The sequence below is a fragment of the Echiichthys vipera genome (assembly GCF_963691815.1).
Source record: "Echiichthys vipera genome assembly, chromosome: 2".
Classification (NCBI taxonomy): domain Eukaryota; kingdom Metazoa; phylum Chordata; class Actinopteri; order Perciformes; family Trachinidae; genus Echiichthys; species Echiichthys vipera.
The window spans coordinates 33,203,513-33,347,691 of NC_139827.1; the positions used below are offsets into that span (position 1 = coordinate 33,203,513).

General features: G+C 41.5%; 4 protein-coding genes across 5 annotated transcripts in view; 1 reads left to right on the forward strand and 3 right to left on the reverse strand.

The window, feature by feature from the left end:
- LOC310957430 (adipose-secreted signaling protein-like) overlaps positions 1 to 5,992 on the forward strand; it is an 8,671-nt gene extending 2,679 nt beyond the window's left edge. Inside the window, exons 3-5 of the mRNA XM_083927988.1 lie at positions 263 to 416; positions 3,133 to 3,258; positions 5,436 to 5,992. Of these exons, the coding sequence (XP_083784114.1) occupies positions 263 to 416; positions 3,133 to 3,258; positions 5,436 to 5,536 (381 nt within the window). The 3' untranslated portion in view covers positions 5,537 to 5,992. The remainder of the gene's footprint in view (positions 1 to 262; positions 417 to 3,132; positions 3,259 to 5,435) is intronic.
- A 3,549-nt stretch (positions 5,993 to 9,541) lies between these two features.
- On the reverse strand, positions 9,542 to 32,981 carry LOC310957411 (E3 ubiquitin-protein ligase TRIM21-like). The gene is made up of 11 exons (XM_083927965.1): positions 32,821 to 32,981; positions 20,822 to 21,356; positions 18,218 to 18,398; positions 17,333 to 17,428; positions 14,786 to 14,875; positions 14,493 to 14,636; positions 14,082 to 14,229; positions 13,741 to 13,785; positions 13,589 to 13,615; positions 13,295 to 13,470; positions 9,542 to 11,917 (listed from the first exon to the last, which is right to left on the reverse strand). The coding sequence occupies exons 2-11, from the start codon at positions 21,337 to 21,339 to the stop codon at positions 11,549 to 11,551; spliced, it is 1,794 nt and encodes a 597-aa protein (XP_083784091.1). The 5' UTR covers positions 21,340 to 21,356; positions 32,821 to 32,981; the 3' UTR covers positions 9,542 to 11,548.
- A 14,061-nt stretch (positions 32,982 to 47,042) lies between these two features.
- On the reverse strand, positions 47,043 to 85,206 carry LOC310957397 (uncharacterized protein). 2 transcript variants are annotated; one of them, XM_083927945.1, is made up of 25 exons: positions 84,881 to 85,206; positions 66,680 to 68,429; positions 64,230 to 64,291; positions 63,068 to 63,097; positions 61,454 to 61,653; positions 60,808 to 60,873; positions 60,222 to 60,424; positions 59,337 to 59,552; positions 58,219 to 58,317; positions 57,881 to 57,915; positions 57,737 to 57,762; positions 57,156 to 57,190; positions 56,798 to 56,917; positions 55,463 to 55,594; positions 55,244 to 55,285; positions 54,258 to 54,395; positions 53,913 to 54,077; positions 53,317 to 53,739; positions 52,714 to 53,211; positions 52,456 to 52,608; positions 51,665 to 52,334; positions 50,404 to 50,646; positions 48,850 to 48,975; positions 48,550 to 48,671; positions 47,043 to 47,308 (listed from the first exon to the last, which is right to left on the reverse strand). In XM_083927945.1, the coding sequence occupies exons 1-25, from the start codon at positions 84,916 to 84,918 to the stop codon at positions 47,252 to 47,254; spliced, it is 5,649 nt and encodes a 1,882-aa protein (XP_083784071.1). In that variant the 5' UTR covers positions 84,919 to 85,206; the 3' UTR covers positions 47,043 to 47,251. The 2 variants fall into 2 exon arrangements, with proteins under 2 accessions (XP_083784071.1, XP_083784070.1); XM_083927944.1 differs by having other exon boundaries at positions 54,258 to 54,398.
- A 26,666-nt stretch (positions 85,207 to 111,872) lies between these two features.
- LOC310964622 (uncharacterized protein) lies at positions 111,873 to 120,735 on the reverse strand. The gene is made up of 9 exons (XM_083937817.1): positions 120,679 to 120,735; positions 119,719 to 119,975; positions 119,455 to 119,590; positions 117,707 to 117,800; positions 117,465 to 117,547; positions 117,223 to 117,383; positions 116,285 to 116,336; positions 113,082 to 113,169; positions 111,873 to 112,349 (listed from the first exon to the last, which is right to left on the reverse strand). Exons 2-9 carry the CDS (start codon positions 119,973 to 119,975, stop codon positions 111,964 to 111,966), a joined length of 1,257 nt encoding a protein of 418 aa, XP_083793943.1. The 5' UTR covers positions 120,679 to 120,735; the 3' UTR covers positions 111,873 to 111,963.
- Positions 120,736 to 144,179: the final 23,444 nt, after the last annotated feature.

The following is a 144,179-nucleotide window of genomic DNA, read 5'->3' on the forward strand; positions in this document are numbered from 1 at the left end:
GTGTGTGTGTGTGTGTGTGTGTGTGTGTGTGTGATTAAGATTTTACATTCAGCATATGATAAACTCATGAAACATGTTAAATTGCTGCAGATTATATAACCTGTATATGTGGAGTAGCTGGCTTAAGTGCCACCTTCTCCACATATAACCATAAAAATGTTGCTTACAGTGTAATGCCTCAATAATGAAATTCCACTCCCGCTCTTCTATTGCTTCATTAAATCCCCCCTTTAGTAATGCCTCTACTCATTCCTGTCTGCAGGCTGGTTTCCTGAAGAGCCACCACTGTTATGAGATTGTCTTCACTGTCCCAGATGTCCCCACACTGGGCAAAGAGCTCTCCTGTCTTCCCTCCTCCTCTCCATCTCGGAGGTTCCCCAGCCTCCGGGTCCATCGTATTAACTCCACTCTGGAAGGTAAGTCCAGGCACCGGGATACACAACAGTCTACTGTCTCGCTTGATGGTGCGAGAAGAAAAAGTCTGCCTGTCATAGTTAAGAAGCTGAGACTATGATATAATCATTTTTAATCACCTTTACTACAGACAGCATGTCATGATGTATACATACATTTAAAGCTGCAGTCGGACACCAGATTCGTGGGTTTATCGAGCTAAGAATGACAGACGTTTTTCCATAACTATGTGTCTCTATACTGTACGAGCAGGCCAGTGGACAAGAGCAATAGAGATACAGGTCCTCCAGCAGCACACGGCTTACAATCACATGCTAGCAAATGATTAATTCCTGGAAGAATACTTCCTCGTAATAATGAAGATTCATTCATTCATCGTCTCGGGGGGGGGGCTGGAGCCAATCCCAGCTGACATTGGGCGTGAGGCGGGGTCCACCCTGGACAGGACGCCAGTCTATCACAGGGCACATAGAGACGAACAGAGACAGACAACCATTCACACTCACATTCTCACCTACGGGCAATTTAGAGTCATCAATTAACCTAACACGTGCACGTCTTTGGACTGTGGGAGGAAGCCGGAGAACCCGGAGAGAACCCTAGCAGACAACATGCAAACTCCAGACAGAAGGGCCCGAGCCGACCCTCTCGCTGTGAGGCATCGCTAACCACCACACCACCGCGTCGACCCGTAATGAAGATGTAGAATCAAATCACTGCTGCCTTTATAGAGTCCTAAAAACGGTTTTATCTAATTATAATTAAATTAGAATTTATAATTAAAACCCTGTGAAGTTTTTATGGGGTCTGAAAAATGCTTCTATTACCCAATCTGATGCCTGCAGCATCACACCCACACCAGAATAGAGCAGCGTTATATTTAACACAGTAGTTCATTCTAAACCAGGGGTGTCCAGAAAAGGCCCAAAGGGTCCCAGCTTGCCCACCCTTCGACTGTGTGAAATTGCAGAGAAGTAATATGAAGCTCTGTCTTTCTGTGTGTCCTTTACTTGAGAACAGTTCATCTCATCTACTTCACACAGGGGCTCCCCTAGCTATTCCTGAGCAGTTTAAGTCTTATTTTAAAGCAAACTCACAGTTACATTCATATTCAACTCGTGAATCATCACATCTTCATGCCCCCAAATTTGTCACTCATAGAGGTCAATTGTCAAAAAGATTTCAGGGAACCAAATTATGGAATGATTTATTCTATTTGGCTAATAAATGTATCTTGATAGTGTTACAAAAGATGCTTTATAAAGCATTTAATTGCTGTTTTGTAAATTATTTACTTCATGTATTGTTTATCTATGTTTTATTGTTTTACTCAGAGGTTATTTACCTGGTCAGGGGTCAGTACAGTCAAAATAATCACCCTAACATGAACGCACACACACATTCATACACTTCCTTACATATTACACATTCACAGTTTTTTTTTTTTAAATCGGGCTGATGAACATGCAGTTGCTGACATAGTTGGAGAAGGAAAGACCTACGGTCATGTGTGACTCCCGTCTGGGAGCAGGCCTACTGAGGAGGAACAGGAGTGTCTGTTAAGGATAGGGAAGGTCAGCACAGACACCAGCAGCCAGAATGAGACATTAGAACAGCTTACAGCCTCTGAACCAGGCTAGTTTTTATTTTATTGGAGGTTAAAGTTTATGAATAATAAGGGGCGTGGCCTCTTGAGTGACAGCTAGCCTCTGGCCCTCACTTCTCCTCGGAGGTAAACGTCAGACAGATAGACGTATCTCCTTCCCCCTAAGGTCACATACATGCTCTTTTTTGGTAACAGGAAATGAGGTGGAGTCAAAGTCTGACAAGAGGACGATTGGATCAAGTTGAGAGAACAGACCTCGACGGAGAGGCTACGTCCATTTTTTACACAGTCTATGTTCTTGACCTTAATGTCTTTGTTGCTTTTTAGATGGTGTTGATGCTGTCAAGATGGTGTTGATGCTGTCAATCGGTTCACCACTTTGGTCCACACTGAAGTATCTTAACAACTATCAGATGTCTGAACTCTCTCCTTAATGATACATTGATGTTACTGCAATTCAGCATTAGTCTCAAAAATACTGTTAGGTACATACATCCTGAATCCTCTAAAAAGCAATTTTTGGAGGTACTGTGGAGAGCTGAAGTCCTAGACCCTTGCTTAGCCGGCGACTGCTCCACTAACAACTGTGATTCTGGGTTTACCGAGAGAGGATTTTCTTTCTTTGCTATTTGGTCAGCCACAACATATTGCAGGAGTCTGAGTCTGAGTGCCCTACATTGCTTTTTTTTTCAGGGGAGCTGAAAAAAATCAATCTAGTGCAATAGTAGTTCTCCATTTCAGCTTTTAAGGAGGATGAAAGGACGTCTTTGAAAACCCTCTGAGTTACAGAAGCCAGTGGACTGTGCATCAAATATGTACCACGCCGCTCAGGAGACACAGTTTTAGTGCATAGCTGAGTGAGTGCTATTCTGCACACACAAAAAGGTTTCAAACTGCATCTGAAGCACAAGTGGAAAATACCACTCCCCTCTGACAGTACTATCTGACTGATGCACAGTGAATGAAGAACAGAGCCAGCCCCTCTCATCCTACTGTATCTCCTCCCTCGCTTGCCCCTCCCCCTGTCTCCTTCCATGGAACTGAGTTAAAGGGGTTGCACAAAATGACAAAAAAGTAAATATATGTTGGTGTACCCTCTCCCTCTCTTAAAGGAGAAGTAAAGGTAACATGTGAGTACAGGACTCACCAGGAGGGGGTGCTGCAGGAGGAGATCACTCTGGTGACCAGAGGGCGAAAAGGCAGCAGTCTGAAGGTCAGATTCCAGGCCAAGGTCATTGGTATGTGCTAGCACACACACACACACACACACACACACACACACACACACACACACACACACACACACACACACACACACACACACACACACACACACACACACACACTAAAGCCGTGTATAAATACGTTCTTGGCAGGTTTGAGTCTATAGGGAGCTCAGGACACACTGCCAGATTAATTTTACACACACAGCAAAATGTATTTACTTTTATTGTCACCACCACTAATATAATACAGTTAGACACTTGGCTCAAAAAAATTGCCCTTTTATAGCAAATGGTCATGCAGCTAGATTTGGCATTTTGACTAGAATTTTATTGGGTATTTAGAAATGTGACAACTGGAAAACAATAAAGACAAAGTTAAAATGTGACACCTGTAAAAGTCCTAGTTCAGAATTCGGACATAAACAATTAAGTCTCTTGCTGTTCTTTGTATTTGTCTGATGATTTCAGCACTGCTCCTTCCAGACAGAAGTTCCTGAATCTTGTCGTCTCTCCAGTTAGACAGTTCAAACACCCAGCCACAGCGCGCATGTCTCAACTGTGTGACGTGATCAGTATGCCGCTATATTGAGCGTTTGTAAAAAGTGTGGGGGAAAGAGCAAAATATGACTATGCAGAGGGACTAGTTGGGGGGTAACTGGTTGGGGGCCCCCTACTCGTTGGGGGCCTAAGGCAGTCGCATACTTCGCCTTAATGGAAGGTCTGCTTCTGACGGAGATATTCTGGAGAGTCGCTAACAGTTGCTAACAGCCGGACATGGCTAACAGTGATTAGCTCAGGGCAGTACGGTGAAGGCATTCAAAGGTCTTTTTTAACCACTAATACTGCTGAAAATAACAGCAAACCTCTGCAGCAGCATGAGGAGAGTCCCTACACAGAAAACTAAGCAGCAACAAGGTAGCTAGTGAACCCAGAGTCAGTGTTGGGAAAGTTCATTTTCTACATGAACTAGTTCAAAGTTCAGTATACACATTTTAAAATGAACTAGTTCAGTTCATAGTTCATTATTCAAATTTTTGAACTAGTTCATAGTTCTTTTTTTCAATATGTTGCTGCAAGCTATTCTTTTTTAAATGATTGCCACAGCCCATATACAGTAGAACCACAGACAGCAATTATTTTAACAGATTTAACTTTTAACAGATGGCACCTTTTTGGATGGCTGCAACCCCTTAATTAAGTTTATGAAAGCTGAGCTGAGGTCTCCGTCAGTAAACTGCAGCACCAGGTCGTCCAGCTGTGTCTGGGAGATGACAGCGGAGCTACTGTACGCAGTTAATGGAATTGGGGTAGAGGATCTGTCTTGACTTTTTTTATTTGCTTGGACAGACCTTGAAATGCCCGGTGCTTCAGTTCAATATGCCGTTTCAGGTTTGCTGTGGACTTGACTGAAGTGCAGATTTTTTTTTGAAAGCCGGTGGGCAAAGTTTGTACAGAAGTTTAAGGTTTTTCCGATCCTCACGACCTTGTCATAAAACTCATGAATTAAACGAGAATACAACACCTCCTTGCTGCTTTGCTTTGTACCCTACACATCGCTGTCGCCTCCATGCTGTTTTTTGTTTTGATGATGTGTGCAGCGGTGCGACACTAGTGGCTTTGTGTTGCCAGATCGGGTGTTTTTTTCCGCTCCATATTAAGGCCTGTTTACAGTGTGTTTTAGCCTGGGTTTGGCCTGGAAGTCTCTATAGAAATCTGGGGCCCTACTGAACAAAGTTAAACTGAGAGAGAGTGCCGCCACAGACACCAGAATGAACAGGTTCACAGTAACATTCATCAGGCAGAATACAGTATGTTCAGTGAACATAAACGAGTTTATTAAAAAGGTGTTTTAAAGACTTACCTACTGGCCCCTGTACCAGCTCCTCTCATAGTAAAGTCCATTCATGTGGATTAGCGAATGCAAACCAAAATTAAGGAGCCCACTGATGGCCACGTCCGGCTGTTAGCGGCTGTTAGCAGCTGTTAGTGTCTGTTAGCGGCTGTTAGCGACTCTACTGGATTTCTCCATTAATAGTTCATAGACAAAAAACCCCGTCTTGATGGCTTATGGGATGATTTAAGGCCGGAATTACACTTTGGATCAGTTCTGAATGAGCCTGACACCTGACAAGTGTACTACCAGAACTGTTATCTCCCTTTACCCTTTCCCTTTCTCTTCCTCTGTGCAGACCCACATCACGGGACCCCCATGCTGCTGGAGGGGGTGAGGTGCCTGGATGCTCAGAAAGACGCCCACACAAAGCACAGCAGTGGCCGTGAGAGGACATAATAAAAACATACACACATATAATGGTTATGTAGATACAGCAGTGTTATTCAGTGACTGGGTTGGGGCCCAGTGTGGTAGTACAGAAACACCAAAATGAGGTTCCCAATTTGGAAACAGCTTTATTTGACAGGGAAATAATATCTATGATGCTATGTTTTGCTACTGTGGCATTTCAAAAATATTTGTTGGAAAATATCCGGTCAAACAGAGACTATAATCAAAATGGGTAAGGTTTCACAATAATCAAATAAATTCAGTATGCAATAAGAACCACTAGTGAGCACTATTCTAAACTAGTCCACCTGTCTGCAGCACACTTACTGTCAGAGGACATGATGGTACAGTATGTTATTCCTGGATTTCTATATAACCACACTGCCTGATGTATGTATAAAGTATAAACTGTGGCTGGAAATTTAAATTGTGTAAGATGGGATATTCTTTAACTTACGAGTACTTTGCATTTTCTGTTTTGTAAAAAACAAATGTATTATTTGCCTTAAGCATCTTATATGTTGACTTCAGCATAACCATCTTCATGTGTATTTTGACAGCGTACATCAGCTAATGATACAATAATGTCAAGTATGAGTTGTTTTAATTTTAAAGTGTAACCATATCTACTGTTTTAACCAAATAACTAAGGCAGGTCGGGTGAATGATAGACCTTATCGGCAACAGGAATGGGTCAAATGTTGTTTTACTCTACTTGAGGCTCTCTATGACATTATTACATCAGAAAAAAGGGGTCACGGTTATTACAGCAGTAGACCAAGGTTTTGGTGTATTGTCTGATTTGAATAACACTACTTGTGTATTCTTGGTAAATCAAGACATTTTAGCATACAACCTGTTGAGAAATACACTCCTTGTTAACTCTTTAGCAAACTGTAAATGAAGTGATTAAGTCTCAATCGTAACTTGAAAGAGTTCCATCTTTAATCACAAGTAGTGGCATTTAATTAGGCTATAAGACATAACAAAAAATGTAACCTATGAACAATATAAAGCTTTAATGATCATAGACTATAGTATTAGGGCCTGTGTCAAAATATATTACTATTATTTTTATATATTATTATTATTATACATGTTTTTTTTTCTGGAGGGCACCATGGATTCTTTAACCCCAGGGAACAAAAAAAGGCACTTCTGCCCAGAAAAAACCTGCTTTGGACACAGGCCCTAAAATGGTATGTTGACTAGAGGGGGTCTACCGTTTTGAAGCCGGGAGTTTGGCCATCTTCTTTCTTTGAAGCCGTACATGACCATCTTTAGACGAGAGGGTGGAGCTGAGCTCAAAGCCAGTTTCATTTCAGTGCTGCTATGCTAATCTAAACACTGAAGAGGGAAACTGATGATTTTCAACACAGACTATTGGGACTATTGCCAGTGGGACTATTGCCAACGGGTGAGTGGGGATACCTGCGTTATTTTTTTCCCCAACTGTGTTCCATCTAGTCCTGCCATACTGTGCTGTGATTGGCTAGTATTGTTTCTTCAACTCTTCCTTGTGGTTGGATGCTATGTGGAATTATGACAACATTAAGAAGCTGTGCTTCCATGAGCATCGTGTCAAAGAAACATCACATTTCTAAGGAGTTTCTGGTTCAAAGGGAAGTGAAAAGTCAGTTAACCTTCACTTGATCCTAATGAGTTTATGGTCTCAATCACTAGTTCAAGTCTTCTTCAATACAGTATGATGTTCATTTAGTAAATTATGGTCACAATTATAGAATGTTTTGGGTTGTTATCTGTTTTAAAGTCTCAGGAATTTAACCCTCTCACGGTGTGTTTTAACTTCACCAGAGCTCATTGTAACACTGTGGTCACCTTAAAATATCTTGATCAGTGTTGGGTTTCACCTTGCTAACAAAGCTAACATTAGCTAGCTAGTTATAGCTGGTAACGGGAAACTGGCATTTTCAACTGGCTCATTGTCACTGCATTAAAAAGCGCCTGGGACCGGTGCGGAAGTTTGCCTCTTTAGCATTTAGCTTTGCGCAGCATTATTGAAATGACATTGGAACGCAGCCTGACACTGCTTAGTGCTCCTCCCCCAGCACCACCCTGTTGTCCAAATAGGGTCACGTTCGGTTTCTCCCTTTAAAGAGGTAGTCAATAAACCAATGGGTGACGTAACAGTAGCTACGTCCATATTTATTATACAGTCTGTGGTTCCGACATGGTAATAACATCCGTCCTGAGTGATCACCGATCACAGTGGACTCGCACTCAGACCATATTCGGAGGTGGTCTGGGCTGCATATGGCCACGTTCTTTTAGCAGTGTGTATGCTAATGTGTCCTGGGCCACACTGAAAAAACGCCTACTAAACTGTAAGCAGATCTACACTCTCATTCCCTGGGTGCGTCCAAAATGTCTGAGCTAATAGGTAGCTCTGTGTATTTTGGCCGACTTCAAATATCAGTTTTTTCTTTTATGTTTTTCTCATGTAACAGAAACCAGTAAGAGTGAATATTTGGATGTTATTTTCATACTGTCAGTGATGTGTAGGTGTCTCCACAGAGACATCTGATCACTCAGGTCGGACAATGCCACATCTGAATGGGGCCAGTCAAGCAGTTAGCAGCTAGCTCATTTGCAGTCGAAGGATAAATGGCCAACAGCTAGTGGAAAACGAACAGTAGTCAGAGCTTCTGATCTTCAAACTAGATGATGTGCTTAAAAGTTCTGAATCATAACCTCCAGGATTCATGTCGTGTAGCAGTTGACCCATCATTCTGCAGATGTAACATTAATGTTAACTCAAAATGGCTAAAGCACAGCTGTCAACAGTAGCGGGGCTATTTTGGCAGATCATAGTGACACTATAAGACGTGACTGTCATGCACTTGTTATCTAAAGTTATTTATATACAGTGGTACCCACTGTAAATGTACAACTAACTTATATACCATCATCTTTGCACGTCAATGATTATATTTGAGAAAATATACCAGTACCATATTAACAGTGTACTCCTACATTAGCTGTACTTAAGTTACGATAACATGAACTGTCTTTGTCAGTCAAGTTTATTTGGGACTAGGAGCACTAGATCACAATATTGGTGGGAATATTCACAATTACCTTAGTTGAGGCTAGTAGTAGTCTTCATAGAGACAGTTTCTCTTACCTGCGGACTGTAACTCAACATGAATGTTTATTGTATTGTATTGGAGCTCTCATGCCTCCAATCTACCAAACACACATTAATGACAAAACATGACGACTCTGAATGCATTTCCTGTCTGTTTAGACATTGTTGATTGTGTAAATGTGGCCTGCGGTGTGTTCATATGTTGGGCTCTGTTGTCTGCAACCTTTCATCATACAGTATGTGTCATTTTGCACTTGTACCCTTCAGGACTATACCACATGTCTACCAAATGTCAATAAAGTATCATCTTCTCACATGTATACTGTAGGTCATGCACTCCTCTGTTCAATTACATTTATATTCCATAGGTGCCTCTTACATTTTCTGAACCTTTCCTTGAACTCATTGGGCCTCATGCCTGAAACATTTGAACAACTTTTGTGGCATTCATCAATACTTGCGTACTTCCCACTTGTCCTGAGGTAAGACCAAAATGTAAGTGTGGTCTGGACCACATGTAAGCTAACAACTTGCATTTTGTACTGTGAAATATTAACAAAGAGGATGAAAAAGCAATTGACTTCATGAAAAATGTGTTCGTGTTCGGTTGGTATGCCTATGTGCCCCCGCATTACCCTCCACCACCTGAATACACGCGGGGTGATGGCTGTGTGGGACCTGACGTGGTGCTGAAACCAGACAGCGACTCATTTAATTTGTATATTATGAAAGCAGATTAATTTACATTATGAAATGACCAAAGCCTATAATCAAGGCAGAAGAAATGTGATTGCATCAGTTTGATAGTGTTTTTATTTTGTTTTCTTTGAGAGTGGATGAACTATGCTCTTCTACTTAACAATACTTGAATAATTAAAGCTTCTATTATTGTTTTTCCCCCCTTTAGGTCGTTCTTAGTCTCATGAGGCATTTCTGTTCCTTTTCTTCTCCTGTCTGACTGTGACATGACCTGTCAAATGTCAGTGGCTCGTTGGTATGTGATTTGCACACGGGTTGAAGTCTGCTGTGTTCATATGGGTGTATTGCGGAGGTTTCCTATGCTAATGCCAAACTGCCTGGCACAAGCATGCAATAAGATCAAATGCAATTCATCAACATACTTTTACTCTAGCAAAAACAGATTGGCCATGAGCACTGATTCATGAATGTAGGATTTTCAAATTTTTCAATTGTTCAAGAAAAAATACAAGAGAAACATAAGAAAACATTTACAAAAGAGGCCCAGTGTCTCGTGAAATGATATGTAGGTAAAAAAATAAATGTTCATTTACTCCTTTAAATGCTGCTTAAGTTCTACCTTTTAAAGACTACCTTTTAACAATAGTGTGAGCCCACATTGAGTAACTTCCTCAGCCCTACTGTCACTTTCTTGCAGACAATGAAATATAACAAACGTAATTAATGTTTGATGCAAAAGAAGTTACGTGATTAAAGGTCTTAATTAAATACCTACTTGGACAGAAATATTCTATGAAGTGATATTTAGACCAGGATCAACCAGGATTTTCGTGCTCATACCCGATGGTTCCAAAACATGGAGGCCAGAGGAAGCCAGGAAAAAAAAGTTTTTGGGTGTATGTGTTGAACAAGCAAGCTTAATTTGGCTGAATAGGTACCATCTTGGATTCGAGTCTCCAGTTCTTATAATACGTTGATGATGTTAGAATGCTATCTTTGGCCCTGTATGGCTTTTCATCCATCAAATTATTTTGATTTCTGGTGTGTCATAAGAATTACAGCCTCACAGTGCTGCTAGCATGGCTACAGTTTTACTCCTTTTTTATGTTGTATGCAGTGGGCCTCATGCAAGAACATTTTCATATTCTAATCTTACCTTTCTCTTACTTTTTGTTTGTGCGGTGAGGTGTAACATGTCAGATTCAGCAAACTCTCCGAACTTCAGATAACTGTGTAAATGGCCCACATAAACATGATTAACAACCCAATAATACCAAACATTGCTCAGCGTCCGACCTCATATGTGCTATAAGTCTTTCAGAGATACATAAAGGAAAGTTGATCATTTTAACAGCGTCAGCAGGAGAATGGAGGTCCGTGCTAAAGCCAAGGAATGGGAAACATGGCTGTTAAAGTGTGTCACCTGAGGGTCGTTCCGTCACTGACATAAAGAAGTGGCTCGATATCAAAATGGCTTTAAAAAAATTAATTAAATTATCTACATTGAGAGTGTATACATTTAATTATATAATAACATACATTGCCCTTTGCTGCATGTTGCCTCCTCTCTGTCTGTACTATTCAAATAAAGACATGAAAGGGCGAAAATGAAAGAAAAAAACTAAACTAAGAAACTAAACAGAATAAAAATTGCTTCAAAGTAATGAAATATACAGTCCAATAATGAAAAACTTAAATTCGGATAACAGCAGACTAACTGCACATGACTCCTACGACAGGTCTGGACAACTTGTAAATTGTGTTCATACCTCAGAGAAAATTCTAAATATGAAAAAATTGGTAAATGCAAGTTCTCCTAAATCACGTGTACAAGCCACATAATGAACGAATTAACAAATCTGTTTGTACGAGTGGTTCTTACATGAGGTGCACTGTGTTGCCCTGGGTTTTTGAGCTGAGGGTCTCTGTGCTCCAGTGCTTCTGATTTCTTCTCTCTTTTGAGCACTAAATAACCAAACCAGAGGACTCAGAGCAATAGGAGTCCTACTGCTGACTTCAGTCTAACAGTAAACTAAAATAACCAAAGTTAACTTTGCATGCTCATTATTTTCTCTATTGCAATGAAGGAATGAAGTTCAGATGTGATCCAATCTGTTCTAAAGATATGTATGTATTTACATCTTAGTCTGCTTCAACATAAATGGAAGCATTCCTCATTGGTAAAGGCTTCCTTCATTTGTAGGCTCATTTCATTCTGACATTGCAACAGGGCAAATGATGAGTGGAGCCTCATTCCGTCCTGATTTGTTGGTACAGGGGCTGAAGAACGCATGGATGCTGTCAGAAAAAATATCTGTGAATGTATAGATGAGCAACCTGGCCTCCACGTTGTAGAAGGACACCACCCCTTTATCACAGTCCACATAGATTCCAATGCGGGAGGGTCTGAGGTTGACTGACAGGTTGGTTGAGGGTTCTGTTCGGAAAGCGTAGTTGGTCCGATCCCGCAGGCTAAGGAACCAGTAGCCATGGGAGGGGCTTACGGTGATTTTGCCCTTTCGATTGACGGAGTGGCTTGCCACTCCCAGGTCCCAGTCAGTTTTTCCTCCCACCTCCACCTAGAAGAGGGCAGTGTGGATAAGATAAGGCCAATATTAAATTAAGCAGTAGCTCAAGTTATCCACTTTGACCAAAACTACATTAATAACACTTTACAAATCCTTACAAATTTGGGCTGAGCAAGAAGTCATTGACAAAAATAATAATAATAATAATAGAGACGATCAAGAATAATGACCTCAAAAATAGAATTGGAGTTGGCAGGGCTTGGTTCCATATGGTCACAGACTACAGTAACAGAATATTGATTCATATTTGATCGCCGCTGCCTAGTTTCACAGTTTGGGTTCAGAGCAGTCATAGACACTGTGTCACAGACTCTACGCTGATTGGTTGTTGGTCAGGTGCAGTGGATTTAGTAGATGACATTAGGCGCAGGCAGAGAGGGCTCTGGGAGCAGACGGGACAAAAGTATGAGCCAAAGATTCATGACTTTTACACAGATCGTCTGTCTCATTTAGCTGTCAGGATAGACAGTTTCAGCAAATATGAAAAAAGAACATTTTCCATAGAAAGTTAATCACTTGAGCTTTAAAGTGAAATTACAGTGTAAAATAATCCCAGGGTCTTTTTAAGCAAATCAGGTCATCAAATAAGCTATCAGGACAATTTTTTTCCTGTATGAACTATTAATGTAGATTTTCTGGAGAGTCGCTAACCACAACATTTACGTGTTTTGCTGGAATAAATCATCAATGGGCTCCTTCCTTTGGATTTGCATTTGGTAATTGACTTGAATGGAGCAGCTGGTACAGGGGCCAGTAGGTAAGTCTTTCAAAACACTCTTTTAATAAACCCCTGGTTCACTAACTACGTTGTTGGTGCTTTGGTTAATGTGTCAGGACTCTTATCATGCTACTGCAGAGGTTTGCTGTCATTTTCAGCAGTATAAGTGGTTAAAAAAGACGTTTGAATGCGTCCAACTCACCGCCCCGAGCTTATCCGTGTTAGCCGTGGCAGGCTGTTAAAATCTATGTTAATAGTTTATACATGAAAAAATTGTCTTGATGGCTTATTTGATGACCCAATTTGCCTAAAAAGACCCTGGGATGATTTTACACAGCAATTTCACTTTAAAGTGGCTTTCATGGGGAGAGTTGATGGTTCACTTTCAAGGGATGGTGTTTGAGCAATGGGTGTCACTCATTAATCCCATTGTTTTATTGGTTGTAGAATCAATGTGTATTGCACCCATTAGTAAAGAGAGTACAGAATAAACTCATCTTTACAGTTAACCTATTATCTAATATCTAATTTGCGTGTGTATGTATGTGTATGTATATTTATATACTGTATATGTAGTTTGCTGACACATAATTAAGCTTTGTGGCTGGTTGGGTGGCACTCTGTAAACATGTACGCAGCTTCACATCTACCTCCCAGTAATGCCGTCCTGAGTTGAAGCCCTGGCGGGCTAACACACACACCACCCGGTCAAAGCGCTCCGGATTGTCAGGTAGCGACTGATGGCGGTCACCACAGTGCACCTGCTTCCCATCTGCTGAGATGATGAGACGTGGGTGGGCTGTGTTGGCATCTAAAGTGATGTCAGCTGACAGATCGAGAGAGAGTCATGGTTGGTGATTAAACTGCCAATGGAAATAACACTGCATACAACAACTGAGTTAAAAGGACAGCAAACGGCGAAGAAATTATTTTTTTACCCGTACCTGCATATTCTTGAACCCTCCTTATCTCTGCAAAGAACAGAGAATATATTTACGCATTTATGTTAGACACTTTTTTTGATTGATTCACTGACTTCAACAAGTTTAGAAAAACTTAAATAATATTTTGTGCTGTTAGTTAATCTGAATCTTACTGGGGTTGGGCCTGGGTACAGACTGGTCCGACAAGGATCGCCGGCCTGTTAATTAAGGAAAAAAACATTTGTCTTACACTACAGTTTGGATGCTGTACAGTTCAGCCTCCAGTCAACAATGATCTGAGCTCTGAATCAGAAAGGTAAGAAACATATTCAAAACAATGAAGGCACTGCACAGCTGGTCCATTTGGTTGTATAGTCTTAGCTAAAAACATTCAAGAAGAATCCATCCTTGGTCTTAATCTTCAGTTCAAGTTTAGTTTTAAGTGTTTAAAGGGTAAAATGTTTCCCTTAAATTGACTATCCAGCTTTAACTCTTGGTCTGAATGAAGACTTACAGGATTCTGGCAGTTTCTGCATCTCTTCCTGAAAGCGCTCAATCATTTGATTGACAGTCCTGAGAACCACCCCTGAGGTTAGTTCAGACACCACAGAGACACTGGACCAGTTCTTAGTTCGGGGCGGGTTGGACAGGGCAGGGAAGGTCTGCAGAGGGAGAAAATGACCAAAACAGAACAAATCCATCTCTGTGATAGATCATTCGGATTCAGAAAACTTAAACAAACTTCAGATATTCACTGCTGCAAGAAGTTTCTAGATTAAATGACTGTAATGTAAATAAACCAGTGGATGTCATGTCCTAGTAGAGGATTAATTATTGGATGAGGGTACCTGTTTTATATTATTTATCACTTATGTATTTTTGTATGATCTTGTTTCATTCTCTGCAACCATCTATTCAGCCATACCTTGAGAAAGAGTATGTAGTCTTCAGACAGAGCCAGCTGGTTCAGCGCTGAACTCTTCTTTTTGAGCTCAGCTATCTCCTCCTCCAGCTCTCTCAGCAGGCCTTGAGCGCTGCGCTCCGCCGCTCGCCGACTCATCTCTAACACCTGGGGCAACACATGCCCACAGTTCCGTTGGTTTACCTCAAAATGCTCATTTTCATAAATAATCAAAGGGCTTGCCTACTTTAATTTCTGTGAAAACAGAAAAGGCCTCGTTTTTTTGTTTAAGATAACTCTGTGTCAGAGTTATTTACCTCCAAGACTTCAGCTTGGCAGCGCTCCAAACTGGAGATCATCTTGGAAAACACACCAACAGCTCCATCTGTCTCTCTCTCAGCAGCAGCCTGCATATAAGATGAACAGTAATAGATGTGTGGTGTTAGAAGTCTGTCGAACTGTGTCCCAAACATACAATTCAAGGGTGCTGAGAAAAAAGGCGATAAACAACTGGATACACTCTCATCTGTTTCATCTGAAATGTATGTTTGATGCTTTTATACCTCATTAATAACAACACTTTCACTAATGGTAGGTTGGAGACCTAATTTACCTCTTGGATCATAGACTGAAGAAAATAACAACACGCAAATCTAGCAGATAGTCTGACGGGCGGTGAGATGACGCCTTAGATGCTAGCAAAGCAACACTGTACATAAAAAGAGCACAGCCAAAACATCATACAGGCCGGACAGATATATCTTTAAACGTGACAGTAATGGCTGATGAATGGCAACAGAAAGAAACAACTTGATTTCACATATCTCCGCGATGTACATCAATGGCCAGTTGTTGTTGAGTTGTTAAGGAGCACTGAGTAGGTTTTTCTCCCATCTTGAGGCAAAATTATAGATTGCATTCAAACAAATAGTTCTCTCTAGCAGGTCGCTTTTCCAAATGTGAGTTGCACTACGGTAGGCGCTATGTTCCAAGAAGCTATTTTCGCTTGTTTGGCGAAGAGGATTCCTTCTCCTGTGGCGTGGCGTAAGTATGATCTTGCATTTTGAACAAAAGGGCAGTGCCGGCTTTCAAATCTGCCGGGGCAGTGACAATCACAGTCACGCTGGCTCTGAGCGTTTAGCTTTACCGGTACCACGTAGTGTTTTATGTCCCTCTCGGCCTTTCATAGTTTTATATAGACCGGAAAGACATGGAAGCTTCTAAAGAGCTTACCCGTCCTATGGAAATACAGATGAGAGATGATTCACTCAGGAGGATAAGTCAGGTTGTTGGTAGAGGTATTTGTGCACCAATGAGGACTTATTTATGAATGAAGACGTTGATTTGAGTTATAATCCCTTTAAATCCCTTTATAATCCCTTTAAATTATAATCTGTAGGATTTTCATCGATTTAATTGTCTTTTAAGTTATTATCTATCAATGAGTGAGATAAATCAATGGTGATTGACATTGCTTCAAAGAGGAGGGACTTTCCTGTCCTTTTCCTGTCCTTTAATATGTTATTGTCAGGATTCCTGTTTTCTGCCAGCCTCTTCCTTTCCTTTTGTGCTTGTGTTTGTCTCCCTCTGTCTGTTGCTCCCTGTATGTGTCTCCCCTCTTGTGGTGTGTCTGTCTGGAGCTGGTAGGCGTGGTTCCACCCAGCTGTATCCAGTCCACCGATGACCCCCTGCTGCTTAAAAAGCCAGATGTGGGACACATTCGGCGCCAGACCGTTTCCCTCATTTACGTGGTAACTTCTCGTCGGTTGGCTCCCGTACTTAGTTGGTTATATCTTTGCGCTCGTTTGTTTGTTGTTAACCTTTCTCTTTTGTTATAGTTTCCCGCGATCCCGTTCCTGTCCACCCTCGATCGTCACGTTTTGTTTGTTTGTTTCCCCTGTTTTTGGATTCCCTCGTTTTTGTACAATTAAATCTTTGTTTAAACCATTAATTGTGTCCTAGTCTGCATTTGGCTCTGAGTCTTCCTGTCACCTACATGCCCTGTTGTCGGCTGAACGAACCCAGAGAAAAGCTGTCATGTGTTCCCATCATCAGAGGAGCTGGAGACCCAGAGGATTCACTTTATTTTTAAGGATTTGGTTATTTGGATTTTTGCCTGAAATGTCCTCACAGTGACTGTAACTTCCCAACAAGGGTTCAGTAACTTCTTAAACAGTCACTTTAAAACTGAAGCTCAGGATGGATCTGTAACTTTTACTGGCTGTCTGGACCAAACTTCAAACTTGGAAGCTGTAAGTTCAGCGACTTATATGCCGTTTGGTGTTTATTGTGCAGGTTAACCTGTTAAAGTGCAGCTTTCAGGTTAAAGACCCCTGTTAATCAATGTGTAGGACAATTATGTAGAAACTCGATTTTCAAAAAAATATACATAATAAACTATGTTAACATCTGAAGTTGTTTTTGTAGAGATGTTTGACTTAAAAAATGGCCTAACTGGATGTGCATGGAATGGGTAGAGCGCTCAGTTTAATATTATTTATGTGGATCACAATGGTTATTTTGAAACTGAATAGGTTGAAAATGCATATTCATACGCATATCACGGATCATAAACTTTAAGTATGATATATAGAGAAATATTGAGGAGTTATGTGAGAAGTGAACTGCTGGGCAGCTCTCTGCCAGTGACCGCTGTTAGCTGATCATCGCTATGAGGAGAAAATCATTAATCCACAGAATGACACTTGGATTAACACCAGGAATCATCGGTTTGACTACCAGCAGGTGGAGTTGGATGGTGTTGCTAAAATCAACACAATCTTCAGAAAACTGTGAGGTTGTTGGAGATGTTCATGTAAACTGTTGGTCATTGTCAAACCAGGACTAAACCTTCTGAAACTCACCTGTATAGCTCGTAGGGAGTTGCGTATTTCCTCCACTTTCCTCTCTCTCTCACAGATGAGGTCCTTTAGCTCCACCTCTGCAATACCTAACTGGGACTGGAGAAGACAGAAAACACGCATTTGTGTCTATAATACTATATTTGATGCATGTGATATTCATTTATTTTTTTTAGTCTGTTATTTACTTTTTGATTTTGGCAAATCAGATCTGTACAACAGGAAATATGTAGTTGGCAAACACAGTTTGGAATCCACATTTTTTATGATATACATTGAATCTGTGCAGAATATTCGCCCCAGAGACAGAAACGATGTTGCTCACTGTGTAGGGGCAGGTCTAAGGATTAGTGGCTGGAAAAACTTTGAATGCTTTAGTACACATCAATATTTATTACTTAAGAGATGATCAAATAATGGTTATATAATGTGTGCATGCAGAATTCTCCCTTTCTCTCCGTAAAGAACAAACCTCTTTTACAAGCTGTAAAATGATCTTCCTTAGTCACTGCATTTGGCTACTGTGACACATGGACCAGCCCCTGCTTTTCACCTCCATGAAATGACCTTCACTGGCAGGTCATAACATGTCTAGAGGCTAACATGATTTCCCAGATCACTGTGATTCATAATATACAAACCAATTACTTGCATAAATCAGTCATTTACTAATGTGTATCTAACCTAATGTGTCACATGGTTTGATACAACTACTTGGTGTTGCCAAAGTCTCAAATGTTTTAATGCCAATCATCTTATCTAATCATTCAAACACTTCGACATGCAACGACACTTCGACATGCGCCGATCTTCTGAAGAGAAGACGATCCACTCTACCTTATGTATGAGCCACAGCTGCCCCTGTAATAAATTATCTGTCTCACACACCTTCTTGATGTTCCACTCTCTCTTGGCAGGGATGATGTTGTGTCCTCGGTGCTCTGCTGTCTCCACACAGATGCAGCAGACGCAGGTGTTATCAGTACGACAGAAGAACTCAAGACTTCTCAGGTGGATGGGGCACAGAGGCAGATTGGGGGAAGAGTCACTGGGACCGCTTATAGTGTACCTGTCATAACGTTAAAATAAAGATATTAAAAAGGAATCAGCAACGATTATGATAATCTTTTAATAAATTCATAATTGTGATGGCAATTAATCCAGGTAATCCAGATGTCTCTCTCCCCAGCAACCCTTTCCATCTTCTCCTGGGGGATCCTGACGCGTTTCCAGGTCAGATGAGATAAATAATCCCTCCATCTTGTTCTGGATCTACCCAGGGTCTCCTACCAGAAAACCTCAGAAGGAAAACACCCAGCGGCTCGACTCCAAGCTCTCTCTATTAATGAGCTCCTCCTATCTCTAAGGCTGAGCGGGAACCAAGAAGAACATTTCAGATGCTTGCATCCTTGATCTCATTCTTTTTGGCTCATAGCAATCGGTGAGCTTTGAAATGTAGATGGACTAATAATTTGAAAGCTTTACGATCTGGCTCAGCTCCCTCTTCATCATGACAGTTTGATACAACAACCATCTCAGCGCTCCCCGCCCCACATCATCTGCAAAGAGCAGAATCACACCTCTGAGGTGCCCAAAACAGACACTCTCCGATCCCTGGCTGAACCTCATAGAGAATGTGGACACAGCTCTCACTCCAGTTATATAAGACCAGATGGACCAGATCATACTCCTGTAATACCCCCTACAATTGAATTCAATTGAATTGAATTACAGAGCTCCACAGGGGGATACGACAATTTGTCAGAACCTTCTTTCCAGCTCCTTGGCATAAGCTTTCCGGGGGAGGCAGAGCAGTGTAATATCTTGATATTTGGAGCACTCTCAGTGTGGTTAAGCTGTGTCCAATAAAAGACTAATTTCCAGCACAGTAAAAGTGTTGTAGACGGAAGGAACGAGTGCGCCTGAATGCATGTGGTGGTGGGGAGCAGCAGACAACACCACGGTTTCAAAATCTTTTTCAGCCCATGGACATTTGCTCTATTGTTTCCGAGGATCCTACCACTAACAATAAAACTGAATTGAAATAACAAGACTGGGCTGTTTACTCAGGAAGAGCCGTGGCAGAAGTGCGTGTGAGGCCTGGCTGGAGTGAAACTAGCTAACTACTAGCATTAAGCTACCACCGCTGCTAATTGGTGAGCAAACCTGAACTAGCTTTCACTAAGATGTTTGAAATAGTATGTGCGTTTTCCTCATTTTCATGTTCTTTAGCTCACTTCAGGTAAGAACCAATGATAAGAGCCATAGCTTCAAACTATAGCTTTAAATTAGACTTTCATTTGACAAAGAACAGGCGTGTCAGCCAAGACAGTGTAACAATTCCAGAGCCTTCAGCAATCAGGGTGAATCTAGTGCCTTGAAGAGCTTCTCAACGGGAGCGTATCTATGTTCGCCGGGTCTGCTGTTCCCCGCTTTTCATATTAAGGGTCCTATGTTCCCCGGTCTGTTATTTTTTCTACAGTGCTGAATTCCCCAGCAAATAGGCCTATGTAGACCCTAACACTACCCCCTAACCATGACCCTAACCCTAACCTCTAGCCCTAACAAAATGAATGAAACTGTTTGTTCAGAAACAATTTTGGGTGACCTTTAAAGACCTTTAGTAATGGATTTGTAAGGTTCTAACTTTGATGACTATAAATCCCCCTTTAAAGTTACATCTCAAATTGCAATGTTTAACTCTATTGAGAATTTGCTTTATATGAGGTGTCATCCATTTTGTAAGTCAGTTTAGGTTTGAAGGCAGGTTTTTGTTTCGACCCTCTTTGGCAAGACTTCTAGGTGCAGCTGTGCCAAAGATTCCACTCGGGCTTTAGGGAGATATCACTATTTCTCTGAAACAACACTCAACAAGACTCAGTAACACCAATTATACAGAGAAATATGACCTAAAAAGCAGTTTTCTTCTCTGCAGATGGTGGCGTGTTTGAGGCTGAATGGTAATCAACCAAGCCCCCACCACAGCGACTTCCTGGTTGATCTAATAAGGAAGTGACAAAAACTGCATCTCTCCGAGTGTCCACTAGGGGCATGTTTCATAATAGAGCAGTTTCTCATTAATCCCCATGTTAAACAGACTGTTTTCGCAGCATAGTTAAACCTGTTTAAGGCCTGGGACAAAAAAACATTCTAGTCTGTATGTTTAGGTCATATCTCCATGACAACACTGAGGGGGTTGAATTTTCTTGTACCAGGCTAGTTTTAATTTGATTGGAGGTTAAAGTTTATGAATAATTAGGGGCGTGGCCTCCTGCGAGTCTTGCTCCCATATTCCACTATTCTTTGTCTCAGCATGATTTCTTGTTATTTTACATACCCAACATAAATATGTCAGTTTAAAAATGTGTGGTTCATTTCTATCATTATCATGCTACATTTACTCACTACCATTACTTTCATCTTGATAATGTTTATCTGTGAAGAAATAAAAAAATCAAACAATTTAAATGTCTAAGGGATGTAGTTCAGCACCTGCGTGGTGGTGAATAGGGTGGAGGCGAGTCATGGATGTTATTGTTCTGAGCCTGGGGGTTTGGGTCATTGGGACAGGGGAGGGTAGTGTGAGGCATCCTGGGAGTTGGCAGCTGCTGAAAACGAGTCATCATCTCAGCAAAGATTGTCTCCGGCATCTCCCGCGGCCCCTGGGGTGAAGACAGAGCCTGCTGATGATGGTGTGGATGTGAGTTTGGACCCTCATCTCCTCTTCCATCTCTTCCATCCATTGGCACTTCAGTGTTGGCCATCTGCTTGAACTGTTCAGTGATTTCCTTCAGGGTTCTGTTAATATGGAGCTCGGGTCGCTTGCGGAAGGACTCCTTGCAGAGGGGGCACTGGTAGAATTTGGCACCGCCTCCTCCATCCCAGTACGAGGAGATGCAGGTCTGGCAGAAGCTGTGGCCACATGGTGTTGAGACTGGGTTGTTAAATACGTCCAGACAGATCGAACAGGTGAACTGGTCCTCAGACAGAAAAGCAGCAGGCAGCGCCATAGCCCTTCAATGTTTAGCTGTATAAGAGATAGTGTTGTCATTAGAAAGAAATACATAATTCAGGGAATACTGTTCATCTGATAACTGCTGTGTTTTGGTTGTGAAAGACATCAAACCTGATAGACAAAAGCAGATTTTCCTTACTTGCAGCCATTCTAAGAAACAACTCAAACAGGTTCTATGGTAACGTGATTTACTGCGGAACCAGATTTACACACATGAAAAGTCTGAACTCACAAACTGCATGTATTTAGATTAACTAAGGCAGCAGCTGATGAAACAATAAATTACTGACAGTAGAAGTAAAGAAGATTCCAGCTAAAAACAAGTTCACACAGCACTGATATTCAGCCCTGCATCAGAGGTTACATACACATTATAAGGCCTGATACTCAATTCCGATTTTTTTTTTTACCCCATACCCGATCTTTCCGCCTAGACTCTTCACACATGTTTAAAGTGAACCATATGTAGTGTGAACAGAACCCTGCCCAGAAATGCCTCACACACAACCAATTACATCAGTGGTGCGTCAAATCAATGTTGCAGGCATGTAGCAGCTGTCGCACACCTCGCAACCATAGCAACAGCCAGCTGAAGGTCAATCTCTGGGGCCTCCACTGGCAATCAGCTCAACAAGTGTAGCATAAAAGTATGGTTTAGTAAATTAGCAAAGTAGGGTTGTCCCTCATATCTGCATAGCATCCAATCAGGAAGACACGCTAAAGTAAGGAGTACTAGCCAGCAGCACAGCACAGTCGGGCAGTCATTGGTGGAACTCTCTGATCTGTGCCTGCTCAGGCTAGTTTGATGTGGAAAAACCCACATGAGTCCCGATATGACCGTTCTCCCAGCGATCACATGGGCATCGGATTTAGGACCACATTTTATGTCCACACACTACGCTTGATTTGGGTCACATAACAGCATAAAAACGGATCTTGTCAGATCAAAGCCTGACAATTTTCAGCTGCTATGCTCGGATTCCTCTTGATAATACAAAGACTTGTTTTATGTTATTGTAGTGGTTATTTTTATCGTGACTAATTCCCTAATGTCTTATTTCCACGATCTTTATGCCTAGGCCAACAGGATGCCCAAGCTATTGTATTTTGGCCTTCTTATCAAATATGTAACCATAGAATTAGTTTTCATGATGGACAAATCAAGCTTCATGAAGCTATATGAAGCATTCTCTTTATTTTCTACGTGGTCTCATGGGAGGGCGTATAAATAGCATGCCACTTTTCATGACTTTCATGACTTTTCGCGTGCATGTCTACGCATATTAAGCTTTTCGCGTGTCATTTAACGCCCGTAGTTCCCCAGGGTTAGGGTTAGGGTTAGGTTTAGGGTAAGGGTTAGGGCATTTCACGCCCGTTATTTCAGCCATCCTTCACATGAAATATTGATTTAAAAACAACCCTCTGACAGAAAGCTCCACCACTTCGTATTTCTCCGGAAAGTAGCGGAGAAATACGAACACGTGGGTTTTCCCTCAATGACATTTGTGCGTGAAATGACAACGCCATCTCTGCACTATACAAGTCAATTGAGACTACATGGCGTGAAATGACACGCAAAAAACATGACATGCGTTGTAATTATACGCGAGATGGCTTTAGAGAAATAGCGTGTCATTCACACGCCTTTTGGTGAGACCAGGCTGTTATTTTCCATCCAGTCCACTAGATGGAGCTCTCTGTTCAACAAAGGGTTGAAAACACACTGACCCTTATTTGCCCATCACTAGTAGTACATTAGTATCAAAATCATCTTAATGTCTCCAATTTATAGCTTTATCTCGTGCACATGCTAAAACTCTAAAACCATTGTATTTGATTGCATTGTTTTCTATTAGCATGTCCTATATGCCATTTTCTACTGAAGCAGCCGTTGATCCCTTGTGGCCCCAACTGGCTAGTTAAGAGGAATAAGGAGTCAGCATTACATGTTCTCAAAAATAGTATGGGTCTACAGCAGTATCTGTCAGGTTAATACAAGTCATGCATGATTACTTAACACACTGTATGCTAATCCATCACAGACACTAGAGTGGAGGTGATTTTAGTACCAATTTTGGGATTGGAGGCTGGTGATGAACAAGCTTCCAGAAAGACACTTGACATATGGAGCAGCACTGTTAAAAACATTGGGCCTCATGCAAAAGACAAAAAGAATCCTATGTGGGATTCATGAAACGTGCGCTGACAGCCAATCAGTTCTTACCCTCCTGATTATGTTGATAAATAGGTTTTGATCTAAAAGTGGATGTTGATGCCAGGCAATCTGGGATTAACAGGGAAACGGTCCAGTAAACCCACATAAAGGCAGCAGACTTAAGTGCCGTGTGTAAACTACAAACTAACAAGCCACTGATTTGACAGGTCATGTCACACTCAGACAGAAGAAGACAAGAAAGAAAAAGGAACAGAAATGCCTCATAAGAATAAGAACTACCTAAGGGCAGTAAAAAGAAAGCGTGAGCAGTGCACAAAGCAATTTACTTTACAATTATCTAGCCTAAATGACAACAAAATTAGACCAGTATGCCCGCACACACACCCACACCCACACCCACACCTATATGAGTGGTTTAGAAGAAACCTCCATGTCTTCAGGGGGTGTTGGGGATGGGGCACATCATGGTGCATTGCAATATTGTACAGAACACAGCAGGCCGTGGTAGCTTTGAACACTTACTCGGGTGTGTACAAGAGTATGCCCCCTGCCACAGTAATAAGCCACTGGTCTCCAGCAGCACCATGCTCCAATCATCACAGAACTGTTGTGTAGTACAGCAGCAGGCCAGTGCAATCAAGATGGGTCAGGTGTGTGAGTGTGTGCGGGTACTTTGGTCTATTTTCTTGTCATTTAGGCTTCCCCCTAATCATTTTGTGTAAATATTTTAAATGAATAAATGATTGCAGAACATTTTTCTTCAGTGTTTTCATGAAGTAAATGCTTTTTCATCCTGACTATTCATATTTCAAAGCACAAAATGAATGTTGGATATTGTTGTTTTGTTGTTGAACTATTCTTGTTCACGGCTCCTGCGCGGCCCATTGTGTTCCTGTCCTGTCAGTATGCAGGTAGGGAATCTGAATGTGTGTGCGTCTTGTACTTAAACACACCCACACTAACAAGCACTACAACAATACATGTGAGAGGTTTCGCAAGATCAGGAAATTCAGGCTTGGTTGGAACATTAAGAATCTGTCTGTTGACCAGCAGGTCACCAATATAATGTGAAATATGTCAACAAACTGGAAACGTGAAAGTCCTCCACATTTCTACCCTTTGTTCAACAATCAGGTATATTGGGTACCACACTGTCAGGTGGAATTATATATTTGTCTTACTGACAACAACTGATTCAAACCTTCAGGTCATGTATCTACAGAGTATGTGTTCTTCTTCTGAGCCAAGCTCCATTGTTGTTAGATAATTTTAACTGGACGAATGCCCTCTCCTTAATGTTCATATATTTTGGAGTTGTCCCTCTGTGGAAACGCCTAACTCTTTTTTAACGAAATCACTTTTAGTTTTGAGTCGATGTATCTGAGACTGGAGGGAATTGAATGGAAGAAGAAGAAGCAAGGCTGGGATGATGTGCTTTTCTCCTGGTTCAATAGTATCGAAATACTTGGCTGATTTGATATGTATTGCAATTTTTAAGTATTGCGATTCTACATGTATTGCGATTCGATATGACAATTTATTGCGATTTTTGTATACTTATTTAATACTAGACTAGACCATAGGAAAAATCATACACTTTGACAGATATTTACTTTGGAAAATCTCTATAAACATTTAAACATTGCTATTTCAAGGTACAAATATGGGACATTTACTCCAGAATATGGGGGTGCAAACTAGAGTGAAAAAGGTGACAACCTTGCAAGGTGTTTCTCCGTCTTGAACGGAGTGGTGCACGATGCCAAGAGTAGCGGTTCACTCAGGTGACATCCCCACACATTTATTCCTACCTCGCTGAATCAGCAGGTAATGCAGAACTATGACAACGATCCCTTTCTCTGTCATTAATATCCTGTCGTTTTAGTTTAGCTCTGTGAAACCCAACAAACAGCCGAGGCTTTGTCCTCCTCCGGTTAAATGAGGGTGAAAATGTGGTCTTTCTCTCTGACACACACACTCACTGCATCTTTTTGACATCATTCTGTCATCTTTCTGCCATCATTCTATCAATAAATATTGAAATGTTCCTTGTATTTCCTCAAATATAATATTCGTTTTTATAAACTGAGCATTCACTCCTGTTGTTCGTATTAGCGCCTATGGGTCTTCTCCTTTGTTTCCACCGGAGAGGGGGCACAGCTTTTTATGTGACGTAGGGTGGCTCTCTTCTACCTCAAGCTGCCTTGAACCCTGATTGGCTGATTGAAGGCTCCTGGCCCAAGCTGGCCTAATCAGGCCTCAGCCTATAAACTATAAAGAGAGCTGTGCCCGCAGTCTCTCTCCCCTTTCAGACTGGTATCTGCTGCCTGGTGGTTTGGTTCATTACATTATTTTCTTTATGTAGGTTTCATTTAATCTTTATTTGCTTGTGAAGGACGGGTTGGCATCACTGTTTCAGTGGCTTTGTTTCGGTTTAGTTAATTATTTAGTAGTTCAGAGTGTCTGGGCCATTGTGTGGTTGGCCTGGTATTATTTTCACCAGCCAATCTGACCATTCTGTTGTTTTGGTCCAGGCTTAATTCTTTTTCTTAGGAGACAATTAATCATTTTTGCATTTGAACCTGGTTTTGTTCGTATGTTATTGGCCTTTGTGGCATTTTGACTTGTGTGTGTGTGGCCGTAACAACTATAGCAACAAAACCTTGGCTAAAAACGGTGACAAAGGCAAGATTTCCTCCTGATTAACTTTTGACAACAGCTTTTTTAAGAAATAAAATTACTTTAAAAAAAAATTTAACTACATACTTGCATACTGACTTTACACATGAATATCAGTTTGCTCATTATGGTGAGTCATATCGTGAAAAGTGTTTTGTCTCTGGAGGAGAAAATAAGGTGGATTATGTCACCATGTTCATCTCCATAGACTGTATAGTAAAGATGGATATATAGCTTCCAGGTCTGAAAAAAGTGAAGCCAATGGAGGAGTGCCTTAAACCTGCATTCTTTTTAATTTCCACCAGGGGCTGACTTCACTGGTTGAAAAAAGTCAGATTGTATAGAAATCAATGGGAAATGAACTTACTTCTGACTTGACTTATTACCTCAGTAAACACTTCCTAATAGACGATAAAGTGGGTTAAACTTTGGGTGTGGCTGCTGACAGGTCACCGTGCTAGCGACAGTGTAGAGGTTTATTAATACTTGCACAGCACTGTTTAGGCTTGCAATTAAATAGCTATGAACTTGTTTTGGGCTGTTGTCAGTGTTAAAATCTAAGGGCTTTGACCCTCTTAGTGTGTTTTCACTTCATTTAAGTTAATTGTAACATTTTGACCGCCTAAGTGTTCACTTACACTTTTCCAACAAAAGTTATGATGGTAACTTAAGGGAAACTCTCAGCCGGCTCTGTGTCACTGCAGCGAACCGCACCAGCGACTGGAGCTCCCAGCAACAGTCCACTGGATGACTCGTGTCAGCTGACGAAAAATCAGCACTTTCCCTCTTTAGCTTAGCGCCATATATGACAGCTGTAAACAGCCCGAAGCTGATTAGCACTCCTGCCCCGGTACTGCCCTATGTCCAATTAGACGATGGCAACAGCCAAAATGCAGTCTCAAAGAGTTTGAGTCATATACCTAACTTTCTGTTTAGAAAGAGGTTAATATCATGCCACAGTGTTTGACTAAAAGAGCATTCCCAAGAAAAGATGTTATGTTGTTACATCTGTGATGTGACAAAAGGAGCAGAGAGGATCAATATCTAACATATCAATTCAATTTTATTTACAGTGCCAAATCATAACAAAAGTTATCTCAGGACACTTTACAGAGTAGGTAAAGACCACACTCTACGACTTATTTATGATTTATATAGACCCAACAATTCCTCCATAGAGTACAGTGGCAACGAAAACCTTCCCTATAACAGGCAGGAACGTCAGACAGACCCAGCTCTGTGGAGGATGGACATCTGTCTGCACCGGTTGGAGAGGAAGAAAAGGACTGAGAAAGAGAGAAAACAGATGGACAGAGAGAGACAAAGACAGACAGACAGAGACACAAAGACAGACAGACAGACTACCAGAGATGCAAGCAACCACAAAACAGTGACTATAGTGATAGCTGAAGCAATGTGAATATGACTTACAAGTTATGACAGTTAATACTGAGCAGAACAGCAAATATCTTACAATTTAATCTTTTTAACCACCCTAACACTCTAACCACTCAAACTTGAGAGTCCTGGTCATGGTAGCTCCCTCCATAATACAGTCTGAGCTTATCTTGGGTATGTGGAGACACATTTTTTAACAAAGTATTACAAACTAAGGGACGGATTCTCATAGATGTGGGCAGGGGGGTTAACAGTACATTACCAAGTTGCATTGTGGGAATAGTAAGATTAAGTGTTTTTGGAGATTGACCCACTCTGGGTCAGGATATCCGGGCTGCATTGTCTTTTTAAAAAAATCTTTCAATCTCTGCATACTAAGTGGCTGCAGTCATGTTATTATCAGTATTTAGTTTTTAATCATTAACGATAAATTAATAATACATTTTTTCACTACTGCTTTTTCTACTTTCAACTTTGCAATGATCTGGGAGACTTAATGACTTATGGGACTCATGTTATTTGCAGTGTAGGTGTCAGCCATAGATTCTACACAATCAGCTGTTTATTTAGCAGCTCACATGCTGCGTCATAGACACACTTGGTAAACTGTAATTCCTAGATTAGGTGAATTTTGTCTGTCAGTGTCTCTCATTACACACACACACTCATTTTTAACATAAGCCGATATGGATCTGAAGAAGGAAAGTAGCCCATGTGCCACTTTATGTTCCTGAAGACCAGAATACTAGCACACACGGCAGTTGCAGTACAGGTAGTGCCAGTTAACAGCAAAAGGGGTTAGGTATGCAGTAAACAACCTGAGCATGATAATCATAGCTGTGATAGAGAAGAAATGAGACTGTGTTGACATTTGGGGGATTAGAGACACGAGTCCATCTTTCAGATCAAGATTTCATTCATACCGCTTCTATAATCTGATCAGCAGCATCGGCACAATGAAAGTCAATTGTCACATTTCTATCCCTTCCATTTCTCTTGTTAGTATTCATCAGCAGTCCCTTTTTCCATAGTTGCATGATATCCAAACTTAGATATGTCTGTTGTGTTCATAGACAGCTTTTTCTGCTGCTAGTGAAAACAGTCGACCAGTCAGAGCAAGTAAAGAAACATTGCTAAGATGATGTTGGGGAAAAAACAACTAAGGTCAGACTCCCTGTCGGATCAATAAACGAGTTGCTTTGCATTTTAACATGTGATAATGTTGCACACTGTTGTCTGTAGGGGAGCTAAAGAGAAAGCAAGGGAGTGTGGAAAAACGTCACATCCATTGGATTTTCTCAAAAGAGTTGTCCCGAGTCCTTTACATAGAAGTCAGTCCACAGGCTGTTATAACCAACCGAGAAAGTCGGGGAAGGTGTCATATTCTATTTGTTTCGCCCATTGGCAATAAAAAACCTTCAAAGCTATGGTCTACATTCTGAAAATCAGTTGTGCCTCTGAGACAGAGGACCCCCCAAACCAATACCATCCTGGATTATCCCGTCCCAAAAACTAGGCGCGAGCTCCGCTGCTTTCTGGGTATGGTGGGGTATTACCGGAGTTTCTACCGAAACTTTGCAGATGTAGCCGCCACTCACACAAGTCTGACCAGTGATTTAAAAAAACCCCGTTTGTTTGGACCAATGCTTGTGATGTCGCTTTTCGTTCATGTAAAGCTCGCCTCTGGAGCTCACCTGTCCTGGCAGCCCCAAACTTTACTCGTCCATTTAAGTTGGAGGTGGTGGCGGCGCTGCAGGAGGATGAGAAAGGTTCATCCCCTCTGTTATTTCTCCAAATGGTTCAGTGTTCCCCATCTTAACCGAGCACCATAGAGAAAGGGGCTCTTTCCCTACAGCTGGCGTTACAGTATTTTCAGGTGTATCTTGGTTCCAGTTCATTGCCCGTTTCAGTGTTCACTCAATACAACTCACTCGTTTTTCTGAACCAGATGCGAAACAGGAGCCACCGTTTAATGAGGTGGTCTTTGTTGGTGCGGTGTTTCAACCTAGAAATCAGCCACAAAAAGGGAGTCGATAATGTTATGGCTGACGCTCTTTCTCGTGTTTCCCAGTGCTGGGCACATCTTTTTGAGATAGATGTTCTCTTTAGGAAGGGGAGTGTTACAGCCTCAGCCGATAGTGTTTGATATTTAGGCTTGAGTGAGTGCCCCCGTTTCTCTCTGCACTGTTTGATTTACAGGTCCCGCCTCCTGCCACCAGACATTGGTCCTCTGCAGCTGCAGCCGATGGACTGACAAGCTGATGAGGAGGGGTCGAGTTAAATAGCAGGGTCTCTTCAGACAGCATTCGAGGGCTGTCACTGTGCAGGGTGGCTGTTCTCCTCGTTTTGCTTGAACTGTTGATCTGAGCTTTGTTTGAATTGTATTATAATAATATATAAAACTTCCAGCTGTGGGTTTGGTGATTTTATGTTTGTTAGTACTGGCTAACCTTTTGGGCTGTGTGTTAGCACTAGATTTAGTTAACTCACTTTGTACATATCACTTTTTTGCACATAATATTTCTTTTGGTTAGGAAGCAGAAAGGGGGAAACTGTCATTCATTTTTGATCCTCTTTTTCTCCTGTTTTTAGTTTAGGGAGTTAGGTTTAGGTATTGTAGTTGTATTTGTTCTTTTTATTCCTCCCAGGGCGAGTTAGTTTGGTTGAGAAGATAGTTTTTGTTGTTTATTATTTTGGCCTTGGTTCACCCCGAAGATTCGCTTCACTTGGTTTTCTGTTTTACAGTGGTTTGACTTTTGACTTTGACAACAATAAAACACAAAAATGACCTGTTCAACAAAAAGTCTGCTGTCTCAGCATCTGTTTTCAGTCCCAGATCCTGGCGTAGCCTTCTCCACCGCTCAAAGGAATCCCTGATGTTGACTCCTCTTTGGTTCCTATGTAGCTCACATTTCCTCTTGGTTTCTGCCTTTTCCTCGCTCCACTTACGTTTTCTCCAACCTTCGTCGTTGGGGCGAGCAGAGGCCTCTTGCTGGTAACAGCCTTTTCCTTCTCCATGGTAACAGACGCTCCGGTAGCTGAGCTGCTAAGCTTATCACTAGCCGCTCAGAGTTTACAGAGAGGGAGGAGGAGTGGGAGGGGACGAGGTGGGATAAGGCAGAGCAGGTAAGACGAGAAGATTGGATGGAGGGTACGAGCCAATGGGAGCCTTCTGTGATGGAGGGCTCCCATTGGTCAATTTCTATGCAGGCCTGCGGCTGATAGACTGAATGGACTTTTTCGGTTCTTTTTGTTATTCATATTGTGTAGATCCGGCTACAGGACCATAATCACTGTATAAACGATAATACGTTAATAATAATGACCAATATTCCAAATGGTAGACCATAGCTTTAATACATGTAAAAACGTTTCACAGAGAGCCTTTAAAAAGTGTGGTCCGGGTCATTTTGTAAACTTTAGAGTATGCAATTGAATCATAAAAAAAAATACAGTTTCCTGAAAACCCTCCAGAATTTTCTTCCCTTTACTACGGCAACATGGAACCCATCATGAAGCTCGCTCTGTAGACTGCACATCAGAAATATGATAGTCACATTGTATCTTTGTTCTCATGCCTCAAGTGTAGTATGTGGTTATCCAACACACCTGTCAACAGTCCCATTCAGTACATTGTTACATATTGAGAAATCAGTCATGAGTTGAGTTCTGCATGGGTAAACTGAAAAGATACAATGAATACAGTGAACAGACTATTGATGAAAGGGCCTGGTGCCTACACCTGTATAATCTGCATTCTTTCTCAACACCCCACTCTTTTGTCCAAAGCGAGTGTGTACAAGGTCTACAGGAACAAGAGGTAATGTAATGACAGTAATGGGTTTAAATTGGGATTTCTACACTTTATCTCCACTTATCCACCAACATCCATTAAATGGATTTTCTCATTCTTTCACACACTACTCAATCATTTACTTCTAATAACAAAACAATGATATAATACTGAAAGGCTGGACACATAATGTGGTCAGCTCAAACCTTTTAACACCTGTGTGTACTCATGAGAACATGTTGTCTTTGGACTTTTGTCCTGATAATGATGTAGCATTAAGTACCAGTACTTTATTTCTATTGTCTGTTATCTTACATAATTTGAGACAGGGCTGTAGTCAAGACCAACTTAATCGAGTAAAGTCAAGTTTAAGACCAAGACCACATCCAGCCGAGTCAAAAGGCAGTCAAGACCAACTAAGGGTATGTCCACAGGAAACCAGTGAAACCAACTCCAAACGCTGTAGTACACATGTCAGGCCTGGATGTGGAGCTGTAACTGCCACAGAAATAAACCAACAACGGAGAAGAAGAGATGAGGAGACGCTTAGCAACTTTATTTATAAAAAGAGACTAGATACCAATTTAGCGACTTATTCCGACCATCGGGGAAAAGGGAGAAGTCTGTGTTCGGCCTAATTCATTCCCATGCATGTGGCTCAGAGTCCAGTTCAGTAAACAGTCTATTGGTCCGTCTCTCTCCTCTCACGCAGCAGCACTGTTATGTGACGCCATGGGGTTAGAGGTCGGTGGTGGGGAGATGACGCCATCCTTTAACAAAGTATAAAGTTTCACCGTCCAGACGACAACGCCATGGGGGGCGTTTTCAAATCTTCCCACTCTGGGACCCAGTTTCAAAAGATCCTGTTTACAGGCTCCGATAACACCGGCTGCATGTCGATGGTTGGCCAAAACCAGGCTAAAGTTGTGCAGTTACAGGAAAACGCGTCTCTGTGTGGACCAGATCCAGTCATCAAAGTTATGTCTGAGTCCAAAGGCAGTCAAGACAGAGCAGATTGAGTCATGTTCAAGACCGTAATAGGCAATTCTGTCTTTAAAATAGTAGAAAAAGGAGTAAGGATGGATCTATAAACAAGATTTATATATATTCTAACATTAAACTAATCAATGCATGGAATTTATGCAACATTCTCAGCAGCTAGGGACACCTGTACCACTTCTCAAAAGCGTCCAACAAGGCAGACCGAGACTGGACTCAAGCTCTACAGCCAAGCTTTAAGAGGACCCAACTGTGTCATAAACCTTTTTGGTTATTGCAAATATAATACAGACTGCTGTTAAGTCCATAATCATAAACAAGATACTATTCCCACACAACATAAGAGAACTTCATCATACGATAAGAGACATGTGAGACATGCAGATTCTTCCAGAACGACAGAGGATCACTCTGAGTTAAATGTGCCTTACCTGTTTTGAGGACTGGAGTGATTCCAGAGGCCAGATTATTTTGTTATCGGTGGCAGTAAACGGATGCAGCGTACTTCCAAATCTTTCTCAGTGCCTGTCTCTCTCCCTCTCGACAGCCTTCTCTCCTGATGTCAATCCCTCTGTCTGCTCAGCCACATTTCTCACCTTTTTCCTTCCTTCGTTATGTCATTGTGCTGTTGAGCCCTCCTTCCCAAGCAATCCAACCCGCTCAACAGGTGCGGCTGTGCAGGTATGCCTTTTTAAAAACAATCTCTACTTGTCTGTCTGCCCCTACCTCTCCAGCACACTGACACTCCTCTCTGCTCTTTGATTCAGCAGACGGAGCCAAAATCATGTAATTTATGCATAGACACAATTTATATGTGGAAAGTTTCAGATTTTATTGGTCAAAAAAAAGAAAAAGGAAAAAAAGAAAAAAACATTGTGCCAAATTAGTCTTTAAATGATAAACAGGATTTTAAAAAAGGCTCTTCATTTGGTGTGTCACTTATTTTGCCTCATTAGACCTCTTCTCAGGACTGGTTGGTCTAAGGTCACTTTCCTTTTATTTTTTCAATTTTTTATTTCATCAACTTTATTATTGATTTACAAAATACACTAAACACCGACCCCCACGGCCCAAATCCTAGACTAGCATCTAGTGTATGTGCCATCGATAGCAGGCTATAGTGCAAGTCATGGTGCAAGTGCGGCTATTTTATTAGCATAACAAAGCTAACGTAAACACTGTGTGTTTCTAAACCATCTGTTGGTACAGTCGATCAAAGAGAAAAACGTAATGTCACTTATGGAAACACCACCACACGAATGACCACAGTCCAGGTCGAGATGTTGGAGTTAGCATGCTAATTCTGACAACTAGCCTCGGAGGAGAAGTGAGGGCCAGAGGCTAACTGTCACTCAAGAGGCCGTGCCCCTAATTATTCATAAACTTTAACCTCCAATAAAATAAAAACTAGCCTGGTACAAAAAAAATCACCGCCCTCAGTGTTGTCATGTAATGACCTAAACATACAGACTAGAATGTTTTTTGTCCTTAATCAGGTTTAACGAAGCTGTGAAAACATGGGGGTCAATGAGAAACTGTTCTATTATGAAACCTGCACTTCCTGATTGGATCAACCAGGAAGTCTCTGTGGTGGGGGCTTGCAGTTACATCTTACAGCCAAAGAGGCCGCTAGAAACAACCTATCTCAAGTCTTATGGAGTACAACTTTAAAGTGGAGCAAACAGCTCAGGTGTGAAAGTAACCTAAGAGTGTGTCAGAAATTTAAATGATCCCATAGTGTGGCAGTGGCAGACACAAAAATCTCACTATTTCTGACTGTGAAAGCCTTACTGGAAAAAGTGTTACGATATTAGAGATAGATTAGAATAGAGAAGATCTTTATTGTCCACCAGGGTGGAAATGTCTTCAGCTTCACAACAAATGAAAAACTGCATTACATGACGAGAGTCAGTCAGTCAGTTAGTAAAAAACAGACACATAGATAACAGACCATTCATTCAACAATTCCTAAAGCAATAGCAGCAGCGTCATGACATCAATTCCTGCCATGTCTGTGGATTACCTATAATTTGTTGACTCAAGAAAGTTGGCGACATTAAATCTAAGTAATTGTAAATATATATATATATATATATATATATATATATTAGAATTATATGTTATTTAATGAATCTATTAATTAATTAAATGACTTATATATATTTTAAATAAATATATAAAGGAGACTGAAAGTTGGAGTAATAGAGTAATAGGTACATTTACCCTAGAATTGTACTTAAAGCTTATTTATTTTTATTTTTGTAAATATAACATTTGCATTATACCACCTAATGAAGTTGTTATGTCAAACATAGCAAACTATTCTCATTCTATGGGGCTGTTAAGTCTGACCTAACACCCACGTCTGACGAAATCTCCGTGTCTTTGGCTGCTAAACACTCCACTAGACCAGGGGTGGGCAATTCCGGTCCTGGAGGGCCACTGTCCTGCATGTTTTAGGTTTCTCTCTGCTCACACCTGAGTCTAATGATTTGCTAGTTATCAAGCAGCTGATGCTTGTCACAGTTTGATTAGTGTTAGACTCAGGTGTGTTAGGGCAGGGAGAAACCTAAAACATGCAGGACAGAGGCTCTCCAGGACCAGAATTGCCTACCCCTGGTCTAGACGTTTTAAGAGCAGAGGAAGAACTATGAAAATATATGTATATATATATATATATATATATATGTGTGTGTGTGTGTGTGTGTGTGTGTGTGTGTGTGTGTCCACACTGCAAGAGCTAGCAACCATTGTAGTTCTTCTAACACCATTTTCAGGGACTTTTTTAGCTCCTAACTCAGAGTAGCTACTCTCTCAGCACAAGAGGAACTACTGTAATCTTCTTAAGGACGGTTGGTTAATGAGGCCCAGTATGAATACATCTCCATTTATGAGAGAAGTTATGACTCTTTGTATTATAAATCTTTTATTATCTGAGTTGAGAAGATGCTAGAAAGAGGTGACATGTGGTCTGGAAATACAACATTTTTATTGAAGTATGTCTCCATTCTATGTTTGCAAATCAAGCAGGTATTGTTACATGTTAATGTCTTATCACATATTTAATTGCAAATCAAATCTTCTAAAACTACTAAATACATGTACACACAGAGAAATATACAGTATGTATATATTATATATATATATAGTATATATACACACACACACACACACACACACACACACACACACACACACAGACAGACACAGTATATATACACACAGTATAGGAGCATTGTCCTGTGTATATTTGATTTTACTTTTTGCCCTTACATGGCAGCTTCCCAGACCTGCTGAGAAACAAAAGAGCCTGCACTGAACTTCCAACAGTGGCCAAGGTGAATGATATAGACAACACATCAAAGTGACTCATATTGACTCCCAAGAAGAAAGGCACTGCAGTGAATGGAACCATATTAAAAAGTAGCATAACCAACACTACACAGATGACCTTGACAGCTCTATTCTTCTGCTGGTTTACCCCCTTCTTCTGTGGATCCTCTCTATTTCCTGGACGTGGCCTCCTCAGGATCCTGATAATGGACAGACTGCAGAATAGCTCAATGAAGAGGGCAGGGGTCAGCAGCACACATGAATTAATGGAAAGAACAGTGGCACTCGCTGGTATGTAGATGTTGCAGAGTCCAGACCCTACAGACCAGCCAAAAGGAAACAATGAAGACTGTGTATGAATTTCCAGGGTAGGATCCTCTACACAAATGTGAATGTGAATAACCCTTAATTTCTCTTTGCTTACATATAACGACCAGCCAAAGAGCAGCAAGACAGGCACCTCTATACTTCACTGGTTTGTATCTGAAGAAGAAGAAGACGAAGGTGAAGAGGAGGAATACACATACTGGGTGAATGTAAGTGAAATGTAAGTTTACATTTGGAGGCAGTATTTCTGTGGCTATGAATGAATAATAAATTCAAATCTAGAGCTCAGAGAAGTGGGTAAACTAAAATGGCTATTACAGCAGCTAAGCTACTCTCATCAAGACCTTGTTAAACTGGTCACCAGTAGAGTGGTTGTACTGGTCCCCGGGGGCAAAGAAGGGAGATGTCTTATGGGGCTCTAGCCCTAAATGTGTTCTCAAGCCCTGGATCTTTCAGGCTTCTAAAATACCTGTAACTTTGTGTCACTCCCCCTCAGTCCGTCACATCAGAGGGAGCAACAGTTCTATCACTGGGGAAATAGCACCATCTGTAGGTCTGCCCTAACACTGTCATGGGGGGTACTACTGCTATTACCACTAATAATTACTACTACTACTACTACTACTACTAATACTAACAATAATACTACTACTACTACTAACAATAATAATTTTACTACCACTACTACTACTAACAATAATGATAATAATAATAATAATTCTACTACTACTACTACTAACTTTAATATTTTTCTTCTACTACAACTAACAATAACAATTCTACTACTACGACTACTACCACCACCACTACTACTACAACTAACAATAACAATTCTACTACTATTGCTAATAATAATTCTACTACGACTACTATTACTACTACAACTATGAATACTACTACTAGTCTACTACTACATAGTATAACAAAGCTAGATTTTAAGATTAGTAATGCTGTTTATGAAAAATTCCTGAGACTAGTGATCAATTAGAATACAAAATTGGATGCACACGATGATTTTTCTCTTGACAACAATCATATTTTCCCCAAATGATTTACAGTTTTTGCAGTCACTTCCCAGTGAATGAGCGTGTAATCACACCCTGTGCAGTCAGGCTGCATGTGGTAGACTGTTCATACAGTACATGCACATAACCATCGAAGCTAACAGTACTTCCTAAATAACTTGATAACAAGGATAGCTGTTATTATAGTATGAATGTTGAACACAGAAGGCCATATTCAAACATTCAAAAGACTTGTGTTACAAGTGCATCAGTTAAAGGTTGAATTTGTAGAATCTTTAATAAAAGTCAGATTTAAAAAAAAAATACACCCATGGGACGTTTTGAGGGGTACAGAATGAAAGTATTGCTTTTCGGTAAAAAATATATTTAGTCTGAATTAATATTTTAAAACAATTTGACCGGTTTGGCGATGACTTTCTGTCCCGTTGTGTTTCCATGGTAGCAGCCAATAGCGTTGGGCGTTGCTGGTTGCCAGGGTCGTCTATTGTTGGGTGCAGCTACCTGTAGGCTGGCACTGGGTGAAATGGAGTTTGCCAATCCTGCAGCTGCTTCGGAGCCTCAGTGAATGGGGTGAATGGGCTGTGAATTTGTCCCAGCAGCTGAGTGAGCGGAGACGGGCAAAAACCAGAGTCAATATAGGTCGAGCATTCACTCCATGGACTGAGAGAAAGGAGAGAAACGCCATTCAAACGCACGCCCAAATGGCTACGCTTCTCCTTGATCGCTAAGCTAACCCTCATGTTAACTTAGCTGTAAAGCTAACGGTAACTTTCAGTCAAACTCCTCCAATCCTTGTTTTTATGGTGCGATTTTCCGGAGGGGACGGATTCAAACAGGCTCGAACAGACTCCGGTCTCCTGTAGGCTACTGAGCCGGGTCTATGCTATGGACTAGGGGCTGTCTTAGGACTATGATCTTGAGACACTAGATGGCGGTGTTCTGCTCATTCTACATATTCAACCTTTAAATGTCATAATAAACATTCCTGTGAGTCCTGGAGGTATCTACATCCCACTGCAGCTGCAATCAGACCACACTGCTGCCTCAGCTACCTGTAATGATGTGAATGCAGTTCCTACTGGTCTGTCTTTGAAAGTTTCAGTTACCTGATGAACACCACAGGGTGGACGACTGCCAAGTAGCGATCCACACAGACATGGCACTGGAACAGGACTCTTCCCATCACAGCCACAGCATTATACAAGAGTATCAGAGGGCGGAATGATACATCGCAGAACATTTGGATCAGAGTAAGGAAAAAGCACATAGAACATAAAAGCTCCATGATTACCAGGTTTAGAGTTAAAAGTTCAGGTCTTATCAGACTTGGCTTCCCACAGACAATCAGCCATAGCGTCCAGGAGTTGGTTGGAATGCCGATCATATGGTCTACTGAGCCTGTGAAAATAAACATGTACTTTGTGGCGGACAAATACACTGATGATTCATTGGCCATCCTTTTGTCTTTCAGTTACCTAAAAAACAAACGAAAGACTTTAAAGGTTTGATCAAAATCTTTTTTTGTTAATAAATTCACAGAACACCACAGAGCAGCAATGTCCCACACTTTGTCCAGTTTGGACAAATGACTGCAGCTATCATTTGTTCATCTCATGTTTGTTTATGCTGCTCATTATAACTTCACAGTTTACAGTTCTCAGAATAATAATAAAATGAATAATAATAATGATAATAACACTACTGTACATCATATATTAATGATTGTTTAGAGCTGAATTTTTGAAAATAGAAAATACTAACCTGCTGGACATTGGTGTGTCTGCTGTGTACAGCAGCTGGTTCTGTTCAGTAATTCCATCTATGACACTTTGCATGTCTGGTGGATTTGACTTTGCATGTCTGATAGATGACATTTGTCATCGCTCTACCTTGTGGACACCTCTTTTCTCAATTATGTTGTAATAAAACATCTGAGCTGGGATTTATTAATGAATCTGTAGAATCTTTATTAAAAGCTATATTTTTAAATAATAATACACCCATGGGACATTTTGAGGGGTACAGAATGAAAGTATTGCTTTTCAACAATTATATTTAGTCTAAATTCATATCTGAAATTTTCTTTTGACAGGTTTGACAATGACTTTCTGTCCCGTTGTGTTTCTATGGTAGCAGCCAATAGCGTTGGGCGTTGCTAGTTGCCAGGGTTGTCTGTTGTTGGGTGCAGCTACTGTAGGCTGGCACTAGGTGAAATGGAGTTTGCCAATCCTGCAGCTGCTTCAGAGCCTCAGTGAAGGGGGCGTTTTTTGTCCCAGCAACTGAAACACCATTAAAACGCATGCCCAAATGGCTACGCTTCTCCTTGACCGCTAACATCACTTTCATGTTTACTTAGCTGGAACGGCTAACAGTAACTGTCAGTCAAACTCCTCCAATAGTTTTTATGGTGCGATTTTCCGGAGGGGATGGGTTCAAACTGGCTCAAATACTCCTCCTAACCTTCAAAGCTCTCCACCATCTGACACCACCCTACCTCTCTGACCTCCTTACCCCCCACCGCCCCTCCCGAGCCCTCCGATCCTCCTCCTCCCTAACTCTGACCATGCCACATTCCAAACTCAAAACCTTCGGACACAGAGCCTTCTCTAGAACTGCACCCCGACTCTGGAACTCTCTCCCCCAGCCCATCCGCGACTCTCCATCACTCACAACATTTAAATCCCGTCTAAAAACCTTCCTTTTCTCACAAGCCTACAACCTCCCCTACCCATAACTACATTCACTCCTGCCCCCCCCCCCCGACCCCCCCCCACCCTCCTTCCGCTCTCCTCACCCATTCAGCCCCTCCCCCTGACCCCCCCCCCCCCCCACTGCTCTTCAATCCATCCCCCCACCTCTATTGTTGTACCTGTTTCTGCATGTATGTCTGTATCACCATTACCCCATGCCCCCTTCGCCTTGTTTCCCTGTCATCCTTGTCTTCTGTTGTTTATCGTCTATGTATTACCTGTCCTACTCTGTAAGCGACTTTGGGTCTCTGAAAAGCGCTATACAAAATAAATGAATTATTATTAATTATTATTATTATTAAACAGACTCCGCTCTCCTGTAGGCTACTCGGCCGGTTCAGGTTTGAAGCCAGTCTCAATTAATGTTAGAAGCCGGGTCTATTTCAATTTTCGGTAAGCTAACTTTCATGTTGACTTAGCTGTAACGGCTAACGCTAACAGCTAGTGCTAACAGTCAGCCAAACTAGTCTAATACTTGTTTTTATGATGTGATTTGCTGGAGGGGATGGGTTCAAACAGACTTTGGTCTCCTGTAGGCCATTGGGCCGGGTCTGACCAACATGGCAACCCGACTGCTGGAATTATTTTTTGTCGTTGCGATTACGATTTTGAGACATTAGATGGCGGTTTTCTTCTGATTCTCCATATTCAACCTTTAAACAATGACACAGAAAAAAATGACATTTTTTAGGGCCCGAGCGCTGACAGCACCAGCGAGGAACCTATTGTATTTGTAAGGATTCTTCTTCTTCTTCTTCTTCTTCTTCTTCTTCTTCTTCTTCTTCTTCTTCTTCTTCTTCTTCTTCTTCTTCTTCTTCTTCTTCCAAAGCAATTTGAGTCAAAAGCAACTGGACTTGGTTATTTGTCAAGGAAGAAGTTTCACCTCTCATCCAAGAGGCTTCATCAGTTCATGTACGCATCTGACCAGGCTGGGACTGGACCAGGACCAGGACCAGGACCAGGACCAGGACCAGGACCAGGCTGGGACTAGTCAACTAACTGGTGTGAAGATCCAGGTATTAAACCTCTCACAAGGGCGATGATGTCACTGAAACCCTTTGTGCTCCAACGACCGTCGTTAGAGTGGCAGTCGTTGGTGGGAAGTTGGTTTGGATTTCGTTAGTGCTCTAATGAGTCTTAACGACCGTCGTTGGTGGGAAGTTGGTTTGGACTTTTTTAGTGCTCTATTGAGTCTTAACGACAGTCGTTGGAGTCACAGGGGGCCATTTGTGATCAGTTGTTCTTTGAGGTTAGATTGTTGAATCTCCTGGGAAGGGATGAAAGGGCCACATTGTAAATTGGAGATAAGTGGTGTCTCAGACCTCCTCCTCTGTTTAGCGATGGTTTCTCTACTTTTGCATAGATGGCTTCTTTTACTCCTCTTTTAAACCATCTGTCCTCTCTGTCCAGGATTTGGACATTGTTGTCACCAAAGGAGTGGGCTTTCTCCTTGAGGTGTAAGTGGACAGCGGAGTCCAGGCCTGAGGAGTTAGCTTTCCTGTGTTGGGCCATGCGTTTATGCAGTGGTTGTTTTGTTTCTCCAATGTAATGATCTTTGCATTCCTCATTGCATTGGACAGCATAAACCAGATTGCTTTTGTGGGTGTGTGGTGTTCTGTCCTTGGGATGAACTAGTCTCTGCCTGAGTGTGTTACTGGGTTTGAAATTCACAGGGATGCAGTGTTTGTTGAAGATCCTCCTGAGTTTCTCTGATACCCCAGCCACATACGGGATGACTATGTTGTTTCTCTTGTTTTCTTTTTCTTTCTCAACCACTTTGGTTTTCTTTCTGGAGGCAGCTGCCGTTTTCACAAAGGTCCAGCCGGGGTAACCACAAGTTGTGAGGGCGCCTCTCAGGTGCTTGCGTTATCAGCTCTATGTTGCAGTGTTCTGATAACTCCAAGCTTGTGTTCCAGGGGGTGGTGGGAGTCAAACAGTAGATATTGATCAGTGTGAGTGAAACGTACTCACACAGAGAAGGCTTGTACAGCTGCTTCCAGAAAGAAAACCAAAGTGGTTGAATAAGAAAAAGAAAACAAGAGAAACAACATAGTCATCCCGTATGTGGCTGGGGTATCAGAGAAACTCAGGAGGATCTTCAACAAACACTGCATCCCTGTCTCAGATGCGTACATGAATTGATGAAGCCTCTTGGATGAGAGGTGAAACGTCTTCCTAGACAAACAACCAAGTCCAGTTGCTTTGGACTGAAATTTCTTTGGGGATAACGATGACCTGGACACATGAGAACATATTTTTATTATTTTACCAAATTAATTGCCTTTTTAAAGCCTTAACATATTCAAAAAGTCCCAAAATTTGAAACCTTGTCAAGTCTGGTGTACATTTAGGTATTTTATTGGTCTCATGCATGGGCATGGCAAAATGACTCAGTAGTGCTCCTTAGAAAGTTGCTAAAATTGAGCCCCTCGATGAGGTTTCCCTTAGAGTTACAAAAATCAGTAGGCTCATAGAGCGTGAGGAGACACACGAAAAAATCTCAAGAAGCCATATCCTAAAGCAGGGGTCACCAACCTTTTTGAACCTGAGGGCTACTTCATAGGTACTGAGTCATACGAAGGGCAACCAGTTTGATACACTCTTCTGAAATAACAAATTTGCTCAGTTTGCCTTTAGTTATATATTATTATTAATGATTAATGATCTAGTGTGTGTCTATGTGAAGACACTGATCATTTTTACAAAATAATATTTTACATTTCATGAATACTCTTTTGAATGGAACACCCTTTTCCGAATTTAAATTCACAACATTTTATAGGAAAAATCTTCTTTTTTTCACTAGCCAGTGACAAACCCTTTTAACAAATCATTAACTATGTAATGCAACTTGTTTGAAAAAGTTATCAATTATGTAATGTTTAAGAAAAATCAGCTTACATATTTTCAAATACATCTAATCACATTTTGAACTAATAACCAAGTCGGCTGCATTTTTACATCACTATTAAATTGTACACAATGTATCCTATTTTTGATTCAACTTTGCAAGTGACACCATCTGGTATCTGTTTCTTTGTTAGTGGGAAGACTGGCATCGCATGCTGTTCACCAGTGTATTGTAGTCTGGTGTGTAACTTGACACTGCAACTCTGAGTGAGTCTTGCAGGTGTGCCTCAGTGAGGCGGGTTCTGTGTTTGTTCTAGATGAAGTTCATGTCAGAAAATGCTGATTCACAGAGGTAGGTTGAACCAAACAGGCTGGCAACCTTCCTAGCTGCTGTGCTTACACCACTGTACTTTTCTGTGTCAACAAGGCTCCAAAAGTTTGGTGCAGCCTGCTGGGCTTTGAGGTGCAGGTCATTTTGCAATGTTACAATTTCAATCTCCACCTGTCCAGCATCCAAGTTGAACATTGCACTTAGTTGCTCAGCAATGTCAGTTATGTCCTTGTTCATGAAAGGATTGGAGATGAATGAGACACATGGCTCAAGCTGATCAAGGTCACAAAACCTATCCTCAAACTCTTGTCCAAGTCTGTTTATGACTTGATAGTACTTTTCTGCAACTTTGTCCAATGCCTCAGATGCAGAAGCATTGTCTTTCAGCACCGACCGCACAGAGGGAAAGTGCAGCATTTTTTTTCTCTGTAAATGCACAGAAAATGTTCATCTTGGCTTTAAATGCATTTAAAGCAATTATGTCAACAGCAGTCTTACCGTTGCCTTGCAGCTTGCAGTTCAAGTGGTTTAGTTTCCCTGTAATGTCTGTTAGAAATGCAAGGTCAAGTGTCCACTCTGTGTCCTCTAGCAGCGAGACGTCTTCCCCTTTGGACTGCATGAACTCCTTGATTTCACCCAAAAGTGACAGAAAATTAAGCAAAACTCGTCCTCTGCTAAGCCATCGGATTTCTGTGTAGCAGCAGGTCCCCATATTCTGCTGACATCTCCTCCAATAGCACCTTGAATATCCTGTGCTGTTTCGCTTTGGAGCGGATGCTGTTGATGATTTTCACAACGGGAGTCATCACGTGCTCAAAGCCGATCACTTTTTCTGAACGAAAAACTTCTTTACCGCGTTGTAAACGTCAACTCCCCTCGTAGTTGGCTTTAAGGGCAGTAGTGCCAGGAGTTGTCCTTTTGTGGAGAAATCTTCAAACACCATCCGGATAAAGACTGACAGCTGCGCTGTACTGCTGTTGTCCACGGACTCGTCGCATTGGATGCTAAACCACCTGCACCGCGCCAGATCCCTGTCCAGCTGCTCGGCCAGGTTAGTGGACATAGCTGACACCCGCCTAGTCATCGTTGATGCCCCCTGTTGGACATCGGAGAGAGTGTAGATTAGATCGGTTCCATTTTTCTCATCTTTAAGTACAGTGTTGGCAATAATCATCATTGCTTCTTTGAAGACTTCTCCGTGTGAAAAGGCCTTCTTCTTCTTCTTTATCAGAAAATGTGCAGCTCTAAACGAGGCTTTGGTTGCTTTTTGGGAGTTCTTTGCCGGCTTTGTGAAAAAAGACTGCTGCTTTACCAAAGCTGCCTTTAGTTCACAGGCTTTTGCTGCCCGTAGCGCTTCCCACGGGGTAGTTAGCATGGTAGCTTTTGTGTGTAGCGAAGTGTCTCTCCACATTGTGCCGCTTTGCCATCGCCACGGTCGCCCCGCAAATGAGACAAACGCAGTTTTCTTTCACACTTGTAAAAAATAATTCCTCCTCCCATTCACTGTGAAAATGATAAGTTGTTATAATGTTTTAGGGTAAGAATGTGCATTCAGCTCCCCATCATTGCTGTTCCCACACTCATCTTTGAACTGGAATAGGTCAGAGTTTGACTAAATTATCTAAACTGTCATGTATTATACAAATACTATTAATTATTTTATTTTAAAGTTCTTGTCATTTTCATAAACACATAACTGCAAGTGTGATTAAAAAATAATTTATTTTAAAATGAATTCATTTTTTTTTAGACGCAGCTCACTGGTGGTGAGTTGTGCTATTTTTAGAACAGGCCTGCGGGCGCCTCAAATGGTCCTTGCGGGCGACCTGGTGCCCGTTGGCACTGTTGGGTGACCCCTGTCCTAAACCTACCAGGAAGTCAGCCATTTTGAGTCAAATATACAGATTTAGTCCATATTTGGCCTTATGATACTGTACTTAACGAACTCGTCCTAGAGATTTAACCCGATCAACATCAAGATTGGCCTGTACCACCTCAAGACCTTTGTGATCAAAGTTACCTCATATAACCTTACGTTTTTTTAAAGCGTGTGCTCGTGGCATGGCGGTGAATATTGACGTTTTTACGTTAAACAGGAAATAGCAAATAACTTCAGCACAACTTGTCCAATCTACTTTGAACTTCTGAGGGTTGATGAGGGTCCGGCCCTTAACAGAACCACATCTCAATATTCACTCCTAGTCAGAGCGCCCCCTATTGGCGGCAGGAAATGTGGCTTTTTGAAGGAGTCATACTTTAACAATCTTAGAGATTGAATCCCATCACCTTCAAAATCGGCCTGTACCATGTCAAGACTTTAGTGATCAAAGTTACCTCATATCGTTTTGCACCAATGGGCTCCTTCCTTTTTGATTGCAGGCATGAAAACAGGTCAGGGGTGAAAAAGGTGAGAAGGATTGGGCGGATATTGTAAAACACTACAGCGACATAGGAGCGCATATATTGTCTTTATTGTCTATATTATTTTTATCAACGTAAAGCAATAGGCCTCAAAGTGCAACAACCTTTTCAAAAAACAATCCTTGTTGAATGAACAAACCTGCGAACCAGAGGGTTTCACTCAAGTCTTGAACTAAAGTAAAGTTTGAGGCTCTTCTCCTTTACTTGAGTATTTTATTTACATGCTATTTTATTCTTCTACTCCACTACTAATCAGTGGAAATACTCTACTTTATACTGCACTACATTTATGTGGTGACTTCAGTAACTAGTTACTTTACCAGGCTTACAAGTACATATCAAGTACATATGAACATTAGTTTATTCATCAAAAACTGGACTGATAAAAATTAACATAATGTAAATGCAGAGTATTTTTTACAGTTCAGTGGTAAAGTGGTGTTGAAGCTTCATTTTTCTTAAAATGCCTTATCTCTTAAGTTATCCTCTTTACACACCAACATCGGCCACCACGACCATGAATTACTGTTTCACACAGGCTTCTACTCAAAGGGACAGGAAATATTCCATTGTTCGTTCGCACGTTCGTAGTTCACTGATAATCTCTGGTATACCTCCCTGTCCCGTCCATTCTTTTCCCCAAAATATTTTCTCATTGGATCTACATGGTTCACATAAGTCACCTGTTTTGGTTTCAACAATTTAGCCGAAAGGTGAGTGATTTTCACGCCTGGGATTGACTTTGGTAATCCACTTGAATGGACTTTACTATGAGAGGAGCTGGTACAGGGGCCAGTAGTTAAGTCTTTAAAACACTCTTTTAATAAACTCTGGGTTCAATAACTAAGTTGTTGCTGCTTTGTTTTCTGTGTAGGGACTCTTCTCATGCTAGTGCAGAGGTTTGCTGTTATTTTGAGCAGTATTAGTGGTTAAAAAAGACGTTTTAATGCCTTCACTGTACTGCCCCGAGGTAATCACCACGTCCAGCTGTTAGCGACTCCCCCAGATTTCTGTAAATTGTTACACAAAAAAAACTGTCTCAATGGCGTACTTGATGTATGCAAGTGCCCAAAAATACCATGAACCATTTATGAACCATAAATTACACTTTAAGAGGTAAACATTAAACACCAAATTATGGTTCATATTTTGTACTACCTTGCTATCTGCAAATCCCCTTGTTATTCAATTAAAAAAAAGTTTTCACTGGCTTGTGATGGTCTGCAGTGACTTTTTCTGAGAACAGTTGAAAACAGAGCACAGAACTAATGGTGCCGTTCAATAATAATAATAATATTATAGGACAAACTCTGGATGATAAAAAACAAAGGTTACTGTGACGTGTTGACATATTTACAATATGTGAAAAATGTAAATGTAACTTCAGTCGTGTGGAAGTTCTTTGATAACATGAACCTTTAAAGAGCAAAGGTGCCACACGACATCATCTGTCATCTGGACAGAGAGCGAGGACTAAGCTTGCGTAATCTCCATAATGTGACGTACTTTCATCAAATACACATCATATAAGTGATTAGAGCAGCTAGCCTTTCTCTTCAAAACTCTGAGCATGCAGCACACAGAAAACAGGGTGAATGAGTGATGACAGCAGACTATTTCGGAAAAACATTTTATTGATGTGCACAGTTCTTACTGCCAGCCATCTTCCTTTCTCTCCACTCATATCTAATTGGACATGAAAAATCTAAAGCACATATTTAAACTGAGACACAACATAGGCTAGTCTACATCAATGTGAGAATCTGGACCCTTGGTGAGAAATGAAGAGACAATTCAGCAGAAGGAGAATGATGAACTCCCTCATTCAGACAGAGTCAGGTTTGACAGTCACTTTTGTCGTCTTCGTGGTCTGCAAGTATTTCTAGGAGATAATGGACAGGAAAACTGGATTAGACCTCAACATTCAGGCTTCTTTGTGACCAAGCAAATGTTGGCTCAGTTCACACTGCAGTTTCATGTAGCCTGAATCTGATTTTCCCCCTCATATGTGACCCATATCTGATTTGCTTTTGACAGTGTGAACAGAACAAGTCATAGTGAATCTGTCATTTCCAAATCAGAATGAAGCCACTTTTAAATGTGCTGCTGAATCGGATACGTATCAGATTTTTTTTTGGGGGGGGGGGGGGGGGGGGGGGGGGGGTGTAACCGCAATCTGAACAGGCAGGTCTCATTTAATGTGACTTTGACGTCATTCTGAGCCGTGCTGCACTGTTTTGGAAATGAATGACTAATAAAGTTGACTGAAAACAAACAAACATGGAGGTCAGCAGTGAAGAAGGCGGCCAGTGGAGGGAGAGGGAAGTTTTAGACCTCATTAATATTTAGGGTGACCCTTTCGCCACACACTGTTTTTAGCATTTAGCCATAAAGTCCGGTTGCCGTGGCTATGTTCGCTTTCGTAAACACTGTTGTGATGTGATGTCATCAATGTTCACTGCACATGCGGCTCCCTTCAGTAGTGTGAGCTGATCACACAGACAAAAAAATCGGATTTGAGCAATAAATCGGAATTGTGCATTAAGACCTGCAGTGTGAACGTAGCCATTGACACATGGATTACAAAGTGCAATTAGAGAGTGAATGAAGAATGATAAAAGGTTGAAAAAAAAAAAGATTTGAGTCCTCATGATCATGATTGCACTGACTAATCCTACTTTACCTTCAGGCTTTGTGAAATAGATTTCTCTAGGGCCAAAAGACTCAAAATGTGCTGTGGTCACTCAATATTTATGGGGAAATTTAAACATTCCTCAAATTTCCTATTTCCTGTAACATAACATGTTCATGTATGGGTGGCGTTATTAAACTTGACAGTATAACCACACAAGTAACTTTTGTTAGAACTTTTTAGTTTAGTTTAAGTTTGTGTCTTTGTCTTGTTTTTAATTTACCCCTATTTCGTCGTGCTTGTCTGGCCCTACTGCTGACCTCTGGGTATCCTGCTTTGGTTGTGTCCATCAAAACACTGTGTACACTCTGGTTTTACATGTGCTAGAAAGTTGGAATTTTAACACAAGCAGGGTTTTTTTTTTCACAGAATGATAAACTGGTCTGATCATCCACGAAACTGTTCCTATTTAAATCAAGTGTGTTGCCTACCTGGAGGTTCTCGTAGTGTTTGAGGGTTTTGCAGTGGCTTATCTCTGCCTCTTTGGGTCCACTGAAGAACCTACTGCACGGCTTACAGTAGAAACCCGTCTTTGGTACCAAGAACTCCATACCTGTGGGGGACAGACAGACACACAGACACACACAGAGAGAGAGAGAGAGAGAGAGAGAGGACTCTATCAGCTGTTTGACCACTATCAAATAGTCAAACTACATACATGTAAAAAGCAGATGAACACAAAAGTGAAAGTGCAGTGGCACACATGGTGAATAAACACACTAGTGTCTTACCAACTGGCCTCATGGGGTCAAAAGGAGGGAGGGAGCAGTCTGTGCTCATGGGATTGTCTGCCTTTAATTTCTTCTTCACACTCCCCTCTTCACTGGGTGTTTGATCTTCAGACCTCTTGGGCTTTCCTGTGAGAGACAGAGACCACTTTCAAATCTGGAACAGGGACTAAAAAGACCAGGTCTCATTTCTAACCGTAGCATACGCACAAAAGGGGGGCTGAAAGAGGCATATGCTACTTCTTAAGCTAAGCTAAACTTTTATATTTATAAATACAAGGGGGAGAACGTGCACATCAGAAGAGAAACTCTGACCCATGTCTATGAACATTATAGAGACGGGGGGAATTGGTGACGGAGGGGCTGAGGTGAGGTCTGGCATCTCTCCATTTAATGCATGTGTATAGGTCCTGTTTGTGTGTGTGGACTATGTAGAAAACAGAGTGAAAAAATGTATTTCCCTTTGGGGATTAATAAAGTATGTCTATCTTGTATAACAATCCCTTTCATACATTTAATCTCACTTAATATTAGGGCTGAACGATTAATTGCATCTGTGATAAAAATCACAATATGATAACACGCAATTTTCTAACTACAAGGGGAGTGATTATACAGGTCAGGGGATACACGAGCATCAGTCACACTGCACTTTAAACTGCTGCGCAATGGCCTCAAGCTCGACAGAACCATCAGAAATACAGCAGAGACTTTAGTCTCTAGAGGAACAGCACGTAGGTTGTGTGGAACTACTTTGGTTTTTAAAAAGGATGATGCTGCGCAGCGTTAGGTAGGGCTATTATACAGAACATGCCATGCTACCTTTGCTACTTCACAGTGCAACACGACAAATCTGTATCAGCACCTAAAAATCACCACAAAGCCACATACAACAGTTGGATGACTAAAATGCAGAGCACCAGGCATGACAAATCCCCCAGACACACACCCACAGTAATATCCTTTAGGGATAAGGTCACAGTCAATGTTGGTTTTCAGCCTTGCTGCTTAGGTGCAGAGATTTCTCCAGATTCTCTGAATCTTTTGACGATATTATGGACTGTAGATGATGCAATCCATGAATTCCTTTCAATTGTATCTAAGAAACGTTCTTCTTAAACTCACACAGTTGTAAACCTTGCCCTATCCATGTTTGTGAACGACTGAGCCTGAGAACAGGTGTTTTTTGAGCATTTCTCAACTTTTACAATTTTTTGTTGCCCCTCTCCCTATTTTGGAACGTGTTGCGAGCATCAAATTCAAAAAGCAGTGAATATTTGAAAAAAAAAAAAAAAATCTTGTTTTTATAGTGTATTCAATTGAACATAGGTTGAAAACGTCCCGCCATCATTGGAATTGGGGTTTGTAGATCCAGACTCACTGCATTAATATTCATGGGATGCTTTGCATTGTCCACTTGTGGTTGAATGTGCAAATTTATAGGTGGACTGTGATTTACGAAAGGGAACACTACCTGGTAACGAGCCTGACCCGCTAACCACTACGGCACTGCTGCCAGCCATGGTTCCAATTCAAACAAAATCAAATAAACCATACCTGTCTCCAGAGCAGGAGCTCTCGTCTCTTTGTCATCCTGCAACTTCTCTGACACCATTTTCTGCTTCTTAGTCGGACTGTGGTTCAAGGTATTGTCCTCGTTCTCATCTTTCTTACTCTCTGAAGTCACTACTCCTGTTGCTGGGCTGTTTGAGGAGAAGTCAGCTGGGGCGGCTGAAGCTGCAGGTGCAGGGAGGGGTTCAACCTCAGTGGTGGCGTCTAGAGCGGCTGTCAGTGTGGCTTCTAAAGAATAATGATAGATGTCAGGCCATAATTAATAACACAATCTTAAACTTCAAAGAAAAAAATAAATATAATAATAATAATAATAACTCCAGAGAAATCAGGTAGAATCAGGATATTTTTGCTGGCGTCTTGCTTAGGGCGGTTTAAAAAAAATAAATAATAATAATAATAATTTACAATTGAAATCAATCTTCTTCTGAATGATCCAAAATCGATTCATAAAGAAAAACACATATTCTTGATATCATATGAAAGGAAGACCTAAGGAATCCATTGGTACCAACCAGAGGGAAAAACTGGATAAGATATCTGAATGAAAATGTCACTCAATACTCACCAACTGTACAGTTGCATTTCATTGTGTTGTCTGCTGTAGTGTGTGCTTGTTAAATCAAAGTACATTAGAGTAACTGCTGAATGGGTTGATTCTTAAAGTAAACATGAATATTTTTAATAATGCATCAGGTTAGAGGGTTCTTTACAGCATTAGTTCTTTTGAGAATCTCTTTCATATTCAAGCCACATTGGTTTGTAAGTGAAATATCCCTAAAAGACTCCATATTGAATCAAATCAGGAAATCAGTGGCAATACCCAGCTCTAGGACATGGTCATTATTCCAAATCAACATGTAATACGACTTTCATCATTTCATGGCCTCTCTATTGTGATACACACCATATCGTGAGGTTGGAGGCAATACTGCCTGTTGTAAATTATCCTTCTTAACCATGGAGGTTTTTCTCTTCTGGTTTTTAGCAACCGCGTTATTGAGATGACACCCACTTGCTCGCTGTGAATTCTCTGCACAATGGGCTGCTCTATTCACACACTTGAACATTACTCGGACGCTGTACAAGGAAGCTGGCAGGATAAAGTCTGTTTAATGCCCGGTCCAACTAACATGGACATTTGTGTTCTCACACGCAGCTCCTCAGGGTAATTTCTAGATAAGTTCAAGGGACTTAAGATGGGGCTTCATTTTACCATAAAGATTAAATCAGTGTGAGATTGTACCTGTCACAGGTGGGATCTCTACCTCAGACCCCGGTGCGGCCTCAGTCTCCGGTGCGGCCTCAGTCTCCGGTGCGGCCTCAGTCTCCGGTGCGGCCTCAGACCCCGGTGCGACCTCAGACCCCGGTGCGGCCTCAGACCCCGGTGCGGCCTCAGTCTCCGGTGCGGCCTCAGTCTCCGGTGCGGCCTCAGTCTCCGGTGCGGCCTCAGTCTCCGGTGCGGCCTCAGTCTCCAATAAGGCCTCAGACGCCGGTGCGATCTCAGACGCCGGTGCGATCTCAGACTCCGGTGCGATCTCAGACTCCGGTGCGATCTCAGACTCCGGTGCGATCTCAGACTCCGGTGCGATCTCAGACTCCGGTGCGATCTCAGACTCCGGTGCGATCTCAGACTCCGGTGCGATCTCAGACCCTGGTGCGATCTCAGTCTCAGGTGCTTCTGGTTGACATGTTAGCAAATGTGTTTGGTTGGGTGAAGAATCAGCCTGTGATGCCGGTGTGAGGGATGCCGAAGCGTTGAGGATCAGACCGGTTAAATCTGATGACACTAAACTATCGGAAATCTCAGCTGTCGGCACAGTCACAGGTTCAGACACTGATACGTGCTCATCGGACTTCTCTAGGGTTGCCGGGGCATCCAACGTTGTTTCTGTGGTGACCTCCATGGGCGTGCCCTACGAATGAAAAACAGGAAGAGGACCATGATGTCACTGCATTGTGGAGATTTAAGTCTCAGACGTCCCAATAACCACGTACATAAGAAGTCTTGTATGATACAAAGAAGCTATAATGTACCGATGGAGTGTCCAGTTGGACAGATGTGTCATCCCCTCCCTCTGTGGTTTCCATGGGAACAGAGGGAGAAGAAGGAAGGTCAGTCACATCTCCAACTTCATCTACAGTCACAAAGTCGCTCATGTTGAACGGGAAGTCATCGGACTCCTCCACCTGAGGGCATGACAGGACAAAAAAACACAACAGAAGATATGGATAAAGAGGAGAGATTTAACTGGCCCTTTTTTAACACTTTTTGGCCTCACAGCGCCTTCCCACCGTTTTGGTCTCCTCTTCTAAGTTGTTGCAGGGTTCATCCCTCCAGTAGCTGTGTCTGTGTCCCTCTGGCCTGTAAGAGGACCTTGACCCTGACAAACCTTCACCGTAAGCTCTCTTCCTCCCCAACCTCTCCCTCTCCCTTTCCCTCCTCTCCTCCTCCCTCTTCCTCCTTGCCCTTTCATCACGCTCCCTCTCCCTCTTGGTCCTTTCCTCCTTCTCCAAGGCCCTCCTCTGCCTCTCCTTCCTCTCTCTCTCCCTGGCCTCCTTCTCCTTTCTTGCTTCCCTTTCTTTTCGCTCCCTCTCCTGCTTCTTCACTTCCTCCCCTGTGTGGTTCTTGGCTGGCTCTTTTCTCTCCTCTGTTGCTTTTTTGCCTTTTGTCTCTATCTCCATCTGTGTTTCCCCCTTTTCTCCATTGGTGGAAGCTGCTGTGGTGTTGGAATGGCTGGCCGTTCTTGTTCTGCACTCCACGAGCAGTGCGTTTACCATCTCTTGAGTAACCTGTTGAAACAGATCAAAAAGAAATGTGAAAAGTCACAAATATCAATTCATATAATGTATTTCTCTGACTTTAGCTAATCAGTATGGATTTTATGGATATTTTACCTTAGGGAGCCCTGGCATGGCCGTCTCCTGGGAAGCTGCTTTGCTGTCACCAGCAGGAGTCTCATCATTTCCTGCTGTGGGTGCATCAATGCCTTCTGTCTCTCCTGCCGTCTCCACGACAGTTTCAACAGCTGGCTTTTCTTTTGTGTCTGTCTCAGAGTTTGCTTCTGGTTTGGGATCTGGTGCAGCCAAAGAGTCCGAAAGAGCAACTGTAAGCTCATCTTTTTTGATCTCTGCATTATTGCTTGAGTTCTCTCCCAAAGCTTCATCTTCATCAACCATCTCCTCTGTGCTCATCTTCTCATCCTTCCCATCACTAGTTTCTTCAATCCCCTCCAATGGAGATTCAGAATTCTCTTTACATGTTGTCTGCTCTTCGTCTGCAGCTGCTGCTTGGCTGCTTTTGCCATTTGCAGGTGTATCCTACGATAAGAGATAAGGAGGTATTTATCGGTGTTGCATCAAACCCATGCATTCAGGTATTTAATACCAGTTAAAGCTGCAGGAATGTACGCCAGTACTTGATTAATGTGTGTCTAAATGGATGTCCCATAACTCTTGCTCTCTATTGCAAATGAATGACAAAAGTTACCAACCTCAGGTGAATCAAGGTATGAAGTGATGACTTTGTTCTGTGTGTTGGCTTTGGGGTCAGGCTTGCGGGAGAAGAACAGAGGGTTGTTCTGGATGATGCACGGAAAGGTCTGGAAGCGTTTGTAAACAGACAAGGCCATAGCTGCGGTTGCCATCTCACAAATGACCTGAGCCAGAAGAGACATAGCATCATGTTACAGCATAAGAGATGTGCCTGATAAATAAAGAGGTGCATGACAGATTTGGAAATTGCGGTTTCTTGGCCACAGCACGGATGCTCAGGACAAGGAATCTTCAGGAGATACTGGATTAGCATGTCTGCAGCTGCTCGGGCGAACAGCTCTCACCATATTGTTGAGCACTAGGGTCTTGATGACGGTACCAAAGCGTCGCACCAATTTCTGGACCTCAGAGGCGCTGGACAGTGTGTTGGGAACATTGCTGATCACCAACAGGCAGCTCCAGCCTACTGGAGCAGGACTCTCCTGCTGGATGCAATGGAACATTCTGTCACTTATTAGCCAGTGGAAAATGACTCTGCTATAACCAGTTCAGCAATGATGAATAATTAAAGCAGTCAGCAGGTGTCAGAAAAGGAGATTTGTGCAGGAAAACAGCATGTGCAGACGTTTGACAATATTAGTCTGATGTCGCTGCAAACTGCTGCAGTACGACTCTTCAAGTAATGAGATCCATTTACTGTTAAAGCAGCTGTGAGATGTGTTGTTGTGTAGTCAGGGTTTTTCCGCAGCACTTTATAGCTTAGGCGGCTGCCTAAACAACACAGGCCTGCCACCGTAACTAACGACTTCATATATATATTTATTATGAGCCATATTCGCCATGTCCTGATTGTGCGCTGTAATAGCTCACTGTTAATTTATGTCACGAGCGAGTAACAGTAGTGAACACATCGTTACTCCTCTGGTAAAACACAACCGCAATCAAATTGTGCTATACGGGAGGACAATGTAGGGTAGGCCCTTGCATTGTCCTTTGTTAAACCAAGGATGATAGCCTGTAACGATGCTATATGTCAGCTCTGCCATGAGTAGTGACTGACCACCTTTGCACATGTTTTGCACTTTCTTTATTTAAAATTGCTCAAATTCTTCTTGTTTCAGCTGTTTAGCACTTTTTTTTAATTTATATTGTTCTTGTTCCAGATGTTATTTTGAAAAGCTTAGTACTTTTGTATTATATAATATTTAATGTTTGATAAGTAATTGATCAATGCAGTACATTGCACAAACAATAAATTGGACATTGTTTTACAACCTGCATTCTGCACAGTTCAATCTAATCTGTTGTAATCCAGTACTGAAATACTCACCAACAGGTCATCCGAACCCATCAGAAGATTGTAGAGAGCCACCTGTGTGAAGAGTTCTTTTAGTATTAACCTCAGTTAACGCTCAGTGTTCATTGTTCAACACAGTACAATATCAAAAAGCCAGCCTCTCTGAAGTGAGATAATGGACAAACCGCAACAGAGAAGGAAAGATGAGCGATATACTGTAGAGGAAACTTTGGAAAGTGATGAGAGCCCTACCGGTGTGCTGAGGCCAATATGCCGTTTGAGATGCTTCATCTTCAGCTCTGAATCGTTAATCTTCGCAGGGAGGAAGGTGTGGACTTTCACAATCTCTTCAGCGATCTCCATGTCTGGCACTGACACAAGTACCTAACATACAAAAATAATGTTATTCATGCTGTGTTAAAGGTACAGTGCCTATAGAAAGTCATGATACCCTTTTAAAAAGTCACTTGTTTTACAGCCTGAAATGAAAAGACATAAAAAATATACATATTTTCCCAATGTAATTTACACATTTTGCCTTACAACATTCAAGTGCAATTTCTTTTCCAAAATTTCTGAAAATTAATTAAAAAGAAAAAGAAAAACTAGAATAGCAGGGTTGGAAAAGTGATGAGTCCCCAGGTGTAATCCTTTGTGGAGGCACCTTTTGCTTTAATCACAGCATCAGTCTGTTTGGATTTGTCTCTACCAGCTTTGCGCACCTAGATTGGAAATATTTCCCCATTCTTCCTGCAGAACTGTTGGAGTTCAGTCAAATTCTGCTGTATTAAGACTTGGAACTCCTTTAAGGTCACCATGGGCCTCTTGGCAGCTTCCCTGATCAATCTTTTCCTGGCTCGGTCATCCAGTTTGGAGGGGAGGCCCAATCTAGGCCAGGTCTGGGTGGAGCCATATGCCTTCCACTTCTGGACAATACTCTGAACGGTCGTCAGAGGGATGGTTAAGCCTTGGTGTGTAATCTGGAAGGTTTATGATTAAACCTGATAATGTTTATAATGGTTATTCTAAAGGGACTCATCACTTTTTCTAACACTGCTATTCTACCTTTTAATTTTTTATTCATTTTCAGAAATTAAAAAAAAAAAAGAATTCACTTGAAAGTTGTAACAAAATGTGTAAATCACACTGCAAAAATATATAATTTTTATGTATTATTATTCAGGATGAAAAAAAAAGTGACAAATCCAAAAGGGTATTGTGACTTTCTACAGGCACTGTATATCAATTTTGTGTTTTTCAACAAATATATCATCCAACAGGAAAGGGTCATCGAAAACATTATCTGTCCTTAAAAGGAACTCCTGAGGATTTCTTTCAAATACGATGTATGGACAGATTAATTTTGTAGACAAAGTGTACACAGCAGATCATTCTGTATTGTGTTGTGGGTATTCATAATCATTAATTGTGTCTATCCTACTGAACAGCTGATTCGTAGCCTGAACTTACAGAGAAAGCAAACTAATTAGCAAAAATCAGTCAGGACTTGAATTACTGCTGTCCAGTTGTGTTTTGTCCTATCCAAGACATAGTATAAGCTTCAGATGAAATTGTATTTAGAACAACCTTTCCGATTTGTGTTGCCCGGACGATGTCGGAGGGAGTTCCGAAGGGCTGGACCAGCTTGAAGATGTCACTCTCTGACCAGTTGCTCTCAGGCAATCCTGTGATCAATACTAAGCCCTTCTGTAAGAGATTGACATTGTATTGGGATGGAAAATGGGATTAAAAAAAATGCCTGAACACTGATATTTTATCACTAGTGATGAGGCTCAATATGTAACAGACATTTACCCAAACTATTACAATAAAGCTTAATATGTCCAATTAATCAGATATAAGACACAGGATTTGGTTGACTGCACTCCCCAGCCATTTTCCAAATGTTGTAAATATTTGATAGGTATGTGTATGCATCATGTACCTCGTCAGAAGTCTTCTGATCAGCCTCACCTCCTGCTGCGGGGGCCAAAATGCAAAAAGAGCTACAATTAGTTTTCAACACAACAACCACAGGCCATGACGTTACAAACCGGGATACATGTGCCTCAGGCCTTTCACACATGCACTGCAACCTGCAATGATCTAGACATTAACCCACGGGGCTGTATGTGAACACAAATCAAACTGGGTTTACACCCCGCTGCATGTTGCACATCCAGTCCACATGGGTTTTGTGGACATGGAGAATTCTGACCGTGGTACCTGGGGAGTTCTGTGGGGGTACTGGGTACTGCAGCCATTGCTAAGTTACATCCAGTCCTTATATAACCAAAGTGGGAGATGTGTCTGTATCCTCTGAACAAATTCAAACACGCCGGCGCAGCAAAGAGTATCCGGCAGTTTTTGATATAACTGATATCATTAGGAAAGATATTTTAAGCTGATATTGGAGAAACTCTTGACAACGATACACTTGGATATATTAGCACTGAGGTATTTCATTTGAGGGGATTGCAGACTCCTAGTTTCTTGTTTTCCTACTTAAGTTGTTCCCAGCAGTACCTTTGTCTTGTCCTGGAGCAGGTTTTCTGTGAGGACAGAAATATCATTTATTAGTTGATTGCAACCAGAGCAGTTTTAAAATTAGCAGGGTGAGTGTACAGCATATTCAAAAGGAAAATGCTTAAGCTGATAACTCTGACAAACCTGTTAGCATCAGAAGTTTGTCCTGCTTCAGGTTTCTAAAAGAAACAAATAAAATGTGTTTACTTAAAGTGCACATGAGAGTTCATATATGTGGTTCAAAGAAAGAAGCAGGCAGTGTTTTATATTTTCTTTCTGAATAAATAACTTTCTGAATAAATAACTTTCTTAATAACTTCCCTTTCTTACACTGACTATCAATTGCTTTACACACTCAGGCTAAATAAAAACCCACTCTGATTTTATTAGTGGAAGCTTCGTGATTTTTATGTATCGAAGGGTTTAAGCAGGATAGGCCATCAAAGCCACATGCATACACGTGTACATGTTACACATGGTACCTTGGCTACTGAAGCAGTGATTTGTTGGTCTCTGATGGAGAGATTTGTGGAGTTAGCCAGAGCCTGGGCATCTTCAGCCTTTACCATGCAGACAGATGCCTGCAACAGAGGAGGGTGACAAAGTTAGAATGTAGGACCATGTTGATGTTCTGCAACACAGACTGTATGTGACCATTGATCACAGTTTGTTTATTTGTACTATTGCTAAAAAACCTTCACCTAGCAGCTTTAAGTAATGAATGAATGAACAAAACTTCTGAATTGTTAAGAAAAAGCCGTTAATAAGCTGCTGTACGACGGCGTATTAGGGCCAAGTATGGAAAAAAAACAACATCACGGACCCACGGGAGGGGGGTAATATTTTGAGAAAAATGTTGCAAATGTATGAGATTAAAGCCTCTGAACACCCACACAGGTGTTTTCAGTTCACCGGTTGATTAGACCTCTTTTCAGGACTGTGTGGGTGTGTCTACTGTGATTGACTGACATCTTCCAGAGTCTCCCTATCAGCTTTGTTTCACCTGTTAAGGCGGGACAAAGTACAGCTTTAGTTTAGTGGTAGACGGACATTTATGACCTCATTAATTCCCATCAAAGCCCCGCCCACCTTAAACCCAAGGTCTAATTAGCCAGAAGAACTGAAAACACCTGTGTGGGTGTTCGGGGGCTTTACAGTGGCAAATCTACGAGAAAATAGTTGCAGATTCACAAGATTAAAAAGTAGCAAATCTATGAGAAAAAGATTCATGAGATTCAAAGTCAGAAAAATAGTGTTTTGATTTACACCTCCAGTGTTTTGTTTTACACTTCCTGTTGAGCTACATCACTTCAGGATCAACACAGATGCTGCTGCATGCTGTGTAGGTACCTATGTCAGCAGCAAACTTTAAAAAGTACCGTGTTTTGAAGATTAGAAAGGAATGAAGAACACTACAAGGTATGACATCATGTATTATACGGCAGTGGATGCCTTCCTTACATCCATCTTGCCTCTAAATACGCAAAATATTTATTTTTTTCATCAGACTTCACTTTTATTATTTCGACAAACCGATAAAAAGTGCCAAAAGTCAAATTTCTAGCAATTCATTACCCATTGTGTCACACATAAATAGCACCTTTTGTCCTTCGCCCGTCTCGCTGTCTTCCTCTGAGCATGGCATGAGGATCACGTTGTTGATCTTGCCAAAGGACCCCACCAAGTCAGTAACCTCCTGCTCAGATGCATCCTTTGGGATGCCTGACAGATAAACCAGACGATCTGCTACAGCCGGGTCCTGGGAGGCTGGAATCACCATCTTCTTCTTCTTTTTGGCTGGTGGAAGCTTAGCATACTAGAAACAAACAGCATACATTTTACGTTTGTTTTTGGAGAAATACAGTTTGAGACAACCACAAGCAAACAAATGCAAGATTTTACTACCATAATCAAGTAATTAACTGTTCCTTTTAATTCACAAAGACAATATGGGTGGGCTTCAAGAACACATTGAGGTGGCTAAAGAAGAAGGAACCTGCTATAAAATTGATATAATCCTATATCCACTTGTAAAGCCACTCAAGCGAATTTTTCTTTCTAGCATTGTGCCTGAAATCAGCCTCAAAAATCTGTAAGCTTCACTATGTTTACTACTATGAGAGCACATCTTGTCCCTTAATACAGAATAAACCAAGGAGCTAATCATCAACTTTGGAAGGTCACAGGATGATAAGTATTCTGCAGTCCATAGCAACAGGGACAGAGTGGGGAGAGCATCCAGCTTCAGCTTCAAGGAAGCATGGAAATGGCTATTCTTCCTTAGGATACTGAAAAATTTCAACTGCCACAACAGATGCTGGTGACTTTGTACTGCTACACCACAGAGAACACCCTACCATAGTGCATCTGCGAGGTATCTTAGCTCACCTTCATATAAACAATTAACTATGAAATGCTGTTGAGTTTGACTAAAACAGTGGTCTTCTATGTAAAGCTTCACACAAGTTAAGTGAAAAAGACCCACCAGGTTAGCAGCCTTGGCATTTGGCTTCTTATTCGTCTTGGTTCCAAACTTCGCCCCGCTCTTGACAAGTTTGTTGGAGGACTGTAATGGTCCATGTTTGGAGCTATGACCCGCCTTATAGAAGGATGGATGTCTTCTTGTGTCAGTGGAGAACGTGGTTGAATCATCATGTGGACGCCTCACACCACTATGAAAGAAACCCCCTGTAGACATGCCATGAACCAAAAGGTAGGTCAACAGGAGCAGGAAGAAATGGTGAAAGAAATATTCACAAATTGCATTAAAACAGAAAACTACTTGAATTCCTGCATTTTGATGGTGAAGCCATAAAATGTTTGCCCCTGTGTACAATATGAACATTTATAATTGACCCTCAAAATCTGGGATGAAAACATACAGGTTTTATGAAAGCAGGATATTTTGTTTACATTTGCTTACTCATAAAAGTGATTCTTCAGATCTTGCATACAAAACAACATTATCATCCACTGTTCCCTGTCCCTCTACAATATCAGCTCTTAAATTAACTCAAAAAGCTAAGTAGTAATCTTTAAACAACAATCTGATTAACGTGATGAGGACTTACCTGGCCTGGAGGATAAGGGGATTCGATGTGAGTGAGAGGGGCTGCGCTCCAACCGATGGCTGTGTGCTTAGGATGGCAAATGAATATGGATTTAGAAAACTAAACTAGAAAGTTTTCCTTATGAGTAATCTATTACCAGGTCCAATGCAGTATTTCCTACACAGGTGCTCTTGTACCCCACAGTAAGCCTACATTCTAACTGGAAATGCCATTCAGATTTATTTATGCTGGAAAACCATTTGATAATTCTGTATTAAGGGCCTGTAACATGCATCAAATCTGTGGCGAGAGAAGCAGATTTAAATCTTTTGAGGCAAGGCGGCTGAACAGCCTTTCTTCATCACCAGCCTGAATAAAATACCAAAGTATATTGGAGTATTTAACAAGTTGGGTATTTTCACCAAAAGGAACACTATTTTTAACATCTGGTGAACTTTGAGTACCATGGCTTACAACAACCTCAGGTCTGTAGACCATTTAGCCTCTGGGGCAACTGCCAAAATTTCATTTTTCAGAAATAATTAACAGCTCAGCCAGTTTAAGATTATTAAATTATTTATGTCATGTCATTATCATAGGCATTCCTTCAGTAACTTCTACCTTTCCCTCTATGTACACATTGTGTCTACTCTCTGTCATGTGGTACCTGTGTAGCGTTGGTTGCGAGGTTGGGAGTGAGGAGTGTAAGGCCCTGCGAGCGGCCTGTGGAGATGCGGTGGGCCCACTCTGCGTTTGCTGCGAGGAGGACTTGGGGTAGGAGAACAAGACAGAGATCGAGACGCAGAATGGGATGGAGAGTGATCCTTGGGATCCCACAGAGCCCGGCTGCCGTATCGTCCACCCCGACTGAATGAAAGACAACATTCATTAACAGACGTAACCAGTGAAGTTACAGTGGATTGTGCCAAGTGGTAGCCTAAAGGCCTACATTTACATACAGTGGAGATCAAAATGAGAGAAATTATATATTCTTGATCTATTCTGAAATACTGTTATTTTCTATTATCCATAATCTGATAGAATATCATCTGTGTCTATATCACTGCTTTACTAGCATGTTTTTTTAAACAACCAGGGCACTTCAACAAAAACCTTTATTTTGTGAAAAAAACAGTGATCAAAATTAGAGAACAGTAACCACTGTGTCAGAAGAGAAGATGTCAACAATGTTTTCTTGTATAGGATTCAAAAATGAACAGGATGTGTAGAGGCCACAGCTTTGAAGGACTTCAGCACATCTGCACCCACAGGACATCACTAGTTTATCACACTGCTCTGGTTTGATCTGCGTCCATTCTGACTCAGTCTCTTCCACAGTTCACTAACTGGAGTGGGTTTCTTACACATTGCTATGTTGCTGAGGATTTTCTAGAGATTCTCTATGGGGTTTAGATCTGGACTTTGGACCGGCCATTAGGGCTTTGACTCCGAACTTCGATATTCAAATATAATTTGAATATTTAAAAAATGAATTATATTCTAACTAATATTAAGCAGGCCTGTTATGGACATTTTTTGTAAATGTGTTTGCTTGTAAAGGTTTTCAAATTCAGATTCCGAGCCTTATTCACGCCTGGTGAAGTTGTGAATCACAGGCTCGTTAGAAAGGCTATTATTGGCCATCTGGGCTCCTGCAGATGAAGTTAGTGTCAGACGGGAACAGGGGTGTTTCACTCAGCTTTGAGAAAAATGATGTGCGTTTGCATGCAGTTAAAAAAAACTTATTAGGACATACCCCGGCTTATTAAACACTATGTAAACACCGTACCACGGTTAAAATTGAGGTTCTCATACCCCGGTTAACAGACCTAGAGAACTCCTGTCCAACAATGAAGTAAATTGTCACGAGGTGTCAGATTAACACCAATAACTGGGAGGGGTCTGAAAGTGTTCTCTAATTTTGCTCACTGTTTTTTTCACAAATATACTTTGTTCTCTTATTTAGATCTCCATATTGAAAAATAACACACAGACTATAAAGGTAGCGAGCAAGTTGTGTTAGAGAAGAAGAATGTAAGAGAAGACTATTTACATCAGTTTTTGAATCAAATATCAGTTTGTAAAACATGGAGATTTTTTCCACTATGTAGCTCATAGGGATAACCTACAAAACTCTTTAAGATCTGTGTCCGATTGGCTGTATTTTCACACCAACAAGTTATTGGATGTGAACCGCCAACTGAAAGGACCGAATCCCACTGGCTACAGGTCACAGCTAAAAACAGATTATTGGAAACATGAGAACAAGAGTCCAACTGACCTTGGTAGATTTGGTTTCCAGTCAGGGTACCTTTAGGGACACACAAACACCTGTTTGAATTTCATTCACCATTTTTAACTCCTAAACTTGTATCTGAAAACAATTCAAGTCAACACAAAGCTGTAAAATCTGCATTAAGCTGTAACTCCAATAATATTCTGTACAATGTCAAGGTCGCTTGTAGTAGCCAAACCGAATACCTTCTTCTCTGAAGATCTATCAAAATGTACCCCTTTACAGCTCATTTTGGCTCTACAGCCTGCGAGTGGGCTGTATGACTGACTCACTGCTCACGCCAATTCCCCAGATATAAATCAAAATCAAGTACCAAAAATAAATATATTGTTCATAAGCATCAAATAAGCTAAAGAGCCAGGATTTTTTCTCTTAGGATATTGGGGACTGAACCAAAGTGAAAAGGCAAGTTAATATTGAACTTAGGTACACCCTGTAAACACAACCTCAGTGGACCACTATTGTTCTCACAACAATATTTAAGGACACACACTGCGCCCAAGCACGCTTCACGGCTAAAGTCTAAATTGTTTGACCAGTGTGAGTACAACCGCAAGTCCGGTTGAGAGAGGTAGGCTTTTATAAAGCATGGATTCACATGTACGGGCACGAGCACGAGCGTGAGCATTGACTGCGGTCTTGATGTCTATTTATATGCTTCTGTTCCTCGCAGGAACATTTAAAAAGATGCCGCCGAACGGTTCGCGGTGGTCTGATGCGAAGGTAAAGTGTTTTCTGCCGGTTTGGTCAGACAAAACTAGATCTCCGAGGGGCGATGATGTATAAGCAAGACGTATTGGTGCCGAGGCCCGGATCAATTCAAGTAATGTGAGTACAAGAGGGCCTGGAGGAGAAGGGGGGGGGGGGGGGGGGGGGGCAGTTACTCTAAGTCACGGGTACAGTACGAATGGACAGTGGAGTGCACCCTTAGACTGGTCTTTAGTGTTAGGCAACTGTTAATAAGCCCAAAGCGTCTCCAGGTTGTTTCCAATAGTTTATATCAGTGTTATCAAACACTGCTCTATGCACCTTTATTTTTGCTCACATCTGACACTTTTGGACTGTTTGTCCAAAACTAAATGTAGAATAATTATCTCAGATATACTGGAGAGGCTAGCCTTCGTCATCACATTAAAAATGTCCTCACTTGTTGCGCAGGTCTCTGCAGGCAGCAGTGTGGTTGACGGTGTTAATATGGTCAACCCAGTCCTGAAGAAAAAAAAGACAAATGGGAAGAGGAAGAGGTCACAATCAGACAAAATCCTCAGCAGAGCTAGATTCATGCTCACATGTATAATGGTAAACAAATGGCTAAATCTAAGCAGTCAGAGAACTCATTCGTCTACAGTGAAAGACTGAAGTACTGAGACAAAAGCTCAAGTGGATCTTTGTTTCCTGCTGTCTTTTTTAACATGGTGTGAAATCCCTGAGCTGAAAGTTGAGACCCAGTTCTTTGATGCCATATTCATGTTCAAATGATGTTACAACCGCTATCAGAAATAATACAATACTTAGTCTTGTTCTCTACTTTCCATCATCTTCAGTGTGACTTCCAAATTAACATATTTCATATCACTGGCAGAAACAAACATTGAAAGATATTTTTCAAATATTATTGTTGCATATACTGTTCAAAGCCTGAGGAGGAAAAATAGTTTATTATCACTATCGCCCCATCCACCAATCTGTTGCCTATGCTATATTGAATTCCTGTCGCAGCCTGTGGTGTATGACAATTTTGTTCAAAATAAAGAAACTCCCTTTGTTCAACAAGTTTAACAAATTTACAATAATTAAAACAAACCAAGAGGTTTTGGCTTAAGAAATTAAAAACCTTGTAGAAGCTTACAGTCATTTTGACAAAGACAACTTGACATTCGGCTACACCATTACATGCAACTGACTGACGATTAAGGGACTGTTTATTCCTCAGGCTACAGGCTGCTTTTTTCCAAATATAATAAATCTTAAAAAATTCCATACTTGGAAAATCAAGGCAGTCACACTTAACCAACACTGAAGTAGAGTCCAAGCCATTTAAACCTTATGGTTAATCACAGCACCCTTTGAGAACATCAAAAACTCCACTCCAGAGACCAGAGCACTTCATTTTTCTAAAGAACAAAGACGTTTATTCAACAGTAATTATTTACTGTTGAATAAATGAAATACTTCTATCAGAATTTGATCAATTTAAACCAACTTTTTAAATTAACCGTTTTGTTGACACAAAAATGGATCACTGATTATTGTATCTTGTAGACATTGTCCATGTCCCTTAATGGGCATGTCAACATGCAGCTTATTTTAAACTATTTTATAGATAACTGTTGTTAACCTGAATTCCTAATTGTTACACCCTTAAAATACCATGTGAAACATCACCGTACCCCAAATTGAATGCATTTCATGATTAAACTATTGTGGCAGGTTATAAACCAGGGAACCAACAGAATATTAGTCAACAGGAAAACCAAAGGTGTTTTTATGAAATGAGTGGAGGACCAGGATTGTTCAAAAATGTATGATGTGGTTGAAATGTTAAACCGTACATCTAGTGCAGGTAATTAAATACATGGTTTTCCAGAAAAAAACAGTAGGTTTCTTTATTGTACGTTTCCTGAGAACTGTAGACAGGTCTGTTGCGTTTCAAATATGTCCTAATATTAATGCTGGATTCATTTAAGTTTGCGTAATACCAATGATCTAATGAGATAAACAGCCTCAGCAGTTTTGATCTTTGTCTCTTTGCATATACTGCCTACCTGCGGGCCTCCTGTGGTTATATGAAATGGATGAATACACTTGCACACTAAACCTCTAATTGAGAAACTGTAGTATCTGAAAAAGGAATTCTAAAGTTGTACCTTTTAATACTTGGGCTTTACCTATCATGGTAGCATAATGTTAAAAAGGGGCTCTTCAGGCCCTTTTCAGGACATCTTAACAGTTTAATGTCTTATTTTACTTCACCAGACAGTTGTCTTTTGACCAACATGGCTGAAGAGTCTGTGACATAACCACAGGTTTCTGAGGGGCATTTCCAAAGCCTGGTTTATCGGCTCACTGCCATTTCTGTCAGCTACGTAAGTCAGAGCATACTTTAGCCAAAGGGGAGACAGCCTAAATGGAGCCGCGTTAGGATGAGCACTTGGCAACCCGACGGCCTCGTCAGTCACTGTTCACCAAATAAAGATATTTGTTCTTAGTGCAACAATGAAATCATTGTTCCACTACGAACAGATTAGTGTTTTTATAGCTGCCATCTTAGAAGCAGTGATGCATCTCAAGTCACTTCAGCACCGACTATAGCTTTCAGCCATGCTGGGGGCCACATGCAATTATCACAATGTGGGGTACACTCTTGCTTGAAGCTTTCAACAAGAAGCTACAGAATGCTCGTATAGTCAGCATTTTTTATTCAAACAGTATTTCTGGCTGCAAGCTAACCATCTACTTATCAATATGATTTACAAACCATGTAAAACACTGCTTGAATGATCACTCTAATCTCAACAACTGCCTGGTGAAGAAAGGTTGCAAGCTAAAATTAGGAATTCCTTTTAGACATTGGTACGAGGGCATATTGGCACTCACCTTTTCCTGATCACACTGTGTGTGGCACACGGAGCAGGTATGGGGATACACCTTTGGCGACACAGCTGAGAAATCACTTATCATGGTGGGGGAAGGTAACTTCTTGCTGCTGCTGTGTGGTTTTGAGCCAGATGAAGAGGACAGAGAACATCTTGAGGAAGCTTCACTCTTGGTTTGAGATGAGGACCTAGGTCTGGGTCCATCACGCCTGTAGTCTCGGTCTAGGTTACGAGATTTGGATGATGTTGGAAATTCTCTACCGGGTGAACGATTGCTCTTGCGATTGTCGCTGCTTGTCCTGCGATAGTCCCGGTCTCCATGCTTACTTGATTCACTGTGTTCCAAACGAACCTGTCGCCTTTCAGCTTTATCTAATTTTGGAGCTGGTGATGATGACGACAACGAGGATGGGTACATCTTAACTGTCCTTTCACTGGAGAGTGGCTCTCTTTTGAAAGTGTCTCTGGTACTAATCTCATCCTGTGCCCGACTGGCATGACCGTAGTCAATGACTTTACCTGCTGTCTGTGTAACAGTTAGAAGGCTGGGCACTTCTAGTGAGCCCGAACGTGCCAATGGTGAAGAGCGGGGTGGTAACGGCCTTTCATGGATGTTTCGTGAGAACGGGGATGAGGAAGTGGAAGCCACAGTTTTCTCACTGCCAGACTTGTTGATCTGGATATCACGGAGTATGAATGGTAAAGTATCTGGGGTTAGCTGATCGTCAGGGTAGTGACTCAGCACTTCTAAGTCCTCATTTGAAAGTCCAAAGCTAGCCAAAATGCTTCCTGCACTTTCCGGTGTGTACAAAGTCTGACCATCCCCACCACTTCCGCCACCATGCGGGTGACGGGCTAGAGGTGTTGGTGAGTCACTTATAGGGGCATTCCATCTTGGGATGTTTGTTCCAGCATGGCTGCCCTGTGGCTGATGTTGAGGCCCCTGGTGCCGTTGGGACTGGTGGCTTGCACCCGGTGGATGACTGGCAAACAGCTTAGATGGAGGTTGGTAGCTTGACCAGTCTACTCCTTGCTGGTGGCCAGGTTGATTATCAGAAATAAGTGTTATTGGGTTAGGGTCGTAGTTTCCATGTTGACTGATCCCAGAACCTGAGCCTTGGTTCTGGTGTTGGTTTGGTCGGTTCATGTGGTCAATGAGGCGGTGATCCATGTCCCTAGCACCCCTGATAGCCAAGGCTGACTCTAACTCCTCAGGGAGCTGGGTGGGACGAGGAAACTGGAAACCCATCCCCTGCGACAGCATATTAGAGGGAGAACAATTCTGATGTTGATTTGGAGGTGGCTGATGATGAGGAGGTCTGGGTCCATTAGAGAAGGACTGTTGCCCTTGTTGCTGGGAGTGGTGGTGGTACATAGCAGCAGACAAACTTGGTTGTGTGTTTCTGAACGTTTTTCTGTTTGTGTCCACGTTATACCCAACAGCTGACACTTGCTGTCTATTGAGAAGACTCAGAAGGGCAAGATGAGGAGGTAACACAGATGCAAATCCGTTGCTGTTGTGACACTGGTTGCCAACAGGTATAGTACCTAGAGTAGCAAGCTGCAGAAGAGCAATCTGCGCCCGAGTCTCAATCTGAGCCAATCGGAGAGCTGTCACTGCAGCAGCACCAGCCACAGGTCCAAATATGAAATAGGTTCCTCTGGTGCTGTTGGTAACGGAGAATGTTGCACTGGGCTCCAAACGAAGGGTAGGAGCAAGGTGCAAACTACTGCCGGTGTGCACAGCGAGGCTGTGAGATGGAAAGCAGAAATATACTATTACAGATGGACATGTTTTAATTTTGCATTTCAATAGTAGCCTTCAGATGAAGTCCTTTTTCCCTACGCACTTTAAAAAAAAAAAAATAAGTTGGCCCAGTCCTCATTTTTTTTGTGGCTTATTTCTTTTAAAATGGTTAAGCACTAAGAAAAGGCCTCAAGGTCTCTGTCCTGTAATCCCACTGTACTTTTCTTTCAGGACAGGAGAGCAAAGCAACATTATGCAACAATGAATCAACGAAAACCATGAAAAAGCACATCAGCAAATAAGAATTTAACCTATGGGGACAATACAGAAAAGCATAAAGCCCTGAACCTTACAGGGAAATAAAAAACAATCCTGTGTGCGAAGAAACAGTTGCTAGCATAGCAGTAATGCATGTTCAACATTAAAACACAGTGGACTTTTTCCAAACAGGGCATAGACATCTTTGCCAAAATGTTCACAGCCGGAAAAACAAGCACCAGTGCAGTTCCCCCCCTGAATATTCCCTGCATGTAACATTGGATTATTGCAATTTTTCCAAATTCCAAATCACACTTACCATGTCCTGGAATACATTCAAAATAAACACAAAAATAGTGACCTTTTTTTGCATAACCCCAGTAGGATTCCAATAATAAAATGATCAATGTTTTACAAGAACTAAAAGGAGAAAGGTCTTGAAATTTAGAGTTTCTTCTAGTCAGACAAATGAGTTATATGGCAAAGATGTCTTCTCAACCTTTACTTGGCTGACAGTTTCGGCTGTTTCAGTTTCAGCCTTCCTCAGAGCTGCTGTTTTCTTCCTGGTATGACGTGTTCTATGAAAACAGCTGATCGGGCCGGGAAACGTCAAAATAAAGTTCCCCAACCCGGTTGTGTCCGTTCCTCGCCCTGGTACCGCTGGCAGAGAATGGTGTCCCAGGTGTGTGGGAGCATGTGTGCCCCCTCGCCCCTGTTCATGGTGTTGCCCTCACGCCTCCTTACTTCTATGGCCTCCTTTATCCATCTTCTGTATCCGTTTGTTTCTGATGTGATGGTTTTCCCCCTTGTCCCAGTCCATAATGTGGTTGTTTCTTCTGCAATGGTCTGTTATGGCTGATTTTTTGTTTTCTTGTTCTGCTGAGTGTTTCTTTGTTCTGGTAAGCCTACATGCTGTCTCTTGCTCACATTCCCTCTGATGTTCTTTTTTTCTTGTACTGAAAGCTTGTCCGGTTTCTCCGATGTATGTTTTATTGCACGATTTGCATGGAATCTCATAGATGACGTCACTATTCTTGTCCAGTGTTATTTAGTCTTTATGGTGTACAAGTTGTTGTCTGAGTTTTTCTATGGTTTTACAGCTGTGTTCATCTGATGTGTATTCATGCTGCATTGTATGGATTCTGTTGTTCCTCTGACATACGGTAGTGTTATGTCCCAATTTTTATTTTCAGTTTCTTGTTTTTGTTTCGTTTTCTCCTGCTCATGTTGTTTGGCTTGCCTTTTTCCTTTGTTTATGGCCCAGCCATAAAACACATCATACTCGGTAGAAAACAGCAGCTCTGAGAAAGGCTGGAGTACAGCCGAAACTGTCAGCTAAGAAAAAGTAAGAAGACTTCCTTACCATACAACTTGTCTGAATAGAAGAAACTCAAAATTTCAAAAGGGATAAAGAAGACATTAGGAATACAATCGATCGAGAAAGGAAGTCCACTGAAGAAAGGCTTACATTGTATATAGCACAAAGGTTTGGTTGCAGACTATCGTCAGACATGACAGTCTACACTTTTAGCTTCAGTTTCCATCCTAATTTCCTTTATCCTGTACCTGAGCCCAACTTAAGCTGAATGGTTGGTTGTTTTCCTTTAGCAAGATCTACTAAACTGCCTTTAAAATAGTTTGATATTAGTAATAGTGTCACTCATGTTAAATAGTGAGATATTAGTCTACTCTGTCATCCGGTCATATATCATGTTATAAATATACAAAAACAGAAGTTGGTGAGCACAGTCAATGTGGTGAGGTTCTCCAATCTTAGAGCACATGTTTTCTTTAAACAGAACAAGCTGAGAAACTTTTAATCAAATATTAGCTTTTAAGAAAAAGGTGAGCTTGGATTCTGGTCAACCCAGAGACAAAGAGATCATGTTTCTAATCATCTCACCAGATATTAGTTAAGGAGGTTAAAATTACTTGATTAAGTGTCAACGTTAATAACATGATGCAAGAATAACTACTGTGATCCAACAGTAAAGCTACATGTGACCAGTCCTCTTAAGAGTCCTAGAAGTTTGGTTGGCACACCTTCTAAACATACATTTAACTAACATTTGCTGTCTGGAAAATTATCCGATTACACCAGAAAAAAATAGCAGTTGAAACGACAACATCCAAGCCTCAGCATTTCTTCTCCTTAGAAAACAGTGCTGACTTCTCACAGGGCTTTTTATTGTGTTGAATAAATGCATCTATATCATCCATCTACACTTTCTCAACAGACATACATGCATTAATGGTCTGGATGAGCAGACATGTCTATTCGGCCAATGCATCGTGTTTAAATGTTCTGACACTGGCTGAACATGCAATGTCTGCACATATTAATTTTTTTTTTTAATGTGATATTTGATGCAACATATGGCGCAAGGCATGAATCATTTTTGCATAAATTTAAAAGAAAAACTGTTCTATGTTGATTTAGCACCCATATAACCATGCAAAGGGTACTCCAACTGCTGCTTATTTCAACAAATAACTTTCAAAGAATATTTAACATGATTATATGTTATACATAGAATGGATTACATTGTCAATTAATTCTAGAAATGAATCGAATACATACAGAATAAATATAAAATGAAATAACGACAGACTTTGATTCGAGACTCTACAGAAACGTGAACTTGAATTAGGCGCAGACTTGAGCCTCAGGCTAAAGTTAGCTAAAATATTAACAACATTTATCCATCTCAGAAACACTTAAATATTGATGCGTTTTATTCTATCTTACAAAGTCTGTGGTTCTAGTGTTTTTGTCTAGACTCTTTATTTAGAGTCTGACAATGAACATGTAAATATTAGCAAAGCCTTTCAGAGATGGAGAGAAAACGTTATATTAATTCACACTGCTGTCAGTAGGCCAAATAATAAACTGCCTAGCCAAGCTTTAAGATCATATGTTATGTAAAAAAAACGCATTTTTGAAAAATACAGAAGCAGAGACCAGACTTGCTTGCAATTTTTTTTTTAATGTTATCTTGCACTAACAAGTTAAATTATTTCATTATCTCAAGATAATTAACTTGTTATGAGAAAACAAAGAAAAAAACATTTTCCTCGTATTACTTGTAGGCTAATGTTTATCAGAGATCAGCAGTGCCTGTCATGCACAGCAGTCAAACCAGCCGTGCCTCCATGGTCAATCAGCAAATGCTGCCGTACACACATATGAACTGACACACAAGCGCAATACCCTAACACATTTAGTGTCTAGGGGTGTGCGATACATATTGTCTATGATAGTATCCAAATTGTTGTTTGAACAATGTGTGAAATTACAATATCAGGTATGACAGTCATTTTGTTATCAAAACACGCTTTTTGAGAGGCCACACATTTACTTCATGATAAAGCCTAGGAGGCCAGACTACTGCTGGTTTTCTAGATTGGAATGTTTTTAGCTAGAAATCCAAAAAGTATCAGAAAATCGATGTATGTCAATATCGCACACCCCTCATCACAACCCTGACAAAATCACTATTGGATTTTGATCCATGCAGTCCGATAAAATTTGGAAAGTCTAGAAGAACCTCAAAATCAAATAAGTGAATCCCATTTAAAAGTTATTGGAAGTAGTCAGCTCTGTCAGTGGAAGTCTTGAGTATGCCTGCTGCAGTAGGTCACGATCACAGATTGTAATGATGGGCATGGCTGCACCAAAGTAAAAGAAGCCAAAATATACCGTACACGCTGCTGTTAAGATTGTAATTTCTCTGCACAGTAGGATTTGGGTGATCAAGGCTGTCCATCATGACATTTCACCCTGTTTCTATTGCATCCCAAAAAACTTTATTTATTTAAGGTGTACTTTGAGTTTCCCATTGCTATACAGCCTATGATCTGGAACAGTTAAACTTCTGAACTCTGATGAACCCTGGAAGTAATAAAAGGAAATGGCCTCTTCTTATCTCGAGGTAAGGACTTAATTACCTCGTTATGTCGAGATAAATAATAATAGACTATAGATAATAGACTCATTTTCTAGAGATAAAGACAAACAAAATAATGGCAAGCACGGCCGTTCTCGGTTTCCGTAAACATGCACACGGATTTGTCTGACATCTGGATGTGATGCGCCCCAAAGGGTCAACATATCCTGTAAGGAAATCTGAGAAATGAGTTAAATCCAATCCACCCGAAACTGGAGAAGCTATCAGCACGGCTTCACAAACACGACGTTAAAGAGGCTTGGACGATGATGTTTCATTTGTGAGAAACCACCGGGGTTCACGTTATATCCACTCGGTATTTCTCGTCCCTCTCGTGCAGTCCGTTTGTATTTGTTACAGTAATCTGGTACAACAGAGCGCTACACTAACGTGTCCTTGCTCATATCCAGATACAGGAGTCTGGAGTGCTGCGTCCAGGGCTAAACGAGAGAAATCCCGACACGGCTCAGACATACATTAACCGTTACATACACAACGTGTGGGTTAAAACTCCGTCTAAATGCAAACGCCTATATTATCCGTTAACTACATACGTTCATATTATGATATACGAAATTCGGTATTTGTTCGGAAATAACATAACGTAATATGAAATACAGTACCAGCCTACGTAGATCCACACATAACGGCCATTTTGGGTGTTTTCACTAGCTGGCTAAATTATGTTAGCTACCAAGAGGAGAGCATATCAACAGTTCCGTTACATTAATGGCCACACATAACACATTCAGTGAATACCTTTCACAGTGAGTCGACGTGGGTCTTAAAGTATCGATTCCCTTTCAGACTGTAGTCACTAATATCAGCAAAAACAGTTGTCAGGATGTGGTCCGCCATCAGGGAAAAGCAGATTCTTCTTCTTCTTCTCCTCCTCCTTTTTATTCGCCGTAGTCGTCCGCCTTCTCTTCTTCTTCTGTTGTTTTTATGGCGTTGAATCGTTACATAGAAGGTACATACCGCCACCTACTGTGTTGGAGTATGTACCACGAACTACTGTTCCCTGATTACTTAAAGTATTAATATTATTTAGAAACAAATTATTATTATTATTAATTATTATTATTATTAAAATTATTATTATTATTAAAACCCCTCACTCTATTCTATAAGATAGATGGACAGACAGACAGACAGACAGACAGACAGACAGACAGACAGATAGATAGATAGATAGATAGATAGATAGATAGATAGATAGATAGATAGATAGATAGATAGATAGATAGATAGATAGATAGATAGATAGATGGATGGATGGATGGATGGATGGGTGGGTGGGTGGATGGATGGGTGGATAGATAGATAGATAGATAGATAGATAGATAGATAGATAGATAGATAGATAGATAGATAGATAGATAGATAGATAGATAGATAGATAGATAGATAGATAGATAGATAGATAGATAGATGGATGGACGGAAGGATGGGTGGACGGACAGACTGATAGATAGATAGATAGAAAGATAGATAGATAGATAGATAGACAGATCAATAGACATATATATATATAGATAGATAGATAGATAGATAGATAGATAGACAGGTAGATAGATATATAGACAGATAGACGGATAGATAGATAGATAGATAGATAGATAGATAGATAGATAGATAGATAGATAGATAGATAGATAGATAGATAGATAGATAGATAGATAGATAGATAGATAGATAGATAGATAGATAGATGGATGGAAGGATGGGTGGACGGACAGACTGATAGATAGATAGATAGAAAGATAGATAGATAGATAGATAGACAGATCAATAGACATATATATATATAGATAGATAGATAGATAGATAGATAGACAGATAGACAGGTAGATAGATATATAGACAGATAGACGGATAGATAGATAGATAGATAGATAGATAGATAGATAGATAGATCGATAGATAGATAGATAGATAGATAGATAGATAGATAGATAGATAGATAGATAGATAGACAGATAGATCGATAGATAGACAGATAGATAGATAGACAGATAGATAGATAGATAGATAGATAGATAGATAGATAGATAGATAGATAGATAGACAGATAGATAGATAGATAGATAGATAGATAGATAGATAGATAGATAGACAAATCGATAGACATATATATATATATATATATAGATAGATAGATAGATAGATAGATAGATAGACAGATAGACAGGTAGATAGATATATAGACAGATAGACAGATAGATAGATAGATAGATAGATAGATAGATAGATAGATAGATCGATAGATAGATAGATAGATAGATAGCTAGATAGATAGATAGATAGATACCTACTTGCACCCCGATTACTGATCATAACTGATGAGCTTTTTATAAGTGTATGGCTAAAAGTTCTTGAGACTTGTAGTCTCATTGTGCACTGCAGACATGGTAAACAAGAGCACTTAAACCAGAAAAAGGGTCAGTAAAGAAAAAAGTAACAATATATAAAACTATTCTTAATGTGCATGATGCTGTGCTTATGTGTGATAAAGGTGACTATAATTAAAGTAATTTGTTCAAAATAAATGAAGCATTTTAAAGAAAATATGACCTAGAAATTCACATGGACTCAAATTTTGCTGCATAACAGCAGTGACCCATGTTAGGATTTTGTAAGACTGTAGAGGGTGGACTGTGGTGCCCCTCAGGGAGCAAACCTTTGCACATTTCTAAAGTTAAAAGAACTGTGTGCTCTAGTAAACAAGAGGAATAATAGGATTTAGTTTGTTTTTGTAATTACCAATAAACTGCTCCACTCTGGCCACTTGACATTGCAAGTGTGGGTCTATCCCCATATAGCAACCTCTCCCTCTCAAACCAAGTCCAATACCATTTCATACTATCAGCCACTGGCTTTAAATCACTGAATGATAATATGTAGGATTTTTTCTGTCACGCATGCAGAATTATATTCATTTCTAAGTCACTCAATACCACTATAACCCTTCATTATTCTGCTGCCAGCAGGTGGCGTTTTACCCCACCTGACCAGATGCATCTCCTTATTATTAGGGCTATTTTGAGCCAAGAGAGGGGGCATCTATCACTCTAGGCTGGCCTGGAATAAATAGAGAAAACTTGCTGAGTGACTGGAATGGAGATTGGACAGGGGGAGAATATGAGAGAGCATGTGATGAGCAAGCAACAGACTGGGCATGTGACAAAGATGATATGCACATGGATTCAGATTGAGAAAGCAGATGCTAGGTTGGCAGTGGAGATCATGAATCTGAGCGACCGTGTCATGCAGGCTCCACCGGGGTTTCCATGTTGTAAGACACTAAGATTGTGACGATTCAGGTGGCAGCTGAATGGCACCTCTCTTTCACTATATGGTCCCCTGAATTTACATGATGAAATTGACATTTATCGAATTCAAGACATAGATGAATTGTATTATTGGTCAATCCCAGGGTTATAGATAACAAAGGGGTGGCTGTAGTACAGTGGAGAGTGGGTTGTCCTCTATTTGAGAGATTGCTGGTTCGATCCCCAGCTCCCCCGGTCCACATGTTGAAGTGTCCTTGGGCAAGACACTGAATCCCAAATTTCTCCCACTGTTGTGCATGGGTGTGTGAATGTGGTGTGAATGGTTTGATTAGATGGTGTGTGAATGGGTGAATGTGACAAGTAGTGTGAAAGTGCCTTGAATAGTCAGAAGACTAGAAAAGTGCTATATAAGTACAAGTCCATTAAAGGTAGGTTTTAATGTATCAGCACCCACATGAAGGTGATAGCTTGTAGATAAGTAGTAGCTACGGGAACCGAAGGGTCGTTGTTTTAAGTCCCTGTACTGAGTGGGCCTTGCCAAGGTGGCCTACCCTGTTTTACAATACTCATAGTACTGTATGCCAGAAAAAATATATAGTATGCCAAAGGCTATTCTGACCCACATTTCAACAGATGGTATAAGAGCAGGAGGGTCAAAGGTGCAATGTTATAAAGAAGTAGTATGATCCAATTGTATGCATATTGCATGCAACAGAGCATACTATAAGGGCAGTCACGGTTCAAACCAAAATGAATAAGTAGAAGAAGTATGACATTTGGAACTCAGCCCATGGCTGTTTGGGGAACCTGTCTACGGATACCCCCCTTGATCTGGGTATGAGCAATGTGTTAACGTGTGACAAGTAAATAAAGTTACATTTCCTCTGTCGGGACTAAAAGAAATATGTCTTTGTTATGCCCCTGTCTAGGGGAATTTTAAGGACATAACATATGTAGGATGAAAACACTGTCCGACTCCCAAAAAGGCTTAGTATAAATAAAAAGTTAGGTAAATTTGTTCAAAATAAATGAAGCATTTTAAAGAAAATATGACCTAGAAATTCACATGGACTCAAATTTTGCTGCATAACAGCAGTGACCCATTTTAGGATTTTGTAAGACTGTAGAGGCTGGACTGTGGTGCCCCTCAGGGAGCAAACTTTTGCACATTTCTAAAGTTAAAAGAACTGTGTGCTCTACTAAACAAGAGGAATAATAGGATTTAGTTTTTTTTGTAATTACCAATAAACTGCTCCACACTCTAGTCCCACACTCTGGCCACTTGACATTGCAAGTGTCGGTCTATCCCCATATAGCAACCTCTCCATCTCTACAGCATTTGTCACACTTCACCGCACCACATCCTAAACAGTAGGAACGAATGGCGCAAATTGTTAGAGAGATAAAATCAGCACAGGCTTTGGAGGTGTTTATATAGTACACACATCCCTGAAATCACAAGCTGTTGAATAAAAACCACAGACACAGTACTGTCTATGCATGAAAAAGAATATTTGGTTTGTACACACACACACACACACACACACACACACACACACACACACACACACACACACACACACACACACACACACACACACACACACACACACACACACACACACACACACACACACACACACACACACACTAACAGCCGGTGTGGATGCTAGCAGCCTGTCATTACTATGATAAGCCAGCGAGAGGAGACTGATTAACTGGCAGTGACGCTGAAGGGAAAACAAGGTGACAAAATGAGGTGGTGGGGTGCAGAAATGTTTGTCCGTTTATATTAGAGCCAGGGGGCATGCAGAGCAGCAGGGGCAAGCTGAAAGATGAACCCCGTTTAAAATGGAAGGGATTGGAAGACTGAACACTTTCCTCTAGTAAGCAAGCATAATATAAAGACCCACTTTATTTGTCATACCTGCGGGATACAATTGGGATACTGAAGATTGAAGATAGACTCTGATTGAGTTAAGGGCCTGGTCTGACGGATCGGCCCAGGAGTCTGGATAACATAGCAGATAATATCCACTCAAGGCAGTATTCTGCTAAGTCGCTTAGCTAGCAGTTTGTTTGCATTAGCAAGCAAGCTAACATGAACTTACATTAGCCAGCTAAAAACTATGAAATATAGTGTATTTTAATGTATTTCCAGCTGTCCTATAGAATAAAGTCATGAAAAGGCCAAAATAATTACCTTAAAAAAAATCTAATTTTTAACTACTCATAGTCATAAAGCATTTTCTCCTGTGTTATATAGTTGACTAATATTAAGTCAATAGGGCATTTCCGAAGTTTTGTTAACAACAGGGGTCAAGACACTTGCTGGTGTCAGGACGTGAGCAGCTTCAGTGACCTGAAGAGATCCAGCTGCTGCTGTAAACACTGTTACACAGTTGAAAATGAAAATCTGTTGTGTTTGGGGTTGAGCCGCCTGATATAGAGCAAAGGTGAAGGGTTTTATGGATTTCCTTCAGAAAATACTAAATGTATCCAAGTGAACCTGTGGGTGAGGAGGTTAAAGTGAGTGGACGTGGTCAAAAGTCAGAGTGCTGCAGAGAAGACCGTAAGACTGAGGAGGAGGAGGAGGAGGAGGAGGAGGAGGAGGAAGAGGAGGAGGAGGAGGAGGAGGAGGAGAAGGAGGAGGAGAAAGAGGAGGAGGAGGAGGAGGAGGAGGAAGAGGAGGAGGAGGAGGAGGAGGAGGAGGAGGAGGAGGAGGAAGAGGAGGAGGAGGAGGAGGAGGAGGAGGAGGAGGAGAAGAGGAGGAGGAGTAAGGGGGGGGGCGTCTTCTAACAGGGCAGACTGGGAACAAACCTCCATCATCGTGTTTGCGGAGACATTTTTTCACAGAGAACACATCTGTGTCTCCAGACGGACAGTTTCTGGCTAAATTCTATCAAACTTCCTGTTTAACCTACGAATATAAATGATGTTGTAATGTTTAGAGTTAACTAAATGGTGTTAAACTAAAGTCTAACTTCTTATCTTTGTAACCAAATATAAATGATGGTGTAATGTTTAATGGTGTTAAACTAAAGTCTAACTTCTTATCTTTGTAACCAAATATAAATGATGGTGTAATGTTTAATGGTGTTAAACTAAAGTCTAACTTCTTATCTTTGTAACCAAATATAAATTATGGTGTAATGTTTAATGGTGTTAAACTAAAGTCTAACTTCTGATCTTTGTAACCAAATATAAATGATGGTGTAATGTTTAATGGTGTTAAACTAAAGTCTAACTTCTTATCTTTGTAACCAAATATCGTGTTAACGGCCTGATCCCCGATCTCCTCACCGTAAACACTGGGACCTGCTGGTCGTCCACATTAACATCAATGCTGTCAAAACATCCAGGACCATACTTCAGGCCTTCACAGTAAAATGACATGCTTTAACAGCTCCAAAATGTGCCGTAAAGTCTTAAAGTCATTTTTAATGTAAACCACCACCAATGTTCTTACTGCTTTCTCTCATCAACGTCAATTTCTTATACTAATTTGACAAGTAAATACCCATGTACAACTATGAAACTTCACTTGTAGATTCTTAGAAGTGTGTAAATAAGTTCTACTGCCATTTTGGTGCAGATCACCCAGTGATTCAAGCCATTTACTCTGGTTAAATGACACAGAAGGGTTTGTGTTGTAATGGTGCCATCGGAGAACGCTTTAGCTCAGCCAACCGGAAGAACGAATATTGTTGTTGTGACGTCATGGTGAATTGTCGTATGAAAGCAGTGGTTTCACAACCTTGGAAATGTGTAACATTTTAACAATGCTGGTTGCTGGACTGTGTTGTGGTAAGTGCCAGGGTTGTTTATCGATGTTATCAGATCCCGTTTCTAAGCTAACTATTCGTGCACACTATAGGGGAGCTGAGAGGCAAGGAACACAAGCTGTTATAGGCAAGCTAGGAAATCCGGGAAGGGGTGGTCCCTCACCAGCATGCGGACATTAAAACAGATACAACTAGGACTACAAGTAGTATTATCCACTGTTATCTGTTTTGTAATGACACCGTCGAGTAGCCCCACCCAAGATGAGTGCCAGAGGGTTTTTGCCTCCCTATCCCAGAATGATAAACCCATGTAGCCAGATTATACTCCAGCACTGACACAGCTAGAGTGTGGTCTGGCTATGCAAGACTAGTATCTAATTAAAGCTCAGTAAGGCGCCACAGGTAACTGCATCTTGTGTAAGCTATGAATGACAGCAGTTACATGGACAGCAAATGGTGTTAATTCCTCAATTACATAAATATCTGTGGGATTGTGGGACATGCACTTATAAGAGAATCTGGGGGAGTCCTCTCATCCCCAATGTCTCATGGTTTCTCCCTTGGCTGCAGGGTAATATTCTTTCTTGCAATATCATTAGGGCCAGACTGGCCACACCATGTACAGTACTATTACTGTTTTATCACATGGTACTGACCTCACACAGGTCAAACAGAGAGCTGGAGAGTCTACAGTAGAGGAAGCTATAATATTAGCTGAGCTGCACCGTCCACCAACTACATAGTTTCCCAACCATCCCCATGAAGACTTGCAGAGGAATTTCGCTTCGCCACTGTGTAGCATGATCAGGCACTAAGACAGTTAGACCTATGAGAAATGATGTTGGTAATTAGATATACAAAAATAACTCTCCAATGTGTAGAAATGCAATCTGCATGTAATATAAGAAAGAAAGAGGAGATGGAAAGAACATAATGTAATCAAATGGCTGCAATGTGGTCATCTGTTTCTGCAAGGAGCTTGCACTCCTGGTTCCTCTTAACCTGAATGTCAGGGGTTGAACTTTATTAGCACTAGCCACTGCACGGTGTGTGTGTGTGTGTGTGTGTGTGTGTGTGTGTGTGTGTGTGTGTGTGTGTGTGTTTGTGTGTGTGTGTGTGTGTGTGTGTGTGTGTGAGTGTGTGTGTGTGTGTGTGTGTGTGTGTGTGTGTAATAGAGAAAAAAAAAGAGAGAGAGAGAGCGAGCTTTTATTCATGTGCTGATCTGCTATGGTAATAACTTTATTTCAGTTGGAACTCAGCTTTTCTCTGACCACATTCCTCACACATGGACACACGCACAGGAAATCAGGTGAGCACTAAAATCTAGGTCCCAAAAACACAGGACCTTTACCTGGGGGACCGGCGTTTGTGTCAAAGAAGTACTAAGCTTAACCACAACCTTGTTTCTAATCTTACCAAGTCGTTTTGGTGCCTCAACTTAACCGTCATCTTTTGTTGCCTAAATGGAACTGCCATGGTCGTGTTTGGCTCAACATTTCACAGTGTTCTATACAAGATTCCGTCATATTTCGTATGCTACCCTACAAATTCTTGTGCTTACATTTTCATAAGATATCATATGAACTTGTTGTTGAGAATAGTCTGCAGACACACGTACACAAGCACACTAGCACAGTGTGAAAGTTTCAGTTTCATTGTCAGAATTGACTCCAAGATGTTTGATGAATTTAGGCTCCAGACTTAAACCACTGACATTGCGAATACTTGACATATCTAGTCATGTTCAGGATGGACCACATGCTGGGGATTAGCCCTCAAGTTCCCACTTGATACTTGTTTCTACACCCAGGAAACATTCCTGGGTTGAGTCATATGAATGACTTAATTACATCGTCTGGATCAAGTGTTGCCTTGGATAGCTGATCAACATATACTGACACGAAAGACCTGCTAAAATATCAGTCAGGCGTCTCAGGCGAAGGAGGAGAAGCAGGATGAAGGGTGGATGTACATGCAAGTGGATGACTATGAAGAGAAGAAGAGAAATTAAATGAAAAATGGAAAGGTTGTCGTAAAGTAGTCTGTGGGCGTCCAGAGTCATCTGAATATTCTGAAAAATAAAAGTGTGTTGGGCGTGTTACTTTAAAAAGTAAAAAAAAAAGTATCTGAATTAGTTACTGAGTTACAAATGATAAAAGTAACTAGTTACTATGGAAAGTAACTATTGCTTTACTTTTAAGTACATTTTTAAACGCTCAAATGTGTCAAAGAATTTGGACCAAACCTCCACAGCTCTTTAACAGAACTTAAAGTACACGTGCATGTTGAATTATTTATGATAAATCTGGATATTATAATGAAATGGACACTCAATACAATAAATTATTTACAGTAACGGTGTACATAAATCTAAAGTATTTTAATATTACTGTGGGCCTGAGTGAGCACCGTGCACCAAGTCACCATTAAAACAGCTTCAATGAACTAATGATTATAGTAACGTGCCACAACAGAGTCAGAGAGTTACTTGCTGAAGAAGTACTCATTCCCCTTTTACTTAAGTAGAAGTAGTAATACCATACTGGGACAAGAGCTTCACTACAGCACTAGCAATTAGCTAACTTAGCTAGTGGAGATACTCACCGAAATCTTGTAACTCTAGTCATGCCTACCAGCGTGAACAACGCCAACCATCTCCCCCATGGCGTAGCTGAAACTTTCTAAATGTCCTGACTTGTAGTGGTTTTCACCACGAGTAAAGACTTTGTGACAGCCATGTTCTGCAGCACTCAGAGTTGAGAAGTAAGAAGTGGAGGGAAAACTGGATGATGTGACGTCACATAGGTGTCTTGAAATGTAGTCATTCTCATACGCTCTTACATCCATATGTTTTCCAAAAGGCGCTGAATCTCAGGATACAGACCAGGGCATATTTCGGCCTAGTATTTTTGCACAAAATCCCCCAAAAACGAAAAACCTATTTTTTCAAACTCCTCCTAGGCTGAGTGTCCGATCACTATGAAACTTTGCAGTATTTATCCTTCAATCATCTTGAAGAAAAGTTATCAAAAGAATTGTACAAGTCTAGTTAGAAAGGAAGAACTTCCTGTATGTTAAAACAGGAAGTGTTGTATATCTCAGCAATAATCAGGATTGGTAGTTCTCCATGGTAACTTGAGGCTCTGTGAAAAATTAGACGTCAATTGGAAATAAGTTGGTGCTGTTACGTAAAAAATTAAAAAACACACAAACCATGCAAAAAATATTTAAAACCTACTTTTGCAAACTCGTCCTAGGCCGAGAGTCCCATCAGCACAAAATATTGCACACATAATCTTTCTAACTCTACGATCAAATGTTATTAAAATAATTTTCATAATCCAAACAATGTGGAAGTTAGGCCAGACTGACTGAAAGTCCAGCCAGTCTGACTTCTGGCCCAGTCTGACTTCCGGGCCAGACTGCCAATTTAATACTCAATGCTCCAATTTTGTTAAATCAGATTGGCTCAGCCTGACCCTCGGGTCACTTACTTCCCTCTAAAGTTACACAGAGAAACAAAAAAAAAATTTGAAACAAACAAAAGGTGATGGTGGAGATGAAAAAGAAATAGGCAGCATGGAGAAGTTGAGATTACAGTTGTCCCTTGCTATAACAAGGTTCACCTTTGCAGCCTCACAGTTTTGTGGATTATTTAGTGCAATTTTGCATTCTTTTTTTTTTTTTTACAGTGCATAGTACAAAGGCACCTACACCTGCGGTCCCACCTAGAAGGCAGAGAAAGATGCTAACCATCGCCCAATACTTGGACATCTGGACATGCTGAAAGGAAGGTACTGGAAGAACTGTCCGCAACAAGACAATCGTAGGGATGGAGTCTGCTGTAGCTTTGTGGATCAGTGACTCCAGGAAAAAGAACATTATGCTGGATACTAACATTATCCGCACAAAAGCCAAGCAGCTTTATGACAAATGAAACAAATGTTTGGGCCGGAAAACAGGTTTTGATCTTGGTTTCTTCTATAATACTGTACTTATTTTTCTACAAAGGTTTGAACTTTGAGAGTGTTTAAACAAGAGAGAAATGGGAGAAAATGTTAATGCCTGTCTGAGAAAAGTGTATTAAGTGTGTAGTGGGGGGTTTGGCAACTTTAAAACATTTATAATCATTGTAAAAAAAAAAGAAGCTGACTACAAACCTAAAGGTCCCTGATTCACAACAGCATCAACTACTGCATGTTCGTATGTTTATGTACTGTATGTAGTATTAATGTGTATATTCCTGTGTTTTTCTCTGTGGGAGGGAACAGAAGGAATATTCATTTGTCCACAAGTTGTGTTGTTTGACAGAGATGTTTCATTTTGCATGTGTTATATATTTTGGGAGTGTTTTTGCAAACAAAATGTTTAATCTTGGCCAATTGAGATCTGTTGCGAGCTGTATTCAAAACGTAACCTCTTCGGGACCAATGTGTACAAGCAAATGACAAAAACTGTAAAATATTAGGGGAAAAACTCTAACAAGGTAACCATACAAAGCCAGAGTTCAGTGTACTGGACATTACCATGTGTGAGGCACTCAACGTTTGGCCAAGGTTTAATGTACAGAAATATTGTCACAGCTTGTGTTTAGACATTGATAAGCATTATCTGACACTGGGTTGAAGTTGGAGGGGGCATTAGCATCATAGCTTCCTTCAGTAATAAGTGTTTTAACTGCTGTCGACAATCATGCCTTGGGTGTGTGTGTGTGTGTGTGTGTGTGTGTGTGTGTGTGTGTGTGTGTGTGTGTGTGTGTGTGTGTGTGTGTGTGTGTGTGTGTGTGTGTGAGAGAGAGAGAAGGCGAGAGAATGTTGAAGCATGCTGACAAGAGAGAGGCTCATATGATAAGCCTTCATTACAGCTGTCTACACCAAATGGGAAAAAGTATTCATCTGTGAAAAACATGTCAATAATATAATCAAAACGGCAGACGGAAAATAATTCTCATATCGTTTTGCTTCACAGCTAGAGTCTCTCTGTTCACATCTATTAACATCTTAGTGCATGTAAAACTTGTTAATAGCTCAAATTTAAGTCAAGGCTATTGATTCTTTTTTTCTGCTCATTCTCCATATTCAACCTTGAATGCTTCTCTTTAAATTTTAGACATAGAAGAGGTTATTCCATTTGACTAACTTTATTTTTCTCTCTCCTAACCCTACTACTCACTGATGAGCTGCTCGCTTCTTCTCGTTGGTCTTCTGCATCTCCAGACCACTCTGGATGCTCTGGATCTCCTTTTTTTTTCGTAGATCCAGTGATTACAGATTCAAATGAAGGATGAAATAAGAATAAAAATCCAAGACAGAAGAGCAAAATAAAGAAGTAATCCAAAATGTGAGACCTTCAAAGGCTGCCTCCAGCATCTACAAAGTCCCAACAAAACACTAAACTTTGAGTTTGTTTGCACTTGACACTACTCCATATGCAGCCAGCATCGTACACATTTGAACAGCTCTGACCTTGCTTCCCCTCTTTTCCCTCTCCCTCTCTGTCATTTCACACACACACATACACATTACCCCCTTCTTCTGTATCACACAGACACACTGAACCCCCCTCCCCCCCAACTGTCTGAAATGCATACCTAAATAAATAGTTCACCAACAAATGAAAAGCATCTAGCACTTGTTGCAGGATATAGAACTATCAGGCTAAAGCTGTGTCATAGAGAATGTACAACGCATTAACCATACTCCATTTGAATTCATATATCGTTATTTAGCTATTTGTAATATTTCATTTCAGTCAGTCTGGACAACATCCAGGAATGACTCGGTCACAAGTCACAGCATCAGAGTGTCCAGTTACACCAGACCGCTGATTCAGAGGTGGGATGGTGAAGTACAGGGGGACAGTGAGACGGACGACGGGTCGGGGCGATGTAAGAAGATAGAGCGACATATAAAAAGAAAGAGGAGTAATGTGTATTTTTGGGGATTGAGAGGAGAAGAGGGCAACTCCACGGGACAATCAAAATGAGCAGTATAGTGGGACAGGGAGGCTTAGTGGACTGGTTATAGTGGGACACAGAGGCTGAGTGGACTGGTTATAGTGGGACAGAGAGGCTTAGTGGGCTGGTTATAGTGGGACAGAGAGGCTGAGTGGACTGGTTATAGGGGGACAGAGAGGCTGAGAGGACTGGTAATAGTGGGACACAGAGGCTGAGTGGACTGGTAATAGTGGGACAGAGAGGCTGAGTGGACTGGTTATAGTGGGACACAGAGGATGAGTGGACTGGTTGTAGTGGGACACAGAGGCTAAGTTGACTGGTTATAGTGGGACACAGAGGCTGAGTGGACTGGTTGTAGTGGGACACAGAGGCTAAGTGGACTGATTATAGTGGGACACAGAGGCTGAGTGGACTGGTTATAGTGGGGCAGAGAGGCTGAGTGGACCTGAGTGGCCTTTGTGTTGTATTTGTCAACAATTTCGTCAGGTTTAATCCTCTCAGGGTACACTCTTGTGTCCACCTGATCGAAAACAAAGTTTTTTTCTCCATCGTTCTTAATACGTTTCTTCGTCCACTCGGCCTGGACTCTATCTGTCTATCTATCTATCTATATATATACCGTATATATATATATATAGGGGTGGGGAATCCATGCTCCTGCAATGTAAACCCAGATTTTGTTTCTAATTAAACATACGCGTAACTGTGCGTCCACGGTGCTCTACACTTGGTGGGATGAGCTGCTGCAGACTAACGTTACTCTGGCCAGGAAACAACCTACTCCGAGAGGAACAGGTAGTATGTAAAATAACTATTGTTATCTGTGTAGGAACTTTGAATAGGTACCCAAAAGCTTTGAGACGACTTGTCAACACAGTTTTTTTTTCCTGTGTAAGGTTACTGTTCGAACCTGTGCATGATGTTATGAGGTTATGTGTGAGAAAAAGGGTTACCTTTTCAACATTATAGGTTAAAACACGGAAACTATGGTAGAACTGTCCCATTTCCCTGCGTACACCAACAATGTGTGTGCACATTCAACTCCACTAATACACTTAAGGTCAACCTAGCAAAGATTCACCAGAAAACCCAGGGTGTACAACAATATATGAGGTAGGTGTAAGAATACAGATCAAATAAATTCACAGAAAGTTAGATCAGATAAGTTAAATGTAGAGGAAATGTATAAGATAAATATGTACAACTGTATATGACAGAAATGAGCAGCAAGATTAAATTATTGAACTTAAGTGGTGGATAAAGTTATTGCACAAAGAAAAGAAGATAAGTCTCCAGGTGTGTAAGAGTAGGTTATTAATTGCACAATGAGTGGCCTCCACTCCTTCCCTTCTGTCTTCTTTATTTCCTCCTACAGCAGTTTGTCCAGTGTCGTCCTCTCTGCCACCGTCACCAGCAAGTCCAGTTTCATGCCGACACACACAGAACACTGTCATACCTAGATTTACTGTGCTGCTCCATATATCCCCTCCTTTATCTTACGTTTTGTATGGTAAAGCACAGTCAATCAAACTACTTACTGGCATATTGTTTCTATTCCCAAGATGACTGCAAACCAGAAGATAACCTTTGAGGGTTATTCTAACGGAGGCGGACATAAGAAACGTCCTAAATACAAGACACTCTACAGTTGAGGATTTGATAAGCAAGCTTAAAGAATCACTGGGACTTCATTATAACCAGTCTTCAATACCAAGATCCTGATTTCAATAACAAACTATGCAATCTGACAGATACTGAAGAACTTCCAGAGAGACCATCAAAGTCATCCGTGTCCTAGAGCTGGTTCCTGTCTCATCTGATGAGGTCTTCAGTGACACACCCAGTTCAGCAGAAACAGAGATACTCTCACACTCACCTCTGGAGCAACAGAAACAGTGGCCAGAATTTTTCCATAGCCCAACCTTTTCTGTTGCTGTAGAGTATTGACTTAGGCAAGCAGATCTGCTGTTTATGAGTGAGGGTATATACCTTAAAGTATCAAAAGAACTAAAACACAAGTCACTTGAAAGATTGCCAAAGACCATGTATTGCTACACAGCATACCCAACTGCTGCTCAGTTGGAAAGTGTTGCAGCAGCATTGATAAGCAAGCACCTCTGTCTCCAGGAGCGATGCTCAGCCACTCGTCATTGTAGTTGGAAAAATAGTTTAAAACATCCATCCATCCATCCATCCATCTGTTGTTGCGGTTGGAAAAATAGTTTAAAACATCCATCCATCCATCCATTCACCCATGTAAAGAGGCTGAAGGTCCTTGAGGCAGCGGCCACGGGTTCGACTCCGACCTGCGGAGTATTCGGTATTCGGACTCTGAGGCCGCAGTATTCCTCTACCTTCCTTTCCTTCACGGTAACATTTCCATGCTCTTATACTCGTAGAGTGAATGTTTTATGTCTTATCCAAGAAGGACACCTCCAGAGCGGATAAACTGATCAGGCGGGTTGGCTCTGTGGTCGGCATGAAACTGGACTCACTGGTGATGGTGGCAGAGAGGAGGACACTAGACAAACTGCTGGACATTATGGACGATGCCAGCCCCCCCCCCCCCCGCACAACGTCATCAGCACCCAGAGGAGCCTGTTCAGTGGAAGGCTGCTCCTGCCCAAGTGTAGGACCAACGGGCTCAAGAACTCCTTTGTCCCTCAGACCATCATCCTCTACAACTCCTCACTCACAGGGAGGAGGTAATAAAGAAGTGGGAGCCACTCACTGTGCAATTAATAATCTACTCTTACACACCTGGGCAATTCAATTCAATTCAATTCAATTCAATTTTATTTATAGTGTCGAATCATAACAAAAGTTATCTCAGGACACTTTACAGAATAGGTAAAGACCACACTCAATGACTTATTTATGATTTACACAGACCCAACAATTCCTCTGATGAGTACAGTGGCAACGAAAACCTTCCCTTTAACAGGCAGGAACGTCAGACAGACCCAGCTCTGTGGAGGACGGCCATCTGTCTTGACCGGTTGGGGAGGAAGAAAAGGAGAGAGAAAGAGAGAGAAGACACACAGATGGACAGAGAGAGACAGACAGACACACTTCCAGAGATGCAAGCAAAGCCTAACAGTAACTATAATATTTATAGTAATGTGAATATAACGTATATGTTATGGCAGTTAATACAACAGAATAGTAGAAACAAGCACAGCTAAGGTGACAGAATATGAAAATGATAATAATTATGGTGGCAAACATGATCAATGATGAGTAGTGGCAATAGCAGCTACGATACAGCTACAAATTTTATAGTTTATTAAACTAATGATAGTATATATGAGTAACTTCTTTTCTTTTCATTTTTTGTGCAACAACTTTATCCACCACTTAAGTGCAATCATTTAATCTGACTGCTCATTTCTGTCATATACAGTCATACATATTTATCTTATACATTTCCTCTACATGTAACTTCTCTGATCTAACTTTCTGTGAATTGTATTTGACCTGTATTCTTACATCTACCTCATATATATTTGACTATGAGTTTATTGCTTACTGTTTATTGTTTTTTATACTTTCTATATTTATTAAGCTAAGAGTTTATTAGTTACTGTTTATTCTTTTTTTATACTTTCTATATTTATTTAGTTAAGAGTTTATAGTTTACTGTTTATTGTTTTTTTTATACTTTCTGTATTTATTTAACTAAGAGTTTATTAGTTACTGTTTATTGTTTTTTATACTTTCTATATTTATTTAGCTAAGAGTTCATTTGGTACTGTTTATTGTTTTTTTTATACTTTCTGTATTTATTTAGCTAAGAGTTTATAGTTTACTGTTTATTGTTTTTTATACTTTCTGTATTTATTTAGCTAAGAGTTTATTGTTTACTGTTTATTGTTTCTTTATACTTTCTGTATGTATTTAGCTAAGAGTTTATTAGTTACTGTTTATTGTTTTTTTTTACACTTTCTGTATTTATTTAGTTAAGAGTTTATTAGTTACTGTTTATTGTTTTTTTTATACTTTCTGTATTTATTTAGTTAAGAGTTTATTAGTTACTGTTTATTGTTTTTTTTTACACTTTCTGTATTTATTTAGCTAAGAGTTTATTGGTTACTGTTTATTTTTTTTTTTTTTTATACTTTCTATATTTATTTAGTTAAGAGTTTATTGGTTATCCTATACTGTATTTTTTTATACCTCCCTTTTTGTAAGCTGCTGGAAACTCAATTTCCTTGCGGGAGTTCATCCCAAAGGATCAATAAAGAGAAGTCTAAGTCTAAGTCTAATACCTCCACTGCAATTGTCTCCCAATCAGCTGCAAATTTCATGCAAGTCAATGAAACCTGTCATACCGCAAAACAGGTTAAGCAGTTCCTTGGAGCTAAGAATATTGAAACAATGAAATGGCCAGCCCAGAGTCCAGATCTAAACCTCATAGAGAATCTCTGGAAAATCTTAAGCGATAAAGTAATGTCTAAGAAACCCACTACAGTTACTGAACTGTGGAAGAGACTGAAGAAGAATGGACCAAGATCAAACCATATTTTTTCTCTAGTTTTGATCCCCACTGTATGATAACAAGTGGTTAGGCTGTGTGTGCCTGTAAGCTGGCCTGTGTGTGTCCTAAGCCAACCACAGAGTGACAGGTGGTGACTGATATGAGTGATGATGTTTCCATTTCTGCCTGGGCAAAAAATGCAAAACCCTGAGCAGCATGAAATTCCATCTGTGTCTATGAGTGTGTGTCAATGTGTGTGTGAGGTAGAATCTGTGACTGAGCTTGGTTTATAGACTATCTATCTATCTATCTATCTATCTATCTATCTATCTATCTATCTATCTATCTATCTATCTATCTATCTATCCTTCTATCTATCTACACTCTTATTTCTAACGCTTTTTCCCAGTAATTTCCCAAAACTATGGCTCAATCTCTCAAAACTCGAAACACAAAATGGAAGTTATCTATTCTGTCAAAACTCCACAAAGCTCTTACAAAACTGCACCCAAAATCCTCTTCACTCTTTTCAAAACTGATTCTTTCCACCAAAACCATTCACACATCTTTCATATGAATATATTTTATGTAGCATTAAATAAACTGGTAGGCCAAAGTTTGCTCTCCCAAAATAGGTTACAGTCTCACTGTTCATACAGTATAATGACTGATTGTAATAAGCCTGTGAATGTTCTCATTCGTCCAGGTCGTCGTTATCCTCAAAGCAATTTCAGTCAAAAACAACTGGACTGGTTGTTTGTCTAGGAAGACGTTTCACCTCTCATCCAAGAGGCTTCATCAGTTCATGTACGCATCTGACCAGGCTGGGACTGGTCCGACTGATTGTAATAAAATATTGTGCATATATCATATACTGTTAATATTGTATTTGACACAACCATTGTATCAGCACAGGATATAATGCACATTTCTCTCTATCCACTAAGCTCAATTTGAGGAAAACTCAGCACCAGCTTCCCACAGTCAGTGACTCAATTCTCAAGTGACAGCTGAAGTCATTAAAACAATGTGTGAAATCCTTCAAAACAGGACTGAAATTATAATTGTTTTAGCACAAAACACTTCGCACAATTGTTGGTTGTACAGTATACAGTATGTCTTTGTGATCAAAACAGATTGTTTCTTATAGTTAAACAGTTTTATTCTCCAAAATATGTTACTTCTTGACATTCAGAATAGTCCATCTAATTGTCACAATCTGCCGAGCCATGTTTCTTTAATTGCATTCATATGGAGTAGCCGTAAGTCTGCAAAATTGATCAATTTGTTGTCAGGAGACATACAGTAAAAGCAGAAGCATGCAGGTGATGGTTTGAAAATACACAGTGATTCTTCGTCTGTTGCATTGTGTGAGCATTACTGTCGGTGTGAGGTTGATGAGAATGTGTGGCCGGACACACCTGAGTGAAATAATACACCCACGGGGCGTTTTGAGGGGTACAGAATGAAAATATTGCTTTTCCATAAAAAGATATGACACAATCTGAATTAATACTAATAAAGAATTTTGACAGGTTTGACAATGACTTTCTGTCCCGTTCTGTTTCCATGGTAGCAGCCAATCGCGTTGGGCTGGTTGCCAGGGTTGTCTGTTGTTGGGTGCAGCTACTGTAAGCTGGCACTGGGTGAAATGGAATTTGCCAATCCTGCAGCTGCTTCGGAGCCTCAGTGAAGGGGGTGTTATTTGTCCCAGCAGCTGAGTGAGCAGAGACGGGCAAAAACCAGAGTCAATATAGGCCAAGCATTCACTCCATGGACTGAGAGAAAGGAGAGAAACGGCATCAAAACGCACGCCCAAATGGCTACCTTTCTCCTTGATCGCTAACATCACTTTCATCTTTACTTAGCTGGAACGGCTAACGCTAACGGCTAACAGTTACTGTCAGTCAAACTCCTCTTGTGGGTGCAATTTGCTGGAGGGGAAGGGTTGACACACTCCGCAACAAACCTGGCAACCCGACTGCTGGAATTATTTTTTATTGTTCTGGCTACGAAATTGAGACACTAGATGGCGCTGTTCTGCTCATTCTCCAGATTCAACCTTTAATTTCATTGCTGTACTATACTACTGCATATAGTAGGTTTGTGTTTTGTTTCGCTAGTACATGTATTTTCGGGTATTGGTATGCTACATTTTCAGTATGTTTCTCTTGTATTGCTGCGTGACCTTTGCAGGAAAAATAGCTTTATGCTAACAGTGCATGTAATTGTAACTGTTCTTTTGCTTTACAAAGTGGAATTTAAATGGTGCAGTTGAAATCAGCATCTGAAGAGCATTCACTTTGATAGACAATAGTGTTCAGTTAGCTCCAGGAAATAACAGTCTGGTAGGGTAGGCATTCAGTGTCAGTAAAAACATGTGGGACACACTTCCAGAGTCGTTCTGACAAAACATGTAAACATTTTGACCACGTTGGTTTTCACAATGTCAAAGGAACATATAATTTAGGTGGCGGTTACGAATTGATTGACACAGTAACTTTATTTTGATGAATGATACATGAATTTAAGGTTTTGGGTGTTACGGTTAACTTAAATTGGATGCACTTACCACACGTAAGTGCATTCAATTTGTAACTTTTTTCTTGCTGCTAGAAGAGTATAATAAATGCAAAATGACCAGCCTCAATTTGAATATGCCTTAGGGTTTACAATTTAAGAAGACATCCATGTAGACGCTATATAGGAAAGATCACGCACATTGAGTGGATAATCTGCTCATCCCTGAAGAGCCTCTCAACTGTGAAGTCAGTGCAGCTATCTGTAATAGAACCACACCACTGAAGTCCGCTTAGTTGGCCTTGGACCAGATCTTAGCACTTGTGGCTTTTCTTAAGGCAGGCCTGGCTTTTAAGTGTAATCAAGGGCCATTTCTAAAGCTTGCTGTGCACAAAAACCTTGCGTGGAAAGGCAGACGTGCGGTAAAGTGTGCAGTTAATATGAATCATATTAGAGTAGTTTTGTAATACTTTGACACGTGTGTGGAGTGAAGCTTTTCTTATCATTCAGTCTATTATGATGCAGTGCTTTCTCCTGCAATTTCCTCTTGGTTTCCTCTCCAAAGCACACTCAGAAACATGTTGTTCTGGCTCATATATTACAGTAGCAGTGGTCCCCTTACACTTCCAAGTCGACACTGATGAACAAGTGATACTTTGCTGGTCACTTCACTGTCCGTGTTTATTCAACCTGAGCCAAATATAGGCTACACTTGTAACAAATGTGTAACCCTGAGAAAAGAAAAACGAAACACACACCCGTGTTGGCCAAGGAAGAGTCAACTTAATTTATGATCTCATTCACACAGCTACATAGACATGTGGTGATGTTACAGCTCTCTTCACAGTGTTGACCTTTCAAAGTAGCCAAAGAAGTTTAAGTGCCTCGCTCAGCACGTGGAAAATCATGGGACATCTAAAAATGAGGGTCTTATTAAGGGTTGGTTCAAACGATGTCTTGTCCGGCCACCTCCTGTATAAGAATGGTTTATAGTTGTTCCAAACAGCCACACTGGAAGGTGGAGTGATATCATTTCAATGCAGGGACAACAGCGGACATTTCAAACTTCCTCCATCAGAGGAGTTTACTGTTTGATCTTAGATTTGATCCATTCTTGCAAATGTAATACCAGGAGCTGCCAATTTCAACACAGTGGCTTCATATTGATTCAGTGCTTTCCTGAGGCATAGCCAATAGAGCTTTTTCATGACACACAGGGTTGGAGTCTGACTGAGTGAAACACCAGGAGCTTTGAAGGGTGAATTCACATAAATGGATTGTGGATGGATGGATATATGGATATATTGATTTACACTATGATTTATTTCATATCTTTTTAATTAATTTGATATTGAACACTTTGGAGCTCTGCGCTAAAACATACACACTTTGCATCTGTTGACGCTCTTGACACCTTTAAAAAAGCAGCTCAAGACCTCCCTGTGTACACTCATTTTTCCTCTGTTCTATTGTGGCAATGTTTTCTTCTTCTTTTACTGTGACATTCTTTGTGATGTTTGCTCATGGGCGGTGCTACATGAATGAATATTACCAGGGAGAGTGAGGACACCAGCCCACACTGCAGCAGCTCTCAGACATTAAATACACTGTAGACAGCTACGGTAGAGTCATTCGATCACAGAAGCACATGGACATTTACACATAAATGTTCCATTATCCTGTTGTTGTGTTACATATACAGTATATACATATATATATATATACATATATATATATATATATATATATATATATATATATATATATATATATATATATATATACAGTACAGTATATAGATACTGATGTCGAGTTTAACCCTGTTAAATGATTACTACTTTTACTACTGTAGCCCTGTACAAAAATCATATAAGTTACAGAGCATAAAAAATAACTAACAGTATAATATAAGTTCATAAATAAATAGAGTTTATAATAGTTAAAAACTGTTAAAATGTGTTCTGGTTAAAAGCATAAATATAATATGTACAGTTTAATAAATAAGACTATTTACGGTTAAAAGATATATTCATATAAAGGTCTTTAACTTCAGTAAATCTGTAAAATATCTGTGACCCGAGATAAAAAGAGAGAGGAAGAAGCCGTGTTTATTTGTAACCTAACCTGTTACCTGTCAATCATTTCATTCCTGTTTTACCTTTGGTGGTTAAAACTCACGAGACAATCAGAGTAAAGTCACCGTGTAAGGGGCGGGACTAGTGCCGCAGGTTAGTGTGGGAAGTATGAGCGCGCGCTAAAAAAGGACCAGAACCTATTGACCAGAGAGCTAAAGAGAGGAGGCATTGTGTTGTGGGAAGCATTAAGTTTTATCGTGGAGGTCGACTACTCGTGGTCCTGATATAAACTTCTGTGTGACCTGCAAGAGGTGAAGATAATGTGTATGCCTGTATTTCGTGCTATATCTAAGTGTTATAGTGAACCGAGACTGAATGTGTAAGGAGGTTAGCGACATGCTAGCTAGCGGTAGCATTCAGTGCTAATGTGTCTGCATATCGTAGCTTTTGCATCGTGATCTTTCTGACGCTAAGCTAATGCTAATTCGCCATGAAATAGCTTTTGATATTGTGGCTCAATCCAGATAATATGCTTCAAGGACACGGACGTTGGAGAGAGAGACGGGTTTCCAGCCGATGGCCCTGCTGTGCTGTGCTGTGTGTGTGTTCTTCTGCCCTGTTTCTGCGTTCGGCTGTGTCGTGCCGAGTCCTGCTGCTGCTGCGTGTTTTTCCTTCGCTACGACATTGCCCGCGAGTGTGTGTTTGGATCATCACCGCCATTGCCATTATCACCGTGAGACTTTCATCCCCCATTCCCCTTCTACCCCTACCAACTGAAACTCTGAAATCGTGAGTAGTTACATACACATGCACGTGCTTTTATTTTTGTGCTCAGCTTTGAGTGAAGCGGCCATTTCAGTTTTTAGGCCCCACCGCACACAAGCTTCAGTAAACAGGCCTGCAACGGGTTTAACTCATTTAAAGTGTGTCATATGAGTGTGTGGGCCCACAGGTACAATTTTTGAGGTTTTGTGTTGTTGTTGTGGATAATTCTGTGTTTTTTTTATTTTATATATATCTTTCCTAAAAAGCATTCACTCTTATTTCATCTTCTGTAAATAAATACCTGTTCAAGGACTATTTTTGCATTTAAAATGTAGTTGTGGTGGTCATTATTAGTGAAGTAATAAACATTATTAAAGGTACACATTCTAAAATTAACATAAAAAAAGTTGTATTTTCCTACAACGAGCCCAGGCCCAGTCTCATAGTATTAACCACTCTAGTTTTATTTTAACTACATGGGACCTGGGTTACACTACTTTTATGACACACATAAGGATTTTATATTTTATCTAACATGTTAATTTTCTTATCATTTACCGGATGATTTTACTTCTTCTGGCCTCAAAAAATAAAAAATAAAGAAAATAAAGCCCTTGGGTTTCTCTGATCATTATTCTTAAACATATCAAATTGTAGGTGATGGGTCACAAAGCGACAAGTTTTATTTTAAGGTGGCACCATGCAGCCGAAAAGTTGGAATGCACAAGAAATGGGAATGACGACCAGAACTATCAGAGATAAAATCCAGTGTATGAGTGTGTCTGTGGGTGTTTCTGCTGTCTTCATGGTGTTTTCAATGATGAATGCACATGTTGAATGATCGTGTGAGTATGTTCAGAGTTTTGTTTTCATGCAGCTGCGTTCTAAATCATATTTGTAGGTAGATTATAAATATAAGGTAGCGCCTTAAGCCTGATCGGAAGAACACACTATGACACCTACAATGTCTCTAGGTTCGGAAAGCTGGTAATAGTTATTTAAACACAATAGCATGAAGTTAACAGTTTATTGCACATTCATTCATTCATCTTCAACCGCTTATCCCGGGGTCGTGGTCGCGGGGGGGCTGGAGCCGATCCCAGCCGACATCGGGCGTGAGGCGGGGTACACCCTGGATAGGACGCCAGTCTATAACAGGGCACATAGAGACGAACAGAGACAGACAACCATTCACACCCAAGGGCAATTTTTAGAGTCATCAATTAACCTAACACGTGCATGTCTTTGGATTGTGGGAGGAAACCAGAGTACCCGGAGAAAACCCACGCAGACACGGGGAGAACATGCAAACTCCACACAGAAAGGCCCAGGCCGGGATGCAAACCCGGCCTGGACCCCGGCCTCTCGCTGTGAGGCGACAGTGCTAACCACTACACCACCGTTTATTGCACAGGTAAATAATATTTTGTTGTGTATGAAAATAAAAGATACAGAAAATAAAAAATAGAGCTCTTTCAAGAAGTTGAAAAAAGAATAAAAGAAAAGAAAAAAAGTTCAAAAGAAAGTGTCCCACCTTCTTTGTAGAAGGTCAGAGTATAGTTTCAGTTCTGTTCGTATGGTTACTACCCGGGTAGATTTTTGCGTTATGTTCTTATCTGTATCACCAGTGAAGTGAGATGATGTCTGAAGTTCCTGGGAGTGGATCCCACAGTTGGCCAGACCGTGCACTTTTCCGTCTGAGTCGATCGTCCTTTCCTGCTCGCCACTGAACCTCCTCGGTTCGGAATCTGAATCAAGTCCTAATCCTTAAAAGCGAAAAACCAGTCTACACATATAACAACAAATAACCATTACTCTCTAGTCAAATCATGACATATTTTTACTTTCATTCTTACTTTTCTTATTCACTCTTTATCTTCCATATCTATACCCAGATGCAGGACATAAAGCATTCACAGCATTGAAAATGAGTCTGCATGTTTTTACAGTACAGGATAAGTATTTTACCATGACAATTGCCCATCATGAACTTATATTTCAACATAAATGCACTTATTTATTTTGATAAACAGCTCTATCAATCAATATTTATCTTTTAAGCCATAGATTATATCCTTTTTTTTAAAAAACTCTTTCAACCCTAAATTGACTATTAAATTCTACTTCTTAACAAACATGAATATTTAAACAGCTTCAGTGCAGTAAAACACAGTATGCACATTACTTTAATAAAGAATACTTTTTTTTAATTATAACTGGCATCATATCAAGACAAATGTGCATCATGTGCCATTTTTTCTCTCTGTAATATGCTGCAGTAGTGGCAATTTAGCTTAACCAGTCACACCATTAGCAGTCCCATTACAAATAATAGTGGACAGAGATCTACGTGCTCGTTGGGTGAATGCCATCAGAAGAGATGAGGGGCCTAGTTTCAGAATCCTTTGTGGAAGCACCTTTGTGTGTAGTCAGCGCTCTCCCCCTGAGGATAAATATACATCAGCCAGTGGACGGACCCGGATTAGACAAGGAGCAGTGCCGACTAGATTCCACTCGAATGACTGGGGTAAAGGTAGGACAGCATTAATCCCAATAAACATAATATATTACTTGTAGAAAATGTTTAATAATTGTATCCTGATGCGATATAAGCAGTTCAGTGTTTCCCACAGACCAAGTAGCAATGTGTGGTGCAGGGCCGTACCAAGACCTCTTTCTGCCACACACCTGGTCTGGATTTGGGGTGCTCAGACAGTCACCGTTGCCTTTTCTTTTGCCTTATCGTATTTGTTTGGACAATCTTTAACCAGGCCAGGTGCCTGACAAAAAGAGGGAAAAGCAATACTGCAGCTGGAGCAGGAGCCTATTCTTGAACACAATTTAACAAGACTGATCAGTAGGGATGCAAGGATATACTGTCTAAACTCATGATTGGATTCGATTCAAGACACTGAATACGATGTTTGTAACCAAAGCTGATAAAATCTACACAATTTATAGGCTATTCTCTTCTCTTTTCTTTTTTAAAATGAAAGAATGATTATTTCTGAGGTATAAACTGCAAAACAGTGCACATTTCCTTTTCTTTTTTAAAAGTTAAAAGAACGAATATATTTTTTAATAACAAAAGCAATAATTTAATTAAAAGCAAAGAAACTAAGGCTCCTTTCTTTTGGAGTGCATTTGGTAATTGACTTGAATGGATTTTACTATGAGAGGAGCTGGTACAGGGGCCAGTTGGTAAGTCTATAAAACACTTTTTTAATAAACTATTAATACTAATTAATGAAGAGTTCACTAACTACGTTGTTGGTGCTTTGTTTTCTGTGTAGGGACTCTTCTCATGCTCCTGCAGAGGTTTGCTGTTATTTTCAGCAGTATTAGTGTTTAAAAAAGGGGTTATAATGTCTTCACTGTACTGCCCCAAGCTAATCAGATTTAGCCATGTTAGCGTCTTAACTGGATTTCTCCGTTAATAGTTCATACACGATAAAAACTGTCTCAATGGCTTATTTGATGTATGTTAGTCTCAAAAAATACCATGGGATGATTTTACGCCGGAATTACACTTTAAAATTGGCATCATCAACATTAGCTTGTTGCTTAACAAATCACTCCTGCTGGTCACTCTGTGGTTTTAAAATTCTGTTTTATTTTTTACCTCAAGTACAAACCTAAAAAGGCCTAGCTACAGCAAAGGAAGCAGTGCATACATACATTTAAGCTACCATAGATTTTTTTCACATATCCACTGGATTCTGACACTACAATTGAGGTCGTTCAGGCCAATGAAATCCATCATTGTACGAAGTTCACCACAGTCTTCTCCTCCAAAAGCGTCATCAGGTTGACCAGGGGCCCAGTTCAACCTACACACAGACAGTACGCTGTTGGAATCAACATAGCAGCACAGGTTGACTGGTATTTAGATGACAGATGTTTTTTAATATGTTTGTTTTAGCAAATCATGTAAGATCTGTGACCTATGTCAGAATCTTTTTCATCAGGGACAGACTGGCATTTTTTTCTGATAATTTATCCACTGCTTTCAGTTGGTGCATTTTTTGGTTTTAGGATAAACAAGATTTGCTTTTGTGTCAGCAAATGTAAAACTCTTTCCCTGTTCTCCCCTCAGTCGACATGTGTCACACCTGGCTGCTCTGAGTGCGGGAGCATACCTATGTTTCCCGGGTCCTATGTGCCCCATATCCTATGTTCCTCGGGTCCTATGTTCCTTTGGTCCTATGTGCTCTGGGTCCTATGTGCACTGGCTCCTATGTTCCCTAGGCCCTATGTTCCCCGGGCCCTATGTTCCCTGCGTCCTATGTTCCCTGGGTCCTATGTTCCTCCATCTCTGACCAAACCCAGCATTATTAATAGGTGTGGATAGTGTCACAGTGTGCACTTCACCTAATGCAGCAAAGGTGCTGTGAGTGCGGGAGCATACCTATGTTCCCCCGGTCCTTTGTGCTCTGGGTCCTATATTCCCTGGGTCCTATGTGCTCTTGGTCCTATATTCCCTGGGTCCTATGTGCTCTGGGTCCTATGTTCCCCGGGTCCTATGTGCTCTGGGTCCTATGTGCTCTGGGTCCTATGTTCCCCTTATCCTATGTTCCCTAGGTCCTATGTTCCCAATATCCTATGTTCCCTGGGCCCTATGTTCCCCGGGCCCCATGTTCCCTGGGTCCTATGTTCCCTGGGCCATATGTTTCCTGGGTCCTATGTTCCTCCATCTCTGACCAAACCCAGCATTATTAATAGGTGTGGATAGTGTCACAGTGTGCACTTCACCTACTGCAGCCAAGGTGCTGCGAGTGTGGGAGCATACCTATGTTCCCCGGGTCCTATGTGCTCTGGGTCCTATATTCCCTGGGATCTATGTGCTCTCGGTCCTATATTCCCTGGGTCCTTTGTGCTCTGGGTCCTATGTTCCCCAGGTCCTATGTGCTCTGGGTCCTATGTTCCCCATATCCTATGTTCCCTGGGTCCTATTTTCCCTATAGCCTATGTTCCCCGGGTCCTATGTTCCCTGGGTTCTATGTTCCTTTGGTCCTATGTGCACTGGCTCCTATGTTCCCTGGCTCCTATGTTCCCTGGGTCCTATGTGCTCTGGGTTCTATGTTCCCTGGGTCCTATGTTCCCCGGGTCCTATGTTCCCCGGGTCCTATGTTCCTCCATCTCTGACCAAACCCAGCATTATTAATAGGTGTGGATAGTGTCAGAGTGTGCACTTCACCTACTGCAGCAAAGGTGCTGTGAGTGCGGAAGCATACCTATGTGCCCCGGGTCCTATGTGCTCTGGGTCCTGTATTCCCTGGGTCTTATGTGCTCTGGGTCCTATATTCCCTGGGTCCTTTGTGCTCTGGGTCCTATGTTCCCCAGGTCCTATGTGCTCTGGGTCCTATGTTCCCTGGGTCCTATGTTCCCCATATCCTATGTTCCCTGGGTCCTATTTTCCCTATAGCCTATGTTCCCCGGGTCCTATGTTCCCTGGGTTCTATGTTCCTTTGGTCCTATGTGCACTGGGTCCTATATTCCCTGGGTCCTATGTGCTCTGGGTTCTATGTTCCCTGGGTCCTATGTTCCCCGGGCCCTATGTTCCCCGGGTCCTATGTTCCCTGGGTCCTATGTTCCCTCGGTCCTATGTTCCTCCATCTCTGACCAAACCCAGCATTATTAATAGGTGTGGATAGTGTCAGAGTGTGCACTTCACCTACTGCAGCAATGGTGCTGTGAGTGCGGAAGCATACCTATGTTCCCCATATCCTATGTTCCCTGGGTCCTATTTTCCCTATAGGCTATGTTCACTGGGTTCTATGTTCCTTTGGTCCTATGTGCACTGGCTCCTATGTTCCCTGGGTCCTATGTGCTCTGGGTTCTATGTTCCCTGGGTCCTATGTTCCCCGGGTCCTATGTTCCCTGGGTCCTATGTTCCCCGGGTCCTATGTTCCTCCATCTCTGACCAAACCCAGCATTATTAATAGGTGTGGATAGTGTCAGAGTGTGCACTTCACCTACTGCAGCAAAGGTGCTGTGAGTGCGGAAGCATACCTATGTTCCCCGGGTCCTATGTGCTCTGGGTCCTGTATTCCCTGGGTCCTATGTGCTCTGGGTCCTATATTCCCTGGGTCCTTTGTGCTCTGGGTCCTATGTTCCCCAGGTCCTATGTGCTCTGGGTCCTATGTTCCCTGGGTCCTATGTTCCCCATATCCTATGTTCCCTGGGTCCTATTTTCCCTATAGCCTATGTTCCCCGGGTCCTATGTTCCCTGGGTTCTATGTTCCTTTGGTCCTATGTGCACTGGCTCCTATGTTCCCTGGGTCCTATGTGCTCTGGGTTCTATGTTCCCTGGGTCCTATGTTCCCCATATCCTATGTTCCCTGGGTCCTATTTTCCCTATAGCCTATGTTCCCTGGGTTCTATGTTCCTTTGGTCCTATGTGCACTGGCTCCTATGTTCTCTGGGTCCTATGTGCTCTGGGTTCTATGTTCCCTGGGTCCTATGTTCCCCGGGCCCTATGTTCCCCGGGTCCTATGTTCCCTGGGTCCTATGTTCCCTGGGTCCTATGTTCCTCCATCTCTGACCAAACCCAGCATTATTAATAGGTGTGGATAGTGTCACAGTGTGCACTTCACCTACTGCAGCGAAGGTGCTGTGATTGCGGAAGCATACCTATGTTCCCCGGGTACTTTGTGCTCTAGGTCCTATATTCCCTGGGTCCTATGTGCTCTGGGTTCTATGTTCCCTTGGTCCTATGTTCCCCATATCCTATGTTCCCATGGTCCTATTTTCCCTATAGCCTATGTTCCCTGGGTTCTATGTTCCTTTGGTCCTATGTGCACTGGCTCCTATGTTCTCTGGGTCCTATGTGCTCTGGGTTCTATGTTCCCTGGGTCCTATGTTCCCCGGGCCCTATGTTCCCCGGGTCCTATGTTCCCTGGGTCCTATGTTCCTCCATCTCTGACCAAACCCAGCATTATTAATAGGTGTGGATAGTGTCACAGTGTGCACTTCACCTACTGCAGCGAAGGTGCTGTGAGTGCGGAAGCATACCTATGTTCCCCGGGTACTTTGTGCTCTAGGTCCTATATTCCCTGGGTCCTATGTGCTCTGGGTCCTATATTCCCTGGGTACTATGTGCTCTGGGTCCTATGTTCACAGTGTGCACTTCACCTACTGCAGCAAAGGTGGGAACTTGACAACAACTGGAGGTGAACAAAAACAACTGACTGCATTGTGCACCATGACAACAGAAGTCTAAGGGTGTTTTCATAGCAGCCTTGTTTTGTTCGGTTGAATTGAATCCTGGAATGTTAACCCTCTTGGTGTGATTCATATGTGCAGATGTGCACAGCAATCACTCTTAGGTGCAACAACCAGAGGTCTCCGTGATTTAGAGCAGAGAAAGTGTCAGTAAGTCAACACAATACGCCTTTATTCTGTGTTCTCCATTAGTTCATCATTTAAATATATAGTAGAAGACTTCAAAAATATATAACCTAGATCAAAGACATAGAGCTAATTGTCAGATCACAATCGGATCCAGTAATAAGTGTTAAATATAATAAATAAAAAAATATAAATAAATAGTCGATTTAAATGTATTTAAATCTGATTTGGCTCAACAGTATTTAGCAGTTTTAATTCAGCTCCTTTATGAAAAGCAGTAACTTTAAACAGAGTCAGTGAAATGCTGTTGAAACTGTTCAGATGTATCAGACTATTGAAAAAACTCTCTTGTAAACTTCATTTGGCAGCTGCACCACCATCTCTCTCACTCACAAATATGAACATTGAGCTGCTCTGATATTAAAGGGATTAAAGAGTAATAAACCAATATCCAACCAGGATTTTGATTGTGACAATTTATCTCTACCATTTAAGTGCTTTGATCCAGACTTAGTGAATGAGTCTGGCTCTGTCAGAGGGAGGAGAATAAGAGTACCTTAGGCTTTGCAGTGAGCAGGCTAGGTTAGCAGAGAGTTTTAGTTATCTTTCTTTATGGAACCGAAAATCCAGAGTTTACCTCATCTCAGGCTTAACTTCCCAAGAGTTCTCATTAATCCTGCTCTCAGAAACAGGGCCCAGAACAAAGGACCTGCACTCTGTATTTCCTTTCTTGCTCCCGCCTCAGACACACCTGACCAATAAGGGGAGTGTTTTTTCTCTCATGGTTTATCGTGATGAACTTTAGTTTGCTTGGATTCTTCTCTGCACGACACAAAACCGAACCAAGTTTACAAACTCATCAGCTGATTGGGACCAGAGCAAACCACCTGTATAGTAGGTAGTGACACCATAGATTTGCATTTGCTATTTGCATCTGTCTGCACAGTGTAGCGACCCATATGTTTATCAATATCTCACCCGTCTCTGTTCACTGGTGTTCCATCCACCCAGATCCAGGTTCCTTCCTCCGCCCTGTCAGTCATACCCACCCACGCTGCCATGGTGAATCCAGTGAGGAAGGCCTGTCATGAAGCAACATTCTCTTTCACAACAGGCCGACAACACAAAGGAGCTACGCAGTTTCTGGAGCAGCACACAGCATTTGGAGTAAAATATACAGTTTGACTATGAGCAAATAAGATGTTCCCTAGACCAGTGGTTTTCAAGTTGGGGGCCACCAGGGAGCGCTAAGGGGGCCTCAGCAAATTGGAGGGAAGAGAAAAAAAAAGGAAAGACAAAAAAGTATACAATCTAATTATTTTTAAAATCATAAAATATAATTTATAATAGAACAAATCAAAATGTTATTTGCCATGCTCATCTTTCTGATTGGCTGCCAGTCAAATATTGTTCATGATGTCATGTACAGACCTGGAGGTTCGCTCCATTCATCAAGCAAGCTCAAAAAACAAAACAAGAGAGACCAAAGGAACAGAGCAACAGCCCTGCTGTGGAGGACACTGCTGCAAGAAAACTAAAAACTCCTAGCAAACTAAAATCAGAAGGTATGAGGCAGCATACACTAAGTATGGTGTTACACCCAGACAGAAAAGTGGCCATGATTTCTTTTGTTCTGTTATCGTCAACAGTTTGTTGAAAAGTTTGTTATTCAGTGGGAATATAGTGTTGAAAACATGTTAATATTATGTTATATATTTTGTAGCATTGTCAGTGGGTTTGCAAAGGGGGTCCCCGGCCAGAAGCTGATGCTGTTTGGGGGGCCTTGGCATGGGAAAGTTTGGAAAACCCAGCCCTGGACATCGAGCAGCAGCTAATGAAGGTGTGAACATGCAGTGGTGTACGGAGCACACAGGTACCTGTTCCTGCCTGTCGTTGATGATGACCAGGTCAGCGTCCCTCTGCACACAGCCCTGCCGGCTCTCCTCCCAGCTCCTCCTCTCTGAGGAAATGAAGTAACAGCTGGAGCCAAACATCAGCCAGCCCTGTGGACAGCTCTCTTCCTCTGTCTCACCACCTCATTACAGCAACACCACATCATGTCACAAGACTGAACATATAGGACAGAACAGTCCCATGATGCAACAGAGGACAGCATGCTGCAAAACACAAAAGCTATGGGGGAGAAATCTCAGAACTCTCCCCGCCCAAACACAGAAAAGAAGCGTATTAAAACAGAAATATTACTATATGCCACATTGTTATCAATTAATTCATTATAATTTATTTGTAATATTATTTTTGGTGCATTTAACAACATTGAGATTCATTTATCGAGTCATTTATTCCTAAATGTATTTATTGTCGATTTTGGCAGATTCAGTCCTCCACAATTTTTTTCTCAACTTCTAAGGAAAATACGTGTCTCTATAGCTGCCAGGAGCTCCAGTATGTTCACCAGCTAGTTACCAACAGAGTACAGTTAGAGGCTGCAAAACCAAAACTATGAGCTAGGAGCAGCTAAAACTCTGCACAGAGCCGAAAGGGAGCAGCAGTGAGGCGTTTCTGTACCTTCATCAGTGGGTGCAGAGAGAGCCAGTCTCAGACAGATGTTGAGAATCCCCTGAAGAACACATAGCAGGCCCAAGCTCAGCAGAACCACACTGACATGTTTGAGGAGCCCTGCACAACACAAACACGCATGCGCACACGCACGCACACATACACACAAGAATCAACTTTATATAGCAACTTTCACACATGTAAAAATGCAGCCCAAAGTGCATTGCATTAAAAGAAAAAATGAAAGAAACCCCCTTAACATCCCAACTCCCCTCACCCTCATTCATGTAACACACACACACACACACACACACACACACACACACACACACACACACTATTCTCAGGTTATATTCTTTGTCACTTTAATGTATGACAAAAGCACAGCAGCACTTGAATAATCTGGCATGTCACTGATTCCTTACTTGACTTTGGGGTCTTCTCCGTGGCAGCATCCTCAGGTTCAGCTTTGGGAAACTGCTCATACTCACCAACTTGAAAGGTGATCTGAGACTCACTGGAGTGAAAGAAGACGGCCATGTTGAAGCAGCGGTAGTGAGTGTTTCTGAGGAGGTCTGGTGTTGTGCCGCACTCTCATCACTACACCTTTCCTGTCTAATAGAGGAAGTACTGTCCTATGTGCTATATGGCGAGGATTCTTTGGCTATTTTCTGTTCGTACTGTGTCTGCAGTTATCTTATCATTTATTTCATATATTAATGATTCAGTTTCAGAGAAAATCTGAATGTTTTTCTGGTTTTATTCTTTTGAACGAAATATTGAACTGTGTTTATTTACTGTTCACTTCATACATTTGGTCTGATTTGCTTTATGTCCATGCACACCAATCCTTTTCTTTTGGAACAAAGGAAGAGCGGGAAAATTAATGCATCTCCATATCCAGGCCCCACCTTAGTGCTGGACTTAAAGATAGAAAATCCAAGCTGCCTGCTCAGTCTTCTTTTGATTTCCAGAGATATCCTTAAAACTTCTCACTTCTTCTATTCCACTTAGTCTTGTCTATTGTACAGTCTCAATCTAGTTTATTTGTGTAAGTAACTTTCTGCCTGACTTTGTTTCAAAGAAGTTGTGTGTTTTATTTGATTAATAACATTTCATTAATCAGTCAAACGTCATCTTAAGTTAGTGTTCGTGTTTTTGAGGACAACCTTAGTCTGTCAGTGAAATTAAGTTTTAGGGCGCACTCAGTGTCCATCCGTACCGTGCCCCGTGCCCCGTGCTTTAGGGTACTTGTCCCCCCCTCCAGGCCCGTTTGTACTCACACTGCCTGGGCCTCGGCGAATGCTTCTTGCTGCCTATACATCATCACGCAGTAACACGTCACATGCATGGATGACGTCATTGCGATGCGTCGCTTTGTTTACAAATCTTTCCATAGACCTCAGTTTTTGTGCGTCTTGTCGACTGTTTTGGAATATTTTCATCGACCAAATCTGCAGTAAACACTCCACCTCCGCATCACACCAACGGACCTTTCGACCTAAATGTCCACGCATGGTCCGTCCTTCTTTTTTCTATGTCCCAACAGGCGTACATAAAATGACGTCAGAACCGCCGTAGGCATCGTGCTTTTACACGTGCGCACGCTCGTGCTCGTACATGTGCAAACGTGCTTTACAAAAGCCCACCTCTACTAAACGGGCCGTGGACGGTAAGCGTACCGCTCCTAGGCGCGGTAATGTTGCACAGATCTCTCCAGAGATGTTCAATCGGATTCAAGTCTGGGCTGAGGCTGGGCCACTCAAGGACATTCACAGAGTGGTCCTGAAGCCATCCCTTTTCAGATCTTGGCTGTGTGCTTGGGGTCGTTGTCCTGCTGAAAAATGAACCGTCGCCCTAGTCTGAGGTCAAGAGCACTCTGGAGCAGGTTTTCATCTAGGTTGTCTCTGTACATTGCTGCATTCATCTTTCCCTCTATCCTTACTAGTCTGCCAGTTCCTGCTGCTGAAAAACATCCCCATAGCATGATGCTGCCACCACCATGCTTGACTGTAGGGATGGTATTGGCCTCGTGATGAGCAGTGCCTGGTTTCCTCCAAACATGACGCCTGGCATTCACACCAAAGAGTTCAATCTTTGTCTCATCAGACCAGATAATTTTGTTTCTCATGGTCTGAGAGTCCTTCAGGTGCCTTTTACTAAGGAGTGGCTTTCGCCTTGCCACTCTGCCATACAGGCCTGATTGGTGGATTGCTGCAGAGATGGTTGTCCTTCTGCAAGGTTCTCTCTCCACGGAGGAACGCTGGAGCTCTGACAGAGTGACCATCGGGTTCTTGGTCACTTCCCTTACCAACGCCCTTCTCCCCCGATTGCTCAATTTAGACGGCCGGCCAGCTCTAGGAAGAGTCCTGGTGGTTCCAAACTTCTTCCTTTTACGAATGATGGAGGCCACTGTGCTAATTGGGACATTCAACGAGGTCTACAGACAATTCCTTTGACTTCATGCTTGGGGTTTGCGCTCTGACATGCAGTCAACTTTGGGACCTTATATAGGCAGGTGTGTGCCTTTCCAAATCATGTCCAATCAACTGGATTTACCACAGGTGGACTCCATTTAAGCTGTAGAAACATCTCAAGGATGATCAGTGGAAACAGGGCGCACCTGAGCTCAATTTTGAGCTTCATGGTAAAGGCTGTGAATACTTACCTAAATGTGATTTCTTTGTTTTCTAATTTTAACAAATTTTCAAAACTCTCAAGAAAACTTTTTTCATGTGGTCATAATGGGGCATTATGTGTGGAATTTTGAGGACAGAGATTAATTTAATACAATTTGGAATAAGGCTGTAACATAATAAAATGTGGAAAAAGTAAAACACTGAGAATACTTTCCGGATGCACTGTATACCTCCTTCCTCTTAGATCCCCCTTTTACAAAGCAGAGTTGGTAAGATGACGTTGTTTGTACTTTAATGAGCAGATCTGGTGATCACTGGCCATTTGATTAAACTTTACTTTCCATGAAGGTATCTCGTGTGTCATTTCATGTTATAATCTATCATGTATATAAACATGTTCCTATTTTTGTAGTAAAACCCCAGCTGTCGTCTGTGAGCTTTCATTCTCTTTTGCAAAGTTTTGAGGTCACTGTTTTATGAGAACAGTTTTCAGATTGAGCTTGATAGAAATTAATACAATTAATAGATCCATTGAGGGCTACATGGTGGTGTAGTGGTTAGCACTGTCGCCTCACAGCGAGAAGGTTCTAGGTTTTCTGTGTGGAGTTGCATGTTCTCCCTGTGTCTGCGTGGGTTTTCTCCAGGTTCCTCCCACAGTCCAAAGACATGCACATGTTAGGGCCATTGATGACTCTAAAATTGCCCTTGGGTGTGAATGGTTGTCCGTCTCTGTGTGCCCTGTGATAGACTGGCGTGCTGTCCAGGGTGGACCCGCCTCACGCCCGATGTCAGCTGGGATCGGCTCTAGCCCCCCCACGACCCCGACAGGGATAAGCGGTTGAAGATGGATGAATGAATGAATTGATCCATTGATGAAAGGAATGTTTTCTTTTAATTCTTTCAGGTGACTAGGTTTCGATCAGGCTTAGTCCACAATACATTTGACGAGGAATGATCAATTAGCATAATTAATACTTAAGGTGATTCATTTATACCTGTAGTTCTCTCTTCTCCTATAGAGGTTTTCAGACGATTTTGTGGTCTAACATCACACCCAGAAATGCATTTTCATATTCTCTTATACTAACATTGTACATGAGTATGTTTTGTAATTGCAATTTGTGTAAATGAAGATACCATAAAATGTTATAAAGTAAAAGATAATGTAAAATACAGATAAAATGTTATAGAATATAATATGAAGATAACATAAAATGTTATTAAATATATGAAGATAACAAATATAAATTATTTTATAAAATATAATATAATGTAAAATGGAGACAACATAATATAAAATGTTATAAATATAATAAAAGAGAACATAACAAGTATTTTATAAAATATGAGTGTATACGTTTTAAAACATGTAAAATGAAAATATAATATAAAATATGAATGTGATAAATTATTTAAAATGATAATGCAGTGGTGGTAATATAAAATATATGTAAAATGACATGACATAAATATAATGTAAAACAAAATGAACATTCTCAGATGGGAGAGGATATTCAAGTGTGTTTCAGCAGATCAACTGAAATATTCATTCATGGTTTTGTGTCGTGTCAGATTCCAGTGTCACGGTGAAGAAATGTCCTGTTGAGAAAAGGTTTTGGAGGAACACAACAGCAGAGTTACACAACAACAAGAGCACTGTGATTCAAACTAGTGACGTCCATCTTACACAGAGACTTTTATTTCCCGCTGAATGGAGAAATGACTGATATTTACAAAGTATTGGGGTAAAATAAAAAATACAGTACATATAAATTCTCACTAGTGACTGACTTGTCCTGATATTCCATCACTTTCACATCCTCACACGACATATCGGCTGATTATTTTCAAATGAACATATGAAGGCCTTGAAGAACTTCGACATGGAGATGCAACTGAATATTCAGGTGACAAGAAAAACGAGAAAATAAACTAGGGATCAAGTGGCAGGAGGGTGTAGAGGACAACTGGAATGGCCGTATTGTACTTTGAGGAGCCAGCTCCAGAGACCATTCCCAGCTGGCCGACCTTCCATTGCAGTGTCGTTGCAGAATCTTTGTGAAATCTTTTCATTTTTACTCTATTAACATGACAATATTTGATTTCTCGAATGATCGATATTAACTCAACCCCAAATGAATGCAAGTTAGTATGTCCATTGTGTATGTATTAGCCTGCTATATTTAACCGGAAGTTGCACTGTGATGCACAAGAAGCTGGTTTCATTGATACACTGATGGCAAAAACTCTCACACACTCATGATCTGCTTGGAATGCACATAGTTCTGCCTTCAAATGAAGTTTTATCAAAAACACATGTAAAGGAAGCATCCCATGAATATCCTATTGGTCGACCAACAAAATCAGTCATGGGATCCTGGTTAGTTCAGATGCTTCTACTGACATTCAAACATGTTTCATTAGTGTCCACTGGTCCCTGACATCATCTCAGACATCTTACTTGTTCACACATACGCACTTGAAGCGGCAGGCTTTCTCTCATCTCTCACGTATTGGGGGTTTAGAAAATTAGTTATTTGTTCTTTTCTATTATTATAGTATTTCCTATAATACTGGTGCAAAAAGTAGTTCATTATCAGACTCTTCTCTCAGGGCTTAAAGGTTGAATATGGAGAATGAGCAGAACAGCGCCATCTCGTGTTTTAAGATCGTAGTTGCAACAAAAAATAATCCCACATCCGGGGTTGCCAGGTTTGTTGAAGAGTTTCCACCCATCCCCTCTGCCTCCGGCAAATCACACCATAAAAACAAGTAATGCAGAGGATTTTGACTGACAGTTACCATTAGCCGTTAGCAGTAGCTAGTTCCAGCTAAGTAAAGATGAAAGTGATGTTAGCGATCAAGGAGCAGCGTAGCCATGTGGGCGTGCGTTTGAATGGCGTTTCTCTCCTTTCTCTCAGTCCATGGAGTGAATGCTCGGCCTATAGTGACTCTGGTTGTTGCCCGTCTCCGCTCACTCAGCCTGTGGGACAAAGAACGCCCCCTTCACTGAGGCTCCGAAGCAGCTGCAGGATTGGCAAACTCCATTTCACCCAGTGCCAGCCTACAGTAGCTGCACCCAACAACAGACAACCCTGGCAACCAGCAACGTTATTGGCTGCTACCATGGAAACACAACGGAACAGAAAGTTATTGTCAAAACTGTCAAAAATGTTTTAAGATATTAATTCAGACTAAATATATTTTTTTTATAGAAAATCAATACTTTCATTCTGTTAAATGATAACGATTCTACATATTCAACCTTTAAGCAAAAATGATTTCATTTATTTTTCTAAATGTATTTGAAAAGTAAATTGAAGTAAAATGTGTTTAACAAGTATCAAACAACTTTAAGGAATAACTGTATTTTTGTACATAACGTGAGAGAGAGGAACAAAAACATGTTTATGTCATTCCTGGTTGAGCTGCCTCTGGCCTGTCATCAGAGTTTCACTGTGGGCAGGTCCAGGAAGTTCTCACACAACAGTAATATTATAGCTGTGAACGCGGCAGTGCAGTGTGTTACAGTTTATTGTTGGTTCCACCTGCGGATTACAGTGAAGGGGCTTAGCCTCTTTGAACATAACTAATCAAAATACTATTTTAATCAGAGATCACGTTCCCTTGGGAGGTCAACAAAGGTAAACAAATGTCTCTTGCTGTGCAAAAGAATAAACTGACTAATAAAAAAATATATTTAAAACCCAAAACCCCTTTTGGAATCTGCACTAACATTTTCTTAATATAGCTGATGGAGCCCAGTGATGTGCTGTGGCCAAACACAGATTCTGCCACAGCACATCACTGGGCTCCATCAGCTATATTAAGAAAATGTTAGTGCAGATTCTTCTAGTCTGACAGTCTACGAACAGGTGACATATTCTAATGAGATAAGGCAAAACATCCACTCACCAGCTGGAGCTCTGGTTAGTGTGTACATGAACAGAGCATTACTGAGGAGGAGGAGGAGGGGGTGGGGGAGGAGGGGGAGGAGGGAGGTCAGAGAAGGGGAGAGAGTTTGGTGGCCAGAGATGAGAGGAGAAAGAGGGATTGAAGAAAGAGGGAGGAGGAGGGGGCGGATAAAGCGGGAAGTTGGGTTGGGGGAAAAAGTGAGGAGGCGGAGGAGGGTAAGGACAGGGAGGGGGGAGGTACATGGGGGGGACATTAGCGTGTCTGGTTGGTGGGTGTTTGTGTCTGGGTGGAGTGGGTGTGTGGCTGAACTGTGGGTGATTCCTCGGGTTCTGGTGCCGGGGTGGAGGTCCTGCATGTCTTGGTGGGAAACCCCTGGGATTACGCTGTTGCAGCGAGGTACTCTGGGTAACGTGGGCAGGATTATCTGGAGGGGGAAAAAACAACTGATGAAGCAAAGTAAAAAAAAGAAGTAGAAACGGATGGAGGTCTGTATTTTGCAGGAAGGTTTAGTCTTCTTTCAGAGGGTAACTCCATAAAACATCCAAACATGTCAATTAGGGACGTCACAAGAACCGATACTTGCGATACCTTTGAATTCTAAATTTTTAAAAAAAGCCTATTTTCTTAAAGGGACAGTAAGCGTCGTAAGTTTCAGTGCTGCGACTCTTCCTGAGCCTATGGGGGCAGTATAGAGTGCTCAAGTCAGACTTGCATTCAGAAGTAGGAGGTCACCAACAAGTGGAACTCACATGACATAACAAACCCCATGTGGAAGTAAACTACCGCGACTTGTTGATAAAAAAGGCACCATGAGTCGTGTATGGAGGTTTTTTGCGTTTGAGGCAGATGGCCGCGGTCAAGGGAGGAAATACTTCCATTTTAGTGTTTACTGTGACAACAAGCAACGTTTAAAACGCTACTGACACATTTCCTCAAACAAAACTATAAAGACGGACCAGATAGGTAACGTCATGTTTATTAACATTGTAATGAAAAACTAAAGAAGGAGGCATTCAGGAAAGCCACGGTCTAGCTGTTAATTAAAGGTGATTTTGATCCATATATATATGAGCATTATCCAAACATTTTAACAAGTTAATGTTTTCTTTTTTATCCGTCATACTGAAATACACTGAATATATATACTTCTGAATACCTGTTTTGTTGTTGTCCCCCTTCTTTCTAGAGTTTTTCGCTTTCCTCTTGGCTTGTTGTTCTTTCTCATCATCACTATAATCCAGAGCCTAGAGGGAGAGGAGAGAGAGATTAAGACTGACTCATGAAAAAGCATGTGTGGCCAAGTTAATGTATTTGTTAGCGGTAAAACTGCAGTCAAATTATTCCGATCATGGAAATTCAGCACTATTAACTTAGTGTTTCTTATCATAATTTACAATAAATCCATTATTGCCCCACCCCCCTTTAATGTGAAGATGACTCAAAAAACAGGAAAGTAGTCATCCCGTTGGGACACTGTAATATAGAAAAAAACAACAAACAACACTGAGACCTAATATCTAATTGAAAATAGCAGAAAGACAACATGTTCAACATTCAAATGTTCAAACAGCCTGTGAATGTTCTCATTTGTCCAGGTCATCGTTATCCCCAGAGCAATTTCAGTCAAAAGCAACTGGACTTGGTTATTTGTCTAGGAAGACATTTCACCTCTCATCCAAGAGGCTTCATCATGTTCATGTCTGCATCTGACCAGGCTGAAACTGGACCAGGACCAGGCTGGGACTGGTCCAACTAACTGGTTTGGAGATCCAGGTATTTAACCTCTCACAATGCCGATGATGTCACTGGAACCCTTTGTGCTCCAAGTGCCAACCACTGTTGTTAGAGTGGCAGTCGTTGGTGGGAAGTTGGTTTCCACTTCGTTAGTGCTCTATTGAGTCTTAGGGCGCACTCACACTGTCCTTCCGTACCGGGCCAAAACAGGTTTTACGGTTAAAGCCTAGTGCGTTTGACCAGTGTGAGTGCAACCGCTCCGCGAATAGCTGCGGTCAGCTGGCCGTCCACGGCCCGTTCGGGAGAGGTGGGCTTTTGTAAAGCGTGTTTGCACATGTACAAGCACGAGTGTGCGCACGTGTACGAGCACAAGGCCTACGGCAGTTCTGAGGTAATTTCCTGTGTGCCTGTTGAGACATAGAAAAAGGAAGAAGGGACCATGCGCGAACATTTAAAACAATGGCGGCGAAAGGTTCACGTTGGTGTGATGCGGAGATGCGTGTTTACTGCAGATTTGGTCGATGAAAATATTTAAAAACAGTCGGACAAGACGCACAAAAACTCCGAGGTCTATGGAAAGATTTGTAAACAAAGCGAAGCATCGCGATGACGGCAATCAATGCGTGTGACTGGTTACGGCGTGATGACGTATGGACAGGCAAGAAGCACAGTGTGAGTGCTCCCTTAACGACAGTCGTTGGAGTCACATGAGGCCATTTGTGAACAGTTCTTTGAGGTTAGATTGTTGAATCTCCTGGGAAGGGATGAAAGGGCAGCATTGTAAATTGGAGATAAGTGGTGTCTCAGACCTCCTCCTCTGTTTAGCGATGGTTTCTCTACTTTTGCATAGATGGCTTCTTTTACTCCTCTTTCAAACCATCTGTCCTCTCTGTCCAGGATTTGGACATTGTTGTCATCAAAGGAGTGGGCTTTCTCCTTGAGATGGAAGTGGACAGCAGAAGAGTGACGTATAGGCAGCAAGAAGCATTCGCCGAGGCCAAGGTAGTGTGAGTACAAATGGGCCTAGGCCGTGGAGTGAGAGGGAGGGGGGGACAAGTACCCTAAAGCACAGGGCACGGTACGGACGGACAGTGTGAGTGCGCCCTTAGCTTTCCTGTGTTGGGCCATGCGTTTATGCATTGGTTCTTTTGATTCTCCAATGTAGAGAGCTTTGCATTTCTCATTGCATTGGACAGCATAAACAAGATTGCTTTCATGGGTGTGTGGTGTTCTGTCCTTGGGATGAGCTAGTCTCTGAGTGTGTTACTGGGTTTGAAACACACAGGGATGCAGTGTTTGTTGGAGATCCTCCTGAGTTTCTCTGATACCCCAGCCACATACAGAATGACTATGTTGTTTCTCTTGTTTTCTTTTTCTTTCTCAACCACTTTGGTTTTCTTTCAGGAAGCAGCTGCTGTTTTCACAAAGGTCCAGCTGAGGTAGCCACAAGTTGTGAGGGCGCCTCTCAGGTGCTTGCGTTCTTCCCCTTGGGCCTGTGAGCTGGTGGGTATGTTATCAGCTCTGTGTTGCATGGTTCTGATAACTCCAAGCTTGTGTGCTTGAACATATGGCCATTGTTTTATGTTGTGTCATTGATGCTGCTAAAACAGTTGCAGAAACAGTTTCTCTCTGTGCCACTTACACCTGCCACGAGCACTAATGCACCCCCATACGTCACACATTTTGAACTGCTTTGAAACCTTAGTGTCAACCCCTGCTTTAAAGAATTAAGATTGCGCTGAATAATTTCAAATGCTTCCTGTAGCTTTAAAATAATATGTGAGCGATATCCGCTGTGTTACTTTGTCCTGTTTTCTCACTTTCATTCCAAACAGTGACCAACGCCAGTCTGGCTTTCCTGCAGAACGGTGAATTTCAGAATGTTTTGGCTGAATGTCATTGTGCTATCATCGTCTGTTGTCAAGAGTCTGTAGAGGGGAGAGGTCAGAGCCCCTGCCCCTCAAAAGGTCGTACGGCCATACACCACAAATTACTACCTGGTCTGTGGGAAACACTGCATTGTAACAACAGTTTTGAAATGTGTTGCTGGCATCAAATTCAAAATGAGAATATCTTTTTTTTTAACAAGTTTAAAAATTTGATATGTTGTCTTTGTGCTATTTTCAATTAAACATGGGTTTTCAACATTTTGCAATCGTCACATTTTTTGAAACAAGGTTGTGCTAAAGATTTTTAAGAAATAAAAATCATATCAATTCTGATACGTTTTTGTAATTTCAGTAAACATATGAGTAGATCTAAGAGAACACTGCACTGTGTTTCATGCTGAGCCGTGGATTCACGCAAATGCAGACTGACTGGAAAAACTGTTGATGGCACAGTAGTGCTACTCTGGCCTGTTACATACACCAACTCTCTGCCCCAGTGTCCATCCCCACAACTAAACCACTAAGTTTGTTCTCTTCACATATAATCAGCAACACTGCCCAGTCACGCAGCACCGATAAAACAAAAAATCCGTTGCTGGTGGACGTGATTTATGGAAGTGTTTGTGCTCCTCTGCTAACAAAAGCCTTTGTTGCAAGGAAATGGTTCTCTGTTTCGACACTTCTAGCTTTATTTCAGGATACATTGATGTTTAAACATTCCTGCGTGTGTGCTTACCTCCTCTGGTGGTTCTTGGTCGTTCTTCCAGGAAGCATCAGATCCCTTGTAGCTGAAGGAAAAGCATTTTCATTTTAAAGAGCAACCAAACCCCAGAAATTAAAAAAAATGCCTCCGTATCACACAGAGATGGTCACAAGTCACTTTTTGCATGTCCGAGTCAAGTCTCAAGTCTCTGAGGGAAGCAGCAAGTCCTAATCAAGTCTCAACCGTATTGTATATCTACACAAGGTTCCAACTAATGACAGTTTATAATCTGGTGTAAATAAACAAAGTTTACCTGAACTAATCACAGACACACTTGAAACTCCAGCTCCTGCTCTCATTGGAGGATTTGAAGACATTTGATAAAACTTGGAGGCGGACACATCTGGCTCTAGATATTCTGACTGATATATTAATAAGGTATTTTGATGTATATTTGCTTTTTTTTAGTTGTTATTTGCTATATTTGCATGCTATAAAAAACTAACGTTGATAGTTTATGCAGATGATCTTTACACACAGACGTTGTATTCTGTGATTCTTTTGTTTCGGCTGTGCCTGAAGTTATTAAAGCCAAAGAATATGACAAATGGCAATGAAACTGCAGCAGCGATGGGATGAAGTGAGTTTGAAGTGGGATGTTCCGATAGGCTGGCTGGAGGGGTCGTTGAACATCCAACTCAGAACTAACTTCACCCTGGTCATCAGCAGCAGCAGGTGATGTTCTCTTTGTGTCATCTATGGAGTTTGGCCGAGATAGAGATAGAGATAGAGAGAGAGAGAGAGAGAGAGAGAGAGAGAGAGAGAGAGAGAGAGAGAGAGAGAGAGAGAGAGAGGGAGAGAGAGAGAGAGACACGAGATGTGTGTTTGAGTGTGCACGTGTGTGTGAGGGAAGGAGAGAGAGAAAGAGAAAGAGAGAGAGGAGATGTGTGTGTATGTGTGTGTGCACTTACACTTTGAGCTGTTGTGTGAGGATGTATCTTGTGTACTCTTTGATGGCTGGTGTGTAGTAAACGGTCAGTCCCTCTGTCAGTCCCTTGCTGCTTATCTGGTCCGCAGAGTTAAAACGCAGGATGTACAGCGGACTGGACACTGGACCAAACACCTCAAACACCTTAAACACAACAACACAATATTACCATGTAGAAACAGGAGTAGATTGAGTCATACAAACAGCCTCTGCAGCTCCACTCACCTTGCCAACAGCCTGCCTATCAGATGTAAAGATGATGCTGTCATCAGTCAGAGGGGGCGTGTCTTTCAGAGACTGGATTATAACTGCAGACAGACAAAGAGTGGTTAAACACAGAGCTGAAAAATACACATGAAGTGTCACTTCCATTTATGTTATTGTCTACCTCGGACGAACAGAGTTTTTACAGTTGTTTAGAAATCAGAGTAAAACATGCAGTGTGAACAGTGTGTGTGTACATTTACCTAGTTGCTGTATAATACTGGAGACTGTTCCTATAGGCTGCAGCTTTACATCTTCTGGTAACAACACAGACAGCTCCTCCACTGAAGGCAGCTCCTGCACACAAACGCAATGTCAGCTTCTGGTTTGATGGTATACAGGTAAGCTTGGAGAGAAGAAACGTGCGCGGTAAGCAAACCAGACGCCAGAAAAAAAAACATAAAAAATTTGTGCGAACCACAGATACTTTGAGTCTGAACTGCTGTAAGCCGTTCTTATTCCTTAGCAGGCATTCACACCAAAAGAGATGGGGGCGACGAAAGCGTCACACTGCCATTCAAAATCAATGTAAACGATGCAATGTCACTTCAGGCGACGCGATTTGGGCAATAAGAGCGATGCGATGAAGCGTCCATCGCCTCATTACTTGTGTCGCTTGAAGATGAGAAGATTCAACTTTTTAAGCGACATCTTGTGACACTGTGCTGCAACAGCCAACCAGTGTTGAGATTGCGGTCATCAAAGTTCTCCGTGACAGATCCAGGGGTGATTTAATCACCCCCATTGCTTTATCGTATCGCGTCACTTGCTCACTTGTGATTTCATTTATTTCTAGTGACAGCTTCAAAAGAATTCTTCATACAGCCCAGATTCATTTGCAGGTAATCCTGTACAAGTCACTTGATTAGTGCAGTATTACCATTAGCACAACATACTACTGAGGTTCTCTGATTCAATACTATCACGATACTTGAGTGCAGATTCGATATGTTTTGTGGTTTTAAAGTGCTGCGATGCAATATTATCCTTTGTTGAGATTTTTCTTTCCGTTTTGAAAAACTTTGGAAAATTTCTTAATTGATAGAGTAAATGTTTTCAGTATAATAGATAAATAGTCAGGGATGATATTAACTCAGCACCTATTGGGGTTGGGTGATATGACCATATTATCCATCAACACGATAGTGGTTGGCCAATATAATGGTCCTCAAATTTTCACGATAACAGAATGATGTCTAATTGCCAGTTATGAATATTGCACTCAGTCTCTCTCTCTCTCTTCATATTGAATCCACAGCGGAACACCACTGTGATTCTGTTCACATATGTGTAATACCTGCAGGACAAGTGTCTATATTGGCCAAGTGGTTGGCCAATATAATGGTCCTCAACTTTTCACGATAACAGAATGATGTCTAATTGCCAGTTATGAATATTGCACTCAGTCTCTCTCTCTCTCTTCATATTGAATCCACAGCGGAGCACCACTGTGATTCTGTTCACATATGTGAAATACCTGCAGGACAAGTGTCTTTTATCTAAACTAAGAGTTGGTTGAATAGGTGAAGTGAAGATGTTTTGGGTAGCCTACCGGTTCAGATTGGCTGGGTAGTGAACGACACGCTAACGTTGAGATGGATTCAGTGTTTTCAGTGGAGCTAGAGGGAGAATATTCCACATCAGTGATGATGTTTTGCCCTTACTGTCTCTGTGAAGTTCGCTGGATGTTACGCTAACATTACATGAGTAAAAGGTAATGCTTCATCCACACATACTTGTCACAGTGAGGGAAAGCACATTGCTATTCACAGACAAGTCAGTGACAACTTTGATGAGCTCATTTTCTGTAGTGTAGCATTAATGTATGACGGAATTAGCAAGCTAGCTAACAAACCATTTAGTTAGCTAGCTTTTAACACCGGCAGCAGGGAACTTTTGCCAGCGGTGGTCTAAAAAAACAGTCAATTCAATTATTCAATCACTGACTGACCTCGAGCAGGACTTCATCTCTGGTTTTGATGGGTGCTGGTTGGCTGAAACCCTCGTCATTGTCATCCTCAAAAATGGGGGCAGAGGGAGAAGAGGAGGATGAGGAAGAAGAGGAGGAGGAGGAGGAAGAGCTGTCACTGGGAGAGGAGAGGAAGAACATCAGTTAGTTTTGTGTCCATTCGTGTTCTGTAACCTGCATGGTCTTGTGTGTGTGTGTGTGTGTGTCAGTGTGTGTGTGTGTGTGTGTGTGTGTGTGTGAAAATACCTGTCTGAGTCTTCTGAATCATCACCATCACCATCCTCTGTCTTACGCACACTGTCTAAAGAAAGCGATGCTGCGGTTGAGTCTGTTTTGGCGTCTCCCGTTTCCTCTGGACGTGTTTCTGTCTTCGGTGATGCGTCTGCATTGGCGGGGGTTACCATGAGATTTTCCAACTGCGTTGTTACAGTAACATCCATTTCCTCTTCCTCCTCGTGAGCTGGTAACACCTGTCCATTCTCCTCTGGCAACTTTTCATCCATCTGAAATGTACACACATTTTTAAAGGCAGGTCTTCAGGTAACAGCTGACATTAAAGGATCCACAAAGCCTTTGATTGAGTCTTAGGTCCATTTATTTTACAGGCTAACCCTCTTTAACCCTGTAAGAGGCACTAGTGACGTCACACTCAAAATGACAAAACGTAATCTTAAATGAACGTGATGGTCTTTGAGGCAGGGGACTATAGAAAAGTGTTGAGTTGATAGCTGCATTCAAAGGCTCATTCAATGTAATAGGAAGTAACAGTGTCCAACCATAACAGATGATACCGTGTGTTAGGATACTTCCCTTGTGTGAGATAAATATGTTTAGATAATTCGATATATGTGAAAACTTAACGTTACCTTTAACACCAAGGTTAAAATGTTAGCAATTTTCTCCATTCATTTCAAAACTAACGTGCGTCAGCATCGGCACTGGTGTGTGCAAAATTATGAACACAATACAAAGATGTCAGTAACGTTACGGACAAAATAAAACAAAAGAAAGTTTAACATGAGCTTATCTCCATCCACGCAAGCTAACTAGCTAGCTAACAGAGCTAACGGTGTTGAATTAAAGTTAGGAGCCGGACTAAATGGATTAAACTGACTTGACCGACCAAACAGACTCAACCGACTAAACCCAGAGATAAACAGAAACAACATGTGAGCAGAGTAACAATGGCTCTGTTCGAAGTAGTACCTGTTTGTTGGTGGCTGTGTGCCGTGAACGACCTCAGTGTCAGTGCGACTTCAGCTCATGGCCCAACTACTTCCGTTATCAACCTTCACAATAATAGCTCACAGCCTTTGTCTAAATGAATAGTATGCTTCTAATCTTATTGAAATCGGAAGTTTATACCAAATTGTAAATGCCTATACATTAATAATGTTATACTTGTGTTAATTATGTGTATAAAAAGCTATAGGAGTGATAAAAGTTTAAACCACCACAATAATTACTTCCAGTCCAATATTTTATTCTGAAGGGACAATTCAGGAATTCCGGTGGTACTCGTTTGTCCACGTGAGCTTGGCGCAGCCAGACCTCCATCTCCAACACGTGGGCTCGTGTTTTTCCGGGTGTGCGCACGGCTATTAAATGTTGAATATTGAACAGAACGTTCAATATTAAGCTTATTATTTTTGTTATTGTTTTTATTGCAAAGTGCAAAATCCAATACAAATAAGCATATTTGAATGCAATTACAAATGTTGTGAACTGAGAGTAGCATTCCTTACACTCAAAAAGAATAGGATATAAACCAAGCCCCCACCTAGGCAACTTTGTGTTTGATTTTTAGACAGTCTATGGTCTAAACGCAAATTAAAAATAAAAATAAACAAAACATTTTCGTATAGGGGATCTGTCAAAAGTAAAAGTTGATAAAGTGTCATACAGCAATAGTTGTATATATCATTGTTAATAATAATTGGTTTCATAAGTTTTAATGAATCAAATTAAAGGTGCAGTTCTTTAAAAAAAAAAAAAGTAGAAACAAGGGGACATATGTAGTTTTTGGTCAATCCTGACCAACTGCCCAGTCCCTGCTGAAGAGAAACAAGCCCACAACATAAAGCTGCCACCACCAGGCTTCACTGTAGGGATGGTGTGTTTTGGGTGGTGTGCTGTGTTTGGTTTCTCTCAAACATAGAGCTTGGAGTTCAGCTCAAAAAGTAAAATTTTAGTCTGTATAACCTTTGACACATGGCATCAGACACTTCACCCTGCCAAACATGTAGAACTTGTGAAATTGTTGTCACCTGCACGGATTGACCAACCTCTGCCATTAAGACTTGGAACTCCTTCAAGGTCACCATTGGCCTCTTGGTAGCTTCCCTGATCAATCTTTTCCTGGCTCTGTCATCCAGTTTGGATGGGCTGCCCGATCTAGGCAAGGTCTGGGTGGAGCCATATGCCTGCCACTTCTGGACAATACTCTGAACAGTCCTCAGAGGGAAAGTTAAAGCCTTTGAAATCTGTTTATATCCTTCTCCTAACTTGTGCCTATCCACAACTTTATCCTGGAGCTCTTTTGAAAGCATCTTTCCAACCATGGTGAATTCTTTGTGTTACCGTGCTCTACTAGGAGAAGAATCCTCACTCAAGGAACAGCTGATTTTATTCTTCAGTTATCAAAGTCACCACAATTGATGTAAAAAAAAATTTCACTTGACTGTTGTAAGGCAAAATGTATTAATCACGCTGGAATTTTTTTTAATGTCTTATCATTTCAGTCTGTAAAACAAAAAAAGTGACTATTTCAAAAGGGTTTCATGACTTTCTATAGACACAGTAGCTTTTTCATCATTTTACATTTCTCAAGAGATGTTGCATGTTTCAGTCCAGTCTACAGACAGGTATTTTGTGTGTTCACAGATTTATACCAAACAAATGAACAAAACTTCCTGCTGTTAACACATAACTAGACTTAGTAATTACAAACTGGACAAAAATATAAGCACTTTTGTTTCTTCTAGAGTTGAAATAAATAATAAATAATCATTTCTCCATTCACACAAAGGGCTTATTTCTGACCTATCTCCCTCCCAGGTCACAAAAAAAAAAGCTTTGTTCAATGTAAAACCAATATCAGACACTCAGAGCAACTGCTCCGAAAGTCAGGGGATATAGGAGAAAGATTAAGAAAGTCAGTGTAGGGAGGAGGACAGGGGGAGGGATGAGGGCGTCCCGTGTGAACTTTCAATGCTGACTTATGTTGACTACTTAAACTTTCCCAGGCTAAGTTACTTCATTTATGTAACATACTTGTTTAAAGGGGAAACACTGCAGGAAAAAACAAAGTTTTTAGAGAAAACCTCTATTTGACAACACTTTGTCTTTTTGTGTCTGTAGATCTCTCAAAGTTGACATTAGATAATGCCTCATTTGCATATTTAAACATAACATTTCGGAAAACTCAGTTATCAAATGAGAAAGATTCATAGAGCTATACATGAGTTAAACATGTTTACCATTTTCACCCGCAGTGTCTTAAAATGTAGGAATTTTACAAAATGAAGCTTTAAAGATTTTTTTTCTCCCTCTGAGCAGAAACTTTACAGTTTCATTCCTATCATCTATATCGTGAAGGCATAGCTTGATTTATACAACATTTGATTCCTAAAAAACATGGCTAAAATTACATCTTTAAATGGCTATTGACAGTGCGATTTATGGAGTGATGAAAAAGATATTCAAAATCCCCACTGTGAAAACCTTTGACTCTAATATGTCAACAAAATTAAACAATCATTTTGAACCTGGCTTTATCCAATGTTCTGGAAATGTCTATGTCTATGTCTGTTAAACATAATATCTCAGAAAACTTGTATAACAAAAAAAATAATTGACTTAATATAAGTCATTAACTGGGGAAGTTCCATGTGTTTTTTGTGTGTTTTTACCCCATTCACCTGTAGTGTCTCCTCTCAGACATCATCTCTTGTTTGTTTGAATTCACAAAAATCCATAGTGGAGCATAGTTTGACATGTAGGGCGTGTCAAAAAGTGGCCATATGTGACAACCTGAGAATGGGTTGATTACTTCCCTCAAATGTTGTGCACAAATCTTTTAAAATCTTTGTTAATCTCATCTCATCTTCATCCGCTTATCCGGGGTCGGGTCGCGGGGGCAGCAGCTTTAGCAGGGGACCCCAAACTTCCCTTTCCCGGGCCACATTAACCAGCTCTAACTGGGGGATCCCAAGGCGTTCCCAGGACAGCGTGGAGATATAATCTCTCCACCTAGTCCTGGGTCTTCCCCGAGGCCTCCTCCCAGCTGGACGTGCCTGGAACACCTCCCTAGGGAGGCGCCCAGGGGGCATCCTTACTAGATAGAAGCCTCAACTGGCTCCTTTCAACGCAAAGGAGCAGCGGCTCTACTCCGAGTTCCTCACGGATGGCTGAACTTCTCACCCTATCTCTAAGGGAGACTCCAGCCACCCTCCTGAGAAAACCCATTTTGGCCGCTTGTACCTGCGACCTCGTTCTTTTGGTCATGACCCAGCTTTCATGACCATAGGTGAGGGTAGGAACGAAGATTGACTGATAGATCGAGAGCTTTGCCTTCCGGCTCAGCTCTCTTTTCGTCACAGTGGTGCGGTAGAGCGACTGCAACACCGCCCCCGCTGCTCCGATTCTCTGGCCAAACTCACGCACCATCGTCCCCTCACTCATGAACATGATCCCGAGGTACTTGAACTCCTTCACTTTGGGTAAGGACTTATTCCCTACCTGGAGTAAGCAATCCACCGGTTTCCTGCTGAGAGCCATGGCTTCAGATTTAGAGGTGCTGATCCTCATCCCAGCCGTTTCACACACAGCTGCGAACCGATCCAGTGAGTGCTGAAGGTCACTGACCGACAATGCCATCAGGACCACATCATCTGCAAAAAGCAGAGACGAGATCCTCAGCCCACCGAACTGCAACCCCTCCCCACCACGACTACGCCTCGATATCCTGTCCATGAAAATCACGAACAGGATTGGTGACAAAGCGCACCCCTGGCGGAGGCCAACCCCCACAGGGAACGAATCCGACTTACTGCCGAGGATACACTTACACTTACACCCACAGCTCTCGCTTTGGGTGTACAGAGATTGGATGGCCCACAGAAGTGTCCCCTCACCCCATACTCCCGCAGCACCTCCCACAGTATCTCCCGAGGGACCCGGTCATATGCCTTCTCCAGATCCACAAAACACATGTAGACTGAATGAGCATACTCCCAGACTCCCTCCAGGATCCTTGCGAGAATGAAGAGCTGGTCCGTTGTTCCACGTCCAGGACGAAATCCACATTGTTCCTCTTCAATCTGAGGTTCGACTATAGGACGGACCCTCCTTTCCAGCACCTTGGAGTAGACTTTACCAGGGAGGCTGAGTAGTGTGATACCCCTGTAATTGGCACACACCCTCTGGTCCCCCTTTTTAAACAGAGGAACCACCACCCCGGTCTGCCACTCCCTTGGCACTGTCCCAGACTTCCACGCAATGTTGAAGAGACGTGTCAACCAAGACAGCCCCTCCAAACCCAAAGCTTTCAGCATTTCTGGACGAATCTCATCAACCTTGACCAACTTTGCCACTGTGGAGTTGTTTGACTACCTCAGTGACTTCCGCCGGAGATATTGACAATGATTCCCCATCAGCCTCCAGCTCTGCCTCTACAAAAGAGTTGGATTAAGGAGTTCCTCAAAGTGCTCCTTCCACCGCCCGATCACCAGCGTCCCGTCCCTACTTTAAACAGCATGGACGGTTCCCCGTTTACCCCTCCTGAGATGTCGAATGGTTTTCCAGAAGCACCTTGGTGCCGCCCGAAAGTCCTTCTTCATGACTTCTCCGAACTCCTCCCACACCCGCTGCTTTGCCTGTGACACAGCAGAGGCTGCAGCCCTTCTGGCCTGTCGGTACCTTGCAACTGCCTCCGGAGTCTTCCGGGATAACATATCCCGGAAGGCCTCCTTCTTCAGTCGGACCGCTTCCCTGACCACCGGTGTCCACCACGGTGTTCGAGGGTTACCGCCCCTTGAGGCACCTAAGACCTTGAGGCCACAGCTCACCACTGCAGCTTCAGCAATGAAAGCTTTGAACATTGCCCACTCCGGTTCAATGCCCCCAACCTCCACAGGGATGCCAGAAAAGCTCCGCCGGAGGTGTGAGTTGAAGATCTCTCGGACAGGGGCCTCCTCCAGACGTTCCCAGTTCACCCGCACTACTCGTTTGGGTTTACCTGGTCTGTCCAGAATCTTCCCCCATCCTCTGATCCAACTCATCACCAGATAGTGATCAGTGATCAGCTCTGCCCCTCTCTTCACTCGAGTGTCCAAAACATACGGCCTCAGATCAGATGATATGATTACAAAATCGATCATCGACCTTTGGCCTAAGGTGCTCTGGTACCACGTACACTTATGAGCATCCTTATGTTCGAACATGGTGTTAGTTATAGATAATCCGTGACTAGCACAGAAGTCTAATAACTGACGACCACTCAGATTTAGGTCAGGTAGGCCGTTCCTCCCAATCACGCCTCTCCAGGTGTCTCCATCATTGCCCACGTGGGCGTTGAAGTCTCCCCGCATTACTATGGAGTCCCCTACCGGAGCCCCATGCAGGACTCCATTCAGGGTCTCCATGAAGGCCAGTACTCTGAACTGAAGTTTATTTCATGAGCTGTTTTTAATAAGGGGACCTTCACACTGAGTTTATGGCTAATATGTCTTTGAATTTCTTGTTTTGTCCAAAACGCAAAGATATTCAGTTTAATAAAATTCAAAACAGGGAAACGCCATAAATCTCTGCCATTTCTTACATGAAAAATATTGATTATTAAAATAGTTGGTTTATGCAATTGTACAAACTTACTTTGCAATAAAATTCTGATTATCAGTGAAAATGTGTGTGTTTTGTGTGTGAAGAGAACGCCCATCTACAGCCCCCGCTGTGCAAGCTGCAAAACACCAAATCATTAGCATAACAGAATTATAATGAACACTAAAAACAAACCCTAACACCCAACCAAATCCCTCAAAACTTCTCTTTAAAAAAAAAGAAATATCCCTGACCCACACATGGTTCGCAACATCCAGATTCCTGTTAAGTGTTTAGTGAAAACCAGTTTAGACCTATCTGTAAGCTTAGTGGACCTAAAAGGCTACTCACATTGTTGTCTTCTGTGTAGCCAAGGCTACTGTCTTGCGCAGCATGTGCACTCACTTAAGTCCCAAAGGAGGCCCATGCCAAAGCCAAATTAAAATTGCTCCTCAATCTGGGGCTCCATGTAGCACAGTTGCAATAGAAAACACATTCAAAAGTGACTCTTACGCTCGAGCATCCTTCCTAGCCTTGATCATTGTCGCCCTCAGGTGACGGAGTTCTAGCTTCACTCAAAAGCTCCAATGCTCCTCGGGGGTCTGTGAAGCTCACCTTCTCTCCCTTCCATATAAAACCAAGGACTGCAGGGAATGCCAAATTCAATCAATCATTCATTCATTCATAAAAGTGACCATAGTCAAGTAAAGTTCTAATACCCCCCAAATTGAAGTGGTGGAAGATAAATTCAAATATTGCACTTACATAAAACCAATAATGCCACACTTAATTAAAAGTATAGTAAATTAAAATTTTTATTTAATTCTTAGTATTATCAAAGAAATGTACTTAAAGTAAAATATCAGTAATGCACCATTAATGATAGTGGATTATTATTGCTGATGAATACGGATTACTTGAAAATAAATCTCCAGAAAACCTGATTCCTGCTGTTTTAGGATCTTGTATTGTTTTATGGAGGAGGATTCGTAGCTTATGCTGTTAAACTTTTGCACACATTTGAAGTTATTATTATTATTATTATTATTATTGTCTTGCACTTTACTAATTGTGTCTTGTCTTGTCTAGTCTACGCCCGGGAGAGGGAGAAACAAAATTTCAATTCCTTGTATGTCTTGATCATGTGAAGAATTGACAATAAAGCTGACTGACTTTGATTATTATTATTATTGAAACATTTAAAATGTAAAATCCCAGTGTATAGGTATATAGCATACAATGTACATTTAATGAGAATGTATAACCTTTTCAAAGATGTAAACATAAACATTGTAAATGTGTCCTAGATTATTTCCTGTTGCAGTGAATATGAATGACATCATCTGACCAAAGGACCAAGGCTGTTGCCTAGTGATGGAATTCCGTTAAAAAGGGATGCAGGTAGAATCTGCATTTATCCATTATGAGCAGTAGGTGGCAGCACAGTCCTGTTAAATGATTCTCTAGGGTAGGCAATTCCGTTCCTGAAGAGACACTGTCCTGCATGTTTCAGGTTTCTCTCTGCTCAAACACACCTGATTCTAATGATGTGCTTGTTATCAAGCAGCTGATGCTTGTCACAGTTTGATTATTGTTAGACTCAGGTGTGTTAGGGCAGGGAGAAACCTAAAACATGCAGGACAGTGGCTCTGCAGGACCGGAATTGCCTACCCTGCCATGGTCACAAGGAGTCTGGCTCCATGTAGAGTGAAAAAGGTAGAATCTTTTCATAAAATACAACTTTAATCTGAACAAATAAACACTGAGGTCCTTTAACTCAGAAAAACATTGTTTTCAGTAATTGTGTTAAAAGGATTGACTACATCTTTTGTGTTCCTCGTGCACAAGGCTGGGTTAAAGCCCATCTGCCCTCTTTGACTGAGCTGTCCCGGAACAAAAGGGTTTTAATGGTGTGATTTACTATATATATATATATACACACAGTATATGGGAGGCAGTCTTTCCATGCCCCATCCTCTGAACACCACTGTTATGAACTAAGACAGAGAGCCAAGCACGGGACACAGAACAGGTGAGCAGAAAAGGTGATTTACTGAGATTTGAAGGCAGGTAAGGGGGCTGGCGTGGCAGGTAGGGAATGGCAGTTCGGCTGGCGAAGTAAGAAGTAGCAAAAACACGAGGAGGCCTGAGCGTTAAAACAACACGGTGGTGAAACAACAATCTGGCCGTGAGTAGTTGGACAGCCGGGGTATATGTACTGCAGGTGATGAGCTGATGAGAGGCAGGTTTGAAGACTGGTTGGTGTGAAGAGCTGATTGCAGGTGGAAACAGCTGAGCCAAACATGACAACAGAGAGACAGACAGGGGGCACTTGAAACACAAGGGAGGGCAAAAACACAAGAACACACTAGGAAACGTCAGGGGCTCCAGCCCCGGCCACAACAACCACAGGATGGAGACTGTTACACAAGCTGCAATAAGTAAGTTACACTGCCTCTCTGAACTTTGGATCACAGGAATCACTCACTACCTCCTTTGGCCGACTGTAACATTACAAATGGATTATCATTCTTTGTGAAAATCTTGATATCGATTTAGGGACAATAACATGGTTGAATACAGGCGGCAGTAGCTCAGTCCAAAGGTGACTTGGCTAGGAACCGGAGGGTCACAGGATCAAGTCCCTGTGTGGACCATGTATGGAGCGTGGACTGGTGGCTGGAGAGGTGCCAGTTCATCTCCTGGGCACTGCAGAGGTGCTGTTGAGCAAGGCACCGAACCCCCAACTGCTCAGGGCGCTGGTCGCTGGCAGCTGCCTCGCTCTAACATCTCTCCACTAGTTGCATGTATATAGGTCCTGTCTGTGCATGTGTGTATTTCAGGCCTGTGTGTTTGTGTACAATGAAATAAAAAAATAGAGTGAAAATTGAATTTCCCCATTGCGGGACGAATAAAGGAATTCTTCTTCTTCTAGAGACATGGTATTGTTCTTAAACATACTGTTAAATTATGTTTACTGTTTGTCAACCATATGCAATGTTGTTGACTTTGACTCTTGCTAGCATAGCAAGTGTTAGTGTTCTCATGGTGGCTCACAGCTGGGGTTCTGTGAGCTGGGCCGATTAGAAATATCTGCTGTTGCCAAGTCGTACCTACGGTCCGGTTACTGGAGCAGTGAACGTCTCCATTGCATTAGAATCTTATTGGGTGGGAATGCTTGTTCCAGGTGTTAGTCACACCCTCAGGTGTTACCAGAGTTATAGTTTTGTTGTTTTTAATCTCAGATTTTGATTTCAAACAAATGAAAAATATAAATAAATGGTCAAAATATTCTTTGGCAGTTGACCATGGAATAAATTGGCTAATGCTCTTTGAGGTGTTCTGTATCAGGAATGAATGGACCACAGGGAGGCCAGAACCGGTTCCCTCCAAGCGAGATAAGTACTAATTTAATAATCTGTTATGGCCACATTTTAGGCTCATTGGGCCCTGGTGTTCCTCATTGAATTTAAATTCTGAATTGTGTTGATAGATTTGGAGATATGGACTTTGCATGTGTATTTCTTTGTGGCTGAGCAAATTTCATGATCGAAAAATGTGTTAAAAACCTGTTGTTTTGGAATGTTTTTTTGAACTTTAGAACAGCCAAACTATGGATGACTGTTGTTAAAATGTCTGTTTTCAAAAACGTCCTTTCATGACCTTTCCTCGGCTGAAAGCCTCTGCAAGGAAATGTCATTTCTTATTACACTCATTTCTGTTTCTTAACAGCTTATTTTGTGTCAGAATCCACACCACATTTTTTTCTGTGAAGCTGAGTTTCCTTATCACGGACAATCATTTGGAATACAATAGTTTTCCATTATTTCACCTGGAAACTGTGGTGTTTCTAAACTATTTTGACTGGGGTGGCCCAAGTGGGGCACTGACTTATGCATGGACACAGACACACGTACAAACCCAGACCCCAATCCCTGCTGTGATTCAGTATCAAAAAGGTTTGAGGTACGTCCATCTGGCTGGCGTATACCTCCGAGGAGAAGTGAGGGCCAGAGGCTAGCTGTCACTCAAGAAGCTGCGCCCCTAATTATTCATAAACTTTAACCTCCAATAAAATAAAAACTAGCCTGATTCAAAAAAATTCACCCCCCGCAGTGTTGTCATGGACATATGATCTAAACGTACAGACTAGGATGTTTCTTTGTACCAGGTCTTAAATAGATTTAATTATGCTGTGAAACGGCCTGTTTAACATGGGGGTCAGTGAGAAACTCCTCTATTGTGCAAACTACTTCTAGTGGACACTTGGAAAACTGCAGTTTTTGGCACTTCCTGATTGGATCAACCAGGGAGCCCAGGGACAAAAACATTAAGGGTGGATGGATGTCCTTGAAGTACAATGGCTCACATTGTAAATGTAGTGTAATATACATTTCCTTAATACTACTTCGAACTGCCATTTTGGATCAAACAGGAAGTCGCTGTGGTGGGGGCTTGCATGGAACCTGCAATAGCCTCTTGAAGACAGTAAATACGGCTGACATTGACCGCTGGTGTGAAGCTTACTGAGATGGCACCAATTGATGGGGTGGCCATTGGCCAATCAGATTTAAGGGGTGGTCTGTACAAACCCCAGGCCACCCCCTAGAAACACCCCTGCATCAGGGTCAAGTAAATACTGCAGAAAATCCCCCCTGAATGACCATATTGTTACTGAGCTAATCAACAAGCGCAGGCTCAGTGCCACCGTTCAAGTAGTTCAGAGTGCTTTGTGCCAATCTGTGAAAGCAAAATGATAGAAATGGACCAGTCCACAGGAATTGAGAAATGTGCTATTGTTGTGAGTGTATGACTCACCTCAACAGAATGCTTTACTAGAATTCTACTAGTGTGTGCATTCAAGTGGACAGGAAGTGGAACACCAATTGGTCTCACTGAGATACTGCCTCTCTGTCCTATGACATTTCCTATGATAACATTGTATGGGCCTATAGGCCTCTCACACTGATTCCTATTGTTCCACAGGACAAAATAGCTGAGAAATCCCTAATGTGCACACTCAAAGAAAAACTTGAAAACCTTTTGTTTACTGCACAGTAAACACTAAGGCTAAGAAACATTATCAACTCATATTTCACTGTTGTGTCACTGATGGTCCACTGTATGACATTTGTACAGTTAATCCCACATGTCCACACTGACAAACAAAACAAAATGCATTAAAATAAAATAAATGAAGGTAAATAAATCAAGGTCTCTCTGCTATTGTCTTACTGGAGTAGGTATGTAACTGTTGGAGGTGGGAAAATACAGAGGCTGCTATGTTTTGAAGATGCAATCATTGTTCAAAAACTGTCCATGAACCTATTACAATATGAAACATTTAAGCTTTATACATTCGGTTAAATGTGAATATTTTCAGTTTGAATCACAAGTGGGCCTGCAAACAAGCATCACATCAGTCTGATGTGTTTTATGTTAATTTTAAGAAAAAGTGTGATGAAATGACTCAACAACTATGGGATTGATTGTCATGAATTTTGGTACAGACATTCATGTGTCTAGGCCAAAAAGTTGCTCTTGAACGCACCGCAAAGACTACTGCAAAGAGATTATTATAACAAGAGATGACACATTTGTGGCACTTGTCTCCTGTTATTTTGCCAACCGGCCACTGGGTTGGTATCATTAACTGCACCGCTTGTCCATATTCTCTCAACCTTACTTGAAATACCTTATAAGACATGCGGTGGAGGGAGGGGGGCTTTTTGTGATGTTGATGCCAAAGAAGAGCTGACAGGGTGTGCCATCTTCACATTATTCCTCTCATTAAGGAAGGGAGGAACAGTCTCCTCACTTCGAGTGAGAAGCCTCATATTGCTAACATAAACAGTGCTAAGCACGTGTTCACCAGAGTTAAAGCGGCCAACCATGCTAATCACATTATAAATAGAGCTAACATGACAACTAACACAACTAGCAGTGTTAATTGCAGCGTTAACAATGCTCACATCATTATTGACGGTGCTGTGACGCTCATGCCGGGTGAAGGGAACTCTCTCTCCACCCAAGTGGATAGGGGTCATCCTTATGTTGCCCGGTCCCATAAGCCTCTGCCTTCAGCATTTTGGTAGGGTAGGGTCAGGGTTAGGGTCTACTTAGGCCTATTTGCCGGGGAATTCAGCACTGATTGTGGGAAAAATAACAGACCAGGGAACATAAGACCCTTTCTGTTACAAGCGGGGAACATTTGACCTTTTTCTTAAAAAAGGGTTCTATGTTCCCCGGTCACATACAAAGCGGGGAACATTGCCAGCAGATATAACATCGCTAGCCTGATCAGTAGCACAAATATTTGAACCCACATGTAAGTCAGAAGATGTACCCTAGTGCTAGGAATGAAGCTCTCACAGAAATGTAAATGATAATGTAAATTTACATCCTTTTTTGAGAAAAAACCAAAGGTGCTGGTGTGGACAGCTCTGGGACCCCAGCTATGGTCTTGGGTGTGGCAGGAATGTGGAGGAGGCGACCAAAGCAGGTACGTTTCAGCCGATGGACCGGTCCACCGGCGTCACCAGATTAATCAATGTCCAGTCCAAACAGCGACTCGGTGGAGCGGGACATGTTGAGGAGAGGGCGCTGACCCTGTCTCTGCAAAAGTGTTTGATGTCTAAAAAAGAATCTTACCTGATAAAACAAGTTGTTATGTTGTTGTTTTTGATCTAACAGCTTCTAGACTTTTACTCGCTTCCCTCACTTCCGTTTCTCTTCTAATGCACTGAGCCGTTTAAGCTGAACAGCCAATCAGAGTGAATTCTCTCACTGACTCTCATTCAACATACTGAATCGTCCAAAAAGCTGCCAACAAGGGCCGACTAGTGCCAAATGTGGGGCACACAGTAAAAACTAGGGCGACAGATGCTCACCGATGGCCTAACAGTTAGTGTGGCAAGGCATGTTTCTGGGTGTTCTTTGAAGAATACAACCTGAAGAATAGAGCTGAATAGGGCCGACTGTTTAACTATGGGCCTAGCAGGACCACTGTGGCCTGAAGTGGAGTTGAGAGTCTCTGGGTGGGGTGATTGGTGCAGCAGCAGCAGCAGATGAAAACGAAAAATGAACAGTAACTGACATCTCGCTCTGGTCACTGTCTGGACAGATGAATAATACGTTGTAAATCAGAAGTAAAAAAAAAACTATCGCATTTATGTATCCTTATTATGGTCAAGGAGATCAAATTAATACAGAATTATCATGTCATACATGATTTAGGAGTATCGACTATGACACAGTATTTGTAGTTTCTTGTTCTCCGCTCTAGGGATCTTGTGTAAGGGTTAAATAAAGCATTAGATGGATCAGGAGATAGTGGTCTAGTGACAATGATATCAAGGATGCAAGTGGCAGCTGCTGCTCACTCAGGTCCAACTCAACAACTCGAACAACAAAGAAACACCATGGAAACACAAACCTCCCACCCCACAAATATACACACAGACACAAACAAAGACATACATACTCACACAAACATACCCCCCCCCCCCCCCCACACACACACACACACACACACACTAGCTGTTGCAGAGGAGACTTGGCACCTAGCTAAGCCCTGCTGGCTGCAGGGGGCGCCGCCACAGGGACCCCCCGGCCCAGACATGGACCCCCCCTCCCAGTCCAGGCAGACAGAGCGCTCAAGCCACCCGGGCCAGGGCCGACCACAGAACAGCACCTGCATCAGTGGACCAGAGACAACTCCCCTGTCGTCGGCCCCCTGGAGGAAACACTGGAAAAATGTCATCTTATTTACCTTCCATTAAAATAAGATGAAAGGTATAGAAGCTAAAAACTGAGGGAATAAAAACAGTCAAAACAGTAAAATAAGATAAAAAGAATAGAAGCTAAAAACTGAGGGAATAAAAACAGTCAAAACAGTAAAATGTATAAAATAGACCCAATAAATGAAACAATAAAACAATAAAAAATAAAAGAATAAAACAAGATAAGCTAAACTAAATAATGTAAAATATAATAATAATAATAAATGTAAGAATAGGGGTGAGCATAAAACCCCAGGGTAGACCCAGAACATGCTGGAGAGATTCTCTATCTTATTGGGCTTGGGAAGGCCTTTGGATCCAGAAGGAGCTGGAAAATGTTGCTGGAAAGAGAGAGGTCTGGACTACCTTACACACATTTCTTGTCAGCATAATAACATCAATAAATAATAAGTAAATGGAAACATAAGAAACTGATCATAAGCAACGGCACCAGTAAGATCTACAGCTGTAACAGTTGAAGTCTTTCAGCCAAATAGACAACAACAGTTCCAATTGGCAACTTTACAAATATATATTTTGACAAATGCCTTTCTGAGCACCAGAATCCAAAATAATGTCTTCAAAATGCTTATTCATCGTGATGAACACCAACATTTTTTGTTTGGGTTGGATGTTCCAATAAGGCAGGACAATCTGATTTATAGACTTCCAAACTTTTTACATGTTAAGGAGGAAAGCAGAACACCTCTAAATGTGAAGCCATATACTAATGGTAGTTGTCTTTGAGTTGGGAGGAAGCCCCAAGTGAAGAAGTTCAATTATATCTTGAGTTTATGCTTGCTCATTTATACTCACTGTTGAGGTGAAGAAGGGGCTGAGCCCATAGGAAAGGCTCCTGATTTACCTGTTGATGTCCCAAGCCTTGACTATTGCCTAAAGAATTTAATTCATTCATCCATCCTTCTTCAACCTCTTGTCCCTGTCGGGGTATCGGGGGGCTGGAGCCAATCCCAGCTTAAAATGGGGCGTGAGGCGGGGTCCACCCTGGACAGGACGCCAGTCTATCACAGGGCACATAGAGGCAAACAGAGACAGACAAACATTCATACTCACATTCACACCTACGGGCAATTTAGAGTCATCAATGAACCTGACACCTGCATGTTTTTGGACTGTGGGGGGAAGCAGGAGAACCCAGAGAGAACCCACGCAGACGTGGGGAGAACATGCAAAGAACACACAAAAGGGCCCCAGCCAGGATTTGAACCAGAACTCTCTTGCTGTGTGGTGACAGTGCTAACCACCACCCTACCATGCCACCCCTGGCTTAAATAATTTCAATGCATAAATATTTAGTGCTAGAAATTTGATAGCTTTTCAAAATCCGATGACAGATTTACTTCCATAGAAAGATGGATAATGTATGTCACTGCCAGGTCCCCAGGACAGGCGCTCTCGTCTTATGTCCCCATGGGCTCAGTGGCCCAGAGTGGTACTGCAGCACTCCCCTGTTTGAGTGGTGGTCCTGGGCCTGGAATCACATTTGCCCATTTACTCCCATACATGCAGGGAAGAGGAAATCACCTCCGACAAAATGTTCTGGATATAATCAAAAGGCTCATAATTACCTTGAGACCCTCTTTTAAAATAATGTAGGTGGACATCGTGTTAGACCCTACCAAAATCAAGTTATGGGCAGGAGAAGGAGGGTGTGTGGCTAAAAAGAGTCGGTGTGAAACACATTAAGCAGCTGAGGTCCCATCTCCGTAAAGGTCCAGAGCAAGGCTCCGGCAGAGACACAACTCTTCTGCTCACACTTTTTGTGCATTGTGTTCCATGTTTTTTCCATTATTTTTCGTGTAGTTTCATGCTTGACGCTCGGGCATGGACTCGGGAACGCAAAGATTTCTACATCAGGTAAGTCCTCCCACGTTCACAAGAACCAAAAATGGCGGCGGCCTTAAGGGGAATAGCATTCCCTAGGAATGAATGGGCGCCATTTTTCCTGTCCGCCGTCCATTCTTTTTTCTATGTCCATGGTCACTACACTAAGACCATCATTCGTCTAAAGGAGATTTTTGTGTACCTCTTTGTTTTCTTATATACCTCTGTCCTCGAAGGATTTGTGTCTTTGAGGTTTACCCCTATTATTTTCTTCTTTCTTAGTTTTTGTTCTTATCTTATTGTACTTTATTTTAAAATACAGTGAGGTTTATATTACAGTATGCATGCATTAATGTCCAGTGAGTCCTTGCTCACATGCCTTTTTGTGGGCAAAGATTATTTTAATTGAAATCTAAATGAGAGGAATGATATGTATTCTAAATGATTGTATGGACCTGGAAGTAGTAAATAAAATAAAATCAAAAAATAAAACATGTGTCCTGTTCTATATGACCAGAAATTCAGGAATACTGTATTAACGACCATACTGGCCTTAAAAAAAAATATTACATAATGCAGGAGTAGAGAGAAGTCTTTGTAGGCTGTTGTATCAAGTTGATTTGACACAGAATGCACTCCAGCACGATTCCACACTTAAAAATCTTTCTTTTATGTTGATGTGCATTGTTTGTGTCTTTACAGTACACAGGGAGATTGAACTTGTGTCTCTGAGGGTCCACAGGATGTGTTTGCTGGTCATAAAGGCAGCAGGTGCATTCTCTCTCACACACACACACACACACACACACACACACACACACACACACACACACACACACACACACACACACACACACACACACACACACACACACACACACAAACACACAGAGCAGGTGGTGTTTGTCACTGAGTAAGTATTCTTCTTTTTATGGTCCCAATGTCACTCATTGTGTTGCACATGACAAAAGACTGTCAACAGCATTCCATACATGTACAAACACACATTTACACACATAAACAGAATAAATTAGGAAAATTCCTCAAATTCCTGGATTTCTTTTCTTGTTGTCAGTGTGTCACTTCCACATTTCCTCCCGTGGGTGACAAGTTTCAACTGTTCATGAGCTTTAGGAAAAAGACTCTAAAACACCATAAAAGGCCCAGAACAGCTTTACTTCACTTTTACAGTTTCAATTTACTACATTTTTACATTTTCACATTACACTCAGGGTACATCCACACGATTGAAAAATACCTTTTTTTCTCCATTGTTCTTAAAAAAATGTTTCCGTCGATTCGGCCTTGACTCAAGAAATCTCCGCGTCCACAGGAAACCAGGTGCAGCGACTCCAAACGCTGTAGTACACATGCCAGGCCTGGATGTGGTGCTGTAACTGCCACAGAAATACACCAACAAGGAGAAAAAGAGACGGGGAGACGCTGTGGAGAATCCAAACACCGGAGAGTTTCTCTCCAAATCAGGAGACTTCCCACATCCTCCTCCATCCTCGAGAGAAATGTGTCCACTATTTCTGGTGTAAGTGGAGACTTTTGTGCTGTTTTGGACTCTAATGCACCAATCACTCTGCAGTTAGTGTCCTCAACGAGCAGAGGGTGCTGCTGGGAGCCCCTTCCCCGTCCCAAAGCACTCACAGGCGCCACTTTCTCACTACATTTAGAGACTTTTACCACTTTCTTAGCAATTTTTTTTTTTTTTTTTTAAAAGAGACTAGAGAGCAGTTTAGCTCCTTATTCAGATCATCAGGGAAAAGGAGAAATCTGTGCTCGGCCTAATTCATTCCCATGCATGTGGCTCAGAGTACAGTTCAGTAACAGTCTATGGGTCCGTCTCTCTCCTCTCTCGCAGCTGCACTTTTGTTGTTATGTGACGGCGCGGGGTTAGAGGTCGGAGGTGGGGAGATCCCTCATCCTTTGAGGGCGCACTCACACTGTCCGTCCGTACCGTGCCCCGTGCTTTAGGGTACTTATCCCCCCCTCCTTCTCCCCCCGCGGCCCAGGCCCGTTAGTACTCACACTACCTGGGCCTTCGGCAGAATGCTACTTGCTGCCTATATGTCATCACGCCGTAACACGTCACACGCATTGATGACGTCATCGCGATGCGTCGCTTTGTTTACAAATCTTTCCATAGACCTCAGAGTTTTTGAGGTCTTGTCCGACTGTTTTTAAATATTGTCATCGACCAAATCTGCAGTAAACACTCCACCTCCGCATCACACCAACGTGAAAGCCCACCTCAAAACGGGACGTGGACAGCAAGCGTACCACTCCTAGGCACGGTACGGTTGCACTCACACTGGTCAAACAAACTAGACTTTAGCCGTGAAACGTGCTGGGGCACGGTACGGATGGACAGTGTGAGTGCGACCTTACAAAGTCTGAGGTTTCACGCCATGGGGGGCGTTTTCAAATCTTCCCACTCTGGGACCCGTTTTCAAAAGATCCCGTTTTCAGGCTCCGATAACGCCGGCTGCTGTAGATGGTCGGTCAAAACCCGACTAAAGTTTTGCGGTTACAGGAAAACGCGTCTCCATGTGGACGGGCCCTTACACTTCATGCCTCTCTGATGTATACTTTGGAGTTTTCAGTAAGAGCAAACTTTCACAATATTTACTTAAATAAAACAAGACTGTTTGAATCTTGTTGCCGGTCGTCACTGACAAAACGGAGATCTCTCTACATTTCAATTTAATTCAATTAACTTTATTTATCCTTTAGGAACTTAATCTGTGCAAAACATCAGTGCGTGTACAGATCACAATATACAATCGCAACGCATACACATCACATACACATCACATACACATCACATACCAGCAGTCCAACACGGGTCAGTAGATAAGTAGAAAAAAATCTTGCAAAGCACAATACATGATGAAAAAAGCAGTAAAAGAATGTTAAAAACAAGTAAAAATGAATAAATAGATCCGCTGTTCATGAGTCTGGTGGATGTGGACATGAAACTGGACATGGCTGTCTTAGTCCTGAATGAGTGACCTACAAAGCCCAAGTGCAGTAATTAGTGTTTAGTGTCCCAACAAATGAATATTTGACACACTGATGATGGATTATGGTTTACTAGTTTGCCATTGCCAATAATTATTATCCAAATAAATCATAAAATCCATACTTTCAGGCCCAAAATTGTGCGGAAATCATGTTATCAGTGATTTGTTAGTTACTGTACTTAGGCTTTGTAGGGCAGCAGTACCTCTGGCCTGAGCATGATAGACTGAATTGGCAACATAACATTAAACATTAACTTTAAAAAAAAAAAAAAAAAAGATTTCTCTTTCATTTTGAACACTGTGTGTTCTCAGGAGTGTAAATGTCAAATCCATGTGATGAAACTTACAGGATGATGCTGACAATATTCCATATTCCTGTTAACATTCTTATCCGTGTCCCTCAGCTCAGTCCACTGGTCCCAACTGAAGACAAAAACACCTCATATATATATAGTTTCAGTTTTTGGAAAGGTTTAGCTATTTACTGGTCACTGTACTTTTTTATCAAACAGTGAGGAAGAAACAGTGCTATTTTCTATTTTCAGAGGAGGATTTATCCCCAACACCAACGTTGTGATTTGAAACCAAACCACTTGGTTAGGTTTAGGACCAGATGGCGGGTGGGCTTAAAATAAGTGTGCGTATTGTAACTACAGTGACGTAGAGGACATTAACGGGACATTAACATGGTCTCCCAGGTAAAAGTCCAGTGCTTGTTTGAGCTGACCAACCTCCTTACATGGAGTTTGACTCTGTTAATCCTGGAGCACTTGCTCTGAACTTCTAATTTCATCACAGAAGGGTTAACAGTTCAAAGCCAGGTGCATCGGTGCCACATGCCAGGGGGTGTGACAAAACGGCGCAATTTGCACCTGGGAATGTGATGTCATATGTCATATATATAAATATGAGGTATACTTGAAATAGGAAAACACTAAGGCTGGGTACTAAACTTTTAGACACTGACCAAATTTCCTAAAACATATCAAGTATTGACAAATGCCTTTAAATTTCAATATCTAGGGAGTAAGGGCGTACTCACACTGTCCTTCCGCACCGCGACCCGGGCTTTAGGGTACTTGTCCCCCCTTCCGCGCCCCAGCCCCGTTTGTACTCACACTGCCAGGGCCGGCCAATGCTTCTTGCTGTCCATACGCCATCACACCGTAACACGTCACACGCATTGATCGCGTGTGTGTGGCTTTGTTTACAAATCTTTCCACACACCTCTGAGTTTTTGTGCGTCTTGTCGACTGTTTTTGAATATTTTCATCCGACCAAATCTGCAGTAAACACTCCACCTCCGCATCACATCAACATGAACCTTTCACCGCCATTGTTGTTGTTGTTAAATGTCTGCGCATGGTCCATCCTTCTATTTACATGTCCGAACAGGCGGACATAACGCTACTGCCGTAGGGCTCGTGCTCGTACATGTGCAAACGGCTCCGCTAAAGCCCAGCCGTGGGCGGCCCGCTGGCCGCAGTTATGCGCGGAACGGGTGCACTCACACTGCTTAAAGGTACTAGGCTTTAGCTGAAAAAATGGTTTTGGCCCCGGCCAGAAGGACAGTGTGAGTGCGCCCTTAGTCTCATCAGTGTCAATGAGCCAATAAGCATGCAGTATGCTTGTAGCAAGATCTAATAATGTTTTTGATTGGCCGTCTAATGTCACATAGTGTAAAGGCCTGCAGGACAAACACCACGTCACACACAGAGACGTTTTTTCCAAGGCTTTACTTCAGTGTGCGTCGCATAGGTGTGAGGGAGCTTTTTGTGAAAATGTATTTTATTAAATTGGAGTTGAAAAAAATATTCCTGTTCCTGATTGAAGCAGCTACTGTTGGTGGCCTGCTTCTCCTCCTGTGGGTGTTTGACCCAGAAAGACTTAAGAGCCAGGGTTTATATATGTGTGTGTGTGTGTGTGTGTGTGTGTGTGTGTGTGTGTGTGTGTGTGTGTGTGTGAGAGAGAGAATTCTTAGGCTGGTTTCTCCCACAGGATTACTTTGACAGGGCCTGGCAAACAAGCCTGGGAAGAATTCTGAATACCACACATACACTTAAAGTTTGTGTGTGTGTGTGTGTGTGTGTGTGTGTGTTTGTTGCGTGTGTATGTGTGTGTTTATAGTTCATATTTTTTTTCCTTAATGTGCATTATGATTTCTTTGGTGTATGTTTATGTAAGCCATGAAAAACATATCCCATAGTTCAAAAACATCCAAAGATGTTTCCACTGGGCCTCACTGATGCATGTATCCAGTGTGATCCCTTCTGTCCCAGTACAGTTACTGTCCCACTGCACCATGTCATCTCCTGTTCTTATCAGTGCAATATTCCTACTGGCCTTCGAGGATTTCACCTCCTGTTCGTTGGAGGGGCAAGGAGAGACATGTGAAGGCATCCCACAAACTGGAACACAACATTCATATGTGTGAGGATCCAACATTTACAAAACAAAATCCTCTTGTAACTGTGGATCTTTTACTGCATGGCTGAGGAATATCATCACGAGCTGTTGGAGACTGAGCAAGCAGCTCAATAGATAGAGCGAACGGTTGGAGAAAAGAGAGCAACCTTGACATATTCCTCTCTCACAGCTTTCACTCTTAGTGCAGAACACAGAAGCCAAATCCTCCCACCCTAACCTGCTAACTATTATGAATGTGTATTTAGAGAAATCCAATCTGTACGGTGATAGAACTAAATATACATCTGAAATTTACACTAACAAACGTACATCCCCAGTGAACATATGGAAGGTGCACAGTCACTAAAGTGTTCTTGCTTATATTCTGTCACCTTAGCTGTGCTTTTTTCTACTATTCTGTTGTATTAACTGTCTTAACATATAAGTCATATTCACATTACTTTAGATATTATTATAGTTACTGTCTGTCTGTCTCTCTCTGTCTCTCTCTGTCCATCTGTGTGTCTTTTCTCTCTTTCTCTCTCCTTTTCTTCCTCCCCTACCGGTGCAGACAGATGTCCGTCCTCCACAGAGCTGGGTCTGTCTGACGTTCCTGCCTGTTAAAGGGAAGGTTTTCGTTGCCACCGTACTCTACAGAGGAATTGTTGGGTCTATGTAAATCTTAATAAGTCATTGAGTGTGGTCTTTACCTACTCTGTAAAGTGTCCTGAGATAACTTTGGTTATGATTCAACACTATAAATAAAACTGAATTGAATTGAATTGAATATATATCATGTGACTCCTGAATCGATACAAACACTTCATTGCTTTTTATAAACTATGCTCTGTATTTGTTCTACAACTTAAAATGTGATCAACCATTAACCTCTTAGCAGGTTAATCCTTCTTTAAAACTGTAAGGGTGGTGGTGGTGGTGGTGGTGGTGTTGGTGGTGGGGGGTGTTCAGGGGGAGACAGAGGGTCAACATTAGATATTGAAGTGTGTTTATCATCTGAAAGCTGGAACCTAAAGATTAATTTGAGCACTATGTGCCAAGTTCTTCTAGCCATAAATCATAAATAAACAACAGTAAATAATTAATTTAAATAAATTGTTTATGCTAGGGCTAGGGGTGTGGAGTTTGCATGTTCTCTCTTTGTCTGCGTGGGTTCTCTCCTGGTTCTCTCCAGGTCAAAGTCAGCTTTATTGTCAATTCTTCACATGAACAAGTCAAACAAGGAATCGAAATTTCGTTTTCTCAATATCCCATGTGTAGACTAGACAAGACAAAGACGAGACACAATTAGCAAAGTGGCAAGGTACAATGGTAAGTGACACAACATAAATGATCTAACTGCTATATTAACAACAAAACAATACAATAGTAATAATAATAATAAAAATAATAATAAAAGTGCAGATGGTGGCATAATAGTGCCACCATCTGCACCCACAGTCGTGCACGTGTTAGGTTCATTGATGACTCTAAATTGCCCGTAGGTGTGAATGTGAGTGTGAATAGTTGTCTGTCTCTGTTTGTCTCTATGTGCCCTATGATAGACTGGTGTCCTGTCCAGGGTGGATGCCAGTTTTTCTCTTGCCAAAATTAAGCCTAACTTTGAGGCATTATTAAGCCATCTTCCGGACACACTACCATGACATTGTTGGTTGGTTGGTTGGTTGGTTGGTTGGTTGGTTGGTTGGTTGGTTAGATTGTCTAGTTTCAGATGATACCATCATCGTCAATACAGCTTTAAAATTAAAATCACAACAGACACTGATCCATTGAGTTTAAAACAATGGCGGCGAAAGGTTCACGTTGGTGTTATGCGGAGGTGGAGTGTTTACTGCAGATCTGGTCGGATTAATCCCCAACAACAACGTTGTGAATTCAAACCAAACCACTTGGTTGGGTTTAGGAACAGATGGTGGGTGGGCTTAAAATAAGTATGTGTAATGTAACTACAGTGACGTAGAGGACATCAATGGGACATGAACGTGGTTCATGGCGATGACGTCAATCTATGCATGTGATGTGTTACGGCGTGATGACGTATAAGCAGCAAGAAGCATTCCGCAGAGGCCCAGATAGTGTGAGTACTAACGTGCCTGGGCCGCGGGGGGAGAGGGAGGGGGGGACAAGTACCCTAAAGCACGGGGAAAGGTAGGGATGGACAGTGGGAGTGCGCCCTAAGAGGTTTAACAGGCCTGAAGTTGTTAAACTGCTGAGCTCAATATATTTAAAGTCCCCCTGCACTCAAAAATGAGTCTCTGTCCCCTAAAATGTCTGACCTAACCGACTTGTTTCTGATATGTCTGACTGACACATCATCTATAGGCCTAGTTGCCGACAGTGAGCTCCCAGAGCTTCACAGGCAGGCTTTGTGTCTCTCTTTTTTTCATTTTTTTTTAATTTTCTATGTGGGAAAACCCTTTAAACACAAATGAATCATAACACACTTACTTTAAAATGTCATTAGTTCACATTTCAAATCAAGATCTTTCTCTTGTGTAAGCTCCACATCTACACCAGTGTGTGACATTAACACACTAATGGTGAAATCCTTGTTGACCCCCCCCACACACACACACACACAAATCCCCACCACCACTCTGTCTGGTATTCCTGTGTTGATCAGCCACTGAAGGAAGTTTATGCTATAGACCTAATCAGGGATTTACATGTCTCCATGTTAGCCAAACAACACACACAGTGCACACACAGTTCGGCTCCTGACACACATTCACACTCATGATAAAGTATTCTGAGAACACTGGCTGACACAAAATGAGAACATTAGCTTTATTTGAAGTAAAGTACA

Bases quoted from the DNA above. Each gene is read 5' to 3' on its own strand.
- LOC310957411 (XM_083927965.1), bottom strand. From the start codon at position 21,339: ATGGCGCTGCCTGCTGCTTTTCTGTCTGAGGACCAGTTCACCTGTTCG. The intron at 14,876-17,332 runs GTGAGTTTCAGA...TCTTATATGCAG, and splicing joins ACTCCCTACGAGCTATACAG to GCTGCTGCTGAGAGAGAGAC. The intron at 13,471-13,588 runs GTACGGGTAAAA...TCGATCTGTCAG, and splicing joins GAGGGTTCAAGAATATGCAG to CTGACATCACTTTAGATGCC.
- LOC310957397 (XM_083927944.1), bottom strand. From the start codon at position 84,918: ATGCAGAAGACCAACGAGAAGAAGCGAGCAGCTCATCA. The intron at 59,553-60,221 runs GTGGGTCTTTTT...GTTTGTTTCTAG, and splicing joins ATGCCAAGGCTGCTAACCTG to TATGCTAAGCTTCCACCAGC. The intron at 54,399-55,243 runs GTGAGTATTTCA...CATTGCATCCAG, and splicing joins TGGGTTCGGATGACCTGTTG to CAGGAGAGTCCTGCTCCAGT.
- LOC310964622 (XM_083937817.1), bottom strand. From the start codon at position 119,975: ATGGATGAAAAGTTGCCAGAGGAGAATGGACAGGTGTTACCAGCTCAC. The intron at 117,548-117,706 runs GTAAATGTACAC...GTCTGTCTGCAG, and splicing joins CAGTATTATACAGCAACTAG to TTATAATCCAGTCTCTGAAA. The intron at 117,384-117,464 runs GTGAGTGGAGCT...GTTGTGTTTAAG, and splicing joins ATAGGCAGGCTGTTGGCAAG to GTGTTTGAGGTGTTTGGTCC.